General features: G+C 38.8%; 2 protein-coding genes and 1 long non-coding RNA gene across 5 annotated transcripts; 2 read left to right on the top strand and 1 right to left on the bottom strand.

Moving 5' to 3' along the window:
* The first annotated feature begins 82,898 nt into the window (after positions 1 to 82,898).
* On the top strand, positions 82,899 to 83,753 carry LOC101964764 (uncharacterized protein C12orf71 homolog). Its single transcript, XM_005330969.3, has one exon. It carries the CDS (start codon positions 82,899 to 82,901, stop codon positions 83,751 to 83,753), a length of 855 nt encoding a protein of 284 aa, XP_005331026.1.
* Positions 83,754 to 87,309: 3,556 nt separating this feature from the next.
* On the bottom strand, positions 87,310 to 130,496 carry LOC120891473 (uncharacterized). Of its 2 annotated transcripts, none has more exons than XR_013431339.1 (2): positions 130,376 to 130,496; positions 87,310 to 87,726 (listed from the first exon to the last, which is right to left on the bottom strand). It is a non-coding gene; the product is annotated as an uncharacterized LOC120891473 (long non-coding RNA). The 2 variants fall into 2 exon arrangements; XR_013431338.1 differs by having other exon boundaries at positions 130,273 to 130,425.
* Positions 130,497 to 130,581: 85 nt separating this feature from the next.
* LOC101962206 (histone-lysine N-methyltransferase SETMAR) lies at positions 130,582 to 141,313 on the top strand. Of its 2 annotated transcripts, XM_040290113.2 has the most exons (3): positions 130,582 to 130,732; positions 134,144 to 134,325; positions 139,798 to 141,313. In XM_040290113.2, the coding sequence occupies exons 2-3, from the start codon at positions 134,254 to 134,256 to the stop codon at positions 140,587 to 140,589; spliced, it is 864 nt and encodes a 287-aa protein (XP_040146047.1). In that variant the 5' UTR covers positions 130,582 to 130,732; positions 134,144 to 134,253; the 3' UTR covers positions 140,590 to 141,313. The 2 variants fall into 2 exon arrangements, with proteins under 2 accessions (XP_040146047.1, XP_005331018.1); XM_005330961.5 differs by lacking the exon at positions 134,144 to 134,325 and having other exon boundaries at positions 130,598 to 130,732.
* Positions 141,314 to 144,179: the final 2,866 nt, after the last annotated feature.

Genomic DNA, 144,179 nt, shown 5'->3' with positions numbered 1-144,179 from the left:
CTTGGAATAAAACCACCATTTGACCCAGCTATGCCACTCCTCGGTTTATACCCAAAGAACTTAAAAACAGCATGCTTATAGTAATGCAGCTACATGAATGTTTATAGCAGTTCAATTCACAATAGTGAAATTATGGAAGCAAGCTAGATGACCCTCAATTGAAGAATAGATAAAAGAACTGTGGTATATATACATAATAAAATATTACTCAGCATTAAAAGAGAATAAAATTATGGCATTTGTAGGTCAATGGATGGAGTTGGAGATTATTATGCTAAGCAAAGTAAGCCAATCTCAAAAAATCAAAGGCCGAAAGTTCTCTCTGATAAGTGGATGCTGATGCATAATGGGGAGAGGGGAGGCATGGGAAAAATGGAGGAACTGTGATTGAGCAAAGGGGATGGAGGGTGGGGAGGGTGCATGAAGGCAGGAAAGATGGTGGAATGAGATGGACATCATTACCCTAGGTACATGTGTGACTGCATATATGGTGCGACACTACATCATGAACAACCACTGAAATGAAAAGTCGTGCTGCAATTGTGTACAATAAATCAAAATGCATTCTGCTGTCATATATACCTGATTAAAATAAATAATTTTTTTAAAAAGAATATGGTGTTCTTAGGTATTGTCACTGAAATTATTTTCTAAATAATTTGATATATATTAAATTAATATCATTCTTAAAAAAAGAAATGTATGGAAAAAAAATAATTCTAATGGGAGGCAGGGTGTTCAAGTTCCATCCTCACCTTATCACTGAGGAAAGTGGAGCCTGGGTAAACCATTTGCCGAGGCTCTCAGCTCTGGTTATACAATTTGGACAGTAGTCTTTTCATTCATTGCTTTAACTTGCAAAGATCAGGTAGTACAGTGGGTTGCTAGCGGCACACGCCTAGAGGAGCCCTGTGACAGTGCTATGGCTGATGTAAATGACAGGGCACAGTGCCAACTGTGGAGTCTGAGGAGTCGGGGAAGCTTTCTCAGAGGAAGAGGTGACGCCTGAGTGAGCCGTGTAGAAGGCACAGAGGCACCCAGATGAAAAGTGGGTCAATTCTATAGAGAACTGGCACCCTGTGGGAAGGCACGAGGTAGAGATTCTGGGCCCAGCTTCAAGTGTTTCTGTTTTCCTTCACTAAGAATCACAACGAATGACACTAATCCCTGGGAATCCCAACCAACCTGGAACCCACGAGGGGGCTCTGCAGTCATCAGTAGAATTTCTCACAGTCCTCATCCATTCCTTCATTTATTCACCCAACCATGCACTAGTCATTCGACATATATGATCTTTTCTGATCCTCGCCACAAACTGGCAAGGCAGAGGATATCTCCATTTTTCAAATAAACAAACGAGTTTCATCACCATTAAGTTAGTTGTCAAAGATCCCACAGCTATGAAGTAGCTGAAACAGAATTCTACCTATCCCCCTGACGTGGGTTCTTTCCAGGACTCCACACTGCCTCCTATTTAAAATATACACTTATTCTTTGCCTACTGTGTCCTTTCTGTTGTGGAAAACAGGTTCACAGATTCAGAATTTTTTTTTTTAAGCAAGAGAGAAACACAGATTTCATTCGACTATCCTTTCTCCCCTCCCCTCCCTTCACTTCCCTCTACCCAATCTAAGGTAACTCTTTTCTTCCCTACTGTTCCCTTCCTTATTGTAAATTTGCATCCGCATATTAGAGAAAACAATCGGCCTTTGGTTTTGGGGGCATTGGCTTATTTTGCTTAGCATGATATTCTCCAACTCCAACCATTTTAAAACGAAAGTTTTGCTGGGGATATAAGTCAGTGGTAGTGCACGTGGTAAGCATGCACATGCCCCTGGGTTTGATTCCCAGGAACTTAGAAAGGAAAGAAAGGAAAAAATAAATAAAATTGGTATTTTTCTAAGAATTGCATAGAAGGTAGGAAGGAAAGTGAAGGATGCTCAGTAACCAATAGCTGGGCAACCACCACATCCCAGTTCCAGAACACAGCAAAATCACAGCTCTTCTGCAGGGTGAGCACAACTTCACAAAGACTCTGAAAATTGCCCTGTGGTCAACAGGGAGGGACGTAGCTGAGAACCCTGGAAGGAGAAAGAAGACTTCTGGGGCTCAGGAGAGAAGGGAAGTGAAACTTTTTAGTTTCCTGTTGGCAAACTTCAAAAAGGCTATTTGAAAAGAACACAGGTGACATTCACTCAAAGGGGTACACGGCGTTGGCCCAGGGAAACATTGAGGACTTAATCTTTTTTGCTAAGACCTCAACTAAGTCTCTGTAGCTCCTGACATGAAACCTATGAGGGAGAGGCTTTTACCTCACTCTGGAAGCTAAGGTCCATGCCAAGTACAGCACCAAGCGAGGGCTCAGAGGGAGAGGAGGACGTTCTGTGGGGTCATAAAACACGTAACGGGTGTAGGAGACGGTGGCTGTTCCTTTCCAGAACTCCTTCCTGTGTTTGAGAAATCTCCATTTAAGAGGTCTTATTGGGGGTCAAGGATTAAAAAAAAAAATCCTCATTTCTAAGAGCTAAAGATGCTTGGTACTTGCTTCCTCCAAATCTCTTGCCACAGGCAGGTGATGTGCACATATCAGACACTGTCTTAGGATCTTTTGAAGTAAAAGAAAAGAGATGAGAGACGGTACCTCCCCTCCTGGCTACAATACATTAAAGAAAAGCCACATCCATGGTGAAGAAAAATCAGCAGTGCAACTGTGACTTCCAAGATTTAGTGGCAGCGGCAGCAGTTTTCTCTTCAGAGCCACACTGTAGCATGATTTGGGTCTTTACAACAAATGTTCTTCAACATTGATTTAATAATCTAATTCCTTTTATATGCAAGCCCCAGAATTCTCTGTCACTGGCATATGAAACCCTAGAGGATGCAATGGGTGTTTGCAGATCTGGTCTGTTTCACGTTTCTGAGCTGCTTCTGCTATCCTTATCCCTTTCCTGGGAGGGATTTGCTATAATCCCCAATTAGACAGGAGATCAAAACCGGTGTACCTACCACGGAGGCTCTGCCTGTCCCTGCCCTCCACGTATACTCTCCACATCTGAACAGTAGGCATGTCACAGATGTCATTCCCCTAACGTGGTGAAGTCTCTGGGTATGACACATGACCAAAGCTGAGCCCAACAGTCCAACCTCGAATTTTTGTTTCTTACTTGCAGTTATGAAAGGAAATTTGTACGACAGAGAACTCTAGCACTTTGCCTTGTGAACTATAAAATGGCCTAGCGCCTTTGCCATCTCATCACCATGAAGTAACCTGCTTCTAATATTTCTGACACATAGATTCCTGCAGAAAGGAAGAAAATGAGATTCATGGGAATTTTAAACTAGCCTTCTTCTCTCATTTGACAGATGAAGAACTTTAGACCCAGGGAGAGGAAGTGATTTGCCAAAGGCTACCCATCTTTTAGACACCAGAACTCAAATCCTCTCTACCTCCTGTCAACACCTGCATATTCTTTCTATCCCCTGGTATGCTATAAACTTGCAGCAATATTGAATACATAATCTAATTATATATGTAATTATATATTTTTAATATATGTAATTAGATTGTGTATTAATTTTATATATATATATATATATATATATATATATATATATATATATAGGCTAGAATAAAGTCTTTCTGAGGGGAAGGGTACTCTTGTTTTGTTCTCCCCTGTATCTCTAGTGCATAGCAGTATCCAGCACAGAGTAGACACTCAAAAAACATTTTAAATAAATTAATGAGATCCTTTTTCCCACCTTCTAGGTAAAATAGTGCAAACAGGAGTGATTAAGACCACTAATTATAAAATGCATGTTTCACATGCAAATGAATGACAGTACTAAAATACTTTGAGAGTCTCTCATGTTTTTCAGAGTTCATCCACAAAGAAGCCTTAGACACGTTTTGCCTGCAGGTGTCAGTGCGGTGCCAGCCTCCCATGTCCAGAAAGCAACCTCGAACCTTCATCCTGCTGGCTTGAAGTCAGTCACTCATCCCCTGTCCAGTGGGCCCACCCCCACCCACTTAATTGCCTGGTGTTTGGTTGTGTCAAAGGGATAATTCAGGGAAAATAGTAAGTTGTTCAGCATCGTAAACATCTCCAACCTACAGTCCTTAACTTCCCTACCTCCCCACTGGGTCGATTCCTTGGGGTGATCTTCATCTCCTTTAAGTTAGGAGCCACTTCAGGTAAGGGGACTCTATCTCCCCCCCCCCATTTCCTATAGTGTTAGCTCTTGAAAGTCACTCAAGGTTGCTTTCTAAGTGGACTGTTTATTATGCATGAGCTATGGTGGAGTATTTCTCAACATTTTGGTCATTATCCTCTCCACTTCATGTTGGAAAAAGTGATTTACTCTTCTTTCCCCAAAATATTCTGAATCAATGGTTTTCTTCTTTGTTTTTGCCTTTTTTACTGTAGTATCTCATTTAATATTTATGTTTTAAATTTATTCTAATATGTTATACATGACAGAATGCATTTCAATTCATATTACACATATATAGCACAATTTTTCATATCTCTGGCTATACACAATGTAGAGTCACACCAGAGCACTAATCTCTAAGATATTAAAGAATTCAAAAATCTTAACACCAAAAAAATAAATAACACAATTAATAAATGAGCCAAGGAACTGAACAGACACTTCTCAGAAGATGATATACAATCGATCAACAAATATATGAAAAAATGTTCTTCATTGCTAGCAATTAGAGAAATGCAAATCAAAACTACTCTTAAGATTTAATCTCACTCCAGTCAGAATGGCAGCTATCAAGAATACAAACAACAATAAGTGTTGGTGAGGATGTGGGGGAAAAGGCACACTCATACATTGCTGGTGGGACTGCAAATTGGTGCAGCCAATATGGAAAGCAGTAGGGAGATTCCTCAGAAAACTGGGAATGGAACCACAATTTGACCCAGCTATCTCACTCCTCCATCTATACCCATGGGACTTAGAAACAGCATACTATAGGGACACAGCCACTTCAATGTTTATAGCACCACAATTCACAATAGCTAAACTATGGAAGCAACCTAGATGCTCTTCAGTAGATGAATGGATAAAGAAACTGGTATATATAGACAATGGAATATTACTCAGCATTAAAAGAGAATAAAATCATGGCATTTGCAGGTAAATGGGTGGAGTTTGAGAACATAATGCTAAGTAAAGTAAGCCAATCCCAAAAAAATCAAATGCCGAATATTTTCTCTGATATAAGGATGCTAATTCATAAAGGGGATGGGGGTGGAGCATGAGAGGAATAAACGAACTCTGGATAGGGCAAAGGGGAGGGAGGGGAAGGAAGGGGGAATGGGAATAGGAAAGACAGTAAAATGAGATGGACATCATTACTCTTCCTTGTTTTAAGTCATTATATTTTATCTTCAGAGTCACTGTCTCAGAATCGCTCATGTCAATGAGAGGTCAATGTTGACTTGTAGACATTATATTAATATATAATTGACCCAAGCGGTTCCTCCTCCCAGTTTCCTATCCTCTGATCCTCAGGATGATTTATGTTCTAGTTCCACAACCCTCTGCTTATCCCTACACACTCCTCCATTAATTCCCTTTCCCAGAATAAGGCAATCAGATGATACGTCCCTGCTGTATAAATGAGATAGAAAATCATCTATTAGCAATCGTTTTTGTTACAACAGGCCTACATTCTAGAAATGACCACTTCTAACTTGTTATAAGCCAAAAACTAAGTATCCTCTGGGAATTAAGCTCATAGCATATTTTCATATTCAAGTCATATATCCCATACTGCATTCTCTATCTGCATTCTGTGGGCCTGGCAGTCCTGCCCAGTTCCTGGAATGAAGAAAATTGAATATTTCACCAAAAAGCATTGATTTCACTTTGGCTAATGTCTAATTGCTAGACAACCCAGGAGAATTCAATCCAATTGAGTTCAACTCAAGAAGCATCTATAGCCTTGTACCAGGTATCGAATTCAACATCCAATGCAATTATCAGTGGGACAAAAACACAATCGGTGCCTGCAGGGAGCTTATTATGGTCTACACGTATACATACATAGCCAAGCCGCTGAGATACCCAGAAGAATGTGGCAAGTTACAATGGAGATATAAACAAAGGTTCTGAAGGTAGTGAAGGAAAATTGAAAAATGGGGACTGCTTCACAAAGCTGCAGACTCACCACTTTAGAGAACACTTCTGGCACTCTACAACTGTGAAGTTATTATTTAGCCCGAGTGGGCCAGCTCAGAAGGGAAGAATGCCCAGGATGGGTCATAAATGTACAAGTGTCTGATGTAAAGACACTGGGTATTGAACCGAGAAACAATCTGGAAAAATTCACTGCCTATCTCTCTGCCAAGGAAATACAGCCTCCACCCTCCCTCACCAGCAGACTGTGAGGGTTTCCAAGCCACTTCTGTTAGCTCACTGAACAGAAGATCACAAACACTAACAAACAATTCTCTCTCCTTGTTGTCATCACACCAAAGAAATGGACTCAATCTTTCTCCTGCATTTTTTCAACTTTTGTTTTCATGCAAAGAAGATAGGAACTGAGGGAGGGAGCAAAGGAGGGGAAAGAGGGAGGGAAGGGAAGAAGGAAAGAGGGAGAGTTTATAGACTTTGTAGAGATGTAAAAAAATCTACTTAGTGATCTATGTAGCTCTCAAAGACCTTTTACAGGGCCTCCCTTCATTTTTCTTTGGTGATACTTGATTTTCTTGTATGGGTATCACGAAGCCACTGTCTGAAACATTTCTGTGAAATGACAGTCCTGCAGCTCCTTCGTATGGGAGGAAACGGAAGCCTTAGGAAGGTGAGTGTCCTGTTTGAAGTGTAGGCTGGGGCGGAGTCCAAACAAGGACCAAGTTTTCCAGACTCCCCAATCTACGCTGCTCCAACTCCATGGCTCCATATTGTACAGGGACATTAGGATACGGTTGTGCTAAATTCTGTTTCTTAATTTCTAGGATCAGTCTTCCAACAGAGAGCTGTCATTCTGTATTTCTCTATCCTGAATTAGTTCCATCCTGAATTTTTCTATCCTGAATTATTCTCTAAAGAGATGGGGATAGCCATATTTATTCCATGTCGGAGACACCACCGTGCCATGGAACACACACACACACCAGCCTGTACAGATTGAGTACACCTTACCTGAAATGTTTAGGGCCAAATTTTAGGGTTTGTTTGTTGGTTGGTTGATTAGGGTTTTTTTTTCAGATTCTTTCAGGGTATTTGCACATATATTATGAGACATGATGGACATGAGAAACAAGTCAGAACATGTAATCCATTCACATTTCATATACACTTAAATACAAAGCCAGAAGGTCATTAATTTTACACAGTATTTTAGGGTGGCTGCAGTTTGATATCACATTAAGTCCAATGTGAAATTTTCTACTTGGGATGTCATGTGAGTGCACAACAGTTTTCAGATTTTAGAGCATCTAGAGTTCATATTTGGGGGGTAGGGATGCTGGATCTGTGGCCAGAACCAACTTTGAGAGACCAAGCAAAAGTCTGCAACACTCTCAGAACCCACAGTGGTCTGATGGATGGTACCAGTGGCAAACCAGAGAATATACTCTGCTCGTTTCTTCTACAGGGAGCATGACAAAAAAAGGTCAAAATGATGAAGGTCTGGAATTTGGCTTGCATTTCTAAGGAAGAAAAGGCAGTAAGGACTGGTAAGGACTATTTTGATGTTGGGGAATGGCTGGCAGGGCATCTGCTGATCATTTTCTTCTCAGAAAGCCCAGCGTAGGACTGGGTTGTGTAGCTCAGTGGTAGAGCACTTGCCTAGCATGTGTGAGGCACTGGGTTTAATTCTCAGCACCATACATTAAAAAAGAAAGAAAGAAAATAAAAGTTCATCAACAACTAAAAAATAAATAAATAAAAAAGAAAGAAAGCCCAGCATAAAGGGAAGCCTTCCAATAACAGAGAACTAGAGTTATGTGCCCAGTTCTACCCAGAGTCTCTCAATGAGAATTTGTGGGGCTCACAGAGGTTTAGAACACTCTCGATGCTTGGCAGGGACCATCAGAGAGCCTCTACTTTTGGGGAGTTGTACAGTGTAGTAGATTATATTCCTTCAACCAGAGCGAGATTGACTGCTAACAAGAACTAGGAATGCCTCCCTTTCCAAATGTGATTGTAACCATCAAATGCTCTAAATCTAAAGTGCTAGATTTTGGAACTAGTATATAAAAACCTCTGGTCATTACTGTCCCAATCTGTCCCAAACATGCCGAACTTCAATTTCATCATGTCTCTACCCTACTTAAAAATCTCCAGAGATGCTGATTTGCCCAAGGGTGAATATAAAACTTTATAGCCTGGAGTTCAGACCTTTTATGATGTGACGAAAGATGGGACAAGATCTGTCCTCTCTAGCACCAGCTCTGCTCCAGAGCAAGACTGTTTTCTACACTACTAATCATTAATCTGTTATAGAGTAGGTGGCCAATAAATATTATATGCAAATGAATTGCAGAATGAGATAAAAAAAACAGAACAGTAGTTAGAAACACAGGCCTTCTCTTCACTTACAATATACGCATTTTTCTGTGTGCATACTACAGTTAAATAAAAGAAAAAAATTTTAATGAACTTCCAAACTAGTTTGAGTTAAAGTCCCTGCTCTGCCACTTTCTGACACTGAGCAAGTAGCTTCATATTTTACCCTTCTAAACTTCATCTGTTAAAAAGAAGATATGTTAGTATCCAGTGTTGTGGTAAGGGTTTAGAGAGATGCATAGGAAGCATTTAGCACAGTAAGAGCTTAGCAAATAAAAGCCATAGTTAACATGCATGAATGAATGTTAATCTCCATCTCGACTCTGGATAAGTCTTCCACTTACTAAACACACACTGTGTCTCAGCAATTCTGTTAGGTACTGATCCAGGAACTTTTGTTAAATTCTTACTGATAGCTTTAGGCTCTCCTAATATTTTCTATGCAAATAATGATCTTTTTCTCCCTTTTACCCAAAACAAAGAAACAAAATAGATTATCAAATTGAAGCTGTTGTCTATTTTACTGAAGGAGGGCAAAGAAATCTCTGTGCACCTTCCCCAGAGGTAAATAGTACATCTTGTACCAAGGAAAAAAGATAGTGCTTGCAAATTCATATGGGAAGTTTCTATCTAGAAAACTTAGTCCCTTCTTTCATCACTGATAAGTGTTTCATTTCAATAAGACATTGGGTTTCTAAGCCTCAGAACTTGTCAATGCCACTTCCTAAAAAATATGGGTTCACAGATGATCAGGTTAAGGTGATCCCAGGGTGAGTCTTAACTCAATATTACCAGTGTCCTGATGAAAAGGGAAGTGTTGGACACAGGGAAATATTCAAAGGGAAGACAATGTGAAGACACACAGGGAGAAGGATCCACGTGACCAGAGGCATCTATAAGATAAGGAACAACAATGACTACCTAAAAACACCAGAAGCTATAAGGGGAGAGAAAAAAATCCCATTAATATTCCAAAGGCATTTTTCACAGAAATATAAAATGTAATTGCAAAATGTATATGTAACCACCCATATACACAAATAAATAAATAAATAACCAAAGCAATCTTTAACAAAAGAAACCAAATTGGAAGAATCACACCACCTGATGTCAAAATATACTACCAAAGCTACAATAATCAAAATGGCATGATACTAAGATTGAACACACAGAGATCAATGAAACAGAGAAGAAAGCCTAGAAATAAGTCAGGGTCAACTAATTTTTGAGAAGGGTATTCAAGAACACACAACAGGGAAAGGAGAGTCTCCAATAATGGTGCTGGGAAAACTGGAGATCCCATGTGGAAGAATGAAATGAGACTCCTACCTCACCACAGATACAAAAATCAACTCAAAATGGAGCAAAGACTTTAACACTGGATCTGTAAAAATGACTAGAAGAAAGCAGAAGAGAAAAACTGCATGACATTGTTCAAAATATGAACTAGCAATCCCACTATTTAGTACATATCCAAAGGAAATTAGATCAGCATGTCAAAGAGGTGTCTGCATTGTATGTCCTTGGCAGCATCAATCACAACAGCCAAAATTGCAAACAGCCTAAGTATCCACCAACAGATGAACAGGTAAAGAAAATGTGGTGGTGTACATACACAGTGGAATACTGTTCTGCCTTAAAAAAAGAAACTGTGTTATTTTCAATAACATGGGATGAAGTCTATTTTTTATTTGTGTATGTCAAAGGACACAAACTTTCAGTTAGATAGAAAGAATAAACTCTCAAGAGATCTATTTTATAACATGCTGACTATAATTAATAACAATGTTTACATCTAGAAATAGCTAACAGAGGATATGTTATGTGCACCCTTAAAAAAGTATGTGAAATTATTTGTATAATAATTACCTCAATTTAATCATTTTATGTATTTTTTTTTCTTGTGGAACTAGAGAATAAACCCAGGGTTGCTCTACCACTTAACCACATCTCCAACCCTTTCAATTTTTGTTTGTTTGTTTGTTTTGAGATAGGATCTTGCTAAGTTGCCCAGGCTGGCCTTGCCCTTGTGATGCTCCTGCCTCAGCCTCCCAGGTAGCTGGGATTACAGGTATGCACCACCACGCCCAGCCATAATGTGTACATATTTCAAAACATCATTTTGCACAGGATAGATACATTTGATGAATAAAAAATTGTAAGTGAAGAGGAAGAAAAGGATTCTTCTACAACTACCAGAGAAATCATAGCCTTGCAGTCATCTTAATTTTGGACTTTCAATTTCTAAAAGTGTGAGACAAATTTCTATTTCTTTCTTTTTTTGCATTACATTCATAATTTTTTTTGCATTACAATTCTTAATACACCTTTATACCACAAATTTCTATTTTTTTAAGCCACACAATTCAGGGTACTTTTTCATTGTAACTCTAGTAAACTAATATAATCACCATTATGAATATTTTCTTTGGGGCTGATAATCTGCAGAGATTGAAAAGCTCCTATAGAATATGTCAAAAGCATAAAGGCTCACACAGGTGGCACACTCAAGAATGAGGCTAAATGACAAACAACAGCTTTTAAAGTGAATAGCAGCAGGCATAAAAGGCAATCTATAGTGAGGTGAGAATCTGACCTTACCATCAAAAAAGCACTGATAAAAGAATTGATCAGGATTTATTAACTAAGCCAGTCTCCTTTAGAAGTTTTTAAAGAAGGTCTAAAATGATAAACCAGATCTCCAAGAGGAATGAAATAAACACCAAGGATGCCAGAGAGCTGAGAACAGAACCCAACAGAGGCTGGCGATATGGCCTACAGGACCAAAGCTGCTCACTAACTGTTATTATAAATAAAGTTTTATTGGAACACAGCTATGCTTATTTATTAATATATTGTGGATGTCTGTTTCCAAGCTACCATGATAGAACTGAGTTATTGTGAGAGAGACTGTGACCTGCAAAGTCTGAAGTATACTGTCTGCTTCTTTACAGAAAGAGTTTGCTGAACCTGGTATGGAAAAATGGTATCAGTCATTCTCAAGTCTTAATGGGCACCAGAATCAGCAGGAGGAATTGTTAAAATTCAGACTGCGGGGGATTTCAAGATGGTAAAATAGAGAAGGTCGCCTTACTGGCTATTCCACAGCATGAAACTAAGAAAACAGATGGGCAGCTTCTCAGTAAGTGAGGTACTGGAGACCTTCAGGGACACTATAAGTCCACGGGGGAGAAACTACTGCCTCAGATCCATACTGTTAGATGGGCAGATGATGGAGCTAAGATCTCAAGGACTGTGGTGGAGCTGCAGATGTTAAGGAGTTAACATCCTCCGACCTCTTGGCAGGCCAGAGCAAGCAACAACAGCAGACTGTTCTCGAGACACACTCAGTTGACATGGTCAGACTTACCATAAGTTCCTCTTGAGACTGTGGATTTGTTTCATGGTTTTCCCTTGTGGTGGAGTTATTTTAAGGAATGTTCCTGTTATCTTATGCTTAGCTGCTAGCATAGGTCTAGTATAAAGATTAAGAAAATAAATGTAAACATAGCATTGTTTTTAAAAAAGATATTTTAGTATTTTGTCTGCCTAACCTCAAGGTTACATTCCATGATTGGAAACTTACTGTAAACTATAATATGCTGTGCTTGCCAATAATGAACGTCCTTAGCTGCATACACCAAGCTTTGGAACCCCTGTGTCCCTTCTTTCATCTCACTTGGCACTTCAGTTCACATCAACAAGTAGATAAAATACAAACAATATGAAGTAGCAAGGGAAAAACAAGCCAAGATAATGCCAATAATAGAATACATTGGCACCACAGTGGAAGAAATGTCAGAGAAGGTGTTTAGAATGTACATAGTTAAGCAGATCTGCAAGGTAAAGGACAATGTAAGGACTGAAATCAGAGAGAAAATACAGAAAGTGAAAGATCATCTCAATAAAGAGGCAGAGATTCTGTAAAAAAAAAAATCAAGCAGAAATCATCAAAATGAAGGAATCAATAAACCAAATTAAAAATTCAATGTAAAGTATGTATCACCAACAGAGAAGATCAGAGTTTCAGGCAATGAAGAGAAAATATAAATTTTGAAAACAAAGTTGACCATGGAGGAAAAGATATTAAAAGACCATGAACAGAAATTCCAAGAAATATGGAACAATCTGAAAAGACCAAATTTAAGATTCATCAGGATAGATGAAGGCTAGGAGATACAAACCAAAAGACTGCACAATCTTTTCAATGAAACAATATCAGAAAATTTCCCAAACCTAAAGAATAAAATGGAAAATAAAATACAGGAAGATTACAGCACCTCAGCTATACAAAATTAAATAGACCCACAGTAAGGCATATTATTATGAAAATGCCTAACAGAGAATAAGGATAGATTTTTAAACCTGCCAGAGAAAAATGACAAGTTACATTTAGAGGGAATATAATCTGAAGCTCAGCTGATTTCTCAACCCACACCCTCAAAGCTAGGAGGTCTTGTAAAAATATATGCCAAGCTCTGAAAGAAAATGGATTCTAGCCAAGAATATTATACCCAGCAAAATTAAGCTTCAGAGTTGATAATAAAATAAAAACCTTTCATGATTAAAAAAAAAGTTAAAGAATTCACAACTAGAAATCCTGCTCTACAAAACATACTCAGTAAGATATTTCATGAAGAAGAAATGAAAAGTAAAATTGAAAACCAGCAAAGGGAATAATAGTCAATCAAAGAAACTAATTCAAATTAAAAACCAGATAAATCTAAGTTACAGGGAATTTATTAATAATAATAATTTATTGAGAATAATATTTCTCAATAATAGCATTGAATATAAGTGGCCTAAATTCATCAATCAAAAGACATAGGCTGGAAGATTGGATTAAAAAACAAGACCCAACAACATCTGTCTCTAAGAGACTTACCTCATAGGTAAAGACATCCACAGACTGAAGGTAAAAGGATGGGAAAAAAACATATCACTCACATGGATCATGTAAATAAGCAGATGCTTTTAGCCTCATATCAGATAAAGTGGACTTCAAGCCAAAGTTTAATCACAAGGGACAAAGAAGAACATTTCATACTGCTTAAGGGAATTATACATCAACAAGACATGATAATCATAAATATTTTTGCCCCAAACAATGGAGCATCTACATACATCAATCAAACCCTTCTCAATTTCAAGAATCAAATAGACCACAACACAACAATACTGGGTGATTTTAATACACCTCTCTCACCACTGGATAGATCCTCAAAACAAAAACTAAATAAAGCAATAAAACTAAAAAATACAATGAATAATTTAGACATAACAGATATACCTACAGAATATTTCTTCCATCAATGACTGAATACACTTTCTTCTCAGCAGCATACAGATTCTTCTCTAAAACACACCATATCTTATGCCACAAAGCAATTCTTAGTAAATACAAAAAATAGAGATGATACCTTGCATTCTATCAGGTCATAAGGGAATGAAATTAGAAATCAATGATAAAATAAGAAATAGAAGCTAAACTAACACCTGGAGACTATATAACACACTATTGGAGGACCAATGGATAGCAGAAGAAATCAGGGATGAGGTAAATGAGAACACTGATACAACATAGAAAAATCTCTGGGACACTATAAAGGTAGTGCTGAGAGGAAAGTTTATCAGAAAGTCAACAAATGATCTAATATTACATCTCAAAGCCCTAGAAAAAGAAGAACAAATCAACACCAAAAGCAGTAGAAGATAAGAAACAATTAAAATCAGAGCTAAAAATCAATGAAATTAAAACAAAAGAAATAATCCAAAAAATTGACAAAACAAAAAGTTGGTTCATCAAAAAAATAAATACAATTGATAAACCTTTAGCCAAGCTAATGGAGAGAGAGAGAGAGAGAGAGAGAGAGAGAGAGAGAGAGAGAGAGAGAGAGAGAGAGAACTCAAATTACTAAAATTCACGAAGAAAAGGGAAATATCATAACAAATACTACTCAAACACAGGTTATAATCAGAAACTATTTTGAAAATTTAGACTGTAAAAAATACAAAATTTGAGGGGCTGTGGATGTGGCTCAAATGATAGTGCATTCACCTAGCATGTGTGGGGCGCTGGGTTCAATCCTCAGCACCACATAAAAATAAAGATGTTGTGTCCACCGAAAAACTAAAAAAAATATATATATATTAAAAAATCTCTCTCTCTCTCTCTCTCTCTCTCTCTCTCTCTCTCTCTCTCTCTCAAAACAAACAAACAAACAAACAAAATTTGAAGACAGATAAATTTCTAGAGACATATGACCTACCCAAATTGAATTAGGAGGACATAGAAATTGAAATTAGGACAGTGAAATTGAAAATCCATCAAAAGCCTACCAACAAAGAAACGCCCAGGACTAGACAGGTTTTCAGCTGAGTTCTACCAGACCTTTAAAGAAGAACTAACACCAACCCTCTGAAATTATTCCATGAAATAGAAAAGGAGAGAACCCTTCCAAACTCCTTCTATGAAGCAAGTATCACCCTGATACCAAAACCAAACATACATCAATGAAAGAAAACTTTAGACCAATATCCCTGAAGAACACAGATGTAAAAATTCTTCATAAAATACTGGAAAATCACATACAAAAACATATTTAAAAAATAGTGCACGCAATCAAGGCGGGTTCATCCCACAGATGCAAGGTTGGTTCAAAATACAGAAATCAATAAACGTAATTCATTACATCAACAGACTTAAAGAAAAGACTCATATGATTTTCTCAATAGATACAAAAAAAGCATTTGACAAAACACAGCATCCTTTAATTCATGCTTTTCTTCATTTTATATTGTCAATTAGAGCATTTGTTGCAGGGAGCCCCCTCCTCCCCTTACTCATTCCTGGTTAGCACCATGCCAGGATAAAACCATTGCCACCAGGGCTCCCAGCTAAAAACCAGTAACTAGTGATTGAAAAGACTGCCTGAACAACACTCTGAAATCTAAGAAGCGATACAAAATAATCTTCATGTTTGGGGATTTCACTATATCTAAAGCAGCTTGACAGAAAGGAAAGGAAGATCTGAGCCCCAGTCTTAGCTCTGCCATTGGCAGTGAAACTGTAGTTTTCTTCAGTGAAAACTACAAAATACTAAAGAAATAAATTTTCGGGGGATAAGCACATAAATTCTCTGCATCTCAATTGCTTTGCTTGTAAAATGAAGGTCTGGACCAAATGATGTCCAAATTCCCTTCCAGTTTTTAATTCTGTGATTCATGAGATTCCCAGTACCTCTCTTTATTTCTATGCAAGAGGGTCACCTATCCTGGGTCCCATATTTAAATGGCCCTGGTACTAACTGAATGAGCCTACACTTGGACCTGCTCCAAACAGCTAGGACTCCAGAAGTCTCTGGTGGTGTAGGCTCAAGTATCCACATGCATGTATATGAGGCCCTCAGAGGACCAGGTAGATTGGGATTGGGAAGCACAGACCACTGACTCTGCTACTGAGTGGTACCCTGAGGAGCCCAGAACTCAACTTTCCAGGTCATTACAACATTTATTAATAGAAGAGAACAGAATGTATTTAATAGCCCAATTTTCAACTTTGAAATATTTAGGAATACAGTGAGTGGGCTTCCATTTGCATTTTTAGCTAGGGCTCTGAAAATGTTAAAGATTGCCCCAGGAATCTATATTCAACTGTCTTCCTCCTAAACTTGGCACCATGGTACACCCCTGTATCCCCAGCTACTTGGGAGGCTGAAGTAGAAGGATCACTTGAGCCCAGGAGTGCAAAGCCAGCCTGTGTAACATAATAAGACCCTATCTCTAAATAAAATAAAATAAAGAGACTGACTTTCCAGAGTTCTGTAAGTTTTAGTCAGTACACGGAATGAATAAATTTGCAGGGTGTGGTGGCACAGGGTAGATGGGGTAGACATACATTAACTCAGAGTCATGTGTCTTTCAAAAATAAAATACTATGTGTTATGGTTTAGATATGAGGTGTTCCCCAAAAGCCTGTGTATGAGACAATGCAAGAGAGTTTCGAGGTAGTAATCCCTGATGAGGATTCAAGGAGCGGTAACTGTAGGCAGGTAGGGTGTGGCTGGAGGAGGTGGGTCATTGGGGGTGTGTCTTTGGGGTATATATTTTTTTAGCTGAGCTTTGACTCTCTCACTGGTTCCTGGTGCCATGTCCCCAGCTGCTTTCCTCTACAACACACTTCTGCCAAAATTGTCAGCCTCATCCTAGGTCCCAAAGAATGGAGCCAGCTGTCTATGGACTGAAATCGGGAGCCCCCAATAAACTGTTCTTCCTCTAAAATTGTTCTTCTCTGGTTGCTTGGTCACAGAAATGAAAAACCTAACTGCAACACTCTGCTTATTCTTAAACCTCCTAGGTTATTTTATGGCCTTTACACGGAACTCACTGTAAATCACTAATCTGTGCATTGTAAATGTAAGTTCAGAGTAGTATCATTAATGAGGTGTTGAAAGCTGTTTATACAATTATTCTCTTTCCCATTCCCTTTGTCAAAAGGCAAACAGAAAATTGAGTTCAGTGGGTAAAATCTGGGGCTTCAAACATGCACTTCCACTAAATGATAAGGAAATCCTAAGGATCCCAAGGAACAAGAATAAATTCAATAGGCTTTGTTTTGTAATATACTCTCCTCCAACTCCCCAAATGCCCATCTTCATATTCTCCTCACTCTTGCTCTCATTCTGACTTTTACATTCTTTTCATACCTTAGACATCAGCCTCTAAGCAGAGAAGATTCGCCTGAGAAACTCCTTAATACTACCTGGTCCCAACATCTTATCCTGGCTCTCAAATCACTCCAGCTACAGTCAGTCCTCCATATCCTCTGGTACAATAAATGTGTATTCAATCAACCTTGGTTCAAAAATAGGCGAAGAAATAACTGCATCTGTACCAAACATGGACATATTTTGTTCTTGTTATTATTTCACTAATAACAACTATTTATATAGTATTTACTTTGTATTAGGCATTGTAAGTAATCCACAGATTTTAGTATACAGGAGGATGTGCATAGATTATATGCAAATACCCATTTTATATGAGGGATTTGAGCTTACACATAGTTTGGTACAAAGGGGGCCCTGGAACCAAGCCACCATGGATATCAATGGACTATGTTAGATTATGTCCATAGCTCTCAGTCTTATTCTGTACACCTTTCTGCCCATCCTTCTACCCCCATATTTTATTTTATTTTCTTCCTGGCCTACTCCCTGCTCCCTATAATCTTAAGTATGTTATTATATTCACTGATATTAAAATGTTAAGGGCCAACAGTAATGCTCTCATACCACTGATTTTTTTCAACAGAAGTTCCAATACCTCATTTGGGTGTTCTCAACATTAGTGTGCTGAAAAGATGCCAAGAGAGCTTGTTAAAATTCAGATTTCCTAACTGGGAATGGAACCACCATTTGACCCCTTCTCCTCGGACTATACCCAAAGGACTTAAAATCAGCATACTGATTGTGTAGCAGCACAATTCACAATAGCTAAATTGTGGAACCAACCTAAATGCCCTTCAGTAGATGAATGGATAAAAAAATATATGGATAAAAATGTGGCATATATACACAATGGAACATTCCTCAGCAATAAAAGAGAATAAAATCATGGCATTTGCAGGTAAATGGATGGAGCTAGAGAAGATAATGCTAAGTGAAGTTAGCCAATCCCAAAAAATCAAATGCCAAATGTTTTCTCTGATATAAGGAGGCTGATTCATAGTGGGATAGGGAGGGGGAGCATGGGAGGAATCGATGAACTCTAGATAGGGCAGAGGGGTGGGAGGGGAAGCGGGGAGCATGGGGTTAGAAATGATGGTGGAATGAGATGCACATCATTATCCAAAGTACATGTATGAAGACAGGAATGGTGTGAATTTACTTTGTATACAAGGGGAGATGTGAAAAAAACTGTGCTCTGTATGTGTAATAAGAATTGTAATGCATTCTGCTGTCATATAACAAATTAGAATTTAAAATTTAAAAAAAAAATTCAGATTTCCTCAGTCCCAGTATAAAGGTTCTATTATTGAAGGCCAGGGGCAAGATCTAGGGGTCTGTATGTTGTATAAAGTATCTGAGAGGGCTCAATGAGAAATAATAACTTAAAGAAATGGTTTTTATAGTGCAAATTTCAACATGATGGCAAATGGCAAGACAATGGGAAGATTTTCAGTGTTTTTATTAGTGCATTATAGTGACACATAAAAGTGGAGTTCATTTTTTTTAATATTTATTCTCTAGTTTTCGGTGGACACAACATCTTTATTTTATTTTTTGTGGTGCTGAGGATCGAACCCAGCACCCCACGCATGCCAGGCAAGTGCGCCACCGCTTGAGCCACATCTCCAGCCCCCAAAGTGGAGTTCATTTTGACATAATAATACATGCGTCAAATATCATTTGCCCCACTTCAATCCCCAGTATTTCCACTTTCCCTCCCTTGTTCCCCTTCCTCTACTCTAGTGGTCTTTCTCTTATTTATTTATTGTTAGATATGCATAAAGGTGGGATTCACTATGTTCTGTTCACATGTGTACATAGCAGAATTTGGTCAGTTTCACTCCACAGTTTTCATATCCCTCATCCCCTTCCTCCATGCCACTGATCTCCCTTCTATTTTCATGGGATCCTCCACTCCTTTTTTCCCTTATTGATCTCATATTTTCTGCATATGAGAGAAAACATTCCACTTTGGACTTTCTGAGTCTTATGTCACTTAGCATGATGTTCTCCAGTTCCATCCACTTACTGGCAAATGACATAATTTCATTCTTTTCATGACTGAGTAAAATCCTCTTGTGTATATATACCACATTTTCTTTACCCATTTTTCTGTTGATGGGCATATGGGACGATTTATAACTTGGCTGTGTGAATTGGGTTGCTATAAAATTGCCTATATCACTATAGCGTACTGATTTTCGTTCGTTTAGGTAAACATCAAGGAGTGAAATAGCTGGGTCATATGGTAGTTCCATTCCTTGTCTTTTGAGGAATTTCCATACTGCTTTCCAAAGTGGTTGTACTACTCCCCAGATCCTCTACAACACTTATTATCATCTGTATTCTTAATGATTGCTATTCCAACTGGAGTGAAATAAAATCTCAATGTAGTTTTGATATAAAAATTTCATAATTGCTAAGTATGTTTAACATTTTTTTATATATTTTTGGCCATTTCTTCTTTTGAGCAATGTCTGTTTAGCTATTCCTCCCCCTTTTTTTTAAATTGGGTTGTTTGTTCGTGGGTGTGCATGCGCGCGCATGTGCACGTGTGTGTTAAGTATTTTGAGTTTTTTATAAATTCTGGATTTAATCCCCTGTTGGAGAAGCAGCTGGCATAGATCTTCTCCCATTCTGTAGGATCTCTCTTCACGTTCTTGTTTCCTTTGCTGTGAATAAGCTTTTAAATTTGATATTACCCCGCTTATTGATTCTTGGCTTATTTCTTGAACTTTAGGAATCTTATTGAGGAAATCGGTGGCTGTGCCAATAGGTCAGAGCTATCTTTTCTCCAGTGTATGATCTTAGTTCCTTTGTTGAAATTACTATGTGGGTTGGTCTCTGTGTGTTCTATTCTATTACATTGATCTTCATATCTGTTTTGGGGATGCCTCCTGCATGGTTCTTCTTACTCAGGATTGCATTAGCTTTATTTTTTTTTTTCTTTCATATGAAATTTAGGACGTTTCTAGTTCTGTGAAAAATTTTATTGGTATCTTGATGGGGTCTACATTGAATGTGTGTATCATTTTCAGTAATATGTCCATTTTGAGAGGTGTCTACCCAAGAATGTGAGAGGTCTCTTTGTCTTCTAAGGTCTTCATCCATATCTTTCTTCAATCACTGTAGAGATATTTCACCTCCTTAGTTAGCTTTATTTATTTCCAACTATTTTTTTAATATTATGGTGAACAGATAGTTTTCCTGAGTTCTTTCTCAGCGAGATCATCATTCGAATATAATGAACCTATTGATTTATGTATGGGTTAATCTTATATCCTGCTATTTTGCTGAATTTATCATTTCTAGAAGTCTTCTGGTGAAGTTTTTTTGGGGTCTTCTAGATATAGAATCATGTCATCAGCAAACAGAGATAAGTTGATGACTTCTTTTCCCATTTATCCCTTTAATTTCTTTCCCTTGCCTGATTGCCCTGGAGAGTTTTGAGACCAATTTATTGAGTAGGAGTGGTGAGAGTGAACATCCTTATCTTGTTCCTGACTTTTGAGAAAACTCTTTCAGCTTTTCTTCATTCAGTGTGATGTTGGCTTTGGGTTTGTCATATATAGTGATTATCTTGAGGTAAAAATTTCTTCTCTCCCTAGTTTCTTCCACATTTTTAACATGAAAGGATCCTGGATGCTATTGAAGGCTTTTCCTGCATTCATTGAGATCATCATGGGATTCTTGTCCTTAATTCTATTTACATTTATAGATTTGCAGGTATCAAACCAACCTTCCACCCCTGGGATGAAACCCACTTGATCATGGTATATTATCTTCTTATTGTATTTTTTAAAGTGGCTTGCTAATATCTTATTAAGGATTTTTACATCTATGTTCATCAGGGTTACTGATCTGTAGTTTTCTTTCCTTGATGCATGTTTGTCTGGTTTGGCTATCAGGATGATACTGGCTTCACTGAATGAGTTTGAGAGTGTTCCCTACCTTTCTATTTCATGGAATAATTTGAGAAAAATTGACATTAACTTTTTTTAAAGTTCTGGTAGAATTCAGCTGACAACCCATCTGGTTCTGGGTTTTTCTTTGTTGGAAGGCTTTTAATTGCACTTCAATTTCATTTCTGGGTATTGTTCTGTTTAAGTTTTCTGTACCCTCTTGGCTCACTTTGGGCAGGTCCTATGTGTCTAGAAATTTGTCATTATCTTCTAGACTTTCAAGTGTATTGGAATATAAATTTTCAAAAGAGTTCCTAATGATTCTCTTGATTTCAACAATATCTGTGGTGCTATCTCCTTTTTTATCTGTAGTGTTGTTGGTTTGGATCTTTCTTTTGGTTAGTTTGGCTAACCAAACTAACCCATTAACACATTAACCTTGTGTATCCTTTCAAAGAAACAACTCTGTTGCACTGATCCTTTGTATTTTCTTAATTCTCAATTTTATTAATTTTGGCTCTGATCTTAACTATTTCTTGTCTTCTATTGCTTTTGTAATGAGTTTGCTCTTGCTTTTCTAGGCCCTTGGGACCCCAGATTATTAGATTATTCATTGGGGATCTTTCTGGTTTTGGAACACTTGAATGCAAGTATTCAATTCTTTACACTTTCCTATTAGACCTGCCTTTATACTGTCCCAGAGATTTTGAGATGCTATATCTCAGTCCTCATTTGTTTCTATGAATTTTTTTTAATTTCTCCTGGTTTTTCAATGACACATTCCTCCTTCAAAAGTGTATTAGTCACTTATTAAGATGGTTTCTGTTGGTCAGTATCAGTACCATGCTTTAACAAAAAAGGCTCACATCCTTAATGGAGAACACTTATCACAATGACCACTTATCACCATTTTTCATATGAGAAAGACTGAGGCACCATACAGGTAACTCAGCAACTCTGGGTGGCCCAGGTCATGAGTTTCCAAGTGCTTCTTCTGTCATTCCTAAGACAGAGTCATCCCAGGGTTTATCTTGGACTAAGAGCTCTGGTGCATAATTTGCTTATGAAGTTAGAGTGTGAATGCTTACTTCCTGCCACCAGTAAACTGGAATGAGGGAATTTATTGGTTTGGGAATTTGCCTCAATCACCCAAAGAAGTATTCCATTCCAGGTACCAGAAGGAATTGTGCTTATGTTGAAGGAGCAGATTAGAAACTGCAAGCTTGATGTCAGAGGCAAGGACAGTTAAATGTCCTACAGTCCCATTGTATGGAGTTAAATATAATTAGTAAATAACATTGTATGGGGCTTTGAAATCATCGCAGCCAGATTAAAATAAAAATATAATATAGTAAAAACAAAAGCAAGTTCATTAAAATCTAATCATGTCCTTCTCCTTTATGTATTAAAATTGGAAGCTGTGAGTGATGCCTTTAATTATAGTCCTGATGTTTTAGCTGCTGAGCAGTTTATTTAAAGTGACAGAGTCATTTTCTTAGTACATAATTACTCCTACTGAATTTGTTATGTAAACAAATAGGAGACTAATAATTCAGAAACAGAAGTAAAATTGATAGTACCCACTAGATAATAATCTTAATGTATTTATTGCAGATTGCTGATTCAGACCTAATTTAGTTTGAGAGTTAACTAATTAGAAAAGTGCTACAAGCTCATGTCTTCAACAAGATTTGTACCTAAAATCTCATGGTGTTAAAGGCAAAAATATCCATAAAAACACTGGAAAAAAAACATTGAAAATCAATACCAGTATGATTTCTCTATTCTCTGTAAACCTACCTATATGATTCACCATATCTAAGACCAAAGAGAGGAGGTTAAATGCAAATGAAATCCTCATTTTAAAAAATGGGTGTTGGTCCATAAGTTAATGGACTAATTTATCAGTAGTGATACAACAGCAAAAGACTCATTAAAGAAAAAAAAGGTGAGAGAGTAGTTTCTCACACTGGGTGAGAGGCATGGTTTCAAGATGGTCCTGAAGATGGCTTTAATATTCTATAATCGATCTCATATTCAGATCATAATTAATTAACTTCAATTTCACTTCTCTGTATTTATGAAAAGCAATTTTATCTGGCTTTAAAAATATGCTAGATATTTCCCTATATGCTTTTAAAATCAAATCCAAAATGCTCTGCAAACTGCTTTCTGATTTTAAAAAAATATTATATGGGATTGGGAATAGAGTGATAGAGTGTTTACCTAGCATGTATGAGATTAGTGGTATGATCCCTAGCAATTCCAAAATTAAAATAAAATAAGATGTGTTCATCTTATATCATACAAGCAGACTTTGTTGGTAAAATGTTGTCATGAGGTGGTTTAGACCCATGATGCACTCATATGGTTTTACAGTGAAGAGTTAGGACTTTTACATGTTATGCTCCTTTTATGTCAGTGAATTTTCCCAGAGAAATCACATACACAGATTTCAAATGCATGGTGCCTGGTGACTAAACAACCCACAGCTGAAATTTTTTAGAGAGATTATCTGAACATCATATATAATCTCACCTTACTATAGAGAAAGATTTTTACATGTTCAAAATGTTGGCATAAAAACTCAAAATACTCAAAATAACCAATAATGGGCAAATAATGATCTTTCAGCTATAGGAAATGGTGATGGACTTGTTTCATTTTTCCATTGTTTCTTTGAACCTAATGACAACCAAAGATGCTGGTGAATTACTTGATATGCGATGCATCATCCTACTTCAGTCCAATAACTATAAAGAATGCTTTCATGCTTTCTGTTTTCAACAGATATCGACTGAGAGTCTACAGTGTTCTCAGCTTTGGTTCTAGCAAACAGAAAAACCTCCCTTCTTCCAATTTGGATAGTACACATTTTGGAGGTCACTCCAAAATTAATATCAATGGTGAACGTTAATATTTAGAAGAGAAACAACAAAAGTAATGAAAGATGTCACAATTAACTGCAATAAAGTTTACAATGATTATAAATAGTTCAATTGTAATAAATGCTGAAATAGTGAGAATATAACCTTCTGATAAAAAAGAAGAAAAAGGTTTTATACATATTTCATAATTGCAGGTATGTGTGAATTACTGGGGTTATAAATTATGCTGGCTTAAACATGGATCTTCTTGTGCTTTTTTCAAAAAATATTTTTAATTGTAGATGAACACAATACCTTTATTTTATTTACTTATTTTTATGTGGTGCTGAGTATTGAACCCACTGCCTCACACGTGCTAGGAAAGCGCTCTACCACTAAGCCACAACCCCAGCCCCAATCTTCTGGTTCTTGTGTAGCCAGGAATGCTCCTTCATGGAAAAAGCTGTGGTAGGTGGAACAAAATGGAGCATTCTCAAACACAACTGGATGGAGCCCTAGATGCATCACTGGCATCCAGTCTTTCGCTGGCTCTCTCAAACCACCTTGACGGGGGTTCATTTTTCCTTTCCTTTCATTTTCTCACAGATTATTTCTCACAGATGACTGACCATGCAGAATTGAATGTATTCAATTCTAGTGGCTCTGGAGGCTGAGACAGGAAGATGACAAATTCAAAGGCAGCCTCAACAACTTAGCCAGGCCCTAAGCAACTCATCTACTCAACAAGATCCTGTCTCTAAAGTTTAAAAAAAAAAAAGGCTGAAGATGTAGCTCAGTGGTTAAATGCCCATCAGTCCAGTTTCCAGTACAAAAAACAAAAAGGAATGCATTGAAGACATTGCAAATTTCATATTTAATAAATATAGTATGTTTATAATGTTGGCATCAAGACATTATGATGGTCTGATTGAGCCAAAGGCTCATGCTAATGGGCAATGCAGTATGACACAAGATACCAAGATCCCTCAAGAACATAAACAGAACCTAAAGATCAATCAACATCATGAAATTGGGGATCAAATTTGTTTACAGGTTCAATTTTACCATTTTTTTTTCAATATGATTCTAGTCATGTGGCTATTACAATTAATAGGAAGAGTTGAACTGGAAGAGAAATATAAAATGAGGAGCAGAGACATAATCAATACAGTGGTTTATTATTATTTGCTCTTTAAGTCTACACAAATTCAAATATATCTTATTCAGTAAAAAATAACAGTAATAATAATAGTTTAAATGATGTAGGCAATTCAACCTATAGTTTTACTGAGCCAGTATGTGGCCAAGAGTGAGTAGGAGGTGAAATGCATGGATTTATTGTTCTCATTTCCTTCATACTGAAAAAAAAATGATTAAGAACAATTATATTGGGTGTTCAGAGATAACACCCAAAATTCTGCCTTACATGCTGACCACAGAAGATCACTTATGTGAGATGCAAGCTCACTATTCAAACTCTGTTTTAGTCAGTTTTTTCACTATGATCAAAAGACCTGACAAGAACAATTAGAGGAGGAAAAGTTTGTTTTAGTTCTCACAGTTTCAGAGTTCTCAGTCCACAACAGCCAGCTCCATTTCTTGAGGCCTGGTATGGAGCAGAAGATCATGGTAAAATGATGTGGAGGAGGAAAGGAGGTGGAGCATACCAATCAGCAAGACGAGTGAGCTCCACTCTCCAGGGACAAAATATAAAACCCCAAGTCATGCACCCAATGACCCACCTCATCCAGCCACACCCTCTCTGCCTTCGGTTACCACTCAGTTAATCCCTATCAGGAGATTGATTCACTGGTTGGATTAAGGCTCTCATAACCCAATCATTTCACCTCTGAACCTTCCTACATGGTCTCACACATGAGCTTTTGGAGGACACCTCACATCTAAACCACAACATTGATCAAAAAGGTGAAAAAGTAAATAGTCCATTCACAGAACACCATATATTCATAATCTGAGGAGACTTGCTAGAGATGTACCCATCCACACTCTGCTTTCTTCTTTATGTTACACTGATGTAATTTTACATATTTCTAGTAAAAATTTAGATATACTCCGAAATCAGATACCAACTAAAAATCACCCTGCAGGTAATACCAATATGTTAATAGCACCTTTCAGCAGCTGATCTGTTGGGACTATATGATAAGATGGTGGATCGGGGCTGGGGATGTGGCTCAAGCGGTAGCGCGCTCACCTGGCATGCGTGCGGCCCGGGTTCGATCCTCAGCACCACATACCAACAAAGATGTTGTGTCCGCCGAGAACTAAAAAAAAAATAAATATTAAAAAAAAATTCTCTCTCTCCCTCCTCTCTCACTCTCTCTTTAAAAAAAAAAAAAATAATAAGATGGTGGATCATTGATCTGCCCAAAGAATTAAGTTGTAATGTAACACAGACATACACCTTCACATCAGGAAGCACCCAAGTTAACCTTCCTTCTTTATTCTAAGACTTGCACTGTACTGAAACATAGATTTTCTTATTCAGACATTTGAATTCTTGGTCAAACATGATTATTCATAATACTATGAGTTTCTTAAGGCTGGGGAATAAGTCTTGTTCACTGACATAATTCCAAGTGCCTGGCAATCATAGATACTCAGTTAGTGTTCAGTGAACCAGTGAACAGAATAGTGCAGTTAAAACTGAAGATGATAGAATTTGGTTGGGTTGGGGGTCCTGATAAATGAAATCAAAGTTGCCTTCAGTGTGCAAGTGCAGAAAATCCTTCAGCTATGCACACCAACCACTGGTAATACGAAATATAGCATATCTAACTGTTTGATTAAGTACCTGTGGACTCATAAATTTACAGACTCATAAATTTCTTCTAATTTTAAATATGGTGTCCAATGATAATTTGCCTTAAACTTCTTTTGAACCTCACAGCACCAAAATAATTTTTAATTGAACAGTATTTTCTGACCATACACTCAGACCTAAATATGCATTTCACTGTGATAGCATAATGTTGGTATCTTTTGAGTGAGGTTGATGCTGATCCCTCATGATAAAACTTTTAAAATAAAAATAACTATTTTTAAGAGAAGTTTTAGGTTCACAGTGAAGCTGAGAGGAACACACCAAGATTTTCCAAGTAACCCTGGTCTCCCTCCAACACGCTTAGCCCATTACCCATCGACATCTCCTCACCAGAGTGCTCTATCTGTTGCAACAGATGAATTGACATTGACACGTTATAAGCACCAGAGTTTACATTAGGATTCATTCCTAGAGTTATGCATTCTATAGGTCTGAACAAATGTATAACAGCACGTATCTACTATTTTAGTATCAGATAGAGTCATTTCACTGCCCTAATAATCCTCTGTGCCTTACCTTTTCAACCATTCTCCACCCTAACCTATGATAAAGCTTCTTTTTTGTACATGTTTTCATTTCTCCAGAAAATCTCATTCAGGCTGGACCTGATGGTGCATGCCTATAATCCCAGCAACTTCGGAGGCGGAGGCAGGAAGATCACAAGTTCAAAGCCAGCCTCAGCAACGTAGAGAGGCCCTCAGCAATTTAGTGAGACCCTATCTTAAAATAAAACATAAAAAGGGCTGGGGATGTAGCTCAGTGGTGAAGCCCCTCTGGGTTCAATTCCTGGTACTATTAAAAAAATTAAAAACAACTCATTCAGGACAGAATTCTTGGCAGCAGCTTTCCAACAAAACATTCATTTAATGAGGTTACAAAGGCCATAGTCTGAGACTATACAAGGCAGTGTAGTGTAGCGTTTAAGAGCACAGACTGGCAAAAAGAAGAACAAAATTATGTCATTTTTCAGGTAAATGGATGGACTAGAGAACATCATGTTAATGAAATAAGTCAGACTTGAAAGTCAAGGGTTGTATGATTTCTCTTATATGTGGAAGCTAGAGAGAAAAATGGATGGAAACAGGTTTTATAAAAATAAATGGGGAACTAGTAGAGGATAGGAGTTGAGGGAAGGGAGGAGAGAAGATAAAGAGCAATAAAATTGGCCAAACTATGTTTTGTACATATATTAATATTTAACAACAAATCCCACTATTGTGTTAATTATAAAGCATCAATAAAAAGTGCAACATAGAAATAAAAATAAAGATCACAGGGCTGGAGGAAAAACTGTTCAGGGTCATATCCTGGCTCATCTCTTAACACCGCTTCGCCATGAGTAATTTGCTTAACCTTTGTGAGCCTCATTTCCTCATCCATAAAATGAAGATAATAAGAACAATGACCTCAAAGTGTTTTGAGGATTAAGTGAGCTCACTCATGTGAAGCATTTTGAATAGTGGAACATGGTACATTCTTATTGTACCACAGGCTGTCTTAGATGCTTTGCTTTTACAAATTTGAATAAACACAACTAATAAATGCCACATGGAATAAATGTTAGCTATTATTATTAAAGTTTAACTACATGAATTATCAATCCTTCACCATCTAACCCATAAAAATAATAATTTTTATGAGTTTGATCTAATGTTTTATGGGTTGAAGATATATAAGTAATTTGTTTAAAACAATTCTGGTAAAACAGAAAATAGAGGAATAAGATAAATATATCAAGTCCAAAATATTAATCCATTTGTAACCATCTCTGAGTACATAGGCTAAGCATTCCTAATCCAACAACACACAAAAATAAAACTTTTTGAGCATTCACGTGATACCACAAGTGGAAAATTCTATACCGGTGACACTTTGTTTCATGTCCAAAATTACATAAAATATTGTATAAAATCACCTTTAGATTACATTAAAAATTATTTGTGAAACATGAACGAATTTCATTTTTAGGCTTGAGTTCTATCCCCAAGATTTTCTCATTGTGAATATGAAAATATTCTGTAAAAATCTGAAATAGGAAACAACTCTGCACCTAAGCATTTCAGATAAAAGAGAGTACACTTGAAATATCCTGGGGGTCACATTGTATTTTTATCTCCCAATCCAGGACAGCAATAGTAAAACCAGGTTGGGAGGATACAAAATTGGAAGAGGAAGAAATATTTCCTTTGCAGCACCTGCCTGCATTTCTCTGACTAGTCACATATCATTGCCCATTCACAAGTTCACTTTGTCTATCTAGGAAGTTGGTGAATGCCCATGGGGAGTGATCCCAGGGAAATTTTGAAAAGGTAGGTATCTTGAAATCTCTAAAACTGGAACTTGAAATCATCATCAAATGGGGGTCAGGAATAATATTCCCAGAGGATTCTGGATAAATATACAACTACCTCAGCAAGATCATACTTTATCCATTCAGTGACCACTACACAGAGTCTCAGCTTAGCTAAGAGACTGCTGATGGGATCTGTGAAGGAGATGCATACCTTATGATGAAAAACTTAATGACAAAAGTTAAAATACACAAACGAGGGTGAGATAACGGGAGATTCTGGACTAAAGACTGAAAATGAGAGTAAGGGGAGAAAAATAAAATTAAATGACCCCACCTTACCTGGGTGGACACTATCTCCTTGTGCTCACCCTGATCCTGTCTACCCTTTTTTTATTGATTTTGCTTTTTAAATACACCACAGCAGAATGCATTACAATTCTTATTATACATATAGAGCACATTTTTTCATATCTTTGTATATAAAGTATGTTCACGCCAATTCATGTCTTTATACATATACTTGGGGTTTTTTTGCACTACAATTCTTATTATACATACATACCACAATTATTTTTCATATCTCTGTTTGGATATAAAGGATGTTGACACCCAATCCGAGTCTTCATACATGTACTTGGGATAATGATGTCCATCACATTCCAGCATCCTTGCTGATCTACCCTTTAGATCAGTGAGAACACCTTTCCAGCCCTCCCACTATTTGCCTATTCTTCAGCTGATCTAAAACCACACTTTGCCTAAATTGAGATTACCCCACTGCCTTCTTCTGACTCATATAAAGTGGTTGCTTTCATCTGAGCATCTGCAAAATCAATTTTCTTCACCCTTCACTTTGGAACACATTGTTAAATCTAGCTGCAGTAGCTGTTGTGCTTAACACCAGGGAACTGCACTCAAGTCTAACTTTTCCAAATAACCATGGATAATTGTAAAGATTCTTGGACCCACCCAAGAAAAAAAGTTCCTCTGCTGAATGATTAACAATTTTTAAAAAAATAAGAAACAAGTCTTGTCTGAGCTTTAAACAGTTTTTAAATGAACTTCAGAATCCTTATTGGGAGTATTTTTTTTAATGAACTGAATGCAAGCATTAACACAGAAACAGTTGGATGCTAATCATTTAGCTGGCAAAAAGTATATTACATGGCTAATAGAAACACCAGGGAAGCACGGGGGGAAATAAGAACTATGTGTTGGCAACAGCAACATGTCTGTAGGTGGCTCCAAGTTACCAAGTAGGGCTTTCATTACTAAAAGCAGTCAGGAGCAAAGGAGTTGTTACAGCATCCTTCTAACCTCTTGAGAGTTTACCATTTGAGGTATCTTACCCCTTGAAGTCTGGTAAGGAGGAGCTTTGACAATTCTGAGGAATACACCACTAATAGAAGCTCCATAGACATGTTCAGCAGAAAAGTGACCAAGGATAAAAGTAACAGTTCTCAACATTCATAGAGTACTGTACCCACCGCCCTCCTTTTATCTTGTCAAGAACAAAGAGGTTCAAGGATATTAAGGGACTTGTTCTAAGGTTAAATAGGTAACAAATGACAGAGGCCAAATTTAATTCAATAAAACTAAATGAACTTCTATTGACTTCCTACTCTGTGCTAGCAACTTATAGCACAGATAAAAAAAAAAACATAAGTCCCAGTTGCCTGCCTTCAGAGAGTTTGCTGCCTGCTGAAAACAATGCATATGCATTCATGCAACCACTGTACACTGAGGGTCTACTATATTCCCTGGGTGACTGGGTTGCTGGGAAATAAGCAATGTCCAAAGCACACCCAGTTCCTGCTACCCTGGAGCATGCACTCTAGAGAGGTCAGCAAAAGGCCAACAAATAAACAAAAGGGTTGAGTGATACCAACTCAATAAAACAAGGTGGCACCATGGAGCTGGGAAGGTGCTACTATGGATCAAGAAAGGCCCTTCTGAGGAAATAACAGTTTACCCAGGTTTGACAGGCATGGAGCCTGAAGATCCTGTATCAATCTTGTTGGAAGGAAAACACCAGAAAACTTCGCTGGAGGTTGCATTTGTATAGAAAGCAAGCTGTCTTGCCTTGATTTTGCCTCCATTGAGAATGGGTTTGGGGGAAGCTAATGAGGAACATGGGAACAGGAGAGAGGCCAAAAGTTCCTCCCTCCCAGCACATTCACACCACAAAGCTCACCCTGGTGTGGTCACACAAAGAAACCAACCTGGTGTGTTTGAGAAACAAAACTCAAGAGGCAAAGCCTATCGAACAAGGAAGCCGTGTACAAAATGAAGGAGAAACAGGCTGCTGGCACAGGTGCTTGCCAGACATGATATGATATCTGCCCTTTGTCCCATTGAGAAAAGAAACCAGCAGAGGATTTTGAGGTAGGACTGGTCCAAAGGAGAATGCAAACTACTGCATGAGAATGGATTGAAAAGAGGCAAAGCTTGCAGCAGGCAGGCAGTTAGGAGGTGAAAGATGAAGGTGTGGCAACATATTTCAGCTATAGAACAAAGGACTTACTATAAATTAGGTGTGTGCAAGATGAAGAGAAGAGGAAAACAGGTGATTTCTAGATTTCTGAGTGGAACATGTTGGTCAGTGGTGATGGTCTATCGGGACTGAGAAGACAGAGAAGAAAGAATAGGATTGTTTTTTAGCAAGAGTGGATCAAGAAATCTGTTAAGACTGGAGATGTCTATTTGATGTGTGTAAAGGAATTAGAGTACAGATTGAGAACTGCTACTGAGATGGAGGCATATTCGGAATAATGTGAAACTCAGAGGGAAGAGAGGTAAACTTGGAGAAGGGAGGTCACGGAAGGTTTCACAGATTTGATGCTTGTACATTTGAAAACACTTTAAGAAAGGGCCAGGGGGTGAGAACTGAAATTTGAGGCAGAGGGAACAACATATGCTCAAAGGCAGGAGATACACAAACAGGGTTCAGACGGCACTTTGCCCATGTCCCACATCTGTCTCCTGAAAGCAGCCTGGGGCTTCTAGGCCCAGGAAGTCAGGGAAAAAAGAATGCAAAGGAAGTTCACCACCAGTGAGTGCACCAGGAGGAGCTGGCAAGAGTATTAAATGTGAAGTGAAAAGCCCTGGGTTCCAGTTCCAACACTACCACAAACCAGCTGGGCAAGGGACGTCCTTTGTCTGGGTTTATTTTTGCAATTGTAAAATAGGTTGTGAAGAGGGCTAGGGTTATGGCTTAGTGGTAGAGCACTTGCTTAGCATGTGTGAGGCACTGAGTTTGATTCTCAGCACTGCATATAAATAAATGAATAAAATAAAGGTCCATCAACATCTAAAAAATTTTTTAAATAAATAAACAAAATAAGCGGTAAGGCCCAGTTGTTTGTAAGACAACCATGAGGTAGAAAAATCCATATAACAATGGTTAGCAGTCATCTAGTGTCTCTCACACACAGATACTCTCCCTGCCTCTCTCTCTCTGTCTTTGTGTGTGTGTGTGTGTGTGTACATATACACATAAATACTTTATATATATATATATACACACAAACACAAATATATTAATCCTCCATCTCATTTCAAAAAAAGATTTGAGGCAACCTAAAGAAATGCTTACTGTTGTGCAATAAAGACTTTCTCTAGCTTTCGCTGGCTCCTGGGGAATCACTTCTAAATCCTTGGAATTTCCTGAGATAGAAATGACTCCTTGCATCAGACCTCATATATGCTGATGAGATGACTCTAAGGCATAGGTCCCTGGGAAGGCCAGCTACGGGATTAGAGGGTTAGAGATTGGAGTCAGTCCAACCTCTAAGGAGGGGAGGAGAACTAAAGATTAAGTCCAGTCACAGAGTCAAATTTTCAGTTAATCAATGCAATGGCCACAGTTTGGATCTGTAATGTTCCCCCACCCAGGCTTGGTTCACAGCCTGGTACTTTGAGAGATGGGGCCTGGTGGGAGGTTTTAGGTCACTGGGGGCCTGCCATCAAGAGGATATTGGAACTCCACTCTCTTCCTCTTTCTTCACTTCCTAGCCTCCATGAGGTAAGCATCTTCTTCGGCCATACATTCCCATGATGTCCATGGACTGAAACCTCCAAAAGTGAGGTTCAAAATAAATCTTTCCTCTTTTTAAGTTATCTCAGGGGTTTTTGTTGTTGTTGTTGTTGTTGTTACAGTAATGCAAAGCTAATACAGAAATAAAATCCCAATTAAAACTCTGGAAATCAAAGCTTATGTAAGCTTCCTGGTTGGTGAAAATATCAATGTATGAGGAAGCTGATGGGTCCTGTTTCCAAGGGGACAGATATGGAAACTCTGCATCAAGGACCCTCCCAGACCACACCCTTTGTCTCTTTAATTAGCTGGTAGAACAGCCTTTATAGTAAAACTATTGTAATATTAAGTACAGCATTTTTCTAAACTTTCGAATCATTCTAGAAAATTATCAGACCTGAGGGGGGGGTCATAGAAATGCTTGAAGAAGTTGCTAAGAAGAGTAGGTACGCTAGGGACTCCTAAACTTGTAGCAAGCATGTGAAGTGATGACCATCTTTCAGGGGGACACTGCCCTTAACTTGTGGAGCCTGGACTAACTTCAGTTAGCATCAGAATTTTATCACAGCATTGTAAAAACATACATGAAATTAACAGCTACAGCCCAGAGAAAGAAGGACACAGAAATAAAGTGATGAAAGTAATGCAGTTACTACTCATATTCCAAAATAAATTTGAAAGCAACTTCATAGTGATTTTAGAAGTAGCATGATATGATGGTTATGAACACAGATTTCAGCCAAACTTATAGGACTCAAATGCTGTCTCCCGGGATAACCACAGGTTAGTAACTTCACCTCTTAGAGATTTCTTACCATTATCTACAACATGGAAATGATAATAATACCTATTTTGTGGAATTATTTTAAAAATTAATCAATTCATAAAAAGTATTTAGAATAATGTCTGTAACATAAGAACATGCAATACATATTAGCTATCATTATTAGGGAAAACCATAACATAGGTCAGGATCAACACATTAAAACACAATTTAGTCAAAGTATTCTTTAAATGTGCTCCAGATATGAAACACTCGGTCTACTGTAACATTCTCAAATAGAACTTTCTGCAGTATAATGTTCTATATCTGTGATTTCCACTCTGAGAGCCCCGAGTCATGCATAGAAACTGAACACCTATGAGTATTATAATTGAGAAAGTTTATCCATCAGGCATAAGCCCAGAGAAGAGGCCACCATTCAGTACATGTAGGTGGGCCAAGGTAATATTTGCAGATGTGGATAAGTCTAAGTTTTCCCCTCAGAAAATAGTCTGGGGCCTGGTGATATAGCTTAGTGGTAAAGCACTTGCTCAGCATGTGCAATGTGCCCAATATAATCACCAATACAAGGAAAGAATCCACAGTTTACCACAATTTATAATAATAAGAGACCCCAAAGTTTTATATGTTCTTATCATATCGTGTTACAAATTAAAAGAGAAAATGCATATAATAGCTTGGCCCATTGCCTTGCATAGCAAATAGATTTTTAGCTCTTATTATCATTATGGTCAGAATTATTCTATGATATAAAATATGTCTGCAATAATTACAACCTAAAAAAAATCATGGAAGCAGATATTTAAAAGCTCAATACATTGCCCACAATCTCAGGCTGGGGGTGTAGCTCAGTTGGTAGAGAACTTGCCTAGCATAAGTGGGGCCCAGAGTTTGATTCCTAGCACTCCTGTTAATAATAATACAGAATCTCAAGTAATGTTATTACTAATGAACTTTTCAAGATGCGCTAGTGGTAAAATGTAACCTGTAGGAAGTGAGTTAACATTTTTGCATAGGATTTTTAGATCTTGGCCAATTAAGTGCTAGTGAACCTTTCCCAAAACTGATAATTTAGCCATAGAAGCAACTTATTTAAAGTAAGGTAATTATATCACAGGGCCACTGTCTGTGGAGGCTACTGTAAATTTGAGAAAATAGAACTATATCATCAGCATTTGAGCAAATGCTTATCTGTCTTCTTTCTACTGCAGAGTAGCATGATTTGGCTCATCCAGGAGTAATATAGAGTCATTAAGATACACATTTTAAAAAGGAGTCTGAAATATATTGTGTTGTTTCCCTTTAGAGTTAGCTAATCTGTCGAGAAACTGTCTCTAATGACCTGGATTCTGGAAGTGGTATTAGGAGACAAGGTACAACTTCCACCATAAGTAGCCAGGGGTGTATATCTAGGGCATAACTAATTCCTGTGCATAAGCCAAGAGAAGGTCAATAAAATCAACACTTTCAAGGTTCTCAAAAAACTGAAGCACAAACTGATGAAGCTTATATAATCCTAGTCAATGAGGCAAGAATTCTGCCTAACGCCCAGATGTTTTTCCTACAAAATATTGTCCTGAGACACCCAGACCTGCTGTTTACCAAAAAAGGAACTGGCCTACATTTAAATGGAATAATTTGGAGGGAACAGAAAGCATTTTTAGTAGAATCACTAAGTATGGTTCTAGGCAGGTATTTACTCCTAGGTAACAAGAGGAATATAGACCAGGATGTGAGCACATCACAGAGAGCAGTGCCAAATATTCCAAAGGCAAATGCCTTCTGCCCATGCTCTATGTAATCAGAGACTATTACTAGGACCCAGATGAAGGTCTAATTTCAAGGCAATTGGTGAAGGTTTTTCAAATTGGGAGTGTTCTTCAACATCACTCTTCTTGAACACTAAGAAATGAACAACGAATCCTACGGTATTCATTTCCTCTGCCTTGCTTATCTACTCTGTGGCACACCAACATCAACAGGGCAGCAGTGTGGTAAAGAAGAATGAAGAGATTGGTGCTTTGAGGTACCAAAAACCACATAGAATAATTTAGGGCATGTCAGTTATAGAACAATTAAAAACCACCACATAATTGAATGATGGCATCAATCAGAAATATAAAATACAAGGGAAACACGCCAATGGAATGTTTACATATATTAAAAGGAAAATTTCTTAGGCCAAGTAAATTTAGAGTTTATTTGAGCCAAGGAAAACAAAAACAATTTGCAGACCCAGCAAAAGGTTTGCAGAACCTCAACCAACCATAGGATCAGACAGCAAGGCATAGAAATCAACTTAACTGTTGATAGCCTAGTTGACCAGACATTTAGGTACAGCTTAACTAGTTACTTGTTTGCAAGCTAATCAGGCAGGTGGCTATAGGGCCTTCTGCAACCAGCCAAAGCTCAATTACTGTCATTAAACTCTGTTGGTTAAGTCTGTTGTACCCAATACAGATGCCTAGTCCAAATCCATGGCCTCTCACAATTTTTATTTCACAAATATTAAGAACTTATTTTTTTCTCACATAAAGGGAAGTTCAGAGGCATGCAATTATGGGTTCAGGTTTAATTCGCTCCAGAGCCTCTGAATTGCCCTGTTATTTCCCTCATGGCCCCAGGTTGGCTGCTACAACTCCAACCACAAGGTCACATTCCAGCCTAATGGAGAAAGAAGGAGAAAAGGTGGCGCCTATTGAACAGTCCAGCCCTGAACCAAAACTCTATGCATGGTCATTGAGGTCTAACCATAGGCAATTGCAAGGCTCTGCCTGGCAGGCTTCATGGGGGTGGGAGAGCTTCCCTTCGCATACCAGACATGAAACACGTCCAGTGCATTCCGGTTTTCTGGAAGGAGTTGCAATCAAGGAGATGTTGCAGTACAGGGCTAAGATGTGCCCTCCCACTCCCAGCCCAGCCAGCCATACCTATAGGCATATCTGCATTCCTAGCCCAGGCACCCCCAATTCAGAGGCTTCTTTCCCAGAGACTGTGGCTGAGACTTCCCAGGCACCTCCATCAAAAAATGTCCTTAGGATTTTAATTCCAACTTCATCTATGTACTGCTGTTTCCCTTTGGTGCACATAGATCCTTGTTGCCAAGTCATTGGTCTATCCTTATTTCAACTGTCCATTACTATTAAGAAGTCCCTGAAACAAGTACACCCATTTTTGCTTTACCCAAGATCTTCCAAGGCCCTGAAAGAGAGGCATGTCATTGCCAGCCATATGTTCTAACTCGAAGACTTCTCAGGGACTCCTTGGAGGGGCCTTGGCACTTTTCTCCACTTTGACTTAGTACTTTTCTACTCCTAACCCTCACCCCTTTCCCTTTCCCTGGACCCCTATGTCCATAAAACAGCAGGATTCTTCTGTTTAGGCCTCTTCAGCAACAAAAGAATTCTCCCAAATGCATGCATCCTTGCTCTATGCTGTGCCAAAGGACGGAGAGCAGTATAAGGGAGCCAGCTCCACTTTTTGCCTCTTGCTTGCCATCACAACAAAGACTTCATTGTTACTCTCAGCTGGCCTCGTTGCCCTAATTGGCCACTTAAAATATGGCAGCTGGATGGGACAGCAAACCTTCTCAGAGACCCCCACAGCCAACTTCTACTCCAGCCTCACTGGCCTGAACTGAGACACACATAGCTGCTCTTAGATGAATCGTGTCTAATTGAGAAAACCCTGATCAACCATCAGTGTCTGCCAGACACTGATGGAATTAGGAGTTCAGAAAAGAGAGACGTTTAGGCTGAGCTGCAAGGAGATGGTTTCACAGAAAAGGTTAAACTTTAAACTGTGCTCCAAAAGATAAATAAGGTTTAGAGATGAGAGGGCATGACAGATGAAATGGACAGACTAGGGAAAGGTTCTGAGGAAGGAATGTGCTTCTGGGACAGAAGAAACCACTCTGCTTCTCTGGAAAAGAAAAAGTCCAAGAAAGTTTGAGGGGTTTTGTTGTTGTGGCTCTGGGGACGGAGCTCAGGGACATTCTACATCTGAGCTACACTCCCAGAACTTTTGGTTTTGTGACTAAGTTGCCCAGGCTGTCCTAGAACTTGCAATCCTCCCGCCTCTGCCTCCGGATTCTCTGGGATCACAGGCATGTGCCACCACCACTCCTGGCAGAAATGTTTGATTTGGGAAGTCGAATACAGTTGCCCTCCAGGGGATGGCAGAGCATGCCACTCATCCGAGAATCTTTAGCAAGTCTTACACTGGAAAAATAAACTAAGAAATGCCTGTGAAAGAGCTGCTATTGTCTCTCCACACACGTCAGTAAACATTTATGCACAGGAAGTGGCCTTAATATGTGCAGATTACACTTTTCAGGGAAAAAAAAAAAAACAAGTAAAACACAGCAGTGGGATCCAATGAAGAGAGCATCATTCTGCCACCGTCTGGGCTTTGCCTCCCACTGTGATCCACAGGGTATCTACTCACAGAACCAAAGCAACATATGGCCTTGGAAATGCAAGCCTCTGATCTCAGAATCAACAGAGGACTCTTTAAATTAAAATATCAAATCAAAAATTCCCCTGAATAACTATGTGTTTGAGTTGTGTTTCAGGCGTGTGTGTGTGTGTGTGTGTGTGTGTGTGTGTGTGTAAAGAGAAATGGGGGCATTGGCCAAATGAAAAAGTGTATTAAATCATTAGAGCAGATAAGATCAAGGCGATGTATTCCCCTAAGAGTGTGTTTCTCCCGTTCCTTATTAATTGGCAGTGAAGGTAGAAACAAACAGTGGTAATAAAACCAGGGAATGGGGTTCTTTCATGACTCTTGTTACACAGCCTATGGAGTAACTCAACACCAAAAAACTCAACGGCCAACATCTTTTTCTGCCACATCTAAGTGAGCTCTACCCCAGAAGGGAGTGGAAACTGGGCAGAGATCACTCCTGAAGCAAATCCTCTAGTGATTTACAAGAGCTTGCCTTCAGGACGGTTCCCAACAGTCTCATTTAAAAAAAAAAAAAAAAAAAAAAAAAGGCTTTTCTAACACCAATTGGCAAAGTGACTGTTCCCGAAAAAATTAAAATGTGGGATGGGCTCATTACGCAACCATGCTGGAGGTGGACAGAAATAAAGCATAAGCCTACAACCGTCACCTCTGAAAAAATGAAGAGTCTGACATTGGCTCAACAAAAAGAAGACATTTTAATTAATATGCCTCCCTGCGGCTTTGTCTTTCTTCTTGTGTACTCAGCTGGAGTAATTAGAGGAAAACCTGAGGGACGCCTCCCCCAGAAGCCTCCCCGGGCCTCACTCTTCACTAGCAATGGTCTTCACCCAGGAAGAGAATCAGCATGAGCACTAATGTCCATCTGCTCTGGGGGAATCATCCCTCCAACCACCAAAAGGAACTACACTGGTTTGGGATTTTTGTTTTGTTTTGTTTTGTTTTTTTAATAGCAAATTCTACTCATCTTAAAGGGAACAAAAAGAAGCAATCATCTATAAAGAAATCCAAGTTAGTCTCACTTGTGATTCAACTCCCTCTTCTGAGATTTATCCTTATTTAAAAACGTTGCCTATGTCATATATACTACTATAAAATTCACCCACTTGAAGTGTACAAGTAAAATGAGTTCTGATAAACGTACACAGTTGTGCAACCATCACCACAATCAAGCTTTAGAACACTTCTGTCACTCAGGAAATCCCCTAGCGTCCATCTGCCATCAATCCCTGTCCCTGTTCCCAGCTCCAGGCAACCAACCATCTTGCTGTCTCTGCCAATGATCTCTCTCCATAATTTGGCCTGTTGTATAAATTTCATATAGATGGAATGATGCAGTAATGTACTCTTCCGTGTGTGTCTAGTTGCTCCTACTTAGCCTGTTTTTGAACTTTATCCACACCATTACATTTACAAGTAGTCTGTTCCTTTTTATGGCTAAAGGATATTCCACGGTACAAAAAAAGCCACATTTTGTTGATCTATTTGCCACTTGGTGAACACTTGGACTATTTCTGATTTGGAGATTTGATGAATAACAGAAACATTCAGGGCTGGGGATGTGGCTCAAGCGGTAGCGCGCTCACCTGGCATGCGTGTGGCCCGGGTTCGATCCTCAGCACCACATACAAAGATGTTGTGTCCGCCGAGAACTAAAAAATAAATATTAAAAAATTTTCTCTCTCTCTTTCTCTCTCTCTTTAAAAAAAACATTCAAATACAAGGCTCTGTGTGAATAGCTGATTTCATTTCTCTTAGGCAGGTGTATAGAAAAGAAATTCCTGACTTACATTGTAATTATTTACTCAACTCTCTAGGAAAAATTCCAGGTAATTTTTCAAAGTATTTCACATTTTCCATTTCCATCAGCAATGTGTGAGGTTTCTTCTTCATTATCTCATTTTCTTTATAATCTTAATAACATTTGACATATTGTGTCTCTTTCCTATTACATATATTTTGGTGACTGTATAGTGATAATTCACTGGGGTCTCAATTTGTGTTTCCCTAATACTATGATGTTGGACATCTTTTATTACTCACAGATCTTTTCTGGTAAAGTTTCTAGTCAAATTATTGGCCTTTTTATAATTGGATGACATATCTTTCAAGTATTTAATTCTGCGTTCTTTTCATATTCTAGACAAGAGTTCTTTAACTTATATATAATTTTCAAATATTTTCTCCCATTCTTTTGGCTTTCCCCCCATTTTCCTAATGACATCTTTTGTAGAGCAGAAGTCTGAATTTATCTATTATTGTTCATGTTTCTTTGAATGTGAGTCCTAAGAAATATTTGCCTAATCCAAGGTCACACATTTTTTTCGCCCTTCTTTTATTCTAGAGGTAACTATCCTTCTAACTCCTACATGTAGATCTTGGATCCAATTTGAATAGAATTTTTTGAAATAAGTGTCAAGGTTTATTTTATTTTATTTTGTTTTTTGGATATAGCTATTGTAATGATTAATCTCAGGTGTCAACTTGACCGAATTAAGGGGAATCTAAATGGCTGGTAAAGCATTATTTCCAGGAGTGATTGTTGGGGTACTCCCAAAGGAAATCAGTCTATGACTAGGTGGACTGAGGGGGGAAGATCTGCCCTCAAAAAACCTTTATAGTAAATTTTGAAACCCATTCAAATTGCTTGTGGTATAGACAGAACAAAGGAGCAAAAGAAAAAAATGAATTCACTTTTTCTTTTCTAGAATTAGCATACCCTTTTTTCTTTTGCCCATAGACAACAGAATTCCAGCTTCTCCAGCCTTTAGACTCTGAGACTTAACACTAGTGGCACCCAGGTTCTATAGATTTTAGCCTCAGTCTAAGCTAAACCATTCATTTCTCTGAGTCTGAAGTCTTCAGGTGTGGACTAAACCATGCTACCAGCTTCTCAGATTCTCTAGCTTTTAGACAGCCTATCTTGGGACTTCTCAGCCTCTATAATCATGGAAGTCAATGCTCCCAATAAATCTATATATTTGGAGACTTATATGTGTGTGTGTGTGTGTGCAAAATGCAAATGTAAAACATATATATCTATACATATACATATAATATCCCTTTTTCATAATGCCATATTATTCAGCTATAGATAGATGGATGGATGGATACATAGATAGATAAGCAGAAGATAGAGAAAACCAATGGGACATATACATATTTCATATTGGTTCTGTCTCTCTGAAGAACCCTGACAATACAAGCACTCAATTATTCCAGCATCATTTATTGAAGACTATTTTTCCACTGATTTCCCCTTGTAATTATGTCAAAAAAGTGATTATATATGCATAGGTTTGTTTTGGGGCTCTATTCTGTTCCATTGATCTATAGTTTATGATGCTAATACCAAACTGTCTTGATCATCATAGCTTTATAGTAAACTTTGAACACCAAGGAGCCTAAATCCTCCAACATTGTTCTTCTGTTTTAAATTTTTTGTTGCTTATTCTAGGGTACTTGGCATTTTCATTCAAATGTTAGGATTTGTCAATTTTTATTAAAAGTCTGTTGGGATTTTGATAAAAATTACCTTGAATCTATAGCTCAATCTGAGGAGAACTTTAACTAAAATGAATCTACAGTCCATAAACACAGTGTATCTCTCCACTTATTTAGGTCTTCATTAATTTCTCGTAGCAGTGTTTTATAGTTTTCAGTGTATAGTTCTTGTAATTTTGTTAGATTTTTGCCTAAATATTCTATTCTTTTTTGTTTCATAGTAATTGATGTTATTTTCTTAATTTTAGTTTTGGATTTTTAATTCCTGGAATATAGAAATACAGCTGATTTTTTCCATATTTATCTTGTACCTTGTGATTCTGCTAAGCTTGCTTATTAATCCTGGTAGTTTTTTGGAGGATTCCTTAAGATTTCCTACATACAAATCATATTATATGTGAATGATGAGAGTATTCCTTCTTACCTTCTAATCCAGATGTCTTTAACTTCTTATTCTTGTCTTAACACACCAACCAGAGTCTCCAGTGCCAAAGTGAATAAAAGGGGGCAAGAGAGGCATCCTTGTATCCTTTCAAAGGAGAGAAAACATTTCGGCTATTAATATTAAGCATGATGCTGTCTTGTGGCTCTTTACCAGATTGAGGAAACTGTCATCTACAGTTATAGATATGTATATACATATGTGTATATACATACGTATGTGTATATACATATACATATATGAATACATATACATATATGGACCCTGTATAAGGGTCCAGTACTATCCGTAGTTTCAGGCATGCATGGAGGTCTTAGAACATAATCCTAATGAATAGGGGAATTACTGTGTTCCTCATTTGTCAAAAAAAGAAATATATCATGAATTTCAAATGTTCTATTGTTTCTGTTGAGATTATTATATGGATTTTTGTCCTTGTTCTATCAACATGATCATTATACCATTTGATTTTTGGATAATAAGTTAACCTTGCCATGTAAAGAGATGAGAAGTCACCACTCAATCCTAACAACAAGTAAAAGGCTGGACAAACTGAAAAATCAACAACTCTTCTTAGATCCATTAGAGAAGTGAGGTCACTAGGCAAACCGATGTCTTCCAAACTAGAGGACACAAAGGGAGATACAGAGAAGCACCATTTACTAGAGCAAAAACCTCTACAGGAACCAATATCCAGACAGGAAAACCTGAAGCATAATTGAAAATTGTTGGAGGCTCAGTGTGCCCAAGTCTAACACTTCAAATCTCCAGAAGGCCAAATCCAGTGGCACATGCCCATCAGCCCAGCAGCTTGGGAGGCTGAAGCAGGAGGCTCACAAGTTCAAAGTCAGCCTCAGCAACTTAACAAAGCCCTAAGCAACTTAGTGAGACCCTGTGTCAAAATCAAGAGGGCTGAGGATGTGACTCAGTGGTTAAGCACCTCTGGGTTCAATTCCTGGTACCGAAAAAAAAAAAAAAACCACTCTAGGGGGGCACCATGCTTTTCTAAATTTTATCTACAGAAGCTCTACCAAGTTCTCACAGTGAAGACCGAAGAAAAATTCCCTCATGCTTCCAACAGAGGAAGGGAAACGTAATCATTTTGAAAATGTGCAAAGCATTTTGTTCTTAATAAAACCTGCCCTCAAGAAAAACTATTCTATCAGAGCCAACCAGCTGAGATTTTGCTAGAGCCAAACTATCTGAGGAAAAAATAAAGATACCCAATTCCAGCTAAGGCCTAGCTTTCCACATGGAGAAAGAGAGATACCTAACTCCAACCCCTTTAGCCATCCTATCCCACCTAAAGGGTGGGGGGAGGACTGAGAAGCATGTAAAGGTCCAAGTTCAGAGACACAACCTCACAAGAAGGCTGAGGACTACTTGTAGGACTAAAGATTGTTTCCCAGCCCCCTACATCTTACCACTACATTTCCAAATGCCTATTTAAAGCAGTTCCTTTTACTCAATACATCATGTCCATCTAGTTTTTAATACAAAATTACAAGGCATACTGTAAGGCAAAAAAAAATTTAAAAAAAATTTTTTTGAACAAGTAGAATAAGCATCAGAACTAGAGATAGAGATAGCAAAAGTATTGAAATGTATCAGACCAGAAATCCTCTTGAAACTATTGTCAATATGCTAGAATATTTAATGAAAAAAGTAATCATCATGAATGAACAGATGAATCATATAAGCAAAGAAATGGAAAATCTAAGAAAAAATAAAAAAGAAATGCTATAGAGGGGCTGGGCATATGACTCAGTGGTGGAGTGTTTGCCTTGCATGTGTGAGGCACTGGGTTAAATCCTCAGCACCATATAAAAATAAATAAATAAATAAATAAATAAATAAAATAAAGGTATCGTGTCTATATATAACTAAAAAAAAATTTTAAAGAAAGACCAAAGCACTGTAATGGAAATGAAGAATATCTTTGATGGGCTCATTAGTAAATTGGGCATGACTGAAGAAAGAATCACTGAGCTTAAGGGATTGGCAATAGCCTCCCAAGTAGCTGGATTATGGGCATGTGCTATCTCACCTGGCATCTCAGATCTATTTTCTGAATTTGTGTATAGTGATATCATTTGCTCTTCAATATTTCATAGAGTTCTCCAATTAAACCATCTGGTTATGAATACTGCTTTGTGGAATATTATTCTTTTGATGACTCAATTTAACAAATCTTTATTGGGCACCTGTCTTCTATGTAGCCTTGTATTTGTCTCTGGGGATATATAACCTCCTGTTTTTATGACATTTACACTCTAATATAAATAAAAACGTCCCACAAACACCAATCAATCATGCCCTAACACAAGGTACTATGTGGTTATGCATAAAAATCATGATGGACAAAGTATTAAACTAAAATTTTATTCATATTCAGCTTCTATCATTATCTGGTAGTTTGACCTTTATCAATTAAACATCTTAAGTCAGTTTCTTCACTGCAAAATGAGAGGATTAGGCTAACATATAAGATCCTTCCAGTATTTAAATTTGTTGGTCTCTCTTAGACTGAAAATGACAATCTAAGAAAACTTCTTCTAACTCATACTACAGACAAAATTATTCCAAATGTATGTGGAGGTCTTAAAGGTTGAGAAAGAAAAACCCAGAATGCCGTAGAAAACTAAAAGCCAAGTGCCACAGAAAAGAAACACCACATAGCCCTAAAACACATGAAAAGTTGTTCAACAACCAACTGTACATTAACAACAAGCATCTGAAATATATATAACTTTAAAAAGAAAAAAATAAATAGCAGTAAAAGATGTCAAATACTGAAAACTACAAAACATTGCTGAGAGAAATTAAAGAAAGCCTAAATAAATATTTATGGATTGAAAAACTGAGAAATTCTAAAACTGTCAATTTTCCTTAAACAGACCTATAAATTCAATATAATCCAAATCAAAATTCCAGCAGGGATTTTCTTTTTTTTAATTTACTTATTTTTTAGATAAGAGTGTATTTTGTATACATATGTAAAATATAACTTATTTGAATTAGGATCCCATTCTTGTCATTGTACATGATGTGGAGTTTCACTGGTAATATATTCATATATAAACATAGGAAACATGTACAATTCATTCTACTATCTTTCCTATTCCCATCCCCCCATCCTTCCCTTCATTCCCTTCTAATTTAATAAACTTCTATTCTTTCCTCTATCCTTTATTGTGTGTTAGCATCTGCATATCAGAGACAAGATTCAGACTTTGTTTTTGGGATTCACTTATTTCACTTAGCATGATAATCTCCAGCTCCATCCATTTGCCAGAAAATGCCATGATTTCATTTTTCTTTTGGGATGAATAATATTCTGGGGTGTGTGTGTGTGTGTGTGTGTGTGTGTGTGTGTATCATATTTTCTTTATCTGTTCATCTATTGAAGGGCACGTAGGTTGGTTCCATAGCTTTGCTATAGTGACCTGAACTGCTGGTTGATGTAGCTGCATCATTGTAGTATGCTGACTTTACATCCTTTGGATATATACCAAGGAGTAGGATAACTGAGGAATCTCCACACTGCTTTCTAGAGTGGTTGCACCAATTTGCAGTTCTACTACTAATGTATGAGTGTATCCTTTTCCCCACATCCTCACCAGCATTTTTTTGTATACTTGTATACTTGATAATTGCCATTCTGACTGGAATGAGATGAAATCTCAGTGTAGTTTTAATTTGCATTTCTCTAATTGCTAGAAATATTGAATATTTTTTTCATATATTTGTTGACCATTCATATTTCTGCTGCTGTGAAGTGCCTGTTCAGTTCCTTTGCCCATTTATTGATTAGGTTATTTGTTTTTTTTTGATATTAAGTTTTTTTACTTCTTTGTATATCTGGAGATTAATGCTCTGAGTTGCAGGTGGCAAAGATTTTCTACCATTCTATAGGTGCTGTCTTCACATTCTTGATTATTTCCTTTGCTGTGAAAAAGCTTTTTCATTTGATGCCATTTCATTTATTTATTATTGATTTTACTTCTTGTGCTTTAAGAGTCTTGTTGAAGAATTCTGCTAAGAGCCACAGCCAAGTAATATGATGCATGGCATTTTTGGTTGAAAGGTGAATTTTTCCCGGGAGCGTACAGGGCATTGGCGGCAGTTTCAAAAATAAAGTTTGTTTCTGCTTGAGTGGCTTGTGATTTTGTGCCCAGCCAGACTGCGGCAGAATTCAGTTCCTAAGCCTACCTGATGAAGATTTGAGCCTACTTTTTTTCCTACAAGGTGCAGGGTCTCTGGTCTAATGCGTAGGTCCTTGATTCACTTTGAGTTTTGTGCAGTGTGAGGGATAGGGGTTCAATTTCATTCTACTCCATTTGGATTTCCGGCTTTCCCAGTACCATTTGTTGAAGAGGCTATTTTTTCTTCAGTGTATGTTTATGGCTCCTTTGTCTAATGCAAGATAACTCTATATGGGTTTGTCTTTGTGTTTTCTATTCTGCTCCATTTGTCTTCATGTCTGTTTTGGGGCCAATACCATGTCATTTTGTTACTATAGCTCCATAGTATAATTTAAGTTCTGGTATTGTGATAGCTCCTGTTTCACTTTTCTTGATAAGGATTGCTTTGGCTATTTTGAACCTCTTGTTTTTCCAAATGAATTTCATGACTGCCTTTTCTATTTCCATGAAGAACATCATTGGGATTTTAAAATGAATTGCATTAAATCTGTACAGCACTTTTGGTAGGATGACCATTTGGACAATATTAATTCTATCCAAAAACATGGGAGATCTTTCCATCTTCTAAAGATATCTTTAATTCTTTCTTTAGTGTTCTGTAGTTTTCATTGTAGAGGTCTTTCACCTCTTTCGTTAGATTGATTTTGAGGCTATTGTAAATGGGATAGTTTTCCTAATTTCTCTTTCAGCTGATTCATCATTGGTGTATAGGAACACAACTGACCTATGGGTGTTAATTTTATATCCTGCTACTTTGCTTAATTCATTGATGAGTTCTAGAAGTCTTCTGTTTGGGTCTTCTAAATATAGAATCATGTTGTAGGCAAATAGGAATAGTTTGAGCTCTTCCTTTCCTATTTGTATCCCTTTAATTTATTTCTTTTGTTTAATTGCTTGAGCTAGGGTTTCAAGGACTGTGTTGAATAGAAGTGGTAAAATAGGGCATCCCTGTCTTGTTTCAGTTTTTAGAGGGAATGCTTTCCATTTTTCCATTAGGAGTGATGTTGGCCTTGGGTTGGTTTGTTTTTGAAATATTTTTTCAGTTGTTAATAGACCTTTATTGTATTTATTTGTATGTGGTGCTGAGAATCAAACCCAGTGCCTCCCACATGCTAGGCAAGTGCTCTACCACTAAGTCTCAACCCCAGCCCCAGCCTTGGGTTTTTATATAGCTTTTGCATGTTGAAGTATGTTCCTCTACCCCTCACTTTTCTAGTGTTTTGAACATGAATGAATTCAGCAGGGATTTTCTACACACACTGTGAAATATACACAAATATGCAAAAGACCTAGGCAAGCAAATACAATTATTCTCTTTCTCCTTTGTAAATGGTGTTGAATCATTAGATATCTATACTGGGAAGGATGAACCTTGACCCCAGATTTCTACCCTGCACAAAAATTAATTTTAAAGGGATCATAGACTTAAATGTGAAACAAATCACAAAAACTTCAGAAGAGAACAAACATCTTTGTGATCCTGGAATAAGCAAACATTTCTTAAATAAGACACAGAAAACACCAACCATCTGGCTGAAAAAAAAAAATATCTCAGACCTGTACAATGGAATACTATGTAACTGTAAAGAGAGAGTGAAAGATAAAGAGTCTTCTTACATATTGATATGTGATGTATGAAATATTATACAATCATAAAATCATGAATTTGAAAAAAAAAAGAAGCAGGAGATGTCCACATACTGATAGGAACCACTGTACTGGTATGGAGAGATCTCTAGGATATATTATCAAGCAGAAAAAAAATAGTATAGAACACTGCATATAGAATACAACATTTTGAGTTTTAATAAAGCAGAAAATAAGAACATATATTCTCATTTTCTTCTATGTACATAAAAGAAATGTACAACAAAGAAATTAATGAAAATTATTAATTAGCCCCAAAAGATGAGGGGATAGAAGAACATGGTAGATGATCCCAGGATCCAAGAAATTTCTCAACATGTACTATTTGGAATCATTTTGACCTTTGGATGATGTAAACATCTTACTTATTAAAAAAAATAATGCCGCATTAAAAAATAAGGGATTAAATAATAAATTTTAAAAAGATAAGATGTACCCATGACTACTGCTACTGAAGTTCATCTGGGAAATAAATAAAGGTTTGTAGCAGCTGAGAAACAATTTAGAAGAAAAAACAGAATTTCATGTGTTTTTTTGCAAGATAGGTAATGTCTGATTTTTGGATACTTAATGTCACTTTTCCACACCTGGGTAAGAACCTCACTTTGAAATCCTTTGGTCAAAGTATTCCATCTACCATCATGTTATTTGCCTAAGTGGTCATGTGTGTGAAGACAGGGAGAGATGCACAGATGGAGAGGGAAGAATTTCATAGGAATTTGAACTGCATTTATGATTAATTTCTTTAACAAAATACACATGAAGAGACGATCATGCAAAGACACGAGAAAAAGACAGCCATTGGCAAGACTGAGTTAAATCTTAAAAGAAACCAGCCCTGTCTGACTGATATCTTGACCCTGAACTTCTAGCCTCCTGAACTGTGATAAAATAAATGTCTGCTGTTTAAACCACCCACAAAATTATAATAAAATATAAGCAAAAGGAAGGATAAATATGAACACACACCTTCCCCTACAGGATTAGTTTCTCATTGCAATCTTCCTCCTGAGCAAGATTATTTGGGGCAAAGGTGAAAAGAATAGAAAGTTAAAAAAAAAAGAGAGAGGCTTTAAATAAACATATTTCATAATGGCAAACTGCAAAGATTTATTAAATCTGGGTGGTGGAAGAAAAAAAGGGTTTGGAGTGTCCTTTTTACTGAAATTCCATAGTCCTCTGAGAACAATAGATTTTTTTTGTCAGACAAAGAATTTTATGGTTTTCTGTGAACAAGAAAAACAGGGGGGAAAAAAACATTTCTAGAGCCAAAAACACAGTACATTTAGAAGCCTCTGGCTCATCAAGAAGTCACAATAAAGCCAGCTAAGGTCTTACTAAGCTGAGGGTGTTCAAAACAAAACAAATCCTGGCCTGCTTAAGTGCCTGCTCCTGTGAATGGGGGTCAGGCCAGAGCGTGAAATGTCAGACTTCACGTGAGGGCAACAGTTCCTAAACACCCCAGAAGGCTATTGTTCTTGACTCTGTAGGCAATGAGCATAGCTTCCAAATTGAACACTAGACCAAGTAACTATGGCACCTTGAAAGACAAGGTTTTGTATACGTTTCCTGATTTCTTTTTAAGGAAATGCACAAGGACTAATTACATCAGCTGTTTATTCTCATTAGCCTTTTGAGTTTTCAGCATGTGTAGGTTTTCTTAAGCTTTCTCACTGTTAAACTCAGCCAAATTCAGACTCAGAGAGAAAGTCAGATTCCAGTATGCAGCTCTACAGCAGATCTCCAAGCTACCCAAATCCCCGGGGTAATCCAAAACATTCTGTCAGCTGTTATGTGTCTTTTTTTTTTTTTTCTCTTCTGCAAAAAAAAGCAGTAGCAAGATTAATGTCAACACACACTCTCTCCCAAGGTTTAGCCTGTTTGACTGCAATTACTCTCCTTGGAAAGATTCTTTTATGCCGCTTGTCAAAGGTGAAAGTCATGATGAAACAGTCTATTAATACAAACAAACACAAAGCACCTTATATGCTTCAATACCTTCCAAATTCCAAAGCATCTGTTTAATTCTCACAAGTCAATGAAGACATAGGGCAGGTATCATTATGCCCATTTTACAGAGGAGGAAAGCTTAGGTTCTGGAAAGTTTAGTGGCTAACCAAAAGGTTACACAGCTCCTAAGTGGGTAGAACCCACATTCCCATCTTCTGAACCTATAGCACTATGCCATAGGCGCCAGCTAAATTATTGATTTAACTGAAAATTCCTTTCCATCTATCCATAAATCACAAATTCTCTGAGCATCATGGCTGTCTAGTGTATTCAATTCCTATAGTTCTGGAGATCAATCTTTCCCAAAATCTCTCTCCCCGCCCTCTGGCCTGCCATGGATCTGAATTTTCTTCATTTGAGGTCATTCCTCTGCTTAAAGAGCTGGTCTTCTCCCTGCAGGCCAGTTTTTCTCAGTGCTGTTCGGGGGGGGGGGGGCCTACATCAGAAATACACTGGGAACATGGTAAAAATATAAATTCCCGGGCATCACCCCAGAACCATGGAATCAGAGTCTCTCTGGGGAGTGTGTTTGGGAATTTGCATTTTTCACAAGCTCCCCCACAATGCTACCAGCTTTAAAGTTGAGAACCACTGCTTTCAGCAATGAAAAACCTGAGGTGTTTGGAGCCGGAGACTAGAATTATCAAAGGGATATTTTAAGAAGATAACATGGAAGCCATATTTAGTATAGGCCAGAATGGAAAGAGATGAAGTCGAGAACTGTCTGAGATCACTACGGTAGCCCAGCTTGAGAGGCAGGATGGGAGAGGTGGGTTGGAAAGGAAAGATAAATATAGGAATAAAAAAAAAACCTGTAAAGGGGCTTAGGGTAAGTCACTATTATATCTTTGTTTCTAGAAAATATCTATACTTCATGTATTTTTTTTTCTTTCATTTTATCTAGCCATTACGCAGAAGCCAAGTTAATTCTGCAAGCATATTTCACCAGGGCCACAGCTTAGCTCCTGTGTGTGCTAAGCTTCATACAAGGGGATTTAGCTACGGTTCAGACTAGACTGCTTAATTAGTCTCCTGTGACTCAGACCGAGTTCCTTTGCTCAATTCATTTAGATTAGAAGAAAAGGCGGTAAGCTGCCAACGCTAATGTCCAAAGCATTTCGAGTTCAGTTCCAAAACTGCAACCTTCCAGGTTTTTCATGTGTGCTGAAGAAGTTCGAGGGAGCTTCCCTTTCTAAATCATTGTGGGACTCTCATTTTCTTCCCTAGAAGCTGAAACCACAGAACGAGAACCTAGGAAGGCTTCATTTTCATTTGCTTTCTTGATCTCACTCCTCTCTCCTCTCCTCCTTCTGCCCTTCCTCCTCCTCCTCCTTCTCTCCCTCATAGATCTCACATTGAAATGATGTTCGCATGTTGTATTGGGGTGCTTTAAATTTTTATCTTTCTCATGGCAGATTCTCAGCAATCCTATCCAGAGCTCTGGTTCCAGTTTTACCACTAACTTGCTGTAGGACCGTGAGTAGCCACCCTCCCTGTCGGAGCTCAGTTTAGTTGTCTGTAAAATTGAGAAGGCTGGAACAGCTGGTATCCAAGGTCACTCCAATCCAAACAGCCTACATTTACAGCCTGACTCCTCCAGATCCCCCACAGCAACATGAAAGTTTAAAACCTCCAGATCCAAATGACCCCGGTTCATCTGCATCCAGAGCCCTTAAAATGTCTGGAAGAGTTTGCGCTGGAGTCTTGCGCTGCCCGGTGGGGCTGTGACGAAGTTACTTGACTGCCTGCCTCTACGCATTTTTCACTACAAATTCTTTAATGAGGTCTAGGGAAACTCGATAATGGAGGAAAACGTTAACGAAATAAGCCATCATTTTGGCATCTGGTGACGTCAGAGAAGTGTCATGTGCCTTCTGTTCACCCAGGGCCTCTGTAGGTAATTTCCCTCACCTTCCTCCTCTTGTTATCACACTCACCAATAAACATGTGTTGGTGCCAGACCCATCTGGCACTACTCAGAGGGGCAAGACAGACTCCATTTCCCACATCCAGCTAGAGACATGGGGACAGTGATAGAAGAAGGTGGTTTAAGTTGCCATAAATCCTAACAGACAAAATGTGGCCCAAAATGCAACTTTTCACAAAGTTAAAAGAAGCAAACAGTTTATGGGGCTTTGTTTTGCTTGCTTGTTTTGCATGTTTTGTTTTTAATGCATTGACATGAAACATACATAAGCAAAGATCTCTCACCTGTATCCACAGGTCTCAGCGTCCTGTCTCAGTTCCCAGCAATTATATCCTACTGTTTCCTGATCAAGATCCATCACAGATTTGACCTGCCATTCACTCATTCTATAAACACTTACTAAATGAATGCTTACTATATGCTGACCTGGACACTAGGACACAGTCTCTCTCCTCATGATGCTTAAACATCTGTGAGGGGAGGGTGGTTGAGACTGTGTTTTCCTTTGGTGCTGGTCACTGAACTCAGGGCCTTGAGCATGCTGAGCACCCACTCCACCACTGAGCTGCACCCCCAGCTGGGTGTGAGATAGTAATCAGATGTCTATGAGTATAACATGTAATATGTTACATATATATGTCTTACACACATCCACTTGGGGAAAAGTCAGAGGTATACACACTCAAATGAAAATAGTAAGAACTGCTGAGGGATAGAATTATGGATTTCTTTTCTTCTCTCTAATGTTTTGTATATCCTCTGATATTTTTTGCAAGCTTTACAATTTCATAATGAGGAAAAAAGCAATTTTCATCATAAAGACTGTATGCTTTTGAAGATTTATTGACACAGGAAAATGTCATTTATTGCTAAAAAAAAATCTAAGATTGCAAAACAGCATGTATAATACGATTTCATTTTGAGTACATGATGCAAATAAGAAACTGAAAGAGCATATACCAAAATACTAATAGCAATTATCTCTGATAGAGTAAGAGACAATTTTTAATTTCATGCTTTTTTTAATTACTCAAGATTTCTGCATCGAGCACGTACATCTTTACTTCTTGAAATCGCACCACCTCTGGGAAGCCTTCTCTGATCACCACCATCTACTGAAACTCCCAGAAAACTTGAATTTTTTGCCTCCTTAACACCAAGCAGGAGATGCTGCTCATCATTATTTCTCTTATGAGCTCTGAGAGGAAGGCCTAGGTGTTTGATTTCTTTCACCCACGCCAACATTTGATCATGTTCAGCAAACACAGGTAGCTTCATTGATTACTCTCAAATGCTACGATGGCTTTCTGCTGCCCAGGTTTTGGGTTGGGCTGTAAGGTATGCAGGCAGCAGAACTGCCCCCAGCAGCCCTTACACTCTCTCCCAGAGCCAATGAGTGAATGTCGCTTCCTCTTCCCACACAGAGTGCACCTTGGAGAGATCCAAGCTCATTTCTAAACACTTTTTCATCCTCAGCCCATCAAGGTTTGCTGTGAAAAGTAGACCCACCAGATGGAACAGAAGGAGGGAGCTCATTATTACAGAACATAATTTATTACCCACAGGATCCCTGAGTCACTGCCACAGGGCGCAGAAGTAGAAATTCAGAGACTATTGAGCATGGAGGGGAGGCCACAGAAGCTCAAGCTTACCCATGCAGACACTGGGTGCAGAGATAATAAGCGACACCCCCACAAGAAGTTGGTGACAGACTCATTTCTCCCACTGCCACAGCCCAAGAGATAAATGAAATACAAAATCATCTGCACAGAATGATGGGACAAGGATGGGAGGGAGAAAGTTCCACATTTGGCTCTGAGTCTGTACGGCTTGCATGTTTAAAGGGAAACCGAACAATGTTTATAAACGGATGACTAACGTCCGAACCTAACAAAGACATACCTTTTTAAAATTAAAAATATATATATATCTGTCAAACAGAATGACTTTTACTAAGAGCTTGGCTTCATGGGCAGATTTCTGGGACCACCTGTATGGCCTTATCACATTCATGTCATACCCTCCAGCATAGAAGCATGTGGTTAAGACAGAGAATACATTTTGAGGTCCAGACAGGTTCAAGTTTCAATGTAAACTTTATTTCTTACCAAAAAAAAAAAAAAGAAGAAGAAGAAGAGGAGGAGGAAGAGGAGGAGGAAGAGGAGGAGGAGGAGGAGGAGGAGGAGGAGGAGGAAATCTTATTGTGTGATGTTGGAAAATCAATTAACCCCCTGTGTCCTGTTTCCAAGGCAGTGGAGAACGGAGCTCACAGGGTCACCATAAGAATTGAGATACCATGACAGTCCTGGGAACCTAGCCTTGGAGCATAGCAGCTGCTCACTTTTCTGACTCATTTTTTTGCATCATCTCTCTGGTTGAGACTGGTTTCTGCTACCACTTGTCTAGGCTTATTTTGTGATGCAGGACAGAAGATAAGCCACTTGTCATTCAGCCACTTTACTCAGGTGGCTCTTGATCCCTTGGAAGGGCCTCCTCTCTTTTTTCGCTCCATTAAAGGCCTGAATTTTCTTCCAGAATCAACTCAAGGTTCACCTCTCTAAATTTATTCTCAAAGCACCATCACATAAATACTCCTCTCTCCAAGTTGTGACAGAGTGTTGGGAGAGTGGCGATGATATTTAAATGTAAGAGGACATACAGGGAGAGAAAACAGGCAAGAGGAAGGAATCTGAGCTTCAGGGTCCAGAGGCTCTGACTAGAAGCTGGTCATCTGCCAATGACCAGCTGTGTGACCCAGAACAAATCACCTTGAACCCTGAGCTCCCGTCTCTTCATCCGTTAAATAAGCATCATAATTTCTCTTAGCCATCTCTTCTGCCAAGAAGAGTCCAATAAGTTAGGAATAAGGATAAGGAGGAGGGGGGAAGGAAGAATCAAGGTAGAAAAGGGGACCATGATAAAAAAGGACATGGGGGACTTTGGGCAGATGAAGATGGAAGATATTAGTGGAGAGGAAGAATGCAGAGACCCCATGTCCACATCAAGAGCAAGACTGGTTGTGAAGCCTGTGAGTAGAGTCAGAGGGGCCTCGTGCCACCAGATTGGTGAAGACAATACTCTCTATCCTAGAACAAAGCAGTAGGTTTGGCACTAGTTAGGACTTGGGAGGGAAAGGCAACCACTCATCCTTACGAGTGGCAACAGGCAGCCTGTCTGGGATGCTTAGTTGCCAACTGTGTAGCCAGGGACTGTTGTATATTAAAGTCAACCACAGAATGTTCAAGGCCTATTTCAATGGTGATAATGTTGGGATCGCGAGCACATTTCCCCCCATCTCCACAGCAATGCCATGTGTCCTACCACCCGCGCTCTGGGCTCACAGAAAAGACAGATGACCCAGATCTGGTCCATCAGAACGGCACATTTTTCAGGGCTGCTACTCAAAATATTTCACAACCAGAACAACAAGAAAGCCACTTGTCAGGATGGGCTCCTGCCACAGATAACTAGTACAGCCAGGCTGGACGCCGGCCTGCCCGCTCCTATGGACTTAGGATGAGGCTGGCGGTGGACCCAAGACCAAGTAAGGTCCATCAGATCCTCCTCTAGAAATGAAAAATGCACCTTAAGAAAAAGAAGGAAGGTTCTCTTTTTTAAAAAAAAAAAATATATATATATATATATTGTTATATATATATATATTGTTTTAGTTATAGATGGACACAATACCTTTATTTTATTTATTTATTTTTATGTGAAGCTGAAGACTAAACCTAGTGCCTCACGCACACAGGGCAAGCCCTCCACCACGGAGTCACAACCCCAGCCCAAAAGGAAGGTTCTTTACGTTCGGAGAGCCAGGATATGAAACCTGAGTCAAGAGAGCAAGATGAGGGCTGGGGATGTGGCTCAAGCAGTAGCGCCCTTGCCTGGCATGCATGCGGCCCAGGTTCGATCCTCAGCACCACATACAAACAAAGATGTTGTGTCCGCCGAAAACTAAAAAAAATAAATAAATATTGAAAAATTCTCTCTCTCTCTCTCTCTCTCTCTCTCTCTCTCTCTCTCTCTCTCTCTCTCTTTCTTTAAAGAAAATAAAAAAGAGAGAGCAAGATGAAACCAGAGTAACAGAAATGGGAAAGAAGATGGTGGTAAATGGTATCCCTGGTCCTGCAGCTCTTTCTTGAATTCCATGGTCTACACCACCATCCATCCCAGTTACCTGATCCAATCAACTCTATTTTTTTCTTCGGCTTATTCAAATTGGCTTTGTCACGTACAATCAAGGGTCATGACAAAAACTCCTTTGTTCACAGTGGCAGACCTTAGCTGTGTACAAGAAGGAGCCATGTGCCAAATTAATGGTAATAGAGAGATAAGAGATCATTAGGAGAAAGGAAGGAAAGGCCCCGGGAGACTCACCCCTGGATGAAGAAATCTCTACCCTCACTCAGCTCCTCTGATGTCTGGTGATGGCTAACTTCAGACAAGCATCTGCTGAAAACTGAGCTGGGGGCCCCAGGGAAGCCTGCTTGTCACAGGCTAACTCCTCAGACCTCAGGTGTTCAGTCTGCTTCAAGTTAATGCACTTTCTCCTGTGCTGGGATATCCCTGGCCCCAGGTTGTTTCAAATTCCACTGTGGCCATCTATTATTCTCTGAACATTCCCCAGGAATACAGTCTCTGGGCTTGCATACAGTTAACACTCAGTAAGTGCTCACACCATGAAAGAGAGTGGCAATGTACAATGACATCAAGTTCCTGGTCTCCCACCCAACCAGGCAGGAACAGCTGTCTCTTCATGCAGTGTTTGAGCCCAGCAGAATAAACATACAGGAAAAATAGCACTAGCTACTCTTCTAATTCCTTTGTGACCAGAGCACAAGTGACCGAAGCTTGTGGGTTTTGTCAGATCCACATATGAGTGACCTTGATCATGAACAGTGAATGGAGAGGTTATAAAAGGTTATAAAAATTTCAGTAGGCTCTTTGCATTTAAGAAAAATCCCTGAAGCGCAAATACTCAAAAATGCAGAACTCAGTAAAAGACTAAATAGAGAACACCTATAACTAATCTTACCTTTAAAAAAGTTAATCAAAATGGTCAGAAAGCCCTTGCCAGACATCATGAGGCTTACAATGCTTGGGGCTTTCTATCCAGCTATGCGTGATGGGCAGCCAGGAAGATAGGAACATGCGGGACAGACAGCTCTTCAGAGGACAGGAAGGTGGGAGCAGGCACAGAGTAGCAGGCAGGTCATACACATGTCTGCTCAGCCTCATGGTCCCCTCCCCTAGGGAAGCTTTTAGCCCACTCCAAAATCAGGATCTATTCACTCTCTGTTGTAAGCAATAATAGACATTCAATAACTGCTAGCTGGGTAACAGGCACCATGCTAGACACTTTGTATGCATTAGACAAGTTAACATTGGGGAAAAAAAAAAGATGGACTGTGGAAGCAACCTAGATGCCCTTCAATAGATGAAAGGATAAAGAAACTGTGGTGTATATATATATATATATATATATATATATATATATATATATATATATATATACACACAATGGAATATTATTCAGCATTAAAAGAGAATAAAATCACGACATTTGCAGGTAAATGGATGGAGTTGGAGAATATCATGCTAAGTGAAGTTAGCCAATCCCAAAAAGGCAAAGGCTGATTTCTCTGATATGTGGTTGCTGATCCATAAGGGATCGGGGGGCCGGGAATGTGGGAGAAATGGAGGAACTTTGGATAGGATAAAGAGGAGGGAGGAGAAGGGAAGGGGCAGAGGGTAGAAAAGACGGTGAAATGAGATGGACATCATTACCCTAAGTACAAGTATGAAGACAGGAATGGTGTGGCTCTACTTTGTGTACAATCAGAGAAATGAAAAATTGTGCTCCATTTGTGTACTATGAACTGTAATGCATTCTGCTGTCATGTACAACAAATTAGAACAAATAATTTTTTTTTAAATCTGACACAAGTGTTTAGATACCTAGTAAGGGCTTCCTAGATGTTAACTATCATTATCACCATTTTTAATCTTCATAGTATTTCCATGAGCTAGGTACTATCTGTTAGTAGTTATTTTATAGTTCATAAATCAGAAGCTGCTATAGTTTGGAACTTGAATGTCCCCCTAAGACCTATGTCTTGAAGGCTTGGTTCTCAGCCTGTGGTGCTACTAAGAGGTGGTGGAACTTTTAGGGGGTCTAATGGAAGGAAACTAAATCACTGGGAAATGTTCCCTGGAAGGGGATATCAGGACCCCAGCTCCTTCCTGTCTTTCTTACTTCCCAGCCTACATGAGGTAAGTCACACAGTCCCATTATGATGTACACCCATCACAGGCTCAGAAGCAAGGAGGCCAATCAACCATGAACTAAAACCTCCAAAACTGTGAGCCACAATAAACCTTTCCTCCTTATAAGTCGATTATCTCAGATATTTTGTCACAGTGAACAAAAGCTGAACTAATACAGAGACTTAAGAGAGATTGAGTGAGTAGTATGAAGTTAGTCAATAAGCAGAGAGGTCAGGATTATAAACCAGACAACCTAGTTCAAGAGCTCTTAACCACAAAGCATAGTGGCACACCTTTAATGCTAGTTACTCCTGAGGCTAAGGAAAGAGGATCACAAGTTCAAGGCCAGCCTGAGCAACTTCGAGAGACCTCATGTTAAAATACAATTTTTAAATGGCTAGGGATGTAGCTTGGTAATACAATGTTAGCCTGGCATGCACAAGGTTTGATCCCCAGCTCCTGGAGGAAACAAAAACTCTCAATCATTAAGCTCCAGCACAAAGTACATGTATGAAGACTTGAATTGGGTGTCAACATACCTCATATACAGAGATGAAAAATTGTGGTATATATGTGTATTAAGAATTGTAATGCAAATAAGTACATGTATAATGGCATAAATTGACGCGAACATACTTTATATACAGAGATATGAAAAACTGTGCTCTATATGTGTAATAAGAATTGTAATGCATTCAACTATTGTCATGTACTTAAAAAATAATAATAAACTCAATTTTTTTTTAAAAAAAGGAGTCTCAGAAAAGATAGGGAACAGTTTTCTGCCAGTAATTTTCATATGCTACAAATGTGTAAGCTTGATCTTCTCACTCCTTCTATCTGGTACTCCAGTGGTTCTCAAGCGTTATCATGCATCAAAATCACCTTGCAGGCTTACTGAAATACAGATTTCTGAGTCCTATCCCCAGAGTTTCTGAGGCAGGAGATGTAGTGTTGGAGCTGAGAACTTGCAGTTCTAGCAAGTTCCTTGGTGATGCTAATGCTGCTAGTATAGGCACCATACGTTAATAAACACTGCCAAGTTCTTGCTTTCAGTTCATGGGTCTATGGATCATTGAAATGGTCAACTTCCCCAAGAAGCACTCTAAAGTTTCTTTCTATATGAGGATCTGTTCACAAAACAGTCTTCTCCCACATTTTCATTTTGTTGCCTAATTCACTCATTCATTGTACACATAATTACCAAACTCCTACTATGCTCCACCTACAGACACTGGGAATAGAGCCATGAATGATGCAGAATTGATTTTCAACCTGGAGGAGCACACAGCAGATATGTACCAAATAAAGACACAAAATATACTAAATTTCAACTTGGACAAGTGCTACACAGACGAGGAGCTGGGTTCTTTAAGAGAAAACCACAGGGGAGGCTACAGTGGAGGCTCTTGGCTTTTGTCTATTCAGTATGCATTCCTCCATTCCTCCCCACCACAACCTCCCACCTCCTGTTCTCCACATTGCTTTCGAAGCATGATCTCAAATGTAGGGCTCCATGCCCTCCCCTCACCCAGGTTGAGCCAAGACAGCAAAGAAAGACATGAGATGGTCTCCAACCAGGCCTCCCTTTTGCCCAGCCTCATGATGGAAATAAGTTCCCGGGTTGAAAAAAAAAAAAATGGGCACAATGAGTGACAGAGGTAAGAGGTAGGAGGGAAAAAGCAGAGCTAGAATGCAGGTGGCATTGTTGGGAATTCCTGGATCCAGTCACACATAAGGTCAGCTGCTTCCCTGGCCAACTCAAATACCAACTGATTCCTTATTCTGCCGAATTTTCATTATTTTATTGAAGATAACAATGATAAGCACAGGAATCTAACTTATTGAGAGGGATACTTTGGGGGAAAAGTAATGGTTAGATGAAGGCCTAAAGACTGAGTAGGAGTAGCCAAGAGGCGAGTTGGATTTACAGTTCCAACAAAGAAAGCAAGAGATACAAAGGACCCGGAGTGGGAAAAACACTTCCTGTAGGAATTGGAAGCAGAGGCGGTCTGGAGGGACCAGCGTGCTGGGAGAGGAGGTGGAAGAAGTAGTCAGATCATGCAGGCTGTGTAAAAGCCTTTGTAACTCATTTTAAATAAATGGACCATAGCAATCAATCTACAGCTAATCTTCCAACTTAAAACTAAAATAACTTTCCTTTAACCAAAGTTTCCTCTACTCCAACTCGAAACAGAGCTATGCACACACCCTACTACCCTATGACATCTCCTTCACCTCTTTTTTTTTTATTAAGTATTTCTTACTGCATTCAATTGACTCTGGGCCCAAATCCTCCTCTCCTAGACTAGAAAAAAAAAAAAAAAGCAGACATCCTCTGATAGCAGATGGCAGGGGACAGAATACTCCGGGTAACACTGCCATTTCGATAACTAAGTCATGGAAAGTAGACCCCATGGGGCCAATTAGCACCAACTCTAACTACCAGCAGAGGCCCTGTTTTCAGATTTGCTCTTCCCTTTCTATAGCTTTGCTTACTACTTCACGACCTCAGGTAGAAGGGCACTTGGGGAGGTGGATAGTGTCCTTACTGAGGAGTTCAAACACCTGCTCCCTCTGAGGAAGGACATTCACTCTTCCTTCCTCCAGCATTCCAAGGTCCCACATCCTAAAAACCACACTGTAAATTCTTAGAACCCTGACATATGAGTTCTTTTAAATGGATTACTTTAGTTACTAATGGACATCTCAGGGGCAGCAGCAGCGGCAGCAGATGTCTCAGGCACCCATCACTAGATGTCAAACATCGAGAAGTACCCCTGTGTGAGAAGTTACTCTGTTTTTCCAAATTACCTAGGACTGAGGCTCATAAAGGTGAGTAGTGACTAAAGATGGCCAACAGTTAAAGGTAGTAAATGAGAATGGAAACTGAGTGCCAAAGCATGGGCCCATAACCACTGTGCTATGTGACCTTCATCATCAGGAAACCGTGTGGACTGGTCTACAGAGCTATTAGATCAAGATTACCGCTGTCCTCCAGTCATGTAAACTCCCAGTGAAATAAAACAAGGTCACACAAAGAGATAGGCAAAATGCCAAGCCAACAAACACAACTGTGCTGCCAGTTTCTCACTGGCTGGTTCAAACCTAGAGCCCAAGAGAAGCCATAGCCCTTCCTGTACTCTCCCCTGGTTGTCACATGGATCTACTGCTCACCTGGCCAATCATCCTCCATAATGTGCTAGCATCTGGCTGCATAAATTTCATTTCTCTGAAATCCTTTGACAATCCACCTTTTTCATAAATATCCACAGCGCCAAAAATCAAGACGAGAAATCACTGCAACTTATCTTAATCGTGTTGTTTCTCCTTAGAGTTTGGTTCCACTCCATACTAACTGGGTAATTTAAGGCAAAGTATTTAACCTTTCTGAGCCTTAGTTCTCTCATCTATGAAATTACCTTCCTTCTGGGGCTGCTGCAAGGAATATGAGACATAATTCATACACAGCATTTGGCATAGGGCATAGTGCCTGACATGTAATAAACACTTAATAAATTTCAACTATTTGGGCCATATTAGTATGTATAATCTGATATGGAGATTATTATGTATAATGTGATGTGTAAAAATTCAAAATTTTCAGATAGATAAAGATCATTAATTATATTAAAAGAAACCATTTTACAAGAATTTATCATAGGATCCTTCCTTTCTTCTTTCCTTCCTTCTTCCTTACTTTCCTCTTATTTCTTTTGTTGTTGTTGGTTTTGTTTTTGTTTTATTTTTAATTAATTTTTTATTTGTTTTCCTCTTATTTCTATTTATAACACTCTGACACCAAATTTGTTGGGTTTTTCTTCACACCAACCAATTCTCCCACTCTCCAGGACTGAACGTCCTACAATTTAATCCAATTCTGACACCAACTAACCAGAGTTAGTGTCAGACTCCACAGGCCTAAGGGTTCAGTCCCGTAGTGCTGCACTCACTTCAGATTCCAATCCCAACTGCTTGACTTGGCAACTGTATTGGTTAGCTTTCCATTACTGAAACAAAATACCTCAGATCATCCTTTACAAAGAATAAAGGATCCTTTGGGCTCACAGTTTTGGAGGTTTCAGTCCATGTCCAACTTCGTCCATTGCTTGAGGCCTGTGGTGGCACATCACGGAGGCAACACATGGAGAAAGCCCATGTGTCTCATGGCTAGGTACCACAGAGAGGGGAAGTGACTAGAAATCCACATTCCCCTCCAAGGGCATGGCCCTAAGAGCTTCCACTTGGCCCCACCTCTTAAAGCTTACATCACCTCCCACCAGTACCACCTAGAAACTCCCCCTTCAACACGTGGGCCCGGGGAGGACATTCCAGATCTAAACTATAGAAACTACAGATGGGAAGGTTCCTCAGGACCTAGGTTTCTCTGGCTCAAGGAACCCAGAGAAATATTTTACTTATATTTACCGTTTTTTTTTTTTAATAAAGGATACAACTCAGGAACAGAGAAAAGAGATGCAATGGATAAGAAAGGAAGAGGTAAGGTGCATAGAGTTTCCCAGGCCCTCTCCAATGGCTCTAGCCTCTCAGCACCTCAATGAGTGCCCCAACCTAGAAGCTCTCTGAACACCATCACTTAGGAGTGAAACTCCTAGGTATTACTGATTAAGTTATCTTGGTCACCAGTGATTATGTCAATCTCCAGCTACTTTCCCCTCCACAGAGGTTGGAGTGGTGAGGCTGAAAGTTGCAACCCTCTAATCATCATGCCTCAGTCTTTCTGGTGACTATCTCTGATGCTGAAGCTCTCTAGGGGTTGCCAGCCACCAGACGTCTCATTAGTACACAAAAGACACTCTCATCACTTGGAGTTTCCAAAGGTTTTAGGAGTTATATACCAGAAACAAGGGACAAAAACTGAATACACATTTTGTAGTATACCTAAAAGTTAAATAACTACAACTTAGAAAAATGTCTATGATGCCATCAATGCAGGCTACATTTGAATTATAGGGCTTAATAACCATTTAAAAAAATTCTAGATGGAAAAAATTAAGTCATTAAAAAAAAACCTGCCCATTTCTAGAGAAAGCAAGCCAGCTAAAAGTAATTCCCAAACAATTCACCAGGCAGAAGAATAACAGAAGCAAATTCTTCCTAGAGATCTGACCTGTTCACAGCTAGGCACCACCTGATTCTGCGAGGTGGAATAAGTTTCTTAAGAGAAGTTAAGGAAGAGGAGTGTGATGTAACCAACGATGCAACCTCAGCCAGATCACATAATCTTTATAGACTTCAGTTTTCTTGTTGATGAAATGAGATAAGTAAGTACACACCAGTGATTTTTCAGGCCCTTTTTTGCTTTCAAATGCCATGACCCGAGAAAGACTACCATTGCCTGTGTAACATGATACAGGGAACTTTTTTCAAATAACACCATTCTTCAAATCGAAAACATGCTGTTATATTTTAACATCTAACCTTGACCCCTGATGGTACCCAAACCAGGTAATGATTTAATCTGTCAAAAACAAAACTTGAAGATGATACTGAGGAGTAGGTTACAGGTGTTTGCCACCCTGACTGGACACCCCAGTGATATGCCCTTTCCTGCTCATACTGGCCAAGAAAGGGACATCCTCTTGAGCAGCCGGAGTCAGGGATAACAGCCTTCTCCTAAGAAATCACCATACCTTCATAACATATAGCCCTTCATGTTGGAAAAAATCATTACATTTATCCAAGGAGTATGTCAATAGCAGCATGCTATTCTCCAAACAAGGGAGAATCCCAGCAAAGGAAGGTAAATAGGTAAACTACACGGGAATATAGGATATAAAAATAATTCTACACTTATGCCACAGTCATAAGGAATTTATCACCTCTCAGGGTGACCTTATTACAGAGGAATTCATTGCATGTTTTATTGAGTCTAGCAAAGATAGGCATTTCTTAATCTGACAAGTAGCAAAGGGTACAGGACATTAGAACTGGCTTAGTAATTAGTACAAGTGACTAAAACTAGAGAGTGTCTCAGTTATATTCCGCCTGGAGCTTCACTGGTCCTTGTAAATGGAGTCCATTTTAGGCTGCTAGAGTGAGACGTCAAAGCTCTTAGTTATAAGCAACAGCACTGATCACTTCATCAGAAGCAAACATTTTGGGGAGAGAGAATATCACAGAGCCGATGGTAGCCTGGAGGAGCAGGCTGAATACCATGAATCAACCCTGGGAACTCCAGGGATGCAGAAGTGGCAAGTCCCACGAGCACATTGGCGACCAAGAGGTGACTGCAGCTGCTCCCCATGATGAGTGATATCCAGGTATCGTTATGTCCTTAAATCACTTGCTCCAGATTCAAAGTCCCAAGAAAGAGAATCTGATTACTAGAGTTGGTCACATGCCAGTCTCCTGAGAACAGAGAGTAAAAAGGCTCTGTTTTCTTCCAATTCCATGGAGGGAGACGGCCACTGAACATTGACCCCGCCAGAAATGCCACACAAAATCGTGAAGGTCAGTCTCTTAGAGGAAATCCATGTACTATGAAGGAAGAATTCGTGCTTGCTTGCAACCAAAAGAAAAAGAAAGTTGAAAACAACAGAGCTATGCATGTGTTTATTTATCATTTAATAAGCATGTCATATGATACTATCGTAAAGGAAATCGCAGGGCATAGAAGATCGCATCAGCCAAAAAGTGTGATATCTAACACACTCTCAGCGCCTTGGATATCCTGAGCTATTGTACATTAAGAAAGAAAGTGATTCCAAGTTCCAATAAGATTGATAGGCCTATAACTCAAAATAAAATGCCCAAGCACGTGGTGGCTGAACAATTTCCCACACAGTCGTCACTGGGTTCTTTTTCTCCTTCTCCTCAATCTTTTTTTTTTGGTTCTGGGAATTGAACTCAGTGGCACTCAACCACTGGGCCACATCCCCATCCCTATTTTGTATTTTATTTAGAGATAGGGTCTCACTGAGTTGCTGAGGCTGGCTTTGAACTTGTGATCCTCCTGCCTCAGCCTCCTGAGTCACTGGGATTCCTCCCTCTTATAAAGAGGGGTTTGAAAAAAAAAAAAAAAACTCAGGTTTCAGCAGAAGTCCCTGATTTTCTAATTCAGATACCTCATAGGTGCAGCTGCAGTTAACAAAAGCCTGTGGTTTTAAGGAAGGCAAATATCTATACCCTCTCCTAAGCCAGGTTTTCAACAGTGAGTCCAAAACAAATGGTCCCGACTTAGAAGTCTCATCCTTAGATCCCAGGCACAAAGCGGGGTTTGGCAGCAGCACACTCTTTGTAGATTAGGAGGCAAATGCTACACCTTCTGTGGAAGTGTGGCCAGCGATCATTCTGAGATCTGCAGGTGGCATTATGAGAAATGTCACCATGGCTTATCACATCAATGTGACTTGATGTGTTTTGAAAACCACCTACTTTGAATCTCCCTACTCTGCTGAGTGATGAGGTAGGTGTTCAGAGGAAAAAACTTCTTTTAGGGAGTTTTGACCTGTAGAGGGCAATTGCCTTATTTTTTTATAAGCCGTTTTCATTTTTTTAACATAAAATTCTCACAAGCTCTTCTTCCTATTCCATGAGGAAAGAGTTGATCTGGGTGTTTTCACCGAGTAACTACTAAATTATTAAATAATAATTATAATGATAAACACCAAGCTCATTTGGTATATGTACTTTTTTTAAAAAAATCATATATATATATATATATATATATATATATATAGTTTTCAGCGGACACAACATCTTTATTTGTATGTGGTGCTAAGGATCGAACCCGGGCCGCACGCATGCCAGGCGAGCGTACTACCGCTGAACCACATTCCCAGCCCTATATGTACATTTTTTAAAACAGCCACTAAAGGCTACCCTGTTCTACTAAGAAAACACACAATGAATTTGAATTCTTTAAAGTAAGCTTTCAATTCAGCAAAGCCTTGAAATACCACACTACCATTTCAAAATATTTGAGCCATGAGAGACTTTGGACACGGATGAGCAGACATGAAATGCTGCTATAGACATTTCTCAAAAGAGTGCCTGAACCTGCGAAGTTAGGTGAGGATGTGAGTTATAAAATAAAGTCAATGCTAAATATGCTCACAAAAGAAAGTTAAGTGGTCAAAAACAGGGCACTACTCTTCCCCCAAATAAAAGCACCCATTTTATGTCCACTGATGTACTAAGTAAATGCTCAGTTGTGGCCAGAGGTGCCCCAACATTTGCTAGGTTCCCCCAGGAACTGGGTCACTCCTGCCTAATTAGTAATGAACTCTTTGCAGCTCATTGGTAGCCCATATGTACTGTACTACCTCCTGTCCTGAAGAAACTGATCATTTTTCTAAAGGTACGCAAATTGGGAACTTGGGTCATCTTGCACAGGATGCCCAATGCTAACCGTTCCATGGTGTTTAGTTCATACACAGCAACCCAGTGTCAACAGGCCAGGATCTGATCCTGACTGTTTCTAGAACAAGTCACGTAAACTTTTTGACCCACCATTCCTCAGTTTCAAAGTTAATTTTATCATAAAATATTTCTATTTTATAGAAGTAAATTAGCACTGGAAAAAGGGAACCGAATTATCAAAAGTCAAAGGAGACATGAATTATTACCTGTCTTCCTTACTTCCAGGGAACTTCACCTTCAGGTATTAAATGTTTTCTTTCATGCAGCTGCTGTTATTTGTTTTTTCCTACAAATGATCCCTATGTAGCTGAATGGAGTCTTTCCATTTCTCATGCTCACTCATGTATTCATTCAGAAATGCTGGTGTGTATGTGCGTGTGTTTCAATGCATATGTGTACATACACACACACATACACACATACATATATATACATACATATCACATACATAAAACTCAGTTTAGTAGAGTCATTTGTGCAAATAAGATCTACTACAGTCTGATATATGCCCTGATAGAAGAAGTAAAAATTGACCTGTGAGTGGTACCTAACCCAAACTTTAGTGATCAAAGAAAGGGAGAAAGAAATATTCAAGTCAAATAGACTTGCAGAAAACAAGAATGAGTTACCAGTTGAAGAGGGGTAGAGGGAATAGTTCAGGCCAAACAAATAGCTTCTATGACATTCCAGAAGCAAATGAGAGCATGGCATAGTCAGGGAAAAGAAATTCTAGCAGAAGACGAGGTTAATTAGGTCAGTAGGTACATCATAAAAAGGCGTTTGTATGGATATATTTACATACATGTATGCACATATGTGTGTCCATGTATCCATACACACACATAATGTGTGTGCATATATAAAAGACTTAAGCAAGAGAGTAACATTAATCAGATGTGTATTTTCAAAAGATCACTCTGGCCTCAGCTCACTGAGTGAATTTGAAGAGAGGATCACAGGAGACATAGAAACCTGATAGAAAGCAGTTGCAGTAATCCAGCTAAGAAAACATGGCGTGAATATACTTTATATACAACCAGAGATATGAAAAATTGTGCTCTATATGTGTAATAAGAATTGTAATGCATTCTGCTGTCATATATAATTTTTTAAAAGAAACAAAATTATGTAACCCTAAAAAAAAAAGAAGAAAACATGGTGTCCCATAAGGACAACAGATCAGCAGAGACAGAGAAAAGTGAATGGAACTATAAAAAATGTAGCAGAGAGCTTCAGTAGAATTTGACGATTGATTGGACATGGGGGAATGAGTGAAAGGGAGATGTCAAGGTTGATGCCCCATTTTCTTGACTGACCCATTGCTTGGTGGTGGTCTTGTTCATTGTAATTTTAAAGATTAACAAGTTCTGGAAGGAACTTGAATTTCATAAATTTGAGGCACCTGCTCAGGAGAGTACTTACAAGGCTAGATTGGAAGTACAGATTTAGGGGTCACCCACATATTGAAAGTGAGATCACCTCAGGAGCATGTGCCAGGAAAGGAGGGCCTATATGGGAAGAAGACCCCAAAGAATAAGCTATTGGTAAATAACCAAATTAACTGTTATACAACTTTACAGAAATTATGAGTAGTAAAAATGGCAATTAGGAAAAAAGCTTTATTATATTGTGTTGCGTTTAAGAGGTCAATCATAAAGCCAAAACCTATTAGTATTATGTTCTTATGGGGCACCCTGGACCCTTCTCTGAGCATCGTTAGGAACCTTATGCCCTCGTGTTTCTTCTGACAGTGCAAGGCTGGAGCAGGTAGCAACAAGTGCTAGCTGCTTACTGTTTTTTATTTGTGAGCAGCTCAGATCCTTCTGAACTGACATTGCTAGAGTACAAGTACCATCTCCTCCCGTTGTCTGGTTGCCTTACTCGGGTTGCCCTGAATTGGAATGTACCTCCCTGCCTCCTCATCTCTGAGCTGGTTTCCATGGCAATGACGAAGAACTGAGGAGGAAAAACAAACACACCACTATCCCAAGGCATACAACACATTAAAATGAAGATATCAAAAATATAGTTTGAAAGCTACAAAGAAAACTTAGTAGAAAACCCATATATCCAACAGAAATTGACAGGGGATAATAAATGTGAGCTAAATTCCTCACCCTTTTTTTTTCTTTTAAAAGGTTTCAGTAAAACTTACCAAAGCTGAGAAATCAAAGACTAGAGATAAAAATATCTTACCAACTACCAAAACTAAAAAGAGAAATGAGGAATGGCAAAGACGGATTATTTTCTAAAGAGTGGACCTCTAAAAACAGGAAAAAGGGGCATGTTTTAAAAACTATATTTTCTAAAGGAGTTTTAGATTCACTGCAAAACAGTGTAGAAAGCGGAGTTCTCATACATCCCATGTCCCCCACATATGAAGTCTCCAGCACTGAAACATCCTGTACCAGAATGGTACTTCTAACTGTTGTTGAGCGCACACAGACACTCCCTTAAAGCCTAGTCCACAGTTTACATAAGGGTTCACTGTTGGTGTTGTGCATCTCATGGATTTTGACAAATGTATAATGACATACAGCCACCATTATGACATAATACAGAATGGGTTTTGCTACCTTCAAAATTTCTCTGTGTTTAGCCAGGTACAGTGGCACATGCCTGTAATCCTATTGACTTGAGAGGCTAAGGAAGGAGGCTGTCAACTTCAAGGTCAACCTCAGCAATTTTTAGTCTCAAAATAAAATAATAAAAATGGCTAGGGATGTAGCTGAGTGGCAGCTACATACCCCTGGATCCAAAACCCAGTAACACAATAAGTAATAATAATAATAAAACTTTCTCTGGATTCTACTGAACCCTCCTTCCCCACTAAACCCTAGAGATCACTGATCTTTACACCATCCATCTCCATAGTTTTTGTTTTGCCAGAATGACATACAATTAGAATTACACAGCATGTAGCTGTTTCAGATTCACCTCTTTCACATCATAACATACACTTAAAGTCTATCCATGTCTTTTCATGCATGGCTTGGTAGCTCATTTATTTATATGGCTGAATAATATTCCATTACACGAGTGTATTATAGTTCATTGATCCATCCACCAACTAAAAAACATCTTGGTTGCTTCCAAGTTTTTAAATTATGACATAATACAGAATAGTCTTTGCTACTCTAAAAATTTATCTGTGTTTAGCCAGGTTTTACTAGAAACATCTGTGGACCAGTTTGGGTGAACATAGTTTTCAACTCATTTAGGTAAATACTAAGGAGTGAGGTTGTTGAATGGTATGGTAAAAGTTTTTTAAGAAACTGCCAAATTGTCTTCAAAGTGACTGTAGCATTTTGCATTTCTACCAATAAGAAGCGGAAAATTCCTGTTGCTCCACATCCTTACCAGCATTTTATACTGTCTATGCTCTAAATTTTACCACCCCAGTAGATTTGTATTGATATCACATTGTTTTAATGTGTAATTTCCTAGTGACATATGACAATTAATTTTTGTTTGCTATCTGTATATTTTCTTGGGTCTTTTATCTTCAGATCTTTTGCTTGTTTTTATTTGGATTGTTCCTTTTCTTATTGTTGCAGTTTGAGTCCCTAATACATCTGGATAACATTCACTTACCAGAAATTCTGCAACTTGCAAATACTGTGACTTTTATTGTCATTCTGACAGTGTCTTTGGCAGAGTAGATGATTTAATTTTAATGTAGTGTAACTTATCAATTATTTCTTTCATAGACTATGCTTTTGGTGTTGAATATAAAAAGTGTTCACCAAATCCAAGGTTATCTAGATTTTCTTCAATTACCTTCTAGAGATTTTACAATTGTGCATTTTACATGTAGATCCATGACCCATTTTTCAGATAGTTTTGTGACAATAAAAAAAAAGTTTTGAATGTTTATTTTGAATGCTTTGGTACATTTCTGTTTCCAACTGCTTATTTTATTTTTAGATAATTTTCAAAAATCAATATCCAAGAGCCTGATAATTTTTAAATAAATAAGTTTATTTTCATTGACTTATTTGACCAGGAGCCGAGAAAAGGAGTACAAAATTGTTGAGAAGAAGTTTGAGTCTATTACCTCTGAAATTCTAAAGAAATTTATTCAAATTCTGCTCTGGGGTTGACACTGGGTTACAGAAATGTGCTCTACAAGGACCCCAATCAAGGTGTCAGGAGAGCAAACCTCCAGGACCTACACCACAAATAACCCGAGCCAATGCAATGTCAGATGTGGGCTGACAACTTCATGAGTCAGTCATTCATCCAGAGGCAAAATGTTGAGAAAATGGAAAATTGGTTCTTCATGAGTAATTTCAGACAAATGAAGTCAGAAGAAGTCAGTGCACCACACAGATGGTGCTCAACAGGCCGCAGGACCAGGACCAGGACCAGAGAGCACCACGATGTCCTTTGCTTCTTTTCAGATAGCTGTTGTATTGACCGTCCTACTGTTACAGGTTGGAGTCTTCCAGGAAACTGAGGCAGTACAAGGGCTCCCAACAAGCCCCAATTTATGCAATCAAGTCAGAAAAATTTCAGACATGTCAGCCAGAGTAGCAGGCATGAATTTATTAGAAGGATGGGAAAGAGGCAATGGGGGGACACTCTCATGGCTCGGTAGCTCATTTATTTATACGGCTGAATAATATTCCATTAAATGAATGTATTGTAGTCTTCTAAGAGAGGAGAGGGATGGTGCTCCTCTTGCCCTCTAGTTTTATTTGGGGGCGTGGGTCCCAGATTCTTCTATAAAGTTTCTAGAGTCATACCCAAGTCCACCTTTTGACTTTTGACTGACAGCCTAGGAGCTGCATGAACTACCTCCAAGAGAGAAGGCTGTGACCCTCTTAGATTGGATAAACCTAGCATTTTAACTTCTAAGAATTTACCCTAAGAAAATTTGGATAAGCTTATTTGGATTAAGCTGTTCATCCAACACCATTTATGATAGTGGGAAAAGTACATGAATAGTTCAAATATATTATATTCATATGATAGAATGTTATGAACCTATTTAAAATAATGCCTTAAAATAACTTTTATTTTCCTGGAAAGAATTACACCAAATATTATCGGTGGGATATTTATACTTTATTCCTCATACCTTTTCATATGATGTATATTAGTTTTATAATTAGAAAATAATTAAGTTATTTTCCTCAGGGACTCGAAGTATCAAGCAACCCTTTAAAAGGGTCCACAAATCTTTTCTTCCTGCTCTTCCTCCCTGCTCTGTTCACAGTTGCTCTCATTATATCAGAGAAGACATTTGGTATTTGTTTTTTAGGGATTGGCTAGCTTCACTTAGCATAATCTGCTCTAGTGCCATCCATTTCCCTGCAAATTCTATGATTTTGTTAGGGAGGAAGAGCAGGAAGAAAAGATTAACATTAAACAGAGACATGAGATGGGAGTGAAAGGGAGAGAAAAGGGAAATTGCATGGAAATGAAGGGAGATCCTCATTGCTATACAAAATTACATATAAGAGGTTGTGAGAGGAATGGGAAAATAAACAAGGAGAGAAATGAATTACAGTAGATGGAGTAGAGAGAGAAGATGTGAGGGAAGGGGAGAGGGGATAGTAGGGGATAGGAAAGGTAGCAGAATACAACAGTTACTAATAGGGCATTATGTAAAATTGTGGATGTGTAATCGACGTGATTCTGCAATCTGCATTTGGGGTAAAAATTGGGAATTCATAACCCACTTCAATTTAATGTATGAAATATGATATGTCAAGAGCTTTGTAACAACCAATAAAAAAAAGAAAACTAAAAACAAAAAAAAAGGGTCCACAAAATAACTAACAACAATTTTCCAGACACTGGACCAAAACAAAGACATGAGGTCCAGTCCCCCCACTACCACAAAATAGGTTTAAGTACTGAAAAGCACACATAAAACTTTCCAGCAGAAATCATCGAGTCATAATTAGTAAAGGTTGGTTTACTAGAAAGAGAATTTAGATAATTAGAAGGGAGATCTGGGGGTATAAGAATTACAAGGGAAGGATACATGATAGAATTATAGACAGGAACCAGAAAAAACTCTTCAAATATTTCTGTGAAAGATAATCTCTCAGCAGACAGCAAGGAATCTTAACAACTGTTAAGATTCTAGCCCATCCTGATGTCTGTCTTTCTCTTCATCGTGGGGCAGGGAGCTAACACATGAAATTTTGCGGATCATTTTTTCCCAAATAATATGTCTACTTTCAGAAGAAGCAGCTTGTTATTTTTGGTGTAGGTCCTGGACTGAAGGTCCAAGTTTAAGTCACAACTCAATTGCTCATTTAGGGCCTGATGTGGATAAGTCACAGAGCCAATGTGAGGCACCTGTCTTATTTGTTATGATACCAGCTCTGTCTCTATCACAAAGTCATCATGAAGATCAAGAGAGATCATGCACATGACAGTAAAGAAGTGCTAAACAAACAGGATGCCTTTTATAGTAAGATAATTCTCATCCTATCAACAATTCATTGTTTGGCCTCTAGTAGCAATTCAAGATCAAAAATTGAACCCATGTTGAAAGGGCAACTGACAGACTAATGTGGCTGCCTAGTGAAGCAACCTCTCACCCCTGTCTACTGCGTGTGCTGTACTCCTGAATCTGGGTCCAGGGTCCACAGTGGCAGATGACCTTCTGCATTCAGGTAGACAAGGGTCATTCTTCAGCTGCAGTTAACTTGTGGCTATGCTTCCAAACTAGACCTACCTCTCAAATGCACCACCAGCCACCACTTCTATGTTGCATTGCTATGTCTGTTCATTCATCTATCCATTGAGAAAAGATTATGTGCCAAGCTTTGGCAAAAAAAAAAGAACAGAAGTCAGACAAAACCCTGCCCACATGGAACCCACACCAAGGGGAAAAGCAAATATTAATCACAGAATATATACATAAATATGAAATGAAAGTTGTGATGATAAATAAAGGATATGTTCAGAGCTTGTAAGAATATTTAGTTAGAAGGGATGATCTGGACCAATGGGTATGGAGAAGTCTTTCCTGAGTGGTGATGGAAGAGATGAATAAGTGAGGAGATAAGACTAAATGGGCCATGTAGAAGGATCAGCATGATAAAAGGTCCTGTGGCATAAAATACATTCAAGAAAATAAGACAGTATCTCTAGAACAGAGATCAGGAAAAGGAATAGGATACAAGATGACAGAGGAAGGTAGACTACACTAAGGTTTGCTATCTTCAATTTGAGAGTGATGGCAGCCATTGAAAGATTCTGATCAGAGAAGTGACCAAATTCAATTTGTATTTTGAAAGATAATTCTGACCATAATGTATCAGGATGCCAGGTCACTCCATATGAGATTTACATACAATTTTTTCCCACATACACAGTTATATATAGGGTTCTACAGTTGAAAAGTTTCTATTAAAGTTCTAACTGTAAAAGAACACATGATGCCAAATGTAGTGGGGAACACCTGTAATCCCAGCAGCTCAGGAGGTTTAGATAGGAGGATCAAAAGTTCAAGACCAGCCTCAGCAACTTAGCAAGGCCCTAAGCAACTTAGTGAGACCCTATCTTAAAATAAAAATTTAAAAGGCTGGGGATGTGGCTCAGTTGTAAAAATGCCTTTGGGTTCAATCCCCAATAGTCCCCTCCTTGCAAAAAAGACCACACTATTTTCTTAACCCTATTTCTATAAGACAATATTGATGACCAAAACAACAAGACATTATTGACAAATCCTACCTTAAGCAATACTGCCTGGAAGGAAATAATAAAAGGTAATGAGTTTCAGCCTCACTTTCCTCATCCTTTTCCAACATGGCATATCAACATGTTTTGGTTAATGAAAAAGATAAAATAGATTAAAACAGGCAAAAGCCAAGTCTAGAAAAACTGGAAAATCTGACAAGCATTATGAAGTTAAGCCACAACATCTAGAATAAATCTTACCCACATTATTAAGATATGCTAACATGCAGATCAACAGCAAGATATCCAAAGTATCCAGATTCAAATAATATCAAAATTACCCAAGTACTGAAGTTAGTGGATGATTGACTTCTTTGTAGATATCCCTGCAATCACTTCACTGTCTCTCAAAATCATTCTGAAAGGTTTTCTTGACTGAAAGAGAAAGGCACTGTGACATTAAGCCTGCACAGTTCACAGACTCTCTCATTTGTGCTAGAAATTTCACTGACTTAGCACTAATATATCATTAGTTGTTAAAACTATTTTAACTATGTAACCTATAGTTTTATTTTTTCACTTTTTTCTTACACAGGCATACATATTTAGTAATAAAGTTAGCACAAATTAAGAACATGTGAATAATAATGATACACATGTTTATCCAGCGATGAACAATAATGATACTAAGGGCATTTCTGTGACTAACAACATAACAATTAAAATTTCTAGGTCAAAAACTGCATGACAGTACAAGTGAGCTTTGTAGTAATGTTAGTCATGCAAATAATATACTTTAAAACTTAAAACTGTAAGTTTTATAATCATAATAAGGTATTTTCTGCTTATTTTTTGATGGGATATACTGGCTTATTTCATCACCTAGTAAAGCATAACTCCTAAAGTAAAGATGAAAATGAGATTATTCATGTGAATTGATTTTCCTATATAAATTATAATTTGACATTATAAAATTGGCAAATGTATTGTTGACATGCCAGCAAATTAGGACAATGAATGCCATACCAAATGGATATAAATTAGTGACACTCTAGGCTTGCTTTGGATTTCATCTAACTCTGAATGCACTTGTAGAAGGGTGAGATGCATGGCAGAAACATCTGTCTTATGCATCCTGTCACAATAAAGCATGACACCCAGGAGCCTTGACAAGGCAGAGTGAAGAAGGCAGTCCAGGTTAGAGATACAGAAGATCAGCACACATTAAGAAGGAATAAGTAGGCATCCAAGGGTCACAGAGTTCTGGCTTTTAGCACAATGAACACATAGTGAGAGAGCAGAGATGTCAGCCAGGAGCAAGGATGTCAGTTAGAAAACAGGGAACACAGAAGCAGTGATCCAGGCAGCCAGAGCGACAAAATGAAATGGGAGGCTCAATGAAGTAAACTGGAGCCAGAGACCAAATTCTGAGAAGCTGAACAGAGGAACGGAGTGGTGAGGAATTTGACTTGAGCCTTGATTGTGGGCTCCTAGCTCAGTGCCCGAGGACAAAGCTGTGTGCTGGTAGCCTCGGAGGGACATTTGCTTCTTATAACCAGAGAACTTAACCTCCTAAGAAAATCTAACCTAGAGCCCAGAAAAGTCAGGAGAACTCTACAAAGAACAGAGCCCTAACTAGAAAATTTCCATCGTGTGAGGCTGGATGGGGAATGAGAATCACCCCTGGGTTCAAATTCTGGCTCTATACCAACAGTTTGCATTTAGGACAGTTATTTAATCTCCGTGCACTTTGGTTTCCTTCTCTATATAAGATAGATAGGCCTACTAAATCTCATTTCTCAAAGCTGTTAAGAAGATTAAATAGGAAACTCTATGTGAAAGAACCATGGACCCTGGCAAAATAAATGTCCACTTCTGGATCTTCTCCCTCATATCTGCCAGCACCTCTTTCTTACCTTTCTCCAACAGGTGACTCTGCTGCTTTCTATTCCACGTGCACAGGGTGGCCTTTTCTACATGACTTTGTTAGTCCCTCCCTTATTTTATGCAATGCTCCTTTCTTTTCTACGTGTGACCATTGAACAATATTCTTCGTCTTAGGGATGAGTGCTTATTGCTTTAAATAATCTCTTCACTATGAGAACAGTGTGGTTATGGGGATGAGAGGGACAACTGAAAATGTCCCCTGGTCCACAACTCTCCTTTTGGCCAAGCTGACCTCAGTGCTGGAGCAGTTCATTTGCTCCAGTGGCCTTGTTTCAAATGAGAGGCAAAAGAAGCAACTAGATCATACCAACTCCAAACCCTGTCGTTTCTTAAAAAAAAAAAAAAAAAACTCGGCTAATTTTTGTATAAATGGCATCAAATGCAAATAAGCAGAGCTCACTGATAATGTCAAGTGAATACTGGCATTGTCTAAAGTGGTAACAGCAGATTTCCGGAATGCATTTAGAAAATGAGGGATTTTTTTTTTCTGGTACTAAGGATTGAACACTCAGATGCTCTGCCATTGAGCTACATCCCCAACCCCTTTTATTTTTTATTTTGATATGGAGTCTCACTGAAGTTGCCAGGATTGTCCTCAAACTTTTGACCCAACTGCCTTAGCCTCCCAAATTGCGGGATTACAGGGATGCTCCACTGTACCCAGAAAAAAAAATGAGAGATTAAATTTAAAAAGGTTAATTGTAACAGTGTTTAGGTGACTATAATCTATATATTTTAGAAGTAAATATATCCCTTTTTCCACAACTATCACTAAAATATCAAACCCTAAAAATCAGTTCCAAAAGTTCTATCACCTCCATCAATTTGTGCTCTGAACCGAGACAGCCAACAAGCGATCAAAGCAAATGTAAAAACTACAAGGTATTACAATAACAAATCCCTGTATTTCCATTGTAATTATTGACTGATTCAGTCAGTCATTCAATTTAACAAACAGTTATTGAGTGCCTGCCACATATACAATCTTATGGTACATAACAGATAGTAAATTTTGTCCTTCAAATTAAAAGATGAAACATAAAAGCAAAGACATTGAGAGTCTAAAGGGAGAAAATGGGAAACACAGTATCCCAAGGAATCAAATGATTTTAAATTACTTTATCTTAAGTGACAGTGTATCTCTCTCTCTCATCCATACTGTATTTCAAATCGCTAACTCTTATAAGACTTAAATAATTCTGAAAACCAATTTACTGAAATCCTGATCCCATTCTCTTAGCAAAGTTTTATCTCTTTCTAGGGTCTCTTCACATTTTTGGTAATTATCAGAACCTTCTCTGTTCTGGCATATACTGGGAACAACCTCTTGATTTATATTATCTCTGTTGAAGACATCTGACTTTCTTTCTATTTGTAAAAACAGACAATAATTAAAATATTATTAAATTAAGTTAAAATACTTCTTCTATACCCCACAATTTTTCAATATTTATTTTTTAGTTTTCGGTGAACACAACATCTTTATTTTATTTTTATGTGGTGCTGAAGATCGAACCCAGCACCCGGCGCATGCCAGGCGAGTGCGCTACCGCTTGAGCTACATCCCCAGCCCTACCCCACAATTTTTTAAAACAAAAATTTTGTCCACTTATATTATGAGATTTTCCTATCTTTGGCTACAACTATATGAGTCCTGGCCTTGGTATGTGATCTTGTGATGTAGGGATTCATTAGAAACTCCTGGACTCATTCAACTCTCTTTTTAAATGCCATTGTCACATAAGTGTTTTGCTTTTCTGTGTTTCCTGATATCTATTATTTGAAGATATTTCACAAAATGCCAAGAAAAGTGGTTGAGATACCAACTTTAAATACTTATCCCCAAATCTGACATTTCCATGTTCCCATGATACAAGAATAAGAAAATAAATAACAGTAACCTGAAATAGTAGAGCTCTCTCTAATTCTGTAGGTCATGCATCCATTTCTTTTAATTACATATTTTTTAACACATAATTTTTTTTTCGAGGGAGAAAGTACCAGGGATTGAATTCAGGGGCACTTGACCACTGAGCCACATCTCCAGCCCTATTTTGTATTTTATTTAGAGGCAGGGTCTCACTGAGTTGCTTAGTGCCTCACTTTTGCTGAGGCTGGCTTTGAACTTGGGATCCTCCTGCCTCAGCCTCCCAAGTCACTGGGATTATAGGTGTACATAACACATAAACTCTTTTTGTTAAGTTCAGTCAATTTTTTTCAGGGATTATGAGTCCCTAACAATTATGTACTTCTAAGCATATATCATGTGCAATTGGTTTCAAAGCATATCCATAATGTGACTTCATGTTTTAAGTATTAATTTCTACCCTTCTATTTAAATGAATTCTGTGCAAAGATAAAACTACAGAACATCACATGGCACAGTAAGTATATATATATTGCACTGCCCCATTGCTTAGATGGTCAAACAGTGAATCAGTAGCAGAAAGTGGGATTAGGGTCAAGGCCAACCAAATAATCCATTGTGCAATTTCCAGTGCATAAAGGTGGTAGAATTTAAGAGCATGTGTTCTACAATTTTCACTTGTGTCCCTATCTACTCAGAGCTAATACATCCTTGATATTTCCAAGAACAGCAAAAAACATTAATTCAAATCTTCAACTATATGCTAAACTGAAATCAACAGGCCCCAAAATACCAATAAAGATTTCCATGTAAAGCTATTAAATTAGGTTCTGAAATTAGAATTCAAGATTTTGCAAAGTGGCAGTGTTCACTATTCACTACATTAATCATTCAGGAAATCTGATTATAATCTACCAGAGTACATTAGTACTATATGAAGGAGGAGCAGAGGGAGTGAGAAGCCCAGCTGGAGAGCTGGAATACTGGGGGGGGGGGGGGGCAGGCAGGAGACTGGCATAGATTTATTGGAGGCTGAGTAAGAAATGAGTTGGAGCAAGCAGCTGACATCTAGACTAAAATTAGAGGAGCAAGCTTCATTACAGACAGGGGGACTCGGCCAAACACCAAAGGAAGAAGAGCAGTCCGCCAGCCATACAAGAACATCAAGCAGAAAAATGCAATGACCCAGACAAGTCTATGTAAGACCTATTGATCCAGAAACCAAGACTCCAATTAAGTGCCAAGAGTGCTTGGGATCACTCAGTTCTCGTCTGGAATTGAAAAATCAAGATATGTTTCCTAGGGATATCTCCTTGATCTGAGTCCTAACCCTTCATACAAAGTAGGAATTTTTAAAAACTACCTTATAAAGTTATGAACAGAATTATTTCATCAGAAAATGGTTTGTGAAAAGCAAATTGACACACAAATGTTATTAAGTTGTGGCGGTGTTATGATCATGGCTTTTGATATTTCTAGTGTTAACTGAGTGAAAAAACACTTGAATAAGGACTGACAAACTTTCATCCGGGTCAGTTTGTTGCCCCATGATCCCTCGCCAATGAGGCTGAAGCGTCTACTGCTGGATGGCAGAACCAACTTGAAAACAAAAAGTCATTGCTCAGTCCTGACTTTCAAAACAGACGATTTTAAATAATAAAACGCATAGCACACAGGACAGTAAATGTTTTAACTATAAGAATCATGAGTCTCTGCTTCTTGATCACCATAATGTGAGCTGCTTCCCTCTGCCACACTCTTCCACCATAATGTTCAGTCTCCAGCCCTGAGAAATGGAGCCAGCCTTCTATGGACTAAGACCTCTGAAACTGTGAGCCCTCAAATAAAATTTTCCTCCTTACAAAAAAAAAATCATGAACTTAAGAGGGAGGAGGAGAGTTTTCTGAATTCCAGAAGCTTCCATTTATATTAAAAACCAGAGCCTAATTCAAGACATAGAGCTTTGTTTGTTTGTTTTCTATCAGAAGTATAAGAGAAAAGATAGAGGACACAAAAGGAAAGATCCTCAGAACTACTCCTAGGCTGGATTAAAGAGCTGCAAGAATTAGGTGTGCCAGGGCTTCAGCCACTTCCTCCACATCCCCACACACCTGAGGTTTCACTCCTGGAATAGGAGAAAGGGAACTAGAAATGCCTCTTCCCCTCCCCTGTGCTTTGAGGCCCCAGGAGCTGTAGGGACATTTTTCCTGCTTGTACCTGGAATCTCAGGAGGATGCAATATTTTAGAGTAGACCCCACCACCACGGGGTAGCTGCAGCAAAGAAGAAGCAAGAAGGTACAGGCAGAGAAAGGGTCCCCGAGAGCAACGTGGAGTGTGCAGGGAAAGCAGCCATTCCCAACTGCCCCGCTGGAGCCTGGAGACTCATTGAGCGAGTCAGTGGACCCAGAGAAACCCAACGTGGGATCAAGGAGAAAGACAGACCACCAGTGGCCGTGGCAGATCATGAGCATGGGCCTTCATCCCTTCTCCTCTTCTCACTGAGTGGCAGCTGCTGGTGTGCCTGGAACCACCCGTGCAGGTGGGAAAGGAGGTCTCCCGCCTCTGCCTCGGGAGATGTCTTCCTAATGGACTGGCAGGCAAAAACCAACAAGGAAAATAGGCTGTGTTCTCTAGCAGACTCAGTGCCATTTGTCTTTGACATTTAGCAAACCCCATATCAAAGGAATCTAGGCATTGTACCAAGCTCCAAACCCAAATATAATATATGTACATGTATATATACACACATATGTACATGTATATACGCATACAAGTACATATAGCATACATACATACATTATACATATATTTTATCTATATAACATATGTACATACATTATATTTGGGTTTGGAGCTCAATATAATACATAAATATATCTTTCTGTGGCTCCTTCCTGACTCCCCACCTGTGATCCCTTTCCTCCTCTAGGCCCTTCCCCCATGATGTGCTGCTGCATGGTGGACCCAGAGCAGGGGAGCCAGTTATCTATGACCTCTGAAGGCGTCAGCCCCAAATAAACTTTTCCTTCTCTAAAGTGTTCTTGACGTATACTCTGGTCACAGTGACAAAAAAAAAAAAAAAAAACTAAAACAAGGGGAGGGGTCCTTTGTTTTTCTATCCCCTTTTTTTCCCTCCACACTTGGGGTTCTAATTTGTTCCTCTATTGCCACAGTAGCCAACAGTCACAGAACACAGACTTCTGACAGTTGGCCCTTCTTAGGTACTGGATTTGGTATCCAAAGGACTTCAGTCATCCTGTTTATGCCTCAGGAGTTGGCAGCATCTCTTTCACAAGGGCCAGGTGTAACAAAGCCTGCAATGTGAGTGTGTGTGTGTGTGTGTGTGTGTGTGTGTGTGTGTGTGTGTAAGAGTGAGAGAGAGAGAGAGAGAGAAAGATTGAGAGAAAGAGAAAGAGATTGTGTATTCTCTTCCCTATTGACTGCTGGAGCATCATGTGAAATGCTGGACTAAGGATACCATCAGATGATGGGGGGATGGGTATTTAAATATCTGTATTCATTCTATAAAGTAATTAAGTATCAAGTATCATAACTTTAATATATTTGTAATCTTTGATCCAATAATCCAACCTATAAGACTACGTAAAGACAGGCAGAAATTTTCAGATAAGGGGGTTTACTAACATTAATAAGACGATTATTAGTGGTCTTAATCATCTAAGGGTCATTGATCACCTAACTTAATGGTCATTAATAGGTGATCACCAAAAAGAGTTAATGAAAAAGTGGTTAAGAATTAGAGATGTGGGGTGCGGTGACGCACATCTGTAATTCCAGCGGCTTGGGAGGCTGAGGCAGGAAGATCAGGAGTTCAAAGTCAGCTTCAGCAACGTAGCGAGGCCCTAAGCAACTCAGTGAGACCCTGTCTCTAAATAAAATACAAAAATACAAAAGGATCCAGGCATGGTGGTGCATGCCTGTAATCCCAACAGCTAAGGCAGGAGGATCACAAGTTCAAAGCTATCCTCAGCAATGGCATGGCACTACCAAGAAACTCAGTGAGACCCTGTCTCTAAATAAAATACAAAATAGTGCTGGGGATGTGGCTCAGTGGTCGAGAGCCCCTGAGTTCAATCCCTGGTACGGCCCCCCCCCAAAAAAAAGAGTTAGAGAGTAGCCATATACATGTTCCTGTAAGCTGTGCCATAAAATTTAATAATCTCACTTTCTTTGATGTGACACCTACATTTTTAAGGATGTGTACATACATGTACAATCCATAGATTGATAGATGGATAGATGGATGGATAGATAGAAGATATAAAGTCAGAGAAGATTATAAAGAAATTTATCAAACTCTTTTGCTGGTGGTTATCATTCCCTCTGGAGATGCTCAGTGCAGAGGGTTATTACACAATAGAAAAAGTTTTTAAAGAGAAAGAACGGCCTCTTGTGTCCTTGTCTAGGGAGTACAAATACAGGATGCACTTCTGCCTCAGTGAGATAGTTGTGAATGGAAAAAAAATGGGTATTATTTGCTGAAGTACATGATTCTCTTCCCAATATCAGCTATTAATATTTTTCTTTTGAAGTTTCCAGTGTTGAAGGACACTGGGCATTTGAGCCTTTGAACTCCATGGAAGACTCATCTTCCAGAAGCAACTGCCCTGACATGGAGCACAGCATTTCGAAATCCAAATCCAACCAGAGTGTCTCAGTGAGCTATTTTCCCCATGAGGACAGCATTGAGTGTGAGGATATCATACCCTGTGAAGAGCTGACTGCTGAGGGTTTTTCCTGCCACTTCCTCCCTCCTGTCCAAGAGGGATGGGGAACCAAAAGTGTAAAGCGACCCATGGGGAGGCGAAATCAAATTCAGCACAATCCAGAGGAACTTGGCGAAGAAGCCATCATTGAGGTCTTGGATGCTTATCTGGGCTGCCACCATGAAGACTCAGGAGCTAATGCTCTGAGTGAAGACAATCAGAGGATGGACCAGTGCCCACAGAGGAGGACCAACCAGACCCTTTGGGACCTAGATGATCTAATGAAAAATCTTCAGGCCTTTCTAGACAATGAGAAAGATGACAAGGACGATGACACTGTGGTCTCTGATTCTCAGGAGGAAGATCTCCAGCTGTCCAACAGGATCTCTCCCCATATGGATCAGGTCAGTAATCAAGAACATGAAGCTTGTCAGGACTTGCCCCCGTGTTGCCCACCAGAAGACAGAAACATCCACCAGTTCCTAGAAATGCCTCTTGGGCTTGAGGATGATGAAATTGTTGAGGTGAGCACAGAGCTGCCTCACTGCAGAGCAAGGCATGGGCCCAGTGGGGGGTGCCAGGTTGGACAGCATGGAGTCCCCGCACCTGCTGTGAAGCAGAAGTGGACCCCAGTGTCTGCACAGATTTGCAATAGGAGAAGGATGACAGTAAAGAAAGGAGCCAAGCCAGGGACGAGGTGTGGGGAAAATGCCAAGGAGCAGTGACAGAGGCAAGAGAGGGGAGGAGCAGAGAAGGAGTAATGATTATACAAACGTGTGTGTGTTTAATGATTAATGAGTAATGAAACTTTGCATTTACAGTTGGCTAGTTTGGGTAAAAAATTAAATTAGATATCCACGAATGACTAAGTATTGACTCCATTGCTGCTGACACCGTATGTCTCTAACTCATCCTCTTCGCCTTGACATATGCAAAGCCAGGAGACTAGCACTACAGTCTGAGCAGTCAAAGGAAGGGAACAAGGGGGACGTGCCCTCAGATAAGGAAACCACGTTCTGTCGGAATTTCCGGTTCACCTTCCAGTGGTTCAGAAAGCAACTGGGCTCCTCCCTGTCAGAGAGGAAGCACCCTGAGAGGGCCAACAAGGGGCTCATTCTGCTGGCACTAAAGAGAAGACATTTTGGGGGAGGCAACAGAATCCTACCTCAAGAATCCCCCTAGTTAGAAAACCCTATATATCCAGAATTTTCATCGTTTTGATAACCCCTATTGTACAGTTACCATGGTTTTATGTTTTCTCAATAAACAAATATATATGTATGTATATATTTTAAATTATATTTAATTTAAATTAATTATATATGTATACATATACAATCTCACACACACACACACACACATATATATATATATATATATATATATATATATATATATATATATATATATAAATTAGTGACAATGAGGACTGTGGATTGGGCTGGGGATATAGCTCAGTTGATAGAGTGCTTGTCTTGCATGCCCAAGGCCCTGGGTTCAATCCCCACCCCTAAAAAAAGAAATGTGTAATACTGAAAAAATTATCACCAGTTTCTGAGAATTATCTTAATCTCCTACAAAATATGTAGAATCTAGAAAATGGACACAGATAAAGTGTGTGAACTATGTCCCTTTCTGCCCTTTGGGCCACATAAGTGCTGCTTCAACGATACCCCAAGTCCCTGAAAAGTCAATAAGAAAGTAGCAAATAATAGTTTTGCAGGAGGTTTTGGATTCCTCTTGAAACGTGTGCATGTGCGTGTGCACGTACACACACACACACACACACACACACCCCACAGGCTATTTAAAAACATTTGCACAACCTGCCCAAATTGCCTATCATCCCAAAATAGAAAAATAAAGTAATTCCTAAAGAGATTCACCCTTTGAAACTTCTGAACTTTTGAATATTGAAAAATAAAACCCTGAGTGGCAGGAGTGGGGAATGAAGGCAGCCAAGCTCATTACCAGCCTTCCTTTTGCCTTTTTTACAGGTACAATGAAACTTAAAGGTCTCAGGGAGAGAACAAAAACTAGGAAAATTGAAAGTTACAACCTCAAGCAGTTTCTGTCAAACTACTTTCTTACCAATTTGCTACGTGCACCCACCCAACCCTTCAATGAAGGGAAAAATCCATTCTTTTGCCAGATACAGGGAAATAGTGGCAAAGCAAAAAACTCTCCCTCCAAGAATAAATACTGTAAACTGCCTGACTTGGTGAAAGTAAAAGCAATCAGTAGATAAGCTGAAATTGTACCTCTTTTTTTATTTTTAAGCACAAAAATGTACCTCAAACAAACATGTTCATGGTGTGTATTCTTAACTAAAATGACATTAATCCATTGCTCTTCTGAAACCAGCTATGGGGAGGACATTTGACTCAGATCCTATAACTTTGATTGCAATTTATCACCAATTAGACTTTACAATGTGCTTCTCCACAAAGGTTTCTAGATTTTTTTAAAAATGAGCTAAAGGACTGGAGTTGTGGTGGTGAGGCCCCGGGTTTGATCCTCAGCAGCAGATGGGAACAGATAAATAAAATAAAGATATTTTTTAAAAAAGAGCTAGAATTTGTTCAACATATTGCAATGTAATATAAAAAAAAGACATGAGTTCCATTGTATAAGTAACACTTGGTTTGCTTCAAAAAGTATCTTAATTTGAGGATGAACTTTCTTATCTCTAACAATGCTTCTCCCCAACATTCCTGAACTTTCGTGGCTACTACAATTTTAATTTAAATTAATGTCATCTTATTTAACCTATATATTATATAAGGTAAAAACAATTTCCAGGAAATCTGCAATTGTGTAAGATCATGTGATCGTTCAACACATTACAAAAAATTCAAATGTGACTTTTTTATATGATTTTCAGACTTTGCAATGAAGTAATATTTGAATTGATATAGGCTATCTGACTTTTCTAGATTGTAGTTTGATTTTTCTTTTCCTTTTTTTCTATCAAATCCCAGCAGCTTGCCTTCTGGTTTATAAGCAGGTCTGAACAATCTAAGAAGGGAATTGCATGTCTCAAAATACCAAGCAAGGAATAATTCTCCATTCAACTCTCTTTTCAGTAATAGTAGCACAAAGCCTACAGAAAAAAAAAGATGTTTTCAAAATAAATAATTTCTATTACATTTTTTTCCAGATTGTAGAAGTGTCATTTAGACTAAGGATAACTGGAAGAATCATTTCCAAAAGGAAGACATTAAAACAACCCTAAATTCACTACCTAAAAACTGGAGTAAATGTACGTTTTAATGTCACTATTTTTAATTTTGAAGCCCTGATTATTGCAGATTGAGATGCATCTGGGTTGCACCTAGACCACGTTCTTAATTTGTAAAATGATGCTAGACAGATACTAAGCTTCCACAAACAGAATCTAATAATGATAGAGGCTTAGGATTCACTATACGGTAGGCAGAGTAATGCTACCCCTGCCCCCCCTTCACCACACACACACACACACACACACACACACAAAGATGCACATGGCCTCATCATCAGTACCTATGAATATGTTACCTTACATGGCAAAAGGGACTTAACAGATATCATTAAAAACTTCAAGATGGGAAGATCATCCTGGATCAACCTGATGATCTCAATCTAATCACGTGAGTCCTTAAAAACAGAAGAGGAAGATCAGAAAGTTGAGACATAAGAACTTTTCCCTCCCTCCATTACTGGCTTTGAAGATGGAAGAAAGGATAGACAAGCCAAGGGACAGTGATCTCTAGAAACTGGAAAAGCAGGTAATGAACTCTTCTAGAGCTTCTCAGAAGGAACATGGTCTCACTGAGACAGCACCCTGATTTTAGCCCAGTGGACCAAGATCATGCTGGACTTCTGATCTACAGAAATTTCAGGGGGGGAAAAATGTACACAGAGTCACAAATTTGTTATAATTTGTTACTAGAAACAATAACAAACTAACACACAGACCCTAGTCTGACATTTTACATATGGGAAACTCAGGTCCACAGAGTATGAAGATAAAGCTACAAAGAGAGTACTTCTCAAGATTCCAATCCAGTGATTGTCCCACTGTGCCAGTCTGCCTTGATTGCTTTTGTGTTTGTCTTCATGTAATTTTCTCATACGGGTGGAATGAATAGCATTCAGAAAAAGAGAGGGATTCTGTTTAACTAGGACTTAACTTGAGTCATAATGTTTGGATAGAGATTCAGAGCTAGATAAGAGGAGGAGTAAGGAAAAGAAAGGAGATATGTATTCAGATGAAAAACAAAAAGCTGCTCTCCTATGTAAAATCAGCCTACCTTTTTATTGTTATTTAAATGCCTGTCTTTGATCCTTTACTGTCTAACTAGTTTGGAGTTTGCAGAAATTAAAACAGCTTGGGTATGGGTTGCATGTCCTGCTGTCTCTGGAGGATTTGTAAGGATCTGTTATCCTAGGGATTATGCACATTTTCTGTTGGCTTAGGTGTCAACCATCTGCAGTATAACTCGAGCTGTGATATGCCTGCCGAGATCATGATTACAATCACAGCTCCACGGCAACAGCAATGCCAGAGTCAGCAGCGTGAAGGACATCAGAGCTCAAGCTTGCTTCAAAAATCTCTCCACGTTCACTCCGGCTTCCCTTTCTGGTGTGTAACAGAAGACCAGCATCAACGCCACAAAGAGACTTCTCCCACAGGTCTCACAACGAGGGTCCGTCCTATGGGCAAAAAAGACAACTGGTAGGAAGAGGAGATGCCTCTGCCTTTTTGTCCTAAAAGTCCACAAGAATCCCATTCCATTTCTATAAACAGCCCACATCCTGACCTTTCGGGATGTCCTTGTTGGTCACGTTAGCTGGGTTTCATCAGGAAAAAATAAACTGGGATGACAATAAAGCACAAGCATATAACATGATCTGCGCTCTTCTCAAAAAAAGCCAAAATGGACCACAACTTCAATCTGATCTGTGCACATGCAATGTCTATAATCAAAAGTGTATCTGCAGTCATGCCTCGTCCAAGGAAAACAGCTGAAAGGTAGAGCAGCTCCCTCCACCCTCCATTTATAAATGGAGAACCTGGAGGATATCTGGAACTGCCCATTCCTTTGGCCAAGGAGGGAGAAGCACACTGTGCTCAGCACAACCTCCAGGGTGTGATAGGGAGAGATGAGCCTAATATAACAAAACAACCAAGCCATCCTGCAAAGCTCTTCAGAAATTCCATCTCCAGCAGCATGACTTCCCAGACCAGGTCGGCTCAGCGACTGCCTCCTTCCTCTGAGTTTAAGCCCTAACATCCGCAAGCATTTCTCTATATGCATCTGTCAGTGACAGAAACACAATCCAAAATAGCTAAAGCAAGGAAGATAATTATTGGCCAACAAAACTAAAACATCCAAGACCATAAGACTAATTTCATGTACAGCTGGTGCTCAAGCAAGGCCATCAGAAAGCTGTTTCTCTGGATCTTGGGTCAATTTCCCCACATAGCCTGAGAGGACTTTGTTTCTCCAAGGAAGATCAAAGTGCTAGTAATGGGGAAAGAAATGAATGACAGCCCAGCAAAAACAACCAAAGTCCAGCTGGGCCCTAACCCAGGACCACAATGATGGTAGTAGCTCTGGAACAGGAGGAGAGTGTTTCCCCTTCTGTTTACAAATTTCTGCAATGTTATTATCTTGCCTTTATTTTTTAAATAGGAGTGGAATAAAGGAAAGGCAGAGCAAAGCTAAGTGTTAAATAAACGTAGATATGATAATGTAAAGGTCAAGGGTTTCCTTTGGAATATGAGGATCTCCCAGTTGTAATAGATGCTATCCTTTTTAATGCCTCTCCATGTGTATAATCTCATTTTATCAGTTTTAAAAGTCACTCCTTCCAAAGATGACTAAATAAGACAAATGACATCATGAACTGCCTTTCCAAATGATTTCTGCTCCACTAAAATGGTTTACTCTGAAACCAAACGCATAACTCCAAAACAATTCAAGGCAAAGGTGTGTGATGCTTTTTAAAAAGCAAAGGAAAAACTATTTCAACTGGTTCTAAATTCTATGATAAGAGATCTAGTAAAGTGTCTTAGCCTAGCGGATCAAGACCCTCCCTGCTACAGCCCCAATCTGGCTCTCGAGCTCCACCTCCTAGTAAATCTAACCACATGTCCCTCCACATCAACACTGGTCCATTTCTTTTCCAGCACCAACCAACCTTTCTCATGACTACTGTCATCTTCCAGCCATTTCACTGACTGGAAAGGTCTTTAGTCTAATTTTTGCCTTAAAAACTCTCCTCAACTTTAAAGGCCCAACAACACTACATTTTCATTATATATATATGCTTTTTAGTTGTTGATATACCTTTATTTTCATTCATATGTGGTGCTAAGAATCCAACCCAGTGCCTCACACATGCTAGGCAAGCTCTCTACCACTAAGCCCCAACCCCAGCCCAACACTACGTTGTCTAGGAAGCATTCTCTGATTCACTTACTGAGATCCCTGAGCTCTCAAAGCATATTATGAATATTCCTCTCTGGCCCTTATTTCATTCCGCCTTATGTTCTAGATACTTACAGGGTCTCCTTGAACAAGGCTGTGTCATTTTCTACATATTTATTACCTTTTCCTCTGTCTGAAGATCAAAATTGAATTGTTAATCTTACTTTGTCTCCTTTTATTTAGTACATCACTAAGTGAAAGAAGGCCCACAGAAAAGAAGACAAAGGTGTTTCTCCAAAAACTATAGACAAGAAAATAATCTTTAGTATTATGCACACAACATTTTCCAGGGAAGTCTATCATTTTATGTCCTTCTCCTAGTGGCAAAGAGAAGAGGGAAATGATTATGACCCCTATACCGAGTAGGAGAAAAGGTCTAAGAATGAGGCTGAGCTCTACCCACTATAATCTGACTTCAGCAATCATGTGAAATGGACTAAATTTAAAAATAAAGCTGTCACCTAAAAGGCCACCAGGATACAACCCAGTTAGGCTGATACAGCATCTTTCCAGAGACACTCCCCAGGCGGGTAAAGATAGCCATGCCTGTCCTCTGGGCCTGAGCCTGCAGCTAATTAGGCCGTCTGGAAGGGACAATGAGACTTTTAAAAGAAGAGCTATCCCAAGTCATAGCATTGACATGATGCCTCTCCAAAATGCCCGAGTTCCTTCCTCACCATGGGGCATCACCATACCGATTAGCATGGGAAGGGCAGGTGTAGGGGGACGCAGATCTCAGGAGCTCTGGGATCTTCCTATCATTCTCAGCAACCAGAGCACTTTTTATTAAAGGAAGCACAGCAAGGAAAGGCTCACATTTTATTTTTCCACAGATATGACTTGTAAACATCCAACTCGGCTGCCCTTTGACTACTCGTAAAGTGTTTTTTTTTTTTTTTCCTGAGAGAAAATTCCCCTTTAGGCTTTCCATCAAGTCTGATTAATTAGGTGATAAAATGGATACTTCTACAAAGTACACCAGCAGAAAGCAGGCTCATTGTAAGTGGTGAGATATGTCAAAGAGGGAGAGCCCAGCCTCTCTCGGACTATAAAAGTGATGTTTCACTACCTAATATCACACATCATTACAGCGGCCATTTCCAACAAGTCTGACCCCAACTCTCATCAATTCATACATAGGACACAAATGTGTCCTATATATCTGGAAGGAGCAGGGAAAGTCGTGGTTGTAAAAATACAGTGTTGATTTTTCTTAAAGATAACACAGCCAAACCTTTTCGCTCAAGGATCATAAATTTGTAGGCCGCATTTTTTCTTCCTTTAAAATTCCCATAGTGATTTACATTGGCAATTTCAAGTATATACAAATAGCACTTAATAGTTTATGAAACACTTTTTCACACATATTATTTAAAATTCCACACTCTTTCTGCTACATGCTCCCAGCTTACCTAACTACTCCCTAAATCATAGTATTTCCCAACAATATTTTAAATACTCCCAATTTATTTTTAAGTAGCAAAATGAAATACTTCTCTTTTAAATAATGAGGGAATTATTGGATCATAATTTAGAAAACTGAGTGCTTGATTAATCCATTACTAGCAATATGTACTTATCAAAGGCCTAAAATGTACTGGAACCATAGTATTCTGAATTTTCAAGTCCTAAGTGCAAAAATAAAATTTTAATCTAGGTTTAGTCATGCATCATAATTAAAGGGTGTACAGTAGACACATGCAAATAAGCAATATTAACAAAAGTGCCATATTTCAAATTACTTGGTATGCACAGAAAATAGGGCAGTACTAACAAGGGAGGGAAGAGTTAATAATGGCCAGAAGTAGGAGAAAGAAAGAATGAATGGGTAAAGCATTATACTGACAATCAAAAATTCACATTTCCTTAAATCCATTAGTCATGCCCAAAGGCAAAACAAGCAAATTCCTTATGTGGAGCATCTTAGGAAGAAGCTAACAACAGCACTTCCATTCGACTATTTTAATGCCTGAAACTGCATTGGAAATGCATCCCTTCTGTTTGAGGATTTGGCCCTATTAAATTCTCATCCTTTGGGGGATGCTCCAGGAAATATAGGGCACACAATACAAGCTACTTCTAGTTACTTATACTCTGTGTAACTGACAATCTGAAAATTTAAAAAAGGAAAAATTTGAAGGTAAAAAGCTGATAATAAGTGTCTGTTAAAGTGCTAAGCATTTTATAGCTACCACCTCATGCAGTTCAGTGCTGTGAGTATTCTTAACCACATTTCATGTAGAAGAAAGCCAAGACCCAGAAAAGTTAGATCATTTACCCATGGTTCAGGGGCAATAGATGAATAACCCAGGGTCAGAGCAGAACCATCAGGGAAGCTAGACGGATTCTGCAATCGTGCAGAGTCAAAGGCCTTGCAGTCCTTAAGGAGCTTCAGTGCTGAAAGAATTAATTGCTGACACATGACAGGTGACTGGGGATAAAGTGGACCCAGGTAGGAATTAGGAAGCAAAAAGGAAGGAAAACCAAGAGGGGGAAAAAAGTCTCTCCCTTCCCTTTCCTTCCTTCCTTTCTCTTTCTCTTTCCCTCCCTCTTCCTCTCCCTCTCTCCTCCACCACTCTTACACAGGTGTCCATGCACACATACAAACACACACTTCTTTCGAAGCACATTGATAGAGAAACTTCAACAAATAAAGAAGGCATTTATAATTAAACCTTCTAATTTTGTAAGCTTTGGCCAAGACCAGGGTCCATATTTACAGAGACGAAGGGAATGGAATGTAAAGGGAATATTAATTTATGGAGAAGAGGCAGTCAAAAGATAAATGGCACTGAACTTTGCCTTAGATTTCCACAAAGAATACTAGAATGTGAGAGCTCCCTAAATGTATCCTTTATTAAATACTAATCAGGCCTGGAACCAAGATATTTACTGGTTTTGCCAGGCAAAAATATTAATAATTTAGTACCGATATTAACAAAGATGAAGAGAGAAGTTAGTTGGTTGTCACTTTGCTAAGAACTTCCCTGGAGGGTTTGATATTCTTAAGCAACAGAATTTCACCCAGGAGAAGAGTTTTGGAGATCACAAAGTTAAACTGAATCATGCAAAATGGAAACTGGTCCACCAGCTCCGACTGTCCCATGCAAGTTGTCAAGGTCACAAAGAGGAAATACCTTTAAATCTGAATAGTTACACATATCAGAAACACAGCAACATTAGAAATGACTGGAGATACAGAGGGAAAAACAACAGTCCTGGAATATGCCAGATTCAGAGTTTCTGATGACTGGTTGACCATGCTCATATCTGTCCCCAGTCACCCTCCATGAGGATCTTACAGTGTTTTTCTCTCTGAATAAAATTTTTTAGCTCCCTGAAAAACTAGAAATAACTAAATTCCTAAAACAGAAGAAAAGGAGCAAAGCATAATAGGGGGAAAAATTAGATAAATTTTAGTCAAGATTTTCCTTAGCACTGCTAGATCGACCACTTCAAGTCTCAGACACCATGTATTCCTACCCACAAAATAAGGGGTTGGCCCCGTGCGATGGCCCATGCCTGTAATCCCAGCAGCTCGGGAGGCATAGGCAGGAGGATTGTGAGTTCAAAGCCAGCCTCAGCAATTTAGCAAGGTGCTAAGCAACTCTGCGAGACCCTGTCTCTAAATAAAATATAAAATAGGGCTCAGGATGTGGCTCAAAGGTTGAGCACCTTTGAGTTCAATTCCTGGTACAAAAAAAAAAAAAAAAAGATGAGTGTTAATCAAGACAAACTCTTGAGTCTAACATTCTTTGATTTTATAAAGTCAACCCTTCTCTGAATTTTTAAAAATCTACGTTAAAGACTGGTAGTATAGTTTACTGGCAGAACACTTAAACATGAGTAAGGCCCTGGGTTAATCCCCAGTACCATAATATAAATTAAAATCAAATTCATTTTATTCAAATGCTTCCATACCATCAATTTAAACATTAATTAATTAAAAATTAAAACCAACTAACTCAAATGTCCCTAAAAAGGATTTCCCAAAATTCTGCCTCAGAGTAGAATGAAGTATGTGTGTGTGTATATATATATGTATCTCCTACTGACCTTTGGTTGATACAGGATGAACCAACAAAAAAATATTTTGTTTTTAAGAACAAAGTGCTGGGAATTTCTGTGATAATTAAATTCTTTATTCTCTCCTCGTGGCTGCAATTTTAACTAGCATTTCACTGCCCTCTCTTGGTAGAAACTGGGATAACTATCAAGAAGCTGATTCCTTTGGCAAGGATTAAAATGTGGCTTTGGGCTTGAATATAATACTGATTCTACTTAAAAAGGCTGGAGTAAATGCAATCTGTAATATTTAAAAGATAGCAATATGTTTCTCTAAAGGTTGGTTTTCTCAGAGATGAACAGTAACTTGCAGAAAGCTTATTGGGAAGTGCATCGGGGCCCAAACCTTCTCCAGGGGGAAGGGATGAGCCCAGCAGGGGCTGGGCTGTGATGTGGTTCCAACAAAGGCCTTCACTGATCCCTCAGAGAGCTCTGAAGCTGGCTGGTCCTTCAGAGTTGTCCTGAGTTTGGGTAAGAAGCCTGGGCTTTGACAGGTTTCAACCAGACACTGGATAGGGCTGCCCTTGGGAAGGAGTCATGACCCTGAGCAGGATGACTCTTCCTACAGTGGCCTTGAGCACTCTCAGAGGTGGAGGGATAGACCTGAGGGAGAACTCAGGTGTGGCATCCCAATGTCTGCTGCATAATTACTCTCCACCATTCTTACTGACTCTGTTTCTTAATAAACACCATGGCAAACACCACATAACTATACTTAAATAATTACAAAAATCAAAGGTAATAAATACAGGAAATGGTGTGGCCACCTGGAAAGCCATGTAGCTGATTCTTTAAAAATTAAATACACCTTCTAATCCAACAATTACACTCCTAGGTGGAAGAGAATAAAAACATGTCCACACAAAGACTTATCAAGGAAAGATCATAACAGCATCATTTCTAATAGGCAAATATGGAAGGAAGGAGAACAAAGGAGGAAGGGAGGGAGGGGAATGGTGGAGGGAGGGGGAATTGTGCTCCTTGGTAGCATAAACCAAGGGGTGGAATTTCTCAGAAAATGGGACACGGAGTTAAAATGGAGTTAAAATAACAGACTGGTCTGCATCTGTCAGAATATGTCTGATCATCTCTGGTCCCTGAACCTCAACATTAGTAACTAAATTCACTTTGGGGAAAGCTCAGCATAGACAGTGCTCATAATCATAATCTCATAAGTAAGACAGACACTCCCCTACGGCAGATGGGTTGGTATAGTTTCAGTATATTACAAACAAAAACTAACAGGCAGACAGACCACTCTGAGACACATGCAGTTGATATACCTATAAAATCTCCGTCTCCACCCAGTCTGACAAATAGAACTGTTCTCATTTCCACATATGCTCCGCGGGCTCAGTAATCCTGTTTGACCTATTCTTCAGGATCCCTCTTGATATCCATTCTATCCTGATTTCACCAAGACATAAAACTCACAGGAGGTAAAGGGAGAAGTGAGGGTGGGAAGGGAAAAGAAAGTCCCAGCCCTGTTCAGACATACTCAGCTCAGAACCATCCTGGTGACTCCTCATATATGAGGCCACTTAATCTATGAGGGTTCTGTGAAGGGGATGTTATCATTCATAGGAAGTCATCATGGTAATCAGATGACCAAGGAGGGTCACCATGATGGCACACGCCTGTAATCCCAATGACTCAGAATTGTTGAGGCAGGAGGATCACAACTTTGAGGTCAGTCTAGCCCACTTGGCATCAGAATTTTTTTAAAAAACAAGCTGGGAATGTGCTTTAGTGGTAGAGTACCCCTGTGTTCAATCCCTAGTAATGAAAAAGAAATGGGGAAAATGGGCACAGATAAGGCTGTCTAAACCAGGTGAATCACAAAGACCAGGCTACTTCATGGTTGTCTTTTTTTAATATTTATTTTTTAGTTGTAGTTAGACACAATACATTTATTTTATTTATTTATTTTTATGTGGTGCCGAGGATCAAACCCAGGGCCTCACACGTGCTAGGCAAATGCTCTACAGCTGAGCCACAACCCCAGCCCCTCATGATTATCTTTTTAGAGTTGTATAGCCAGACTCTGCCGCTATGGATATGGATGAGGTTTTCCATATAAGAGGATGTGAGGGGAAAGGGGAAAAAAAGAGAGAAATGAATTACAGTAGATGGGGTAGAGAGAGATGATGGGAGGGGAGGGGGAGAGGGGGGAGAGGAAGGGGATAGGAAAGGCAGCAGAATACAACAGACACTAGTATGGAAGTATGTATAAAAGTGGCTGTATAACCAATGTGATCCTGCAATCTGTACATGTGGTAAAAATAAGAATTCATAACCCACTTGAACCAAATGTATGAAATATGATATGTCAAGATAATTGTAATATTTTGAGCAACCAATAAAAAAAAAAAAAAACGAATACCCCAGGCTGGGGCTGGGGCTCAATGGCAGAATGCTTGCCTCTCATGGGTGAGGCACTGGGTTCAATCCTGAGCATCACATAAAAATAAATAAAGAAATAAATAAATAAAGATATTATGTCCATCTACAACTAAAAATATATATATTTTAAAAACACCTGAATACCTCACTGTAAAACACTCTGAGAAGTTTTTCCTAACCAAAAATATATTTCTGCAAATTAAGCCCTTCTCAGTGGTCACTTTTCTCAAGGAGGTCGGGAATAGCCTAGGGAGATGAGCTGCTTCTGGCTACAGAGAAGCAGGACAGAAGAGAATGGGAAGGTGATGTCTGCAGTCACAGAAGCAGCTGCTGAGATGGTGTTTAGGATGCAAGATATTTATTAGGAAACAATACCAGTGAAAGAAAGGATAGGAGTCAGGACTGGAAGGAGGAAGAAGTTCAAATGTGATGCAGGCCTGACAAAGCCCTGACCCACCCACTGGAAATTTCCAGAGCAAGAAACACCCATTGTCAGCTGACCCACTCTTCTGTATTTATCCTAAAGAATGAAAGTTCATCACCCTACAATGACACGTGTACAGCCATGTTGGTAGTGGCACAACTCTCAAAAGCCAAACTATGGAACCAACCTAGGTGTCCATCAACAGATGAATGGAAAAAGAAAATGTGGTATATACACACAGTGGAGTTTTATTCATCCATAAAGAAAAATAAATTATGTCATTTGCAGGAAAATGGATGGAACTTGAGATCACTGTGTTAAACAAAATAAGCCAAACTCAGAAGGTCAAGTGTCCTATGTTTTCTCTCATATGTAGAAGCTACAGAGGGAGAAGAAGAAGAAAGATGGGGAGTGATTATATGAAAAGAAAGGGAGATCAGTAGAAGAGGAAAGGGACCAGAGGGAAAGAGAAGGGGAAGAAGGGGGGAAGCACTGGGGACTGATACTAGCCAAATTAGCTTGTTATATTGTGTGCATGTACTAATGCATAACCACAAATCCCACCATTATGCACAACTATAATGTACCAATTAGGGGCTGTGTGTAGTGGCTCATACCTATAATCCCAGGGACCTGGCAGGCTGAGGCAGCGAGATCACAAGTTCAAAGTCAGCCTCAGCTACTTAGCAGGCCTCAAGCAACTTAGCGAGACCCTGTCTCAAAATATAAAAATAAAATAGGCTGGGGATGTGACTCAGTAGTTAAGCATTCCTGGGTTCAATCCCTAGCACCAAAAAATAATGTAAAGAACTAAAATAAAAAAGGAATAGTGGATGTGAAGCACATAGTTAGTACTCAATAAAATGTACTGAAGCCATGACTGACCAAAAAAAAAGAGGAAGAAAAAAGAGGAGAGGAAGAAGAAGAAAGGAAGGAGAAAGAGAAGAAGAAGGAGGAGGAGAGGAAGAGGAAGAAGAAGAAGAAATACACATCAGAGTTTCCTGTGTCCCATCTCTGTGTTAAATAAACCGAGGAAGAGACCCTAAGGTTGGCTCAGGTTTATAAGCAATTATTCTCATTGTACAACCCTTTTTATTAAAGTCTGGCCTCAGTGGTGATGAGAGAAATTAGAAAAAGAGTCTATAGCCCTGCTAGAATAATAGGTAGAAGAGAGATAGTGGTCAGAATGACTTCGGCTGCAAGAACAGACTGTTTCAATTTATTGAAATCATGTGCATTGTCTCACACACAAGGACATGCAAAGGCAGAACAATTCCAGAGTTTGAGTAGTCAAGGCTTCCTCTCCCTGTAATGACCTCTCGTCTTCCTCCTTGTGCTGGCAGAAAAGTAGAAGATGGTTCCAGATGTAACATTCCAACAGGACAATGTCAAGAGGCAGAAGAGGATGGCTTCTGCTGTGTCCTTCATGAGAACAAGAAAACCTTTCCTGGGACCCCCAACTCCACCCCCACAGACATGACCTCCCACTTTCCTGGCCAAAATGAGTCATATGCACCAGTAAACCAACCACTGGTAAGTGATCCATTTGAAATAATCATGACTGTCTTAGTCTACCCAGGACACATCTGATATAACTAAGCACAAGCTAACTTTCTTTCCCTAAAGACTTTAAAGGATTCAAAGGGTGGGTATTTGTACAAAATCAGAATCCTCTCAGGAAGAAGAGAAGGGCAAAATGTTGGTTGGGCAACCACCATTATTCTCTACATAAGAGCTTTATGGCTAATATCAGCAAATGTCACCTAGATCAAAAAATAAATAAAATAAAATTATGGGGCTAGTGTCAAGAATAGCAGAAGCTCCAGCTAGGAATTGGAGCAGAGAAAATCACATTGGTTTCTTTCTGCCCATATCCTAATGTCCTAAGAAATCTGTCTTTTAAATAAAACCAAACAAGCCCCCTAGAAAACCAATTTCCCAAACCAATTTCACTGGTGTTCTGGATACCCTATAAAGATGGATTAGTCAACTTTTTAATCACTGTAACCAAAGTAGCTGACAAGAATAACTTAAAAGAGGAAAGGTTTATTTTGGATCATGGTTTCAGAGGTTTCAGGACATGGCTGGCTGCCTCTATGCCTCTGAACCTGAGGTGAGGCAGAACATTAAGGCTGAAAAATGCAATGGAGGAGAGATGCTTAACTCATGACAGCTGGAGAAGAAAGAACAGAGAAAGGGCCAAGGACACAATGGAGTCCCCAAGGGCACACCCCTCAGTAGCCTGTTCCTCCAACCATGCCCCACCTATCTTCCACCTCTTCCCAGTAATCCATTAAATCAATGCACTAAATGGATTAATCTACTGATAAGGTGATAGTCCTCACAATCCAATGGACATGGCTACATTGGGGACCAAGCCCCCAGTGGATTTTTTTTTGGGGGGGTGGATATTCCAGATCTATAGCATAACACATGACAAAATATCTGATCTGTCTGACTCCCAAGTTCATTAGTTCAAGCATGACACACTAATTTTTCTCAGATCTCAAATAATAACATTTGGGGAATTTGCTGGCCATGAATCCACCCTCATGGCCCCATAAATTCTCTAACAAGAGATTTGAAGGGATCTTATTATACAGGAGAGAAGAGAGATGCCTAACTACTATGAGAATGGGAAGAAAATATTACTCATTGTACTTCCTAAAACGGAGACTTTGTGACAATACATTATGAATCTGCCAGTTGACTTAAATAGCCTGAAAAGACTTTATGTGACTCACCCAAACAATAAACATTTAACAGATGTCTCTAAACACTATTATTGGATGAAAAAAATGTCACTGCTTTTGACTATGACAAAAGAGTAGCACTGAGCAAAATCAAAATCAGCAGACTACTTCAATACTTTGTTATAGCTGTAGTTTTGTTTCCATTGTAAGAAGAAAACAGAAGAAATTCTGTTCTTATGATCACCATCTGACAGAGTTATCCCATTCTTCAGTATATACCCAAAGGACTTAAAATTAGCATACTGCAGAGAAGCAGCCACTTCAATGTTTATAGCAGCTCAATTCACAATAGCCAAGCTATGGAACCAACCTAGGTGCCCTTCCACAGATGAATGGATAAAGAAAATGTAGTGTATATACACAATGGAATATTACTCAATCACACACACACAAAAATAAAAAATGGCATTTGCTGGTAAATACATGGAACTGGAGACTATATATGCTAAGTGAAATAAGCCAACCCCCAAAAACCAAAGGCCCAATGTTCTTTCTGACATGTGGTTGCTAACACACAACAAGGGAGGGGAAGAACAGAAGTCCATCGGATTAAACAAAGGGGAATGAAGGGAAGGGAGGGGAGACAGGAATAGGAAAGATAGCAGAATGAATCAAACATATATGAATTCACAACCAGTGTAAATCCACATCATGTACAACCACAAGAATGGGATCCTAATTGGAACAATTATACTAATTCCATGCATAATATATCAAAATACCCTCTACTATCATGTATATCTCAAAAGAAAGAAAGAAAGAAAGAAAAATGAATAAACAAATAAATGTAATTAGGGAATTTTCTGGGTTTTTCTCCATAAGTAATCACTCTCCTGATTTGGATAGTTATTGTTTCTATGAACATCTTTATACTTTTGCTTGATTTGTATGAATCTCTGAACAATATATATAATTCCTTTGTCATTAATAAATAGTATGTTACTATCTAAAAAAAGTAATTCTATTCCTATGAAAATTGTTAACTCTCATTGAATGGGAGTCTTATGTTCTTGGGATGTCCTCCTTTCTTCATTTATAAAATGTAGATGATTCTTAGGTTTCTTCTAAATCTCACAACCTACAATTGCAAGACAGAAATGATTCCAGGAATCTCTCATATTAGGCGATGTCATAAATTCTGTATGGTTCTTGGAAGCAACAAGCTAATTCTTTTTGCCTTCTTATTTTTCCCAAATATGGTTCCATAAGAACTAGGTCTGTAAAGTATATCTTTCTTTCATAGCATTGTATTTTCTAGGCTAATTACAAAACCGTGCATTTTATTTTTAGTCACTGAGTTAAACTGAGTTGTTTTGTAAAGCATACGAATGTTCAGGAGCTATAACAAAATGTAGTGTATATACCCAAAATAATTAGTTAAATCAGAGCACAATGACAATCCCCACTGCTTTACATGATCCACACTTTCAGCTTCCAGGACTTTCTGATGGAAGGTGGGGAAGGGGGAAAGTAGAGATAGAGGAGATTAAGAATCAGACACAAGATTCCAGAAATGAAAAACACTTCAGAGATAAACTAATTCAATAATTCTCAAACCTTGATATGTATTCTATTACATCTGAAATTTATTTAAAATGAATTATCCTCCTCATTCCCATTCTCCTTTACCCTAAAGAAACTCAGGAGTTTTTATGTATGGTGAAACTGGCCACCAGTAATTTTATCAAGTTCCTCAGGTTCTTCAGAAGCACAGGTGGGTTTAGGAATCACTGATACAGTCCACTGACATTATATAAAGTGAGAAAATAAAATTTGAATAAAGAACAAGAGCAAAATGGAAGTCCCCAAGTTTCCTATGCCAAAAGACTTCTTTCCATTACCTAATCTATATACATCATAATCAATCGTATTGTGCTTAATATTAAATGAGAACCAGATATCACTTTTGGATCCAAGGGAAAAGATTACTCAAGATTACTAATCTGTGGAAAGAGTCAGGTTGCAACAAGAGCTAGAAACAGTAGTACAAGACCTCCACTAACAAATGTAGGCCATAACCAGGTCACTGGTGCTGCAGGAAGAGCTTCCTCTGAGGGTTTAGCATTTCTGAGCAACTTCCTTTAAGAAAAACCCATCCAGCTAGGCATGGTAGAGCATACCTGAAATCCTAGAGGCTTGGGAGGTTGAAACAGGAGGATCACAAGTTCAAAGGCAGCACCAGCAAACTTAGCTAGTTGTTTAGATCCTAAACAACTGACTGAGGCAGGAGGATCATGAGACCCTATCTCTAAATAAAGTACAAAACTGGGCTGGGGATGGGGCTCAGTGATTAAGCACTCCTGGATCCAATCCCTGGTTCCAAAAAGAAAAAAAAAAAAGACAGAAATAAAAGGAAGAAAAGCCCACCCAAAGTTCAAAGGTATTAAAAGTGATGGTTTAATCAGATCACCATCATCATTATCATCATCAATTCATGCATGTTAAAATATACTGGTTATCAAAAGGAAAAATTCTGTAAAGGAAATTTGCACTATAAAGGAAGTTCTTATTTAGCTGAGATATAAGAAAGCAGTTTGGTCCCAAGTATTTAAAGATGTTAATTGCATACCCAGACTTGCTTATTTGTCTGACATCTTTTGCATTTTAAATTTTAATATTTTCATAGAAAAGACCTCAATGTCTTTTTGATGGCAGATGAGATCAAAGGACAATAGAAAACTTGAAAAGCTTGGAAGAACATTATGACATGTTCTATAATTTACCAATAATTATCAGTGAAAGAGGTGACGGCTTTTTAAAGCACTGGAGACTGAACCCATGGCCCTATACATGCTGGGCAATTACTCTACCACTGAGCTAGGTGATGACCATGATGTTGTACCAAACACTGTATTCATCTGATAAAACTTTTAAAATATTACTTTTTCCATTCAAAGGGGATCCATCCCTAAGAAATTCATACACCTCAGACATAATATTTTCATTGAATGGTCATATAAATTTAGCTGTAATTTTAAAGGATAAATTGTTAGAATTAACTAGACATGAAAATTGAAGATGAATTTTGATAATACAGGATCACCAGCTTATTTTTAAGCAGAAATTTAAAAGGAATATCTTGAACTTGCTAAACTTGTTTTGAAATTTCTTGAACAGTCATCAAATACTTTTGAGAGTCTGGTTTCTCTAATTGTAGTGTCTACAAAACAGACCATAGAAATAGTGTATATACTGATTATTTCTTACAAGTAGAACTGTCATCAATCCAACTAAGATTAGATAAATTAACAAGCAAAAAGCAAATTTATTTGTCACATTGAAAATGTTGTATCTTGATGATGTATATGGTATTACTTCAAAGTGGGTATTATAGGCATCTGGCACTTGGAAACACTGTTCCACTTATAACATTTTGTATAACTATGATGATGAAACAGCAAACCATTCTGAACATAATTGAAATCCTCCATATGAGTTGTTCTCAAAGTTTTTAGTCCATTTCACATCTGAAAAATGATTGAGGGGCTGGGAGTGCAACTCAGTAGTAGAGCACATGCTTAGCAGGCATGAGACCTGGACTTCAAGTGGAAAGAAGGAAGAAAGGAAAAAAAAAAGGAAAGGAGGAGAAAAAGAACGGAAAAAAGGTTGGGAGTGGTGGCACATGCCTGTAATCCCAGCAGCTCAGGTGGCTGAGGCAAGAGGAGCGTGAGTTCGAAGAAGCAACTCAGTGAGACCCTGTCTCTAAGTAAAATACAAAATAGGGCTGGGGATGTGGCTCAGTAGTTGAGTACCCCTGAGTTCAATCCCTAGTGGAAGGAAGGAAGGAAGGAAGGAAGGAAGGAAGGAAGGAAGGAAGGAAGGAAGGAAGGAAGGAAGGAAGGAAGGAAGGAAGGAAGGAAGGAAGGAAGGAGAAAAATGATTGTGAATGCCAACCACAATTTAAGAACAATTGCTCTATACTAAATCATATGGGCTTTGTATTTTATAGGTATTCTTTAAAATTCATTTCCAGTAATTTGCTTTTCTACATTTTAGAAAAGTACTGGTCTGCAAAGAACTGAACTTAAAAAAAAAAAAAAAAAAGCAAACAAAACCTCTCTTACCACAGAGAGCGTGAGAAAAATTGCTCTAATTCAACCTGCACAACTAAGACATTCCTATTTCAACACTGAATGAGTCATCAGCCATTCAGCTGACAGATTAAGTTGATTAGCATTACATTGAAGTACTACAAGAAAGTCATGACAACCTAAAATAGCTCATTAAAAGCCAGGTATGTGAATAAAATTATCCAAATGCTCTTAACCTTTTTATTCTGTCAATTCAAAATTTCAGAATGTAAAAATAAAAGGTCAAGGCCTTTCAAGAGGTCAAATGTGTATTTTTAATTGAATGGAAACAGCCTACCTGTCCATCACAATTAGATGTCCATATAACAGAATACTATAGAGTCATGATGAAGAATTAGTTTCATGGGTGCTGGTGCACAATTATTGCTAAGATATTAGAAGGTACAGTAGCAAGTCACAGAGAATATATGCTGTAATTCTATTTATCCTGAGGGATATATACATGTCTCTATGCTTATAGCTGCAGAAATTTTTCTTCAAGAATTCAGAACAACCAGGCAATAGTGGTTGCCTTCTAAATGGATGGGGGCTTGGGCTTTTAAATGGGAAAAGATGTTATCATATTCTCATGTGCCATATATATTTAATATATGCATATGATTATAACAAAAAAGATAATTAACTTTATAAATTCCTTAACTAAAAGAGAGAGAAAGAGAGGCCAAATTAGAAATCTAGAGAAACTACTGCTGCTAAAGCATCCTTAAAGGAGAAGACAGCACCCACTCAGGACAGTCTATGTCTCCAGGCTGGAGAGCTATACTTCACAAAGTCTTAAGACAACTGAAGGTGATAAATGACCCTTGATAAGATCCTGGGTTAAAAAAATTGGGGAACCTAAAGCACAAAAACACTACAAAAACTAGGTAAGCTGTACGTCATGAAAATTTAACACTGAGTGCAACAGAAGACACTACAAAGAAAGTGAAAAGACAATCCATAGAATAAGAGAAAATATTTGCAACCATACCACCAAGAAGGATCAGCATAAAGAAGGGAATGGAAGAGAGGTCATCAGAACCCAGGAAGGATTGGGATTGGGGGGAACCTAGTTCAACAATTTATAGCAAAACAGTGGAGGAATTACACCTGTCTCTTCTTGAACACAGTAGGGTTAAGGCCACTTGTGATGTATTTCAAAATGACTAGAAAAGAAGAGTATAAAATCCCAACACATAAAAATGATTAATGTTTGAAGAAATGGGAATGCTTATCATCCAGATTTGATTGTTAGATACTGTATACATACATTGAATTACCAAAATGTACCCAAGAAAAATATACAACTATTATGTCTCAATTAAAAAAAAAGAATGAGACACTCCTACAACTCAACAATAAAAAAAAATTTAAAAAACAGACGAAGGATTGGAATAGGTATTCTTTCAAAGAAGTACATAGAGAGGCTCAGCATCATTAGTCATCAGGGAAATGCAAATTAAAGCTGCAATGAGATAAGCACTTCACACTCACTAGGATGGCTATATTAAAAAGACAGAAAATAGCAAGTGTTAACAAAGATGTGGAAAAAAATAGAACACTCCTATATTGCTAGCAGGAATGTAAAATAGTGCCATCACTTTGTGAAACAGCTTGGCAGTTCCTTAAAAAGTTAAACAGAGTTTCCATATGACCCAGCAATTCCTCTAGTAGGCATGAGCCCAGAGAGAACTGGAAACACGTGATTACACAACGACTTGAACATGAATGTCCACAGCAGCATTATTTATGAGTCAAAAAGTAGAAGCAAGCCTGATTCATCAGTGGATGAACAGATAAACAAAATGTTGTGTCCATACAATGGACTATGATTCTGCTTTCCATTAAAATGAAGCACGGGTGCATGCTACAATATGGGTAAACCCTGAAAATGTTAACACCAAGTGAAAGAAATCAGACCACAAAGGGTTAGATGCTATATGATGTCATTTATAAGAAATATGCAGCTATAAAGACAGTAGATGAGTGGTTGCCAGGGACAGGGAAAAGAAGGAAAGGCGAATGACTACAAATGACTACAAATATTAGGGGGTTTCTTTTTTCAGGGTGATGAAAATGAGACAACGGTCATGGTTGGACAACCTGGCAAATAAACTAAAAAGCACTGGAGGCTGAGGTGGGAGGATCACCTGTTGGAGAGCTGTGGGGCAACACAGTGAGACCATGTCTCAGAACAAACAAACAAGGAACCCTACTGAATTGTACCCTTAAAAGGAGGTAGGCAGGCAGACAAGCAGGCAAATACAATAGACCATCAGCTATTACTAGAGAGAGAGAATGAATAAATGAATGAATGAATGAATGAATGAAAAAATAGGGGCTGACTACTTTTTTACCATAGGCAGACATCAGACTAGATAATGCATTTGCTGACTTAATATTATCAATTTAGGGGGAAAAGAGCATTAGATAGATATGGTATGACTACCATATTGGAAAAGGGCTAACTCTGCTCCCTCTACCTAGTAATCAGTTCCTAATAAACAGTATAAAAAATGGATCCCATTCATGCCTGCGAGAGAAAGTAGATAGAACTAGGGGTTACATTCTTGATGAGGATCACTACAGCCCAGGGCAAAAAAAAATGTGACATGATGCTGCTGACTGGAATCAGCCAGAGAATGTGCCAAGCCCTGAAAGGACCTTCATTGTCCAGAGGACATTAGAGTTGAACATATCAAAGAGTGGGACACTTGTCAGCAGAGACTGTGGAAGTGACTATACTTTCTATGGAGCTCAGTAACCAGAGTGGTTAAGGCCAAAAATCTGTAAATCAGAGATGAGATTGAGGATTTTAAATGAAAAGGACTGAGCTTTCAAGAAATGGAATGAGGCTGTTCTAATCAGAGTGCCTGAAAAGTTATGCAATTGAGCTATGGCTGCATTCTCTGTGGGAGGTAGAGGTTCATCACAGCAGAGCTGGAGGCTATAAATGCAAAAAAGAAAAAAAAAAAGAAAACCATTTTGTGTTTATACTCTGAGAGGGGACTCATAATATGATCCAAGCTACATATGCCACCTCTGCAGGCTGGAAGATAATTTTTGAAATGGGACCACTTTCTCCCAGCTCCTGGCTTTATTTAGGGAGCCAATTTCCTAAGATTCTCAACTTCAGAATGCATAAAAATTAGTGTACCAGATGGTATGCACACCAAAAAACTGCATGTACTATATTTTATGAGATATTTAAAAGGATTTTTAAAGGTAATTTTAACTATATCATAGAGCTGACTTTAAAGAATCCCCAAAGCTGTATTCTTTAAAAAGTGTGACCCAACTGTAGTAAAAACATACACATAAGAGAGGACATTAGTTATCTATTAAAAAAAAAAGAGCAATTCCAATTTTGAAAATTATTGAGAATAATTCTCAGTGTTCTCACCATCAAAAAATGCTAATTATATGAGCTGGTGATGAAATGTTAATTAGCTCTATTAAGCCATTTCTCAATGTATATGTATTTGAAAGAACCATGTTATAAATATTTATAAATTTATCAATTAAAGTTTGTTAATTTAATTTTAAAAAAAGAACAATGTCAAGAATTATCTTATAAAAGCACTGCTTATGGAACCTACAATCTAATCAAAAATACCTGGGGCTTTAAAAAAAAAAAAAAAAAAACAAACTTTAGACTACTCAATTCATTGAACTTGGGTTTGTTTGGTCCATACTATGTATTATGGACCACTGGGATTTTAAAGATGAAAAGACAGAATGCTTCCCCTTGAGTATCTCATGGTAGAGGTATTTAACTTAACATGCCTTAATTTAAATTTTTTAATAAAACAAGTTAATCTAATAGAGAAAAGAACAAAGAAGATAGGCAGGAATCTCTTATGCGGGAAGACTTTGATAAAGAAGGTAGGTACTTGAGATAAAAGTGTAAAAGCTTTGTATATTGGTTTCCTGGGCTGCCCTATCAACACACCACAAACTGAGTAACTTAAAAACAGAAATGTATTATGTCACAGTTCTGGAGAGCGGAAGGCTATGATCAAGTGTGTGCAAAGCCATTCTCTCTCTTTCTCTCTCTCTCTCTGAAGTCAGCAAAGGAAGGATCTATCACAGGCTTCTTCTACCTAGCTTTTGATAGTTGTTCGGCTTCTGGCAGGATAACTGCAATCTTCAAGTAGAATTTTCCTTGGGTGTGGGCTTGTGTGTGTATGTGCGTGTCCAAATTTCCCCTTTTATAAAGACTCAGTCATGTTGGATTAAGGCCCACCCCAATGATCTCATCTTAACTCAATCATCTGCAAAGACCCTATTTCCAAAAAAGTTCCCACTCACAGGTATTGAGGGTTAGGACAGGAATGTTGGTGGTGGAGGGTAAGGGACATAACTCAACCCCTAACAACTTGACAAGTAGATGAGCAGAGAAGGAGAACTCTGGGTAGGCAGAAAAGCATGTGTGGTGGAACAGGCGAGAATGAGGCTGCACAGGTAGGAAGAGCCTCCATCATTGAGAACCTCACCCGCCCATGAAGCCTATCCTTCATGGGGGAGATGCAAGACACAGAAAGACCTAGACCTGCAGTATGAGGGACAGACAGACGTACAGGAGCTCTATTATAAATAAGGACACTCTCTGTGAGGATTCAGAGAAAGGATGACAGAAGGTGTGGATTTCACTGTGGGAGAGAGAAAAAGCCAAAAGAATAGGATATTTACTTACTCACATACTTAGTAGATAGCAGGGCCAGCAATGAAAACAAAAAAAAAAGGTTTCTCCAAAAGAGTCAAAATAAATATCGGGACAACAGTTACAAGTCAAGGGTGAGAGAAATAATTGGAAGAAATAACAACTAGAACTGTTCAGAAAAATCTGTATGTTCAGTGAACTCGGTGTATTAAAAGTGAGGGTGGAAAGGAGAATAAATACATGTATTTACATAAAGAAAAATTCGAAGGATATACAAGAAACTATTAAAAGTTACTGTCTAGAGGATAAAATGTTGAGAATAGAGAAAAGAGAAGAGAAGCAGAAACTGGGCCAGTGGAGGGGGGTTGGATGAGACTCCTTAACACATACTTTCTATATTCTTTTAAGTTTTTATCCATTTGAACATTCTTCCCTTTCAAACAACAATATAAAACATTTTGTAAAGGAAGAGCAATTCAGTAGAACAGCACAGACGAGCCAGAATACAGAAGATTATACAGGTACTTAGAAACGGGCTTTAATCTTTCAGCAAAAATCTACAACCTTAATTCTGTTTTCTTAACGTGACTGATTTGTCATTATCATTACACGTTTTATTTAACGTTGTTTAGAGAAAACATCTTTAAAGACTTAGCATGGGTTAAAAAAAAAGACAGCTAAATCCAATAACAATGTAGAAAAATTAGAATCAGTAATCCCTATTATCATTTTGTTAAACCACTAATCTCCATGAAACATAAAATCAATGTACTTATCCAGCCGCAGAAAAAAAAATCACATTCAAATGAATAGGAGGAAAAAAAAAGGCTTTATTGCAGTTTTACCAGAAAGAATGCCTAGCCACAATGAGATATAATACTAAGACTTTAAAATGTTATTTTTTAAGGCAAAGAAATGTACAGGGGGAATGAATGTAGAGTTAATGCGTGGCTATTCCTATATAATTTCTACAGTCATTAATTAGAATCAAAATCGATTCACCTAAACTTTCTACAATTTCTCTACTCCCCAATTCCTGCCTTATCAGAGCAAAGGAAAAAAATGGAACTGAGAGTAGCAAAAAAAAAAAAAAATCCTTATGGCAACATGAATATCTCTTAGACCCTTTTCACTAAATTTCAACCCTTTCATACTAAATGGCACTTTTCAGTGAAAATAATGATACCCTCACAAGAGTGGGAGGTGGGAGAAACATCTCTCAGCCAATTTGTATCTAGAAGAAGATTCTGACAGAAAATCTTATTTTGAAACTATGGTCATAAAACTCTTCTCTTAAAATAAGGTGTCTGATTTTTGTCCTGCATCGATCAATCATATATTCCTTTCCCCGTGACTGCCTTTCAAGACTTAATACCTCCAAACACCCTGCCCAATAAGAAATCCAAAAATGTCTTCAATGATTGGATGCTCTATCCAATGAAAAATTATTTTCTTATTGGAAATGGCTGTCAAGCTATGTTTATTGCTCTCCTAAAGGCTCAATCTGTGATCATATACTACACTTCTCTACTCCAAGAACAAAATGAATTAGATAACTGCCTCTTTTGTTCAGATTACATATTTTGTCATTTTGAGAGCTCAGACTGTGGGCCCAAAAGGTATGGATACTCTGAATTGGGTGCCTTTCTCCTGAGCATCTTTATACTATTAGTGATAGGAGAAGAAGTCTGTAAACATGTGGACCCAGTTTGTTCCTCTTAGTGTAAATCTCTTAAGAAAACTGCCCCCATGTTCAACTTCTGAAGTAGAGTACACAAAACCTCATGAAAGGTTCCAAGTGCCTATGTGTGTTCAAAGACACCAACGGCATTCCCTCTTCTATTACTGTCAAAACAGAAGTATATTTTCAACTAAGAACCATCTGGCTGGGTTTGTTGGTTTGTTTTCTGACTGGCTGTTGATAGGACAAACTGAAAGGACTTAAATGTTGGCCCTGTCTCCAAATCGCCAGAAATTTCAACCTCAAGTACTTGTGTTTTCTTGGATAGAGCTCTGCATCTATAGAAATTGTCCGTTAAATTTCAAATAAAAGTGAAATGTTAACAAGTTAAAATATTCTAAGTAACTAATGTCTTTAGAGGGATCATTGGTTTATTTGACAACATAGCAATAAAAAAAATAGCCAGCAAGGGCTGGGGCTGTGGCTCAGTGGTAGAGCGCTCGCCTAGCACACATGAGGCATTGGGTTTGATCCTTGCCACCACATAAAATAAAATAAAATAAAGGTTATTGTGTCCAACTACAACTAAAACAAATACTTTTAAAAGGAAAGAAAGAAAGTAGCCAACAGTGTGGGTAAATTTTGATTAAGGGAAAAAGTACAAATATTCAATACCATCTAGAGAAGGCAGGGGTAAGTGTTACCACCAGAAAGGAACTGGCTTGGTATATTCAAGATGCCATACAGAATGTCATAAACTGATGGCTTATAAATAACAAGAAATTATTGCTCATAGTTCTAGAAGCCAGGAAGACAAGATCAAGAGGTTAGTAGACATGATATTGGGCAAGGCCCACTTGCTAGTTCAGAGGCAGTGGCTTCTTGCTGTGTCCTCACATGGAGGAAGGATAAGGCATCTCTCTTGGGCCTTTATCATAGGTGCATTAATCCCCCCATTCAGGAGCCCTCTGCCCTCCTGACCTAATCTCTTTTCAACCATCTCCCCTATACCATCACTTTGGGAATTACGATTTCTACATGTCAGTTGGGGAAGGGGAAGACACAAACATTCCAATCATAGCAGGAACTCTAGGAAAAATACCAGGGGAAGCTAAGAATGGGAGAAGGCTTACTCTGCTTTTCTGTTTGACACATAGCCAGCCCTGCCCTGTGGTCCACTTCCCGTTACCTGCATGTCAATGATCCAAGTTACATAGGATCCTTTACATATCGTTCACTCCTGTGAGATTTTCTTGCCACCAAAAATATCTTAAAGTGTGTTCCTCCAAGGAATTTGTACTAGTATCAGTAATTACTTCAAATTGGAGGAAGATGGGGTGCAGATAAATTTTCTAGGGGGAAAAGAGGTACCACAGATTCCAACAAAAAATGTGAAGGAGCATTTGCTATTTGGGGTTATGTGCACCTTTAAATGAGAAAAGATAAAGGAAAGAAATATATTGCTTTGACTGTAAATGTAATTTCTTAAAAATATAAAGATTTACATGACTTTTATATGAACATGATGGATTTGCTAAACTTGCAATCCTGTGTAAAATACTCTAAGAAGCACCTGATAGTCCTCTCAAGTAAAATGAAGTTAACTTCTATTTCTGAGCTGAATTTATCACATTTGTAGAACCCTATGTGGATGAGGTCTCCTGTTCCTTAGCGACCAAATGATGATGTTTCATATTTGGGGCACAACTGTAAAGTTACCCCCATAAGCATAGCCAAACCATTATTATTCATAAAATAACTTGTGCTTACAGTAACCTAATAGTATTTCCTTCCCCAAGATCATTAGCAAGGGCTGCACAAAACATCTTTACATTATTCCTAGAATTGTACCCAGAATTAGTACCTCTACATACTACGTTTCAAATAGAGCTACTTAAAATAATGAAGTGGCTAAGACCAAACATCAAAATACTAATAGGGGTAATTTGTTATGTGAAATTACAACTGATTTTTCTTCTTCTTTTTTAATAAGGTGGACACAATATCTTTATTTTATTTGTATGTGGTGCTGAGAATCGAACCCAGTGCCTCATGCATGCTAGGCGAGCACACCACCACTTGAGCCACATCCCCAGCCCCCTGATTTTTCTTCTTTGTGACTCTCTAGAGTTTATGAATTTTCCACAATGAGAATACATGATTATAATAAGAAAAAAATACATATGGCTATTTTTAATCCTGACAATGAAATTTCCCAAGCAAAATTAGTATCTTTACATGAGTGTGAATTGTATGTTATTAATACTTCTTTTCTAGTATTCAGTACTTTCTTTCACATATCCTACATGCTTGTGTAGATATGTCATAATTATAAGCTCTCTAAGGATACATGCTGGCCCTTATTCATATTCATACCCTCCCACAGTACCTCAAAGTACCTCATATTTGGTAAGTGGTCAGTAGTTATTTGAGAAATACATGACATTTCCAAGATGCAAAAAAATTCAAATTGATTGTCAGAGCATATCATGAAAATAAATCTAAAATTGTCCACCTATACTAGTGAAAAATGAGAAATAACTGCAAAAATATCCACCTCTCTGATCCACAATATAGTATACAGCAAGAATATATTGTACCTTCTTTGTAAGACTCCTTAAGATCCATCATACCTATCATTAACATAATACTTAATGTTCATTTATAACACTGTGGACTGCAAATAAGAGTCATCAAGCACTTTTTGACAATAAAAATAAAGGTTATAATGAAAAACTATTTGTTTATTTATTTTGGTACCAGGGATTGAACCCAGGGGCGCTCAACCACTAAGCCACCTCCCCATCTCTTTTTTGTATTTTATTTAAAGACAGAGTCTCACTAAGTTGCTTGAGATTGGCTTTGAATTTGAAATCCTCCTACCTTGCTCCCAAGCAGCTGGTATTATAGGTATATAATATCATACCTGGTGATAATATATTTTTTTCAGTTCTTTCAATGTACCAAACCCTAAAACTTAGTCAAATGATATTTGCTAAGCTCAATGGTCTAAAAAAAATGGTCAAAACTAAACTTTTAAATATAATATTCCAAATAAGTGATTTTGACAATTTACTTGAACCCTAGACATGGAATATAGATGCTCTTCAATTTATGATGTTGTTATACCCAAATAAACCCTTTGAAGGTTGGAAACACCACAAGAGTTGAAAATACATTTGACATCTGACTTCCTGAACATCACAGCTGAAGACAGTGCACCGCAGACTAGCAATTGTGTGCCCTGTGATCCCTGGACTGACATGAAACTGTACTTGGCTACCACCCAGCGTCCTGAGAGAGGACTGTACTACATATTGCTAGCCCCAGAAAAGTTCAAAATTCAGAATTTAAAGTGCTGTTTCTGCTGAACGTCTATGACTTTCACAGTATTAGAATGTCAACTTCAAAAACTGTGGCCCAATTATATAGAGAGAAATTTCAAATGGTATTTATAAGGGCCAGAAAAAAATTGATGTAAATTCTGTTAGTTTAACAGAAGCCAGGAAAAGATTTAGAAAAATGAACAAGACCACTGACATAAATAAAATCTCCTACTTATTTAAACTATAAATCAATTCACCTTTTTAGAAAATAACCAGTTATGATCACCAAATATATAAAATGTACAATACCTTTTGGTCTAACGATTCTATTTCTAGGATTCCGACCAACCAAATCCTCTTATTTACATATAAGATACAAATATAAGAATATTCATTAAGACCTTATTTGGACTATGAAAAGCCACAAACATCCTAAAGTCTACCTAAAGGAAAATAAGTTCAAATAAATTACAATAGAAATGTCTAATGGAATTCTGTACAACCATTAAAAAGAATGAGATAGTTTAAAGGTTGTATTGACATGAAGTGATTCCATTTGGGGAAGGAAAAAGTATTTACGTATATTTATACATAAAATTATAAAGTTCTTAGGCGCTGTGGCACACACCTATAATCCCAGAGGTTCGGAAGACAGGAGGATCGCAAGTTCAGAGCCAGCCTCATCAACTCAGTGAGAACCTTTCTCTAAATAAAATACAAAATAGGGCTGAGGGTGTGGCTCAGTGGTTGAATGTCTCTGAATTCAATCCCCAGTACCAAAAACAAAGTTCTAGACATTAACTTGGAGACATGGGATGAACATAAGAGGACTTTAGGTATTTTTGCATTAATAGAATTGTGGGGTTTTATTTTGTTTTGGGTTTGGTTTTTGGTTTTTTCTGGTACCAAGGATTAAACCTAGGGGCATTTAACCACTGAACTACATCCCAGTCCTTTTTTTCAATTTTTTTTTTTAGACAGAGTCTCACTAAGTTGCTTAGGGCCTTGATAAGTTGCTAAGGCTGGCTTCAAATTTGCCATCCTCCTGCCCCAGCTTCTCCAGCCACTGGAATTACAGGTGTGTACCACCATGCCTGGAGCATTAATCAAATTTTTATAACTATGTACTAATCTTTCATTCATAAAGCATATATACATGTGTATAAGCCACTAAGACATTTTTGTACACTACTCATAAGAAGTTCTAATATTAGTGATAAAATTAACTTGGGGAAAGGGGATAGAATTATGAATGATTTCAACTTTTCCTCTCTGTTAACCCTTCTTTCCACAACACACACGGCATATCTATAAAATCAGAAAGCATTAAAATTACTAAATAAAAATTTCAGTGAAAAAATTAGAGGTCTCCCAGGTAAGCTAACTGAAAAGTCAAGGTGCATTACAATAATAAGATCTCATTTTCCTAAAGCAGGGTCTACCCCCAGCCTTGTATATTAATAAATCATCATGCTACATGTCCTTGAAAAAAACGCAAAGAGACACGTTAGGTTGCCACTGCCTCCCCTGGAAGGGGAGGGAGAAGAGAAGTTATAGGGCTTGAGGAAATGGAAAAAATACTTTTTAAAACAGGTTTGTGATCACATGTGTAAAATATCTATTTATTAGATAAAATAATGAAGAAAAATTTAAAAAGCTTTTAAGAAGGAAAAATGCCACCAAAACTGCATTTAAAATTGATTTAAATTATAGGATGAGAAATTTTTTGTTCATGATGTCCAGAGGCCCAAAGAAATACCTGAGTGTTATTAGTCTCAAGCAACTTAATAACCATCTATGTCCTAAGTAAGAATACCCATTTGGAAGGATAATTTGCATAAAGTACAAAAATTATTCTTAACCACATTTACTTACTAATGGGATGTGTGTGTTTATTGGTCAACTGACAACTTCTCTAACCTTGGAATCAGGTTGGATGCTGTCACTCATTTCCTGTGCCACATTGATTTTTAGTGGTACTAGCTTTGTATCATAACAATCACTAAAAACTCAGCCACCCAAAGATATGACCTCACTGAAAGGACTATAGTAAGATCAGTGTTGAAACTGTGAACTATCTATAGCTAGCAATTTACAAAGATATTGAGTACTATTATGTTTCCCTTGAATATTTAAAATATCCTACATAATACCTGTAAGTCCCCTTCTGAGGCCCAAGAGACCTAAGTGCAACTTGGGAACAATGGGTTCTTAGAGCATAGAATGGTCTTCCCTGTCACCTTGTTGGTTCTACATTAGCCACTTATTTATGCTTAGAAAATGCTACTATATGAGCTAGGCATGGTGGTGCACACCTGTAATCCCAGCGGCTGGGGAAGCTAAGGCAGGAGGATCTCGAGTTCAAAGCTAGCCTCAGAAATTTATGAAGGTACTTAGCAACTCAGTGAGACATGTCTCTAAGTAAAATATAAAAAAAAGGGCTCAGTGGTAAAGCCTGAGTTCAATCCCTGGTACGAAAAGTAAAAAAAAAAAAAAAAAAAAAGAAGAAGAAGAAGAAGAAAGAAAATTCTACTATATGGCAAGTGTGGTGGTGCACACCTATAATTCTAGCAACTCTGGAGGCTGAGGAAGGAGGATCATAAGTTCAAAGCCAGTCTCAGAAACTTAGCGAGTCCCTGGGCAACTTAGGAAGACCCTATATCAAAACAAAAAATGTTGGGGATGACTCAGTGGTTAAGTGTCCCTATGTCCAATTCCTGGTGCCAAAAAAAGAAAGAGAAAATTCTACCACATCAACTAAGCAAAGAGTAAAATAAATTAGCAAACCTTGAAGTACGGGGAAATGGGATGCTTTTTAAGTCTCTCTGATAATTAACAGATTTGGATAATTCATGATGCTCTTCTGGCACCCACAATTCCTCCCCCCGCCCTTGTCTTTGAGCTCCCTCTTGTAACTCTACAGGGGCATGAAAAATTTTATAGTGATTCCAAGTAAAAGTAAAATCACGACTCCTGAGAGCTCAGGCACCTGTTATCTTCAGTTCACATCTATGACTATTTAGCACCATGTCACAAGAAAACACCTAGGAAAGGTGAGGAATATTTAATAATATTAACCAAGTTCCTGATTGCTTCATCACTGATACATAAATACCAGTTTCCTAATTTCAGTGCATATATCTAAGCAGTAAGCAAACAGTCCTGAAAAGGGGGAGAATTATGCATGGACTGAATATTCCTCTTGGCAGAGTATAAAAATAACTTCAGCTTTAGGCAAAGAATTAAGAACCGGAAATTTTTATTTTTGTGTGCTTTTTCACTTAAAAAAAATAAATACATTAAAGCTTTCGAGTGGATATAGAAGCATTCTGAAAGAATTACTGTGATTGGCCTCCATCCCCCCAACCAGCTGTTTCCCTAAGGTTAACATCTAATTAGTCCCCCTGACCTAGGTCAGTATGGCAACACAGCGGCCTCATTCAAAGTCGAGAAGCTGTGGAGCACTGTATTTCTAAATGAAATCTAATTTCCACCCTCCAAGGAAGATGGTTTGGGGACTTTGCAAAGTTCTCTTTATTGATTCCCTCCTTATTTACTGTTTTTCTATGAGAATCAAGAAGGACCTCGGGCCATAAGGGTGTCACTGTTCTTTCTACCAACTGCATCTCATCATTCATTATCTTGCAGCTTTTTCCACTCTAGTCCATAGCATAATTTGCTCCTGGTGGGATATAATGTCACTGCATTCAGAGTGAGGGCTATTTTAAACTTTATCCCAGGCTCAACGAATCCAAACCAAAACTGAAATACGTTAAAAACAAGTGGGGGTGGAAGAGGAGATGGAGAGATGGGCAGTGACAGAGAGGAAGCCTGAGAAAGAAACATGAGGTGAAAGAGCAGCTGGAGGCAGAACACCCGCCCTTGGGGTTGGGCAGGAATCCACAGATCTCCCCTCTGTCTTGGCACTTAAAAAGTTGTTTACCATTCCCAGAGTATGTCCTGCATTGCCTGCCTAATTAAGTGTTCAGGTCTATTGTAGGAGACCGGCATTATTTATCAATCCCATTTTACGGGTGAGGAAGCAGGCTCTATGAGAGCCAGGACTACACTAGGCCCCTGTGATGCAAACTGGAAACTCAGGATACCTTGAGGGCTGTTCTGATATAACTGCACCAACATTTAGAAACTTGAAGAAAGGAAAGGAACCTAAGAATCGGGGCTTTCGCTCTTATCCTCAAGCAAATGTGTCTCAATTCTATCATTTCTGTTCTTGAAGCTGTGCTGGGAAATCACCCCTTCCACCTCCTATTCCAATCCTTCCTCTGATCTACCATCTGTCTTAATTCAAACCCATTTTCTTTGTTACTATTATCTCCATGGGGTAAAATGTGTGATTGTAAAGTTCTAACTAGAGCACTCTGAGAGTTAAATGACCACTCAAAATATCACTGAGGACAATGGCCAACACACAGCAGATGTTTAATAAACATGTGTTGAATAACCAAATGAACAATTGATAAAGGAAAACTTTCTTATTGTAAATGACTCTAGCATCAAATTAAATGTGTGACAGATAAAAAGACTTAACTTGTATCACAACTGTTTAAGTTGTATTTTTGCAACTAGTGGAAGATGTAAACATAAGGAAATCCAGATATAAGTCATGATGAGCAAATCACATGTGGTATAGTGACAGGCACACTGTGGCCATTCAAATCTAGTGAACGAATTTAAATTATGCTGGTTTGAGTTTTGAAATCACAGGGAAACTTAACGACATTCCTGATTCTTATTTATTCTCAAATAAAACCTGTTCCCTAGTTTCATATCTCTGTACAGCATCTTATATCTTTGTCAAACTCATTCACTCGGTCATCTTAGAATTTCATACATTATCAAGCTATCACATATTTCTCTTAGATTGTGTAAATGTGTAAATTCTCTAAACATACCACAGCAAAAGAAATAATTTCCCTGAAATTTCTCATCACAATTCCTACAATCATTTTTTTAACTGTTTCCTCATTTCCAATAAGGAAAAAACGTCCTGTTTCATATAAAATGGGTATTTTATCATTTGCAGCTAAAAGGAGAAAAAAAAGCGGGGTTATTGCACCACCTTGTGGTCCAGTAGGGTATTCCCGTACAGAGCCAAGGCATATTTTAAGAATAAGATGAACACTGAAGGTTGATTGTTCATGCTTTCCCCACACCTTCCAGTATGTCTGCCCGCATTTCTACATCTCCAAATCTCACCCATTCCTCAAAACATACTTAAATAGCCCCATCACAGAACCTTCTCTAACATCAAATAAAAATGGCCAAGAAATAACTAAAAGAAACTATGCTCAAAACATCCATGCCACTTTATCTGGTTCCTCTTATTTTCTTCATATTATAATATGAATCTAGTAGCTCCTCTACTAGATTCAAAGTATTTTGAAGGCATGTGGACAACCACCTTCAGAAGTGTGCAGAAGGCACTCAGTCATATGTACTGATGCTAAGATTAATGCTAAGGTTTAATATTCGGAAACTTTTGCAAGTCTGTTGTTAAACTGATGTAGGCTTGAAATAAACCACGTGGATTTACACAGTGGAAATCAGAAAACATTGCCAATGAGAACACTAAAAATTTGTTTACCAACTTTAACTTCTCCACAAACTCACTTTTTCTACATGTAACATGCAGTGGGGAGAGGAGGTGATATTGTATACCTCACAGGATTGTTGTGAAGATTTTTTTTAAATAGTCCACATAAAAGGCTTTGTCTAGTGACTAGCATATAGCTTGTGCCCAGTAAGTATAATAAAACAATCCCCATAACCCTAGCCTAGTGCTTTGCAAGTAGTGCATCTCAAATGCTTAGTTATTAAGTATAGATAAAATCAGGAATTTCAAGGGGGAATTTTAAGATATGTTAACACTGATGGTAGTTTCAGATTAACAACAGGCTATATCATTACAAGGATGTACGCTGTTTACTTAGGAATCATTCGGACATTTTGCTCTTCCCCATCCACTCATCCTATCCCTGCTCTCAGGCTCTCCCCCACTTCTTCCTCACCCCCTTTTAGCTCTAACTAGCTCCAGATAACCTTCTGCATTTCTCTCCCATTCTGATTCACTCCCAAGTGCCTTCCTCTTTCCTTATTTTTACCACTGTTGTTCATAATGCAAAATAAATAATTTATGCCTCATTTTGCTCCATAAAAGGTTTGCAGTGAATAATAGATAACTTGGTTTTATGTTTAGTGAGTAAGCATTTTATATTTCTCCAAGGAAAGAAAATAAAGTAGTTTTTACCACTTTTGCATTGATTCCATGCTCCTTCTTGGTCCTTGGCAGAAAATTTTGTATTGACCTTTGGGGACAGGCAAAATTAAGTTTCCAAGTGCAAAGTTGAAAACTGAATTGCCTGAATTCTAGATACTTTTTTTAAAAAAGAAAACAAGAAATACCCTTGTCTTTTAAGGTTGTATAAGCCTCATTCCCAAGTGCATGCTGTCTCCCTGCTCCTCTGATCTAGATTAAAATGGTTTGTATGTTCCATTTCTACCAAAGGTCTCTTGCCCGCCCTCCTCTGGGACTTCTCTCCCCTGCTCCCTCTCACCTCTCTTCACCTACCTCACCCCACTCCTAACATAGTATTTCTTTAGCTACCAGATGGCTTCCAATAGCTAACTATGTTTAAGAACCTTCCAGTAGCTTCATTTGCTTGCTAAAAAACAAACTGGAAATTGAAACAACTCATTAGTTGCAAAAACAGGCCTAGAATATGATTTACTCCAGATGGCTTAGAATAAAATTACAATTGTTCAAATGTAAATGTATTCATCTAAAATAAAAATTTCTTAATTATTATGAATTGGTACAGAGATGTTTTTAATTCAGGGGGAAAAAAATCAAGTATAGATTTTTCTCTAAGATGATTACTTGCCCTAGAATATACAAATGCTGTCCAGTTACTTCTCCTTTAAAAATTGCAGACAGGCTGAAACAAAGAACATGTCATGAAGGCATTGGTCAAATATTAGGCATTTTGTTTGGTGGAATATCTACTTCAGTGCTGATTTACAGAGTGCCTGACCCCAGAATATGTAGACGATGCAGTGCATCAAAGGAAGAGGCTTCACCCAAGAAGCAGAAATAAGATAGGTGAGTCAGATATTAAAATTCCAACTAATACACAGGCATCTAGAAGATTAGATAACATAGTATTTGATTCATCTCTTGTTCTGTCCCCAAGGACCCTGTCAAACACAATGATTCTGTTCCCCACCAACTGTCATCACCAAGTTGGCTATACTCTGTACTTTCTCTTTTGTGTCTGAAAGCCAAACCTACAGCAGATGGCTGGACTCAGTGCCAGAGAAAAGGTAAAACTGGCTGTCTCACCTGAACAGGTGCTGCCAGATTTGATTAAGGCGAAAGTCCCAGCAACAAATACCTATAAAAATCAAGGGTTTAACAAGCACTATCTGAACTTCTTTTAATTCACCAACTAGAAACAAAAACCTTCTTTGGGGGAAAATTTTCTCTAATTGACAAAGAGATAAAGAAAAACTCATATATTTCGTTTACAGTGACAACTGGTTTCCTGTGTCATCAACCCTGTAATTTCCAGGCTGTGTAAAAAACACATTATATTCAACATTCTCCAAAGCTGAGCGCATGGATGGATTCCAGAACATGAAATTTAATCCTCCAGAGCTGAAACTTCACTACAGCAAATATATTTGAAAATATTTGGTTCTTTTAAAAAAAAATCACTGCAAGTTAAAATTTAGAGCTAAATGAAAAGTGAGAGTTTCCAACAAGGGATTAAAACCAGAATCAGAATTAGAAGAGAGAATTCAGTGCTGAATGATATGATCAATCATTGATTAGCCACATAATATAGCAATAATATATAACAGAAAGTGGAAGAGTTTAAAAAAAATCCATCCTGAAGTTCACTTTCCCATAAAAATAACCTCCTGGCCTTCCACACTTAAGCTGAAAGGTTCTGGAGTTCGAAGAGCCACCTATGTTAGCTGAGTGACATAGTCACAGAGCAGTACTACCTCCATCTACTTATTTTAAAAGGACAAAACGATAAAGAGAATAGAATTAGAAATCATTTCCATAGCCATTCATAAATTGATGATTTTCTCAGCATTTTTACTACTGCCAAGAGAGACATAATCATACATTCAGTAGATTTACACCATTCAGCCCCCTTGGCTCTCAATTAGTTAAATCATAGTTAATAACAGTTGAATGTCACAAGGCAGAAACCTCAGTCGGTTAATGGACTGTTCTCAGTAGTCAGGCTCCAAAACTAGAATATTAAGTAGTGAGATCAATGTTGCCTTGGAGGCGATGAACCTGATTGTATTTTTCAAAGCCCAAGGGCAAGCCCTTAAGAAAAGCATCTCTCAAGTTATATAATGCCTTTCACTACATAAAATTACTGTACATTCAAATAAGATAGAAAAAATTTCATGTATTTTTTAATTTTATGATTTCTAATCCCTTACTTCCTCCACAGCAACCAGAAGGCAGCTTCTGAATATGGCTGAGGCTTAGCAATACAGAGAGCAACTTTATCTTTAGAAAGCCAGAGTTTCAGATCTGGGCCTAAACCCCACTCTACCACTCATGTACATGGGATACTTAAAAAAATTACTTAAATTTATCTGAGTTTCAGTTCCCAGATATTGTGCAATAAGGTGATAAGACTGCCTAATTGATGGAACTGTGGTGAGGATTAAATTTAAAGTATATGTAATGTTTTGTATGGTATCTAGAAGTGTGTTGTCTTATACAGAAGCTACTAGCTATATGTAGCTATTTAAATTAATTAAAATTGATTTCTCTGTTATACTAGCCACATTTTATGTATCCAGTAGTCAGTGTGGATGGTGGCTATTGCTTTGAACAGCATGGATACAAAACAATTTTATCCTCAGAGAAATCTTTTGGATAAAACTAAAAAAATGGGGCAAGTGCTCAATAAATTTGATGAGATGATCATGTTTTTTCCTCCTAATCGATTTCTCTAAGTTCTCATGCTTGCCCCAGGTGTTACTTTGTCCAAAGGAAACCAATGACAAAATAGAAGTGTATTTATTGTTATTTTTTCACTCCCAAGAATACTGGAGTTCTAAAAGAACATGGGATGGAGAAAGCAGTACTTACCTCAAAATCTATCAAATAGAACTTTCCCCATTTAATGGGGATTTTAGATCTTGTGGTTAGACACTAAAGATCTTGTGCAATGAGGTAATAATAATAAGACTGCCTGCCTAATTCATGGAACTGTCTATATACTTATTGGACTGTGAGTCTAGGGATAGGAAAAAAAAGTCTTTATATGTAAAGATCCACCTACTTACAGCAGGGATGTTGACTTCAACACATTAACACTAAGATAGCAAAAAAGAAAAGGGCCTTTCCACTGTACAATTATTTTCATACCAAATTTTTTCCTGGTTTGCTTTACACCATACTTTTTCCTGCTTGAAATATGTATATATACATTTTTTTTCCAGAGATATTTTCACCAAGTTAGTCTTGGAAACTTGAGCAAAATGCTTTGCATTTGTTTCTTATTTGTTTGTTCACTTGGTTGGTTGGTTTCATTCCCTTTTACTTTGTGTCAGCTGCTAGGCAGGAACTTTTAGAAGCAAATGCCTATGCTTGGTGGTTGGCGGCTGCCCCTTTCGATGACTTTTAATATCCCTTCAAGCAGTTTTGTTTGTTTCAGATAAAGCCTTCCAGACTTAACCACAAGGAACCAGCCAAATCCTGGAGGCACTCCAAGGCATTCTTCTAGGTGGCCTAGAGTGGTTTCTACTCATTATAATCTCATTATGCTGAATTCTCCATCCAGGAGGCATTCTGTCTGCCATTTTTGAACATGGGATGCATACAGTAGTACAATCTCCAACAGAGCATACTCAGAAATGTGCCCACCCCTATGTGTGATGGGAGTCTCTCCAATATGAATATGCATACATTTCCCTAATAAAATCCCCTTGCCACCTGTGTTGAGGGAGACAGCTACTGTGGGAGCTATCTGGCTGCAAAGTAACAAACCTTCCTTTACTTTTTATCTCCTCGTTGTGCTTATTGCCTCTATGCTCAACAAGGGGCAAAAGTACTGTGTGTGTGTTTCTTTACAGTTCCAAATGCCAAAACTGTAGCTGGGAAGCTCCTAGGATGCAAAGGATGCTAGGAATCTATAAGTTAAGAGACTCTTTGATTATGAGAAGGAATATATTCTCAGGTGATACTTGGGGGTATCTTCTGAAATAACTGTATAGGCACTTATAGATGTAGGTTAGATGTTTGGGTGAATTTCTTTGTAACATGACTAAAAAATAAAATTAAAAAATACACACACACACACACACACACACACACACACACACACACACACCACACACTCCAAACTTCAAAAGATACACATTCTCTTTGCTTTCAAAATTACATGTAAGCCAGGTGCGATGGTGCACACCTGTAATCCCAGTGACTCCAGAGGCTGAAGCAAGTGGATTGCAAGTTCAAAGCCAGCCTCAGCAACTCAGCGAGGCCCTAAAAAACTCAGTAAGACCCTGTCTCTAAATAAAATATAAAAAGAGCCGGGGTTGTGGCTCAGTGGTTAAGCATCCCTGGATTCAATCCCTGGTACCAAAAAACAAATAAACAACAACCACAACACAAAAACTACACGTAGGCTGGGTGGCACACGCCTATAATTCCAGCAGCTCGGGAGGCTGAGGCAGGAGAATCACGAGTTCAAAGCTAGCCTCAACAACACTGAGGCACTAAGCAACTCAGTGAGATCCTGTCTCTAAATAAAATACAAAATAGGGCTGGGGATGTGGTTCAGTGGCCAAGTGCCCTTGAGTTCAATCCCACCAAAACAACAACAACAAAAAAAAACCTACATGACCATATGTAGAGGAGGCTGTCTGGGTATCTTATTGTAGTTGAGAAGGAAGAGTCAATTATAAGTTGGAAGATCCAATTTTAAAAATTCAAAAGTTCTCTTTATAGGTGAAAATGTTCAGGTATTATGAAAAGCTTACTATCTAGAATATAAAATGAAAGTGAAAATAACTCCCAAGCTGTGCTTTTCAAGGTCAAGTTGCAAACAGGGCAACTCCATTCTCACAGCCTTGGCAGAGTCTGAATATAAATTTGTTCATAGGTTTCTCATGAGTGAAATTAATTCCTTGCTGATGCCATTTGAGGTTAAATAAATACATAATTCCCTTCTTTCACCCCTTCACCAATTATCAAACAATCTCCACTTGACAGCACACCATTACGGAATATTCTATAATCATCCAACCCTGGATATGACAGCTAATGTACTCACACTAACAATATTCTGACCATGATTTTATCTTTATGTTTTTTGCTGTCATATTGTCATGGGGAATTATGGATTTCATAAAACCATAATGCAAGATAAAAACACAGGACAAGATGCAATAGTTTTTTATTCTGCTAAAAGCATATTTACTAGCAGCCTAAACATAAAGTACTACATTTTGGAAAGCATAAATTACATAGGATCATAATTTTGGAAGACACAATTCTCAAGTTATTTTAATAAGATGCCATATTTTTTTCTTATGGTAAAATGATCCATATACCCTACACTCTGACAAAAAGTTTCAGCTACTAAAAAGACATTATTTTCTGAACAATTTACTTTATACTTTGCTATTTTTCAACAATACTGGGCACAAATTATGTGCAATGTAACTATTAACTGTCATTACTATATTATGTTTTCCACTAGATAGAAATTTCATAGTTTTTACTACTGTTTGATGTTATAAATTTCTTTCCATATTATTTTGGAGGGGGGGGTTCTTTGATGAAAATACATGAGAAAGGCAAAGTGATTTTTTTAAAAACATAGCTTACCTTTACAGTAAACAAAAATTCACAGACATAACTAACTTCTCTAAAGAGCTTAAAGCTAATTATCTAGACCCTGCTCTTCAATAACAATAATGGTAAAAATGTCATCACAAGTGTACCTAGTACCTTTACTGGTCAAAATTCTTTAAGTAAAGTAAGAATAATCACTGACTTCACCTAAACCTAAAGGAAAATTAGGGTGATAAACAGACACTTCAAAGAAAAAGAAATACAAATAGACAACAAACGTGAAAAAAAGTTCAACATCTCTAGCAATCAGAGAAATGCAAATTAAAACTGCAGTCAGAATGGCCATTATTAAGAATACAAGTAACAATAAATGTTGACAAGAATGTGGGGAAAGGGCACTCTCAGATATTGTTGGTGGTACTGCAAATTGGTGCAACTACTATGAAAAGCTGTATGGAAATTCCTCAAAAAATTTGGAATTGAACTACCATTTGACCCAATTATCCCACTCCTTAGTACGTACCCAAAGGACTTAAAATCAGCATGCTACAGTGACACAGCCACATCAATGTTTATAGCAGCTCAATTTACAATAGCTAAGCCATGGAACCAACCTAGGTGCCCTTCAACAGATGAATGGATACAGAAAAATGTGTTATATATACCCAAGAGAATATTACTCAGGCACATAGAAGAATTACTTTATGACAATAACCAGTAAGAAAATGGATGAATCTGGAGAGTATCGTGCTAAGTGAAATAAGCCAGTCCCCAAAAGCCAAAGTCGAATGTTTTCTCTGATGGAAGCTAACCCAAAATAAGGGGAAGAAAAGAAGTTCAGTAAATTAGACAATGGGAAATGGAGGGAAGGGAGGGGGAATAAGAAAAGGAAAGACTGTTGAATTAATCTGACATAATTTCCCTATGTACATTTATGAAAACATCATAGTGAACCTCATCATCATGTATATCCACAGAATGGGGTCCTAACTAGAATAAGATATATTCCACACTTATATAATTATATCAAAATTGATTCTAATGTCACATATAACAAAAAGAACCAATAAAAAACAAATACAGCCAGGCACAGTGGTGCATGCCTATAATCACAGCAGCTTGGGAGGCTGAGACAGGAGGATCACGAGTTCAAAGCTAACTTCAGCACAAAGTGAGGCACTAAGCAACTCAGCAAGACCCTGTCTCTAGACAAAATTCAAAATAGGGCTGGGGATGTGGCAGTGGTTGAGTGCCCCTGAGTTCAACTGGCACACACACAAAAAAAGAATCCAAGTATACCATGTGAATCAAAAAGGGACTAGAATTTGAGACAACTGCCAACGACTAAAAAATTTCCTTTCGAAAAAAGGACTTTCATCTACTTCTCCATACATATAAAGCTACCTCTCAGCTACCAAATCAGTATTAGCTCTTATTTAGTCTCACCTCATAAAAAGAATCACATGTGCACCTAGAGGCCAAACTCATGGGCCAGGGGTTAGGAGTTAATCATATTATATAAACATAACTGCCAGGCAACACACCTCTGTGAGATGGATTGGGAGGGGACTTGCACATTCTCATAGGGAAATAGGCACAAAGTTGGAGAGAAATTCCCCAAAGTATCAACTCTTTTGCATTGTTCTATTCCTAATGATTTCATTCACACAATTTTATTTGATAAAAGGATGCAGTGCCTATCTATGCCCCCTTAATAGGTAGTTATGCTAGTTCCTATTGGAAAGCTGACATTCCACACTATACTACTCCTGCTGTCATCGACACTGATATTTAACTTTTGTTAACTTTAGTCCTTTTATTACTAGCCATACAGCATATCCCAGAAGATTAACTTCAGATAGTTCTTATGAAATTTTGATGAAAGAATGACTTCTGGATATAGTTCTGCAGAACTTCATAAAAGCCCGTGCCCTGCCCTCTAAAAAGCAATGGCTAAAACATCTCAAAGGCCACTTTTGTTGAAAAAAATAACAGGTCAGACAGTTACATCCCATAATCTAGATAATTCCTCAAAGATAATTTGACCTAAAAGAGGTTAGTTTTACTATATTGCATTGCTTTCTTTTTATTTATTTATTTTTCTCTATTACTGAGCAGATTAGTTTCTGTTCTGCCAGTGAAAAGCAATTTGGATAGCCGATGTGATATTCAAGTCCAAGGCCCATTTATAGCAATCAATTTGGAAAACTGATTAATGTAGAGGGATACAGGTTTTTCACCATCCAACTCTAATGGTTTTCAGAACAAATTCTGATGATCAAGGCTCCAGGTCAGTAAAGAGCAGGTGTCCAGAGAAAACAAGATAGGTTTTTAGACCTAGAAAAGATGAAAGACATTCTGAATGGCATTCCGAAGATTGGTTATATCAGCCTGCAAACAGCCTCTCATTATTTTAATCTCACACTCTATAAAATACATTTGGATTCTTCGCCAGCAAGATGAAAACAAATTAAACTGAAGGACCAACATGAACTGGATATCTTATTGTGATAGCACCATCACTGACAGCTTCATAAAAAAATAAAATGGATCCTTCTAAATATTTATCCAAACAGCAGACAGTATTACCAAGAAAAGAGACAAAATAAATAAATAAATAAATAAATAAAAGCAGCGTAATGGACTACAAATACCAGAGTGAGGTTCTCCTCACTGTTCCTATAATTCTTTCTATAATGAACTTACTATCCTTAATACTTTCTTTATGTATGTAGTTATTTGTTAGATTGCAGACTTTCCTAATTCCCCATGTCTTTTTCATGTGTGTATTCCCCAAACTGGTAAACAGCACTGTGTATATAATCAGTGTGCAGAAGCTTTTACTAAAATGAAACAACAGCATCATCTTTGAATATATGCAACATTCTCTGTGGTTCATAATTCCTGAAAAATGAAATAAACAGTATCTTCAGTCAATCAGAAGTTCCTCTTTCCTATACCCACTTTTCTCTTCATTCCTTAGCTCTGTGATAATACTGTGTGGATAGCTCAAGCAGTATACTCACAGAAAAGGGGCATCTGAGGCCTTTCTGCTGCTAGGCTGTGGCTCCTGCCTTATAAACTTAGAGTGAACCTAATGCCAAGCATGGCCAATGATAGTCCTGTTAGTCTGAACATTTAGTTGAATTAAAATGACTCTATGGTAGGTATTTCAAGGACACTAAGTAATTAGGTGGGTTAGTATGTATAACATTCTTAAACAGTCTCTAGCACATAATAATAACTCAATAAATTTTAGCTGTTATCCATGATCAGAAACTGACAAAGTAGTAGACTATGAAGTTAGGCATGTCCAGATTCTGTGATCCTCATCATTACACTCTGGTTCTTTTCTTATAGAATCGACTCCCCATCTTCCTCTCTACATTTGCTCTCAAAAAAAGGAGTTTTTATTCAGATGTGAACTTCAGTGCAAAATTAAGTGACTGTATTACCTGCCCACAGATACCCACCTTTATAAGTCTGATTATTTTTTTAGTTGTAGATGCACACAATACCTTTATTTTATTTATTCTTTAAATGTAGTGCTAAGGATCAAATCCAGTGCCTCACATGTGCTATGCGAGTGCTCCACCACTGAGCTACAACCCCATCCCTAGAAGTCTGACCTTTTTTGGTACCCAGGATGAACCACATCCCCAGCCCTATTTTGTATTTAATTTAGAGAGAGGGTCTCACTGACTTGCTTAGTGTCTTGCTGTTGCTGAGATTAGCTTTGAACTCTCAATCTTCCTGTCTCACCACATCTGGCTTATAAGTCTGATCTTAATGTATTCTCCCAAACCTATTAATGCCAGGTATAACCATTATTACAATTACCTGAGGAAATAATGATGAATTATGAATGCACAGAGTTCTGTTCTTTAAGAAAACTAAACTGGAACACTCTGAAAAGATTTAGGAAAAAAGCAAGTCACCAAAGTTATGCTACTGAAGTGAGTGTGGGTGAGAAAAGCACAAAAGATGCAGTGAGGGTCGTGACCTCAGATTGCTTCCTTACCTTTTACTTCCTGCCTCACTTTTTTACTGTTTTTTGGGGGGGGGTTTGTTTTTTTCAGTGCTAGGAATTAGATCTAGGTCCTTGAATACTTTAGGCTCCACCACTGAGCTACTCCCAGCTCTTTCCCCATTAAAGATCAAAACCAGATCCCTGAATAAGCATACCACTGAATTCTAATCAGTAACTATATACATACTCACATACAAACTCATGACCAAATATCAAAAGACTAGCAAATATATGCACTGAAATTGCTTACGGTGAAACAAAATGATTTTTTCTCCACTACCCACTCTATCGTTCAATAAGAGGGCTTTGCCTGTGAGTATATTAAGGAATTGCAGGGACTATGAGAAATGGCATAGAAAGTGAAAGAACTCAGGGAGTTTTGAGTTTGAGAAGCCTACAGGAGAGAAAGTAGGAATGCCCACTAATTAGGAGGAAATGTGTAGCTGGGGAAAAAAAAAAAAAAAAAAACATGGGAATTGAAGACTGGCCTCCTAATCCTTTATATCTGAAGGTATGTGAATAGATGTTTTTACAAGGACGGTGAGAAAATGACCAAATCTGAGTGACATCCACATCTTAGAGAGGCAGGCGGGAAAACGATAAAAGGATGCTGTTGATAAAAATTTTAGGAGTGCGCTGTTTTGGACTAAGCTTCTGCACTGGACCACAAGGGACTAGACTATAAATAAAAATGGAGCCAGTGGCAGTGGCTCCTCTCTGTAATGCCAGCTACCCTGGGGGCTGAAGCAAGAGGATGGCAAGTTCAGGACCAGACCTGGCAACTTAACAAGACTCTGTCTCTGAATAAACTAAGAAGGGCTGGGGACGTAGGTCAGTGGTGTGATGCATGTACAGAGAGTCTGAGGTTCAACCTCCAGTAAAAAGATAAAAATAAACTGGAGTCAGTCATCCTAAAGGTGCATGTCACTCAGCTGAAACTAAGCTGCTTATCTCTTTTTCTGGAGAAAACAAGGATGGGAGAGAACAGCCAAATATCTATAAGGACTTTCCTTTTCCTTAATCTTTACAGCACACCCAGCGACTCAGGAGGCTGAGGCAGGAGAATTGAAGGTTCAAAGGCAGCCTCGGCAATTTAGCGAGGTCCTAAGCAACCTAGTGAAACCCTGTCTCAAAATAGAAATTAAAAATAAAAATAAAAATAAAAATGGCTGGGGACGTGGCTCAGTCGTTAAGAGGCCTTGGGTTCAATCCCTAGTACCGGCCCAGGAGAAGCAAGACATCATTAGAGATAAGCTAAGGCTTCAAATAGTCCACTGGAGGCAGAGAATTGGAGGCTCCCCGGGTCCTTCGCTACCTTCTTGCGCCGGTCAGGGAGCGGACACCCCCACCAGAGAGGGGGCGGTACCCTCACAAGTTCCTCAAGGGACCCCAGAAGTCTGTTCGGACCCCTGGGCGCAAACACTAGCTGCCGCCTTCCCACTGCCCAGCGAGTCCCGGGTCTTCAAACCCGGCGCGCGTGTCTGCCGCCTCACCCCGTCTCCTCAGCCCCGGTCCACGCCCGCGCCCGGCAAGGCCCCTCTCGCGCTCAGGAGAAACTCAACACGTCCTTCCGTGCTCCCCAAGTTTTGCCCGTACCTCACACGGTTTTGTTACTAGCGGCTAGGCTTTGGGCTCAGAACAAGGGGGAGCCAGACCAAAGCCTTGGAGGAAAGCTGAGAGAAGAGGCGGGAAAACCACAACTCCCATGAGGCAGTGGGGGCGCGGGAACCACCGCTCCCGGCATCCTCCGCGGGGCTCCAGCCCGGCACCGCCGGTGGCGCCGCGTGAGAAGGCTAAGTGTTCGCGGAAGTTGTGGCGAAGAAGCGGCCTTTCAGGATGGCAGCGTCTGAGGAAGAGACTGAGGCCCTGACAGGACTGCTGGATGTGGCGCGCGGCCTGGAGAACTTGCCAGTGAGCGCCTGGCCCCCGGGGGCGAGGCTGGCGCCCTTCCAGGTAGGAGCGGGACTAGACGGCCGTGAGAGAGCTGAGGGCAGGGGCGGGGATAGACGGCCTAGAGCTGAGGGCAGGGGCGGACCTAGGCGGCCAAGAAAGCTGATGACAAGGGCGGAGCTAGACGGCCAAGAGAGCTGAATGCAGGGGCGGGGCTAGGCAGCCGAGAGAGCTGAGGGCAGGGGCGGGGCTAGACGACCGAGAGAGTTCTTGGCAAAGGCGGGGCTACACGGTTGAGGGGAGAAGGGGCGGCGCTAAACAGCCTAGCGCTGAGGGCAGGGGCGGTGCTAGACGACTGATGGCTTGGAGGAGGGGCGGGGCTAAACGGCCTAGCACTGAGAGCAGGGGCGGGGCTAGATGGCTGGTGGAGCGGAGGAGAGGCGGGGCTAAACGGCCTAGAGCTGAGGGGAGTCCCGGGGGCGGGGCTAGAGAGCTGATGGAGTGAAGGGGCGGGGCTAGCAGGCTGAGAGAGCTGAGGGCAGGGGCGGGGCTAGGCGGCCCAGAGAGCTGAGGGCAGCCGCCAGGAGCGGGGCGGGTGCCCTTCCATTCGGGGCGGGGCTAGATGTCTGCGACAGGTAGTCGCGCAGCTCCCCCACCTGGTGGCACTTCTCAAACTTACTGGAACTGCTGGACCTGCCGGCAGTGTGGACCTTTTTTCTTACCTAGCCACAGTTATTGGCTCCTGGGAAAAGTTCAGAAATGCACAGGCTTGGGTCTTTTTCCATAAACCTGTCGTTAAGACCTTAGGAAGGATTTTGTCCTCTTCTATCCCTCTGTCCCTAGACTGGCAATTGCCTGCCGTGAAATACCAGAGGCTTCCTGAGGTCCCTTGGAAAGCTCCCTTACAGTCTGGCTTTTGGTTCAGGCCTGTCCTCAGAATGCAGTGAGACATCGGAAGAAGATAAAATCAGTTACCTCTCTGGTCTCAGGTGCCTCAGGTGTAAGATAAGGCTTAAGGCCTAGTGAAGGATCTCAGCCCCAAGTTGAAAACAGCCCCTAGAATCTTGGCTGAGGGATCCCTCATGCTGTGAGGTCTTGAGCAAATACAAATTACCTTTGTGAAACCTCAAAACCCTCCAGTGTTCAGTTTAAATAATAGCACCTCTGTTCCCAATGGCTCTGAGAATTAACATTAAAATTCTTAGTTTGCTGCTAGAACTCAATAATGGTCACTACTATTACTATCCCGAAGACCTCTGTCTGACTTTCACACCACTCTGATCTTGGCATAAAAGTTGCCTGAGGAATTCAGAATGACAAAAAGTTTAAAAAGAAACCAAAGTATGTCAAAGTCAAGAGATTGATATTGAGAGATCTAGATTCAGATAGAGCTTAGCCATCTTAGTTATTTAAGAGCCTTAGTTTCTTCATCTGCAATAATTTAAACATTTATAGCCCTTTCACATCCAGTATTAACATTGAGTCTATGTGCCTTTTCTTCTTCCTGGAGCTGTTGTGAATTTCAAATGAGATGACAAATTCAGTGGCAATTTTCAAAGAGCACGTAGGATATTAATGTCAGAAATGGTTATTATTCTCTCAAACAATAGTTTATGGCTAATAATACAACTGTCAATATTTGTAGTGGCAGGTTATGGTTAATAATACGAGTGGCTGGTGCCATATGAAACACTAATCCTTGAAAGATTATTGAAGACCAAACATTGCTGAATGCAGTTCTGGTCAGAACACTGATGTGTGTTTTTCTTCATTCAACAATAAGGGAGTGCCTGTAGTGTGCCATGTTCTGTTAGGCCAGGCCCAGAAGCTAAGATGCTGCATCAGTTTCCACCTTAGGGCTATAGAAAGTGCTTGGGTGCCTTTATGGTTTTGGCATTTTACTTAGAGCTTTTAACATGATAAATGCAGTTGTATTCCATTAATTATTATAGCAAATAGTTATTGAAAACCAAATATATGTAAGGTGGTGAGTTGAACCTCAGAGAACACAATGAGCAAAGAAATGTATTTCTGGCCCTCAAAGATTTAACAACTGAGTAATCTTTTATTAGGTTTATTAGTATTTTATTTTATTAGTATTTCTGCAACTTCAAACTGAGTGTGGAGGTGGTGTTTCTATAATCCCAAGCAGCTCAGGAGGCTGAGGCAAGAGATTGACAAGTTCAACCTGGGCAACATAGCAAGACCTCATCTCAAAAAATAAAATAATTCACCTTAAGGATGAAATTAACACAAGAATAAATGAATTCATGTATCTTCTTAGAATCCTCATAATCATTAATGTTCATAAATCATGGGGTTTGACATGCTAGTTATAGTTTTCAAAATGCACATTAAAATAAATACTTGTCTGTTATCAAATGGGGGAGGAAGGAGACAAAGGGAAGCCTTATGATTGATCTCAGACCTGCAGCTGACAGCAAAAATGAAAATCAAGAGACTGAAACACACTCCTGCAGCATTGTAGCTACTTGTATATGTGCACAACTCTTGGCAGGGAGTATTACAAGAAGATAGGATACCTTCCTCAAGGAATATAGTCTTACCAAGAAGCTAAAACATGCTTGATACATTTGAAAGGCAAGCCTTACAGTATGTTCAACTAAGGGTTTTGCATGTGACTTTAGGAATGGAACCCAGGACCTGGCACATGCTAGGCAAGTACTCCACCTCTGAACTCCAGCCCAGCCCACCTCAGCTAAATTTTTTTCCATATATTCAGGGAACAAAACCCAGTCTTATAAAAGGTCAAAACAGCTTGCTTTTGCCAAACCCTTTCTTCACAAAGTATGCACACAAAAAAATTAAGGCATGAAAAATGCAAGGTAAAAATAACTTTGTGTCTGGTTTGCTTTTGGGTATTGTGCAAAAAGGCAAAAAGAACATTCAAATATTCACATTGGAAACAAGCACATGATGTCATTGGTGTTGAAAGCCAAGTAGAAAATAAATTAATTGATTTTCTTAAGCTAAGAGTCAGATGTAATCATTTTTTAGGTCTCTGAAACCAGCTTCAAACATTATTTTTAAGATCTCAACTGGACCTTGATGAGAATTATCTGGCTCATAGTCTTCTAATAACTGCTTGGAGCAAAAACAAACTTAGAGGCTAGAGGCCAAGTACAAAGATTCTTGTAGCTGGGGTTTCAACACAACCAAAAAAGGAAAGAAGATTTGCACAACACTTTTTGAGATTCAGAATGGAGGCACAGGTTTTAAGCCCAGGATATCATGCAGTGTCATATTTCAGTTTCTAGGGCTTTGATACAGAATGTGACTCAAAAAGCCAAACTTCCAGTTAAAGGTTTTATCAAGAGCTGCAATCAAACAATCATGAAATATCTCTGCAGCTCCTGCTCTGTGCCCAGGACTCTGGATAGGTACCCACTCCATAGGTACCCACCAGGCCATATCCCAAACCTAATGACCATGCCTGTCCTATTTTTTTAAAAGACAAGACCTTCACACTAAGCACAACTAGAGGGCCCTACAGTCTGTGACACTCAAACCCTGAAGTTCATGCTGATAATAAATGCTGATCTACTTCAGAGAAGGAAGAAATTATGTGGACAAGAATAGCCAAAGTATATTTGCTCTTCAACTTGCTGTTTCCTGTTTCCATTTTGGCTTCTTGGGTAATTATTGTTTTGTTTTATTTTTTTAATTCTCTTCCATTTTCTTAAAAACACACACCACACACACACACACTTGAAATCTCCACCCAGTGTTTCAAGGATCTGGTTTCTAGGTTATCATTTTGTACTGACCATTTTGCATGTTCCCTACTCTTTCCTGAGCAATTCAGTACTCTGATACATAAAAAGAAAAAAAGACTGTGACAATGCAAAAATGATAAAAGTCCCATTCTTCATGTTCTCCTTTATATTTTTCTGGGTGTTCCCACATCCCAGCACATGTATATGAGAGGTATTAAAGCAGTATTTGTTGATGAATGAAAGAAGTCTGGCCTGCGTCAGCTCTTGGCTTTTCAACACTCCTAATGTATAAGCAATAGAAAACTAATTCCCAGACACAGTTTTGGCTTGAATATGTCTGAAGCTGGAGAGTATAACTCCAGAACTTTCTCCTTTACCATCCTACTAAACTGCCTGTGTGTTTTTATTGAACACTGATGTGACAGCCACTAGAGTAAACTTTTTACATGGAATCTTTCACTTTATTTTGCTTTACAGCAACCTATGAAACAGATCAAAGTGTTTAGAGGGATTAAGTAATTTGCCAGAAATGTTATAAATATTACATCTAAATATAGTATCAAGAAGAATTAGGAGAAGCTAAAATTTACCACCCCAAGAATGAGTATCATCCCATCTTATCATTGCTCATCCATCCAAAGCTTAGCAAGTCATCTGCCCAGTCACCATGCTAATGAGCCTGGTTTTGTATGTGTCTCCTTCAGGAAAGGCCATGTTCTGCACTAGAAGCTTTCTACCACTTGACCAGTATTCCCAACCACAGTCATGGGTTTTCTTTTTATTTCTTTTTTCTTTTGGAACTGGGGATTGAACCTAAAGGTGATTTATCACAAGCTGCATCTCCAGCTGTCACACTCAGGGTCACTCCAGGTGAACTGGGCTGCACGAAATATCCCTGTAAGAGAGAGATACCTTTTTCTTTGGGATCCTGTGATGGCTCCTTTGACCTGAAGGGTCTGCAGAAAGAGAGAGAGAGAGCATGTGCTGAACCCTTTTTTTTTTTTTGAAGAGAAGCCATTCAAATGAGACAAGGGGTCAGGTTTCAGGGGGTTGAGTCTAGCTTCCTGATATCTGCTGTCAGCAGGTTGACTGACATCTATGAAGGCCACACCCAAAGGCGGAGCAAGAGAAGGACACACACAAAGGGTGTTTTCATGGAACATTCTATCCCACCAGGGCAAAGGGTAGTATTACAAAGGAATAGGTGAATGTAGCTCAACTCCACGGGTTACATGCCTACATCTGAAATCACGCCCTCAAGCTTCCTGGACTGGGGCAAAATCCAGGTCACTATGAGATGTAGCGACCAGTCAAAGCCTTTCTGCTCCAGGATGGAAGGCGTGAATCATTCAGAGTGGCTCCCTACACCCAGCCCCTTTTATTTTTTATTTTTAGACAGGGCCTCACTAAGTTGCTGAGGTTGGCCTTGAATTTGCTATCCTCCTGCCTCAGCCTCCTGAGCTGCCGGGATTATAGGCATGTGCTGTCACAACTGGAAGTCACTAGTTTTCTGTGTGGCCTCCTGCACACTCTGGTCTAGTCTCACCCTCCATCTGGACACCATCTTTGACTACGGCCATTGCCTAGACCATCCTCAGCTTTCCCTCTACTGCATCAGTCAGGATGCATTTGTTTGCAAGAAACAAACAACACAAACTGCCTCAAGCAAAAGAGGGAACAAATTGTCTCACATAACAGAAAAGTCCAAAAGTAGATAGACATGCCTGGATCCAAGACTCTTGTCAGTGCCATCAAATGGTCCTTCCACCACATTCCCTCTTCCTCCTGCTTCCCCTTGCTGGAGCTGGCTGTCCATTCACACGTCTGTCTGTGGCAAACTGGGGGATGCCAGGCAGACACTCTGTGGTTTAGCAACTCCAATGGAAAGAGAATGCCGCTCCTCTACTATTCAGGAACAAGTCCCAGGGCTGCACGGCATGGATCCAGCTTAGGTCATGCGTCCATCAACAACCAAGCAGTGTTAAAAAGAACAGCCATGTTCCCTTTAACCAGGTCTAGATCCCTGTCCAGCAAGGACCCTCATCCAAACCATGGAGGCCAGAGCAGTGAGGGGTCTGCTGGGAAGAGTTGGGGCTGTGTTATCAAAAGAATGGAGCTGGGTGGGTGGGAACCTGTCTGTATGGCTACCAGGCCCACGCTGTGCTTTCCCCACATGATGGAGGAGAAAATGGAGACGAATAAAGATAAAATGATTTACAACGATCACAGATAGCAGGATCAATGACTACACCCATCAAAAAAATCTATATTCTTTTTAAACAGGAAATTTACCCAGAAGTCTGTCTTATCCTTCTGAAGGTATCTGTAACTTATTTGGCATTTACTGTCATTTGTAACCTAAGCCCCTAAAGCATGTTAGATTGTGCATCAAGTTTAACTGCAGAACTTTTAAAACTATATCACATTTTTGCTCCCACCCTCACTTCAGGTACTGTGGTTTGAACACAGGGCCTCACAGGCTACAGGTACTCTACCAATGAGCTATACACCCCCATCCCTTAAAAATATAACAGTTTAGTTGTATATGGACACAATGCCTTTATTTTATTTATTTTTATATGTTACTGAGGATCTAACCCAGTACCTCACATGTGCTAGGCAAGCATTCTACCACTAAGCCACAACCTCAGCCACCACATTTTAGAGTCTTTTAAATTAAGATTTTAATCTAAGATTTCCAAAAATTTTTTAGATTCTTATTTTTTTAAATTTGTAAGTAAAAATAAGCAAATGAAACTAATTTTTTTCAGCAAGAAATAATATGGTCTAGTTAGAGCACTGCGGTAAGTCAAACTTTATTTTAAAAGGCATTATCTATGTCAAAAATATTTTAGTGATTTAGGCAGTACATTAAAAATGTGTACACTTTGAAGAACAATTCCTTGTGAAAATTTTACAAAGAGATGGTGAAATCTTCATTTCACAAGTACCTCTTGTCAAATATGATGCACGCCTCTAATCCCAGTGACTCAGGAAGCTGAGGCAGGAGGATTGCCAAATTCAAGGCCAGCCTCAGCAATTTAGCCAGACCTTGACTCAAAATTAATAAATAAATTAAATAAAAGGCTAGGGAAATAGGTCAGTGTCAAAGATCCCTAGGTTTAATCCTTAGTAATGCAAAGATGAGGGGCGGGGAGATGCCTGGGTAACCATTTACATTTCAACATTGAGTCCTTAAAAAGCCAGAGATAGGGCTGGGGATGTGGCTCAGGCGGTAGCGCGCTCATCTGGCATGCGTGCGGCCCGGGTTCGATCCCCAGCACCACATACCAACAAAGATGTTGTGTCCGCCGAGAACTAAAAAATAAATATTGAAATTAAAAAAAAAAAAAGCCAGAGATAACTTCTGCATGAGAAGGCACTCATTGGATTTGACTGATAGAGGCATCTTTTCCCAAGCCTTCCTTCACCCTTTAGAACATCCCTGCTGAGCTAAAACTGTAAGAAACACCAACAGGTCTTTCACTCTGCACCCCCAAATCACTTTTTAAGCAGAGTGTTGGCCTGCCCCCACAGGTTCTCCCACTCATCACCTCCTCATCTCTCACCAGAGATGTCAATCCTCCCCCACCCCCAGCTCAGCATTTTTTCTTAAGCATAGGGTTCTGCACTTAACTGCATAGCTCTGCTGAGGCCTCCACAGGGTGTAGCTACATGCTGTTCAGTGCCTTTCAAAATCCTGGGTGGGAGACAGTGTCAATGGAGAGCTGGCTCCATAAATGAAGGATGTACAGTAGGAACATTCTTCTAGGAGCTCCAAAGTCTGCCCTCAAAGGAAAGGCCATGCTGCCGGGGCCTTTCGGAATTGCCCTTACTCAGCTACATGGGGCAGCATGCCAGTGGACTTTATTAAGGGTCAGAAGAAAAATCATCCCTGGAAACCACTTCCTGGAAAAGAATGGTTTGGAAGAACATGGGTGAAAGTTTGCTCTGGTGCCAATACTGGGAGGTCAGTGTTATATCTGAACAGTGAGATTATTCCTTGCACAGAGAACAAGTCTTACATCTGATCACATGTCCATCTTGGAAATTGCTGCACTCAGGTGAAGTTGACAGCCTGCTTTTATTACACACATTGTTATGTCTAAGATCGATGGATTGGCTTGGTTTTATTTCCCCTCTCACTTTGTATTAGTCAGCTTTCTGCTACTGTTACAAAATACCTGAGATAATAAACTTTTTAAAAAGAAAGGTTAATTTTGGCTCACAGTTTTGGAGGTTTTGGTGTGTGCCTCAGTGGTTCCATTGCTTTTTGGCCTGTAACAAGGCAGAACATCATGGTGGGAGCACATCATAGAGGAGGGTACTCACCTCATGGCAGTGACTAAAGAGGGACAAGAAGAGGCTGGAGTCCCAATAACTTCCACACACACACCCATGACCTCCCAGTAGGCCCCACCTCTTAGAGGTCCCACTACCTCCCAATAGCACAGCAGGCTGGGACCAAGCACTGAACACACGGGCCTCTGGAGTACATTTATCAAGCCCATAGCATACCTCATCTTCTCAATTGTTGTTCATTTATCTTACCTCTTTGTAAATCTCATTAAGTTCTTTTTGGAAGAAGGCGGTGTAAATAAATGAGTTAAATTCCATATAAGAATTATTCTACATGTAAATAAATGTTCTGGGCTCCTGAGGGGTACTCCAGTCTTCAGGGTTTGAAAACAGGCTTCATGGTGATGGTGAGGAAGTAACCAGAGACCAGCACTCACACAGATTCTAGCCTTAGGGTTTTCTTATTTCTCCATAACATTTTATAAACATGTTTTGAAAGTACAAGTACTTTTTAAAGACCAAGAAGTATTGAATATTTTCATATTATCCTTTTATCCCTTTCTCAATAAGAATAGAATTTACATATATATTCCATTTATAATGAATTTAACTATTTATGTGAAAAATACTATTTTTTGAAATTTTGTCTGCAATTGACTTCTCATTTATCCCCCTGAAAAGGATCTGAAGTAAATGACAATAAAAATATGTACATGCACTGTCCAATAATGGTAACAGCAAAATCTAAGCTAAAACACTGAAGTGCATGTATGTAGACATTAAATTCAGAGAAAGCACATTTATCTTGTTGTTATCCTTAATCCTAAAATAAAACCACACACATTTAAATCTAAAACTCGATATCTTTTAAATTGGAGAAACAGCTTTTGGGGCAGTATTTTGATGTATTATGTTTTGTTAGTTTTGTTTTGTTCTGCCCTCAATTTTATGTAGGCTAGAAATAGGAAGAATCCAAGCCAAAAGCTATATGATGTCATAGGTATATGATGTGTCAGGTAGCTTTTCACTACCTGGTGTGACGTGTGAGTGTGCACATGACCTGTCAGATTGACTTGCAGTGTTTTTTTGCAGTATACTCCTGATCATGTCGTGGGACCTGGAGCAGACATCGATCCCACTGAAATAACCTTTCCTGGGTGCACATGTGTCACCACTCCTTGCATCCCTGGCACTTGCTCCTGTCTCCGCCACGAAGAGAACTACGATGGCAGTCAGTGCCTTAGAGACATGGGATCATCGGAAGCCACGTATGCCCGGCCTGTCTTCGAATGTAACGTCCTGTGCCAGTGTGGTGAGCACTGCAGAAATCGAGTGGTGCAGAGGGGTCTGCAGTTCCACCTCCAGGTGTTCAAGACGGAGAAGAAGGGCTGGGGACTTCGCACCCTGGAATTCATACCAAAGGGACGGTTCGTCTGTGAATATGCCGGGGAGGTTCTGGGATCCTCTGAAGTACAGAGGAGAGTTCGCTTACAGACAGCACAGGACTCAAATTACATCATAGCCATCAGGGAACATGTTTGTGACGGGCAGGTGATGGAGACCTTCGTTGACCCCACCTATGTGGGGAATGCAGGAAGGTTCCTGAATCATTCTTGTGAGCCCAACCTGTTGATGATTCCTGTCCGAATCGACTCCATGGTACCCAAGTTGGCACTTTTTGCAGCCAAAGACATTTGGCCAGGAGAAGAACTCTCCTATGACTATTCGGGAAGATTTCTGAATCTGATGGACAGGGAAGCCAAGGAAAGGCTACATGATGAGAAACTGAGAAAACTGTGTCACTGTGGCGCCAAGTCATGCCTCGCCTTCCTGCCCTACGACAGTTCACTGTACTGTCCCTTAGAAAAGCTGGACAGCAATTAGGAAGGCAGTTGCCACCCAATGCCTCCTTCAAGGGGCAGGAGTCCAAGGGCAGTGGGCACATGGGGCTCAACTCACTCCTACTTTCCCCTCCGTAAGCAGCTTCCACTCTAGGCAGGTCTGCTCAGTGCCCAGCAGCTTGCCAGGAGGGCAGCGGTTGTCTGCCTGGCTGTAGTAAGTTAAATTCAGGAATGTGGCAGAGACTGCAAGTTGTCCACCAATATCCTCCCACCTCCCCGCCCTACTTTTATAATAGAATCCTCATTTTTACCTAGTTACATGACTAACCAGAGTACTTGTCGGAAGACAAGTTAGATGTGGCTAGGTGATTGTGTTAAAGCTTACAGGATAGAAGCAAAAATGGTATGTCCTTAAGTGGAGATATCCTGTCCTTCCCCCTCTTTCATCCTGTAAGCTGGAATGTATACATGAAGGCTGGAGCCAGGGCAGCCATCCTGAACTCCAAAATGACCCCAGGAAAGGGTCACAAATAGCAAATCAACACGAGAGAGGAGCATGGATGTCTGGTAATGTAGAAAATGCCACTGGTTACGATCAGACCTCTTTGGAGACTTGTAGGTGAGAAATAGTCTCTCCTTTATTTAAGCTACTCTTATTCTGCACTCGAAAGAACCTAATCATGATTCAGGGTGCACACCTTGCCCTAGGATCTAAAGTTGGTCCTTTTCAACAGATTTTATCAGTAATAAAGCTAATTTTTTTCTGACACCTGCATCTTATATCTCATTTGTTTTTAAACATGGATTAAGGAAAAGGCATTATTAATTATCACCTGTTTAAACCCTAATAATAATCACCAGTGACAAAAAAAAGTAACCATGAAGGTGACGTCGTGTCATACCTAAAAGTCAGAAAAGGAAGCACGTTGTAAAATTTTCACTCTACAGTTGGCTGTACTCTAGAGCTTGTCAGCCTCACTTCTTCATGTATCAATAACACAAAAATAACTTTGTCACCACCACAAAAGTCTTGGAGATTTCATCTCTCGTAAGCTTTTGAGGAAACAAAGATCTTTGCCTTCCTTACAACAAGAATATTGCAAAAATAAAATTACTATGGAGGGGCTGGGGATATGGCTCAGCGGTAGAATGCTTGCCTAGGAGGTGCGAGGCCTTGGGTTTGATCCTCAGCACCACATAAAAATAAATAAACAAAGGTATTGTGTACAACTAAAACAATAAATATTTTAAAAAATTACTATGGACGGTAGACATTTTGAAAGACAATTATTTGAGGCCCTACAGTATTATTTAATAAATAACTTGGTTTCTTCTGTGGAACATTTCAACCCTACCTCTTGCCAGGAGGAGGCCCTGCACTTTAATTTAAAAGGAAAATCACAGATATCCATCTGAGGTAGAACACTCTATTCCTGTGTAATATCATGTTAGCTGTGTGCTTTAGCTTATAGTGAAATGATATGTGAATCCTATTTCAGTAAAGCTGTTTTTTTCCAGTAGTTAACATGCTCTCATAGCGTTATCAGGAGTGATTCCCTGTGGAATGAGACAGCAAATCTCCATAAAATACACCCAACTACAAATGTACAATGTCAAAGTCTTCCTCCAAACTAAGAGCCTTCCTTTCCAACCTGCAAAGCTTCCTTTGATTTCTGTGAAGCAGACCAATTTTTTATAAGTCAACTCGTAACCTTTCCTCCAAAACGGTCTTTCTCCTCAGAAATTCTCCTCATGACTGAATACTTCAGAAACAATAAGGAGATGGTCAGAAGGAAAGTGTCTGCCTGTTACCTACTTCCTCTCACCCTCATATATGGTGGGAATATCACCATCTATGATCCAGGGATATTCACAGAGGATAATCTTCCAGTGAAAAGAAGTGGACACAAACACCACCAGCCGTATTGATGCCTCAGCCAGAGAAAGAAATTTTTTTTGTTTTTTGTCCTCCTGTACTAGTTTATTCCTAGGCCTGGAATTCCAGTTCCTAAGGTTAAGTTCAAAGGCCTTTTACTCCAAGTCTTTTCTAAACAGCAAGCTAACTGCATTTGGATTATTGACATGTCAACATTAAAATGTCAACATTTTTGAGAGAAAACATTAGAAAATTCACTTCTGGGGTGGGGTTATAGCTCAGTGATGGAGCACTTGCCTTGCACGTGTGAGGCACTGGGTTCAATCCTCAGCAATGCATAAAAATAAAGGTATTGTGTCCAACTAAACTAAATATATACATACATATATAAACCCGTAATCTCTAAAGCCTATTATCCCCACCTAATCATAAGAAAAGTACTGATAAATTAAGATAGGCATCCAACAAAATTTATCATTATCAAAAACAAGGAAGGTCTGAGAACTGCCATATCCAAGATAAACCAAGAGACATGACATCAAAAATGTCCTGTGCTTGCCCTGGCTGGGTTGCTGGGGCTGGTACAGGTGCAGGTGAAACTAAGGAATGAACTATGGACTTTAATAAATAATGATGTATCAATATTGGCTGGATAATTATAGCAAATGCAGCACACAAAGATGGAATGGAATGTCAATGTGCATAATTAATGTTAATAATTGGGTGAGCTGGGTCTGGGTATATGGGAGCTCTGAACTATCCCCTCAGTGTTCCTGTCAATCTGAAACTGTTCCTTAAAGTCTGTTATAAAAGGAAACGTACAAGGTTGAATAACTATGTCTCCAAAGAAATGCACACATAGCCAGTAAGCACATCAGTTATTAGGGATAAGAATCTTGCAAATCAAAGCCACTATCAGATACACTGCACTCCCACCAGGCTAACTGAAAATAAAATGACTACTGTTGACAAGAATGCGGAAACTGGAACCCTCACATATTGCTGGTGGGGTCATATAATGGTACAACTACTTTATAAAGCAGTTCAACCCTTTATCAAAACAAATAGTTACTACTGCAGTATCTACAGCCAAGAAAACTGAAAACATGTCCACAAAAAAAGTTGTGCATGGAGCTGGAGTTGTGGCTCAGTGGTAGAGCACTGGCTGGCATGTGTGAGGCCCTGGGTTGGATCCTAACCAACACATGTAAATAAATAAAATAACACACCCATTGACAACTAAAAAATATATTAAAAACCAAACTTCTGCATGGCCAAGTGTGATATACACACCTGTAAACCCAGTGGCTCAGGAGGCTGAGGCAGGAGGTCACAAGTTCAATGCCATCCTCAGCAACTTAGCAAGGTCCTAAGCAACTCATTTTATGTTTCTAAATAAAATACAAAAAAGGGCTGGGGATGTGGCTCAGTGGTTGAGCGCCCCTGAGTTCAATCCCCAGTACAAAACAACATCATAAAAAAATTGTGCAGGAATGTTTAGAGTAATATCATTCATGATAGCAAAAAAGTGAACAGTACCCAAATGGCCAGTAACTGATGAATGAATAAACAAAATGTGGGGGAATATTATGTGACCATAAAAAGGAATGAAATACTGGTATGGATCATGATGGATAAATTGGAGACATTATTGAAATTGAAATATTTTGGATAAATTGAAAACATTATTCTAAATGAAAGATTCCAGACACAAAATGTCATAAACAGTATGATTCTGTTCATATGAAATACCCAGA

Source organism: Ictidomys tridecemlineatus, chromosome 16 (genome assembly GCF_052094955.1).
Source record: "Ictidomys tridecemlineatus isolate mIctTri1 chromosome 16, mIctTri1.hap1, whole genome shotgun sequence".
In the NCBI taxonomy this organism is placed as follows: domain Eukaryota; kingdom Metazoa; phylum Chordata; class Mammalia; order Rodentia; family Sciuridae; genus Ictidomys; species Ictidomys tridecemlineatus.
The sequence above is the reverse complement of the archived record's forward strand: the minus strand, read 5'-3'. Positions and strand labels throughout refer to the sequence as shown.

Bases quoted from the DNA above. Each gene is read 5' to 3' on its own strand.
- LOC101962206 (XM_005330961.5), top strand. From the start codon at position 130,616: ATGGCAGCGTCTGAGGAAGAGACTGAGGCCCTGACAGGACTGCTGGAT. The intron at 130,733-139,797 runs GTAGGAGCGGGA...GTTTTTTTGCAG, and splicing joins CGAGGCTGGCGCCCTTCCAG to TATACTCCTGATCATGTCGT.
- LOC101964764 (XM_005330969.3), top strand. From the start codon at position 82,899: ATGGAAGACTCATCTTCCAGAAGCAACTGCCCTGACATGGAGCACAGC.